General features: G+C 48.3%; 2 protein-coding genes across 3 annotated transcripts in view; both read left to right on the forward strand.

Annotated features, from left to right (window-relative positions):
- Nucleotides 1-22,940: 22,940 nt before the first annotated feature.
- NOVA2 (NOVA alternative splicing regulator 2) lies at nt 22,941-99,432 on the forward strand. 2 transcript variants are annotated; one of them, XM_060258313.1, is made up of 4 exons: nt 22,941-23,226; nt 65,520-65,663; nt 82,577-82,743; nt 98,104-99,432. In XM_060258313.1, exons 1-4 carry the CDS (start codon nt 23,007-23,009, stop codon nt 99,118-99,120), a joined length of 1,548 nt encoding a protein of 515 aa, XP_060114296.1. In that variant the 5' UTR covers nt 22,941-23,006; the 3' UTR covers nt 99,121-99,432. The 2 variants fall into 2 exon arrangements, with proteins under 2 accessions (XP_060114296.1, XP_060114297.1); XM_060258314.1 differs by lacking the exon at nt 22,941-23,226 and adding an exon at nt 25,311-25,418.
- Nucleotides 99,433-139,350: 39,918 nt separating this feature from the next.
- The window catches only part of MYPOP (Myb related transcription factor, partner of profilin), a 3,776-nt gene continuing 272 nt past the window's right edge, over nt 139,351-142,854 (forward strand). Inside the window, exons 1-2 of the mRNA XM_060257976.1 lie at nt 139,351-139,814; nt 142,342-142,854. The exon at nt 142,342-142,854 is cut by the window's right edge and continues 272 nt beyond it. Coding sequence (XP_060113959.1) covers nt 139,358-139,814; nt 142,342-142,854 — 970 coding nt within the window. The 5' untranslated portion in view covers nt 139,351-139,357. The remainder of the gene's footprint in view (nt 139,815-142,341) is intronic.

Consider the following 142,854-nt stretch of genomic DNA (forward strand, 5'->3'; position numbering starts at 1 on the left):
CAGGGACGGAAATCTGTTTATCTCCTAGAAGAGACAGACTGGCACCACTTTCTACTCCGGAAGATTCTGGCTCACCCTGTCTGCCAAAACTGTCTGCATCAGCAGAGATCAGAAGAAAGGCTGTGGACACCTCCCCCAGCTGCCACCCCCCATTGTAGGTAAACAAAGTCAGATGGTCAATCAATCAATTGCATACGGTTCTTCTGGAGGTCAGCAAAGAACTGCTTGGGTTTGGAACCCAGGCTCAAGGAGAAACATAAGAACATAAGAGAAGCCATGTTGGATCAGGCCAATGGCCCATCCAGTCCAGCACTCTGTACATAAGAACATAAGAGAAGCCATGTTGGATCAGGCCAATGGCCCATCCAGTCCAACACTCTGTGTCACACAGTGGCCAAAAAACCCCCAGGTCCACCAGTGGAGGTCCACCAGTGGTGCTAGGACAATAGACGCCCTCCCACTGTGCCCCCCCCCCCCAAGCACCTAGAATACAGAGCATCACTGCCCCAGACAGAGAGTTCCAACAATACGCTGTGGCTAATAGCCACTGATGGACCTCTGCTCCACTTGAAGCTGTCTATGTTTGTAGCCGCCACCACCCCTGGATCACATGATAAAAACCGTAATTACCAGTTCCTCTGGAGGTCCAACACTCCTGTGGCAGTGAATTGCACGTGTTAATTACTCTTTGGGTGAAGAAGGACTTCCTTTTATCCGCTCTGAGTTCTCGTATTGTGAGAAAGGGAGAAAAGGACTTCTTTCTCTACCTTCTCCATCCCATGCATCATCTTGTCAACCTCTTATCAAGTCACCCCTCAGTTGACGTTTCTCCAAGCTATAGAGCCCCAAGCATTTTAACCCTTCTTCATAGGGAAAGTACAGGTGTTGGTAGGAACAGTGGTGCCCATGTCTCAGATCCTGGTCTGCTGCACTAACCCCTCTGGTTTTCCCACTGTGGTACGAGCAAGACAAACAGGCCACAGAGGGCCTACATGAATGAAGGATCTGCAGTCTTCTCAGGGCCTTCTGCCAAATTCTACAGGACAAGTATCCTTCTGGTGTGACTCACTGATATATTCATGTTTGTAGTTTGAGTATCTGGCTTAGACTGGGGCAGGGAAATCAAGGCTCAAATCCCCATTCTGCCACGAAAGTGTTGGGTTGGGCCAGTTGCACACATGCTCTCTCTCGCTGTCATCTTGCCCCACCTCACGGGTGTTGTGAGGGCAAGAGATAATTACAGCCCTTGCAGGAAGGTTGGCATAAAAATGTAATTGATATACTTGCTTTGCGAATTTATTTAAGAGCCAGTTTGGTGTGGTGGTTAAGTGCGCGGACTCTTATCTGGGAGAACCGGGTTTGATTCCCCCACTCCTCCACTTGCGCCTGCTGGAATGGCCTTGGGTCAGCCATAGCTCTCATAGGAGTTGTCCTTGAAAGGACAGCTGCTGTGAGAGCCCTCTCAGCCCCACCCACCTCACAGGGTGTCTGTAGTGGGGGGGGGGGAGAAGGGAAAGGAGTTTGGGAGCTCCTCTGAGACTCTGAGATTCAGAGTGGAGGGCAGGAATATATATATATATATATGTGTGTGTGTGTGTATGAGAGCCAGTTTGGTGTAGTGGTTGTGTGTGTGGACTCTTATCTGGGGAGAACTGGGTTTGATTCCCCACTCCTCCACTTGCAGCTGTTGGGATGGCCTTGGGTCAGCCATAGCTCTGGCAGAGGTTGTCCTTGAAAGGGCAGCTGCTGTGAGAGCCCTCTCAGCCCCACCCACCTCACAGGGTGTCTGTTGTGGGGGGGAGAAGACATAGGAGATTGTAAGCCGCTCTGAGTCTCTGATTCAGAGAGAAGGGAGGGGTATAAATTTGCAGTTCTTCTTCTTCTTAAACTGTAGATCTGGGTGGGCACGTTGATCAGAAGCAGTTGAACAGACTTTGAATCCAGTGGCACCCCTTTAAGACCAACAAGGTTTTATTCAAGGTTTTATCATTTCCCATTTGCATAATTTTCCAATCCAGAAGTTGTCCCCAGAAAGCTTGGAACAGCCAGATTCAAGTCCAGGGGTGTGATTTTCGAGGTGAGAGCTTTCGAGAGTTCTCTTTGTCGGACACCTTTATATCTGACTCTCGGAACCTTCAACCCTGAACATCTTGCTGGCTTCTAACGTGCCCCCTTTGGACTCGAGTCCTCCTACAGACCATCCTGGCTGCCCTCCAAAATGATGAACAGCTGGATTTTTTTGGAATTAGTTTAAAGTCAACTTGCAAAAAAACCCCAAACCCAACAAATTGCAAAGCGAACTTTGGAAGGATGCGTCATTCGTAGATTTGCCCTAAATGTCAGATACGAAGGCTCCCTTTCAAAGCCATTCTCTTCCAATGAGCATCCATTGCCTCTGGTACTATTCAATCCCTCCCCCCCCCCCCATAATACACTTAATTTCATTCCTCAGCTGCCCCTCTTTCAGCCTTTTATCCACTTTCCTGGCTTTCTGCAAACTGTGCAAAATGGAGAGTTTTTCTACACAGGCAGCAGAGTAAATGATTCACAATGTTACTTAGACAAATTATTAGGATCTGTGGTCTATACTGCTGTGTGAGCTTGGTGAAACTAGCATCCTCCTACTATGGAGTTTTTGCATCATTCAATGTTGTCATGAATGTTTTGCATCATTCAATGTTGCTTTTGCTTCTGTTTTTGGATTTCTGGTTGGTTTTGCAGCCCAAATCCTATTGCATTACTTATTGACTATCCCATTCTGTCAGTTGTAGTGACTCATTCTGCACAATCCATTTTGTATCCAGTTGAGAAAGGCAGACGATAAATGACAGGTGTAATAAACAAACAAACAAACAAACAAAAATAATCCGGCCCTGTTGATTCTAAGCTTCTCTTCTATTGCACACAGAAGACTCAGCAGCAACAGTGAAACAGTTGAAATGAATTTCTATTCCAGTTTCAAGGAAAACGAGCCCCCCTCTCCACCCCTACACCCCCCCCCCACATGTGGCTCAAAATCTTTCACAGATTGGCTTGCAACGGAGATCTCTCCTCTTTCTCAATGCTGAGCTGGATGCAAACTCAGCCGTTGCAAATCAGTCCGTTTGGTGCCATCGAGTCATTGACAATTTCCTTTTCATTGAAACCCCCACAGCTTCCAGCACAAGGATGACAGAAATGTAACACAGTAGCAGAAGGAGTGCGAGCGTGTTTGTGCGCGTGCGTGGAACCCAGCTACCTGCCTGGGCTTTGGAGGAACGCGTGCCACAAGTTCTGGCATTTGCTCGTTCTTATTTCCCAACCCAGCTTGAAACGCAGCCCTCTGAAATGGTTCTCCCGGCATACCCCACGGGTTATTCTCTCTGCTATCTTTTTTTTTATTTGCAGCCAGAGCTGTCTGCCTGATTCTGGCTGCAGAATCCTACATCCAGGAGAACCTCTGCTTTTTAACAAAGTTTCCAATCGACTGTAAAGATCTGTTAGTGCCGTCTCCGAAGCGGGAGGAGTTGCTGAAGACGTCCAGGAAAAGGTTCTAAGGAAAGGCTTTGGCGTTCTGCTGCTCTCCTTCCTCATCCTCAGACCAATCCCCCAGTAGCCTTATGCCGATCTCACGCTCCTCTTCTCCTCGGGGCTTCTGTCGGATTTCGCACGATTTGTCCCTGGGCTGCAACTTGCTCTGCCTCTTACGCGCAGCAAATGAGGTCCTCTAAAAACCAGTTTCTCTTTGCCGCTGGAAAAAGGCAACGAAGCTAGTTGCAGCCCCGGGGCAGATCGTGTGAAATCCGACGGAAGCCCCGCGGAGAAGAGGAGCGTGAGAGAGGCATAAGGCTAGTGGGGAGTCAGTTTCAGTTAACACAAAAGGAGGACGTTGAGTTCATCAGAATAATATGCCCAGGCTGCACCAGGCAGCTTTTTTGTTAGAGTCTGCTTCAACTGAACTGGCTCATTTTCTAACAAATGCTCTGCTTTTCTGGCCTTGCTTTGTACTTTGGTTGATCCCGTGTTCAAACTGCACTTTTGTGAGTTTGCTGGTTTTGGATCCCTTTTCTACAAGGATCTAGAGAAGCCAACTTTTTGGGGTGGAGGCCGGTCGGCCTCTTGGCCTTAGAGCACATCTACGTAGTTCAGGGGTATCGAACTCATTTGTTACGAGGGCTAGATCTGACATAAATGAGACCTTGTCGAGCCGGGCCATGTCGGGTTGGGCTGAGCCATGTCAGGCTGCGCCGTGTGTGTACATAATTAAGATTAGGTAGCAGAGATATCAATTTCATAAAGAACACAGACAAACACAAATATATACATCTTAAGAAACTTAAAACATGCTTAAAATGTTAGCATTCGTTGGTCTTAAAGGTGCTTTCTTTGTATTTCTTGCATGGGATCCAGGGAACTGGGCCAAGGAAGCTCTGGCTCTTTCCTTCCTTCCCTAGGGGACTGGAGGGGGGGGGAAGCCTCAGCCAATAGAAGGAAGAGAGGCTTGGCTCAGTAGCTCTGCTGTGCAATTGAGAGACCTTGGAAAAACAAGCTATTCCTCCCCAAGGGAGGAGCCTCAGCCAATGAAGAAAATAGAGGTTTTGCTCTGTAGTTCCTGTGCAACTGCAAAGCAAGCTGTTATGCAGAAGGAAGCAAGAGAGAAGGAGAAGGAAGCAGAGGACAGCCAGTTGCCCGGGGGCCTGATAGGAGCCCTCTGGAGGCCTGATTCGGCCCCTGAACTGCATGTCTGACACCCCTGACATAGTCATCAGTGTTAATTCTAAGGCCCAACCACTCCGAAGGTGCCTGCAGGATCGATAAGGGTAGGGAGACCCCTGTTCTAGGGTATCAGTGTTGCTCCTGCAATGTTTAAAATGTTAAGCGACTTCAGTCAGGCCATGATCTCCATTTGGCAATTCCTAAACCGGCTTTCCTTGGGCAAGGCCTGCTTGAAAGTTTCTACTTCTTTGTATTCTTGGTGATTGGGGGTGGGGGTGGAAACCGTGAGATGGCTTCTAGTGTCCTGGCCCCACTGACGGACCTCCTGATGGCACCTGGGTTTTTTTGGCCACTGTGTTGGACTGGATGGGTCATTGGCCTGATCCAAGATGGCTTCTCTTATGTTCTTATGTGCCACAGAGTGTTGGACTGGATGGGCCATTGGCCTGATCCAACATGGCTTCTCTTATGTTCTTCTGTGACACAGAGTGTTGGACTGGATGGGCCATTGGCCTGATCCAACATGGCTTCTCTTATGTTCTTATGTGACACAGAGTGTTGGACTGGATGGGCCATTGACCTGATCCAACTTGGCTTCTCTTATGTTCTTATGTGCTACAGAGTGTTGGACTGGATGGGCCATTGGCCTGATCCAACATGGCTTCTCTTATGTTCTTATGTGACACAGAGTGTTGGACTGGATGGGCCATTGGCATGATCCAACATGGCTTCTCTTATGTTCTTCTGTGACACAGAGTGTTGGACTGGATGGGCCATTGGCCTGATCCAACAGGGTTTCTCTTATGCTCTTCTGTCTGGGGCAGTGATGCTCTGTATTCTTGGTGCTTGAGGGGGCACAGTGGGAGGGCTTCTAGTGTCCTGGCCCCACTGACGGACCTCCTAATGGCACCTGGTTTTTTTTGGCCACTGTGTGACAGTCTGTTAAACTGGATGGGCCACTGGCCTGATCCAACATGGCTTCTCTTATGTTATATTCTTATGTTCTTTGGAGCTCTTGGGATGTAGCAAACCTCCTTGTAGGGTTGCCAGCTCTGAAGTCCTTGAAGGGCTGCCATATAGAGGATGGTGTGGAATTGTTTTGGTAAAGTGGTTAAGTTTGTGGACTCTTATCTGGGAGAACCGGGTTTGATTCCCCACTCCTCCACTTGCAGCTGCTGTAACGATTATCAGTAGCCTGGCTCTTGCAGGGCCAAGATCCAGCTTGGGGCATGGCAGTCTTGACAATGTCCGTCCTTTGCACCTACTCAGCAAGCCGCAGCCTCAAAAGCCGTGTGCCATCCTCTGGTGTGGTTGATAGGGCTTTTTTTGTAGCAGGAACTCGCTTGCATAGTAGGCCACACACCCCCGTTGTAGCCTATCCTCCTGGAGCTTACAGTTGGCTCTGTACCGGGGGGTTGCCTCTTTTACTCTTTAAAAGAGGAGAAGCAGCCCTAGAGAAGGAGGCAGAAGCTGTGTGTGTGCAAGAGAGGCTTGTTTTTGTATCTTTCCTGCACAAAGCAGGAAGCAGCCATGGAGCGGTGTGGGTGGGTGGGGGAGGCAAAAGGCAGGAAACAGGAAGCAAAGAGCCGCTGAGGGAGCTGTGGGGGAAGCAAGCTATGAGGCAGCTGCAGCAGCAGCCCTGGGAAAGGAAGGAGGAGAAGGAAGTTGCTTTAGGGTTGCCAATCCCCAGGTGGGGACAGGGGATCCCCCGGTTTGGAGGCCCTCTCTACTTCAGGGTCATCAGAAAGTGTGTGTGTGTAGGGGGGAGGGAAATGTCTGCTGGGCACTCCATTATTCCCTATGGAGACCAATTCCCATAGGGTATAATGGAGAATTGATCCATGAGAATCTGGGGTTCTGGAGGGGAAAATGTTTTTTGAGGTGGAGCCACCAAATTTGCAGCTTAGCATCTGGTGCCTCTCCTCAAGACACCCTCCAAGTTTCAAAAAGATTCTATGAGGGGTTCCAATTCTATGAGCCCCAAAAGAAGGTGCCCCTATCCTTCATCATTTCCAAGTGGAGGGAAGGCATTCAAAAGGTGTGCGGTCCCTTTAAATGTGATGGCCAGAATTCCCTTTGGAGTTCAATTATGCTTGTCACACCCTTGCTCCTGGCTCCACCCCCAAAGTGCCCAGATATTTCTTGAATTGGACTTGGCAACCCTAAATTGCCATGATGTGATTAGCAGCCTTGCAATTTTTTATTTATTCAACAGTTTCTGATAACTGACACCACTTGCTCTGAATTCTTGCATCAAAATGTGGAGACAGTGTCTGTGCTGTAGCCATCTTGAGTATGCTGTTCAGGTGTGGTTCAGGTCAATGTTCCCGCTAAGCTGCAGAGTCTTGTGAGCAAAAATTCTACTTTGTGAGCTACTGGCATTAAAGTTGTGAGCTACCGCATAAATCATTGTGCTCTGGGGCCATTTTTCCTGAGGTAAGACAAAAATGTGTGAGCTGGAAGCTAAAAATCTGTGAGCTAGCTCACGCTAACACAGTTTAGAGGGAACGCTGGTTCAGGTGTGCATTTGTAAGTTGCAAACCTCCTTTTGATCTATTGACATTCATTACAGAAATCTCATGGCCAATGCTTTGAGCCCCTTTAAGATTAACAAATTTTACAATTGTAGACATTTGTTAATACATATTGTAACTGCAGCTCGAATAATCTTTGCCAAACACTGGAAGAAGAGAGAAACACCAACCACAGAAGAACTGGTACAGAAAATATTAGAAGCAGCTGAAATGGACATATTGACAGACATTTTAACGGATAGACCTAAACAAGAACTCCTTTTTTTGAATGGACAGGGAAGAGATGAAAACGGGACTTTTTCATAGAGGTTAAAGGTGTTGAAATGTTATTCTCAGGGCCTTTTTTGTAGAAAAAGCCCAGCAAGAACTCATGCATATTAGACCACACCACTTGACACCAAGCCAACCAGAACTGCGTCCCTGTATGTTCCTGCTCAAAAAAAGCCCTGGTTATTATACCTAATCTGAAAGAATCGCACTGCTACAGCCCCAACCCCAACTCAGACTTTTCCCTGCAGCCACTGTGGCCGGACCTGCCTGTCCCGCATTGGTCTTGTCAGCCACCAGCGAGCCTGCAGCAGACGTGGACTACTGCACCTTTCTTAAATCTTCATTCGCGAAGTCAAGCCGAGAGAGAATCTGAAAGTGTACCACTGATGGGTTGAAAGGGAGTGAAGACATTTATTGTTTCAAGAAATATATGTTCTCATCTCTCCTTCCCCCTTTTTCCATTCACCCCCTCCCTCTGGCTCTCCCCCTCCCCTATTATACCTATATAATAAAATCTTTGAAAAGATTAACAAATTTTAGGATAGCATAAGCTTTGGAGAAACATATCTCTCTTCGTCAGATGAAGAGAACTGTGTTTCTCAAAAGCTTATGCTACTGGACTCTTTACTATTTTGCAGCAACAGACTAACACAGCTGACTCCTCAGGGTATATTTTGAGAACCATAGCTTCCTTTGGTCTTTGATGTAGTGGTTAAGAGCTGGTGGACTCTAATCTGGAGAACCGGGTTTGATTCTCCACTCCTCCTTCACATATGGCTGCTGGGTGACCTTGGGTCAGTGAAAGTTCTTTCAGAGCTGTTCTCTCAAGAGCAGTTCTTGGAGAGCTCTCTCAGCCCCACTTATCTCACAGTGTCTGTTGTGGGGAGAGGAAAGGAAGGAGATTGTAAGCTGCTCTGGGACTCCAAGTGAAGGATGGGATATAAATCCAACCTCCTCTTCTTGCTGCTCTTTTTCTTGTTGTTGTTGTTCTTTTTCTTTCTTCTTCTTCTTTCCTCTTCTTCTCTGCAGGCCAAACCAGCTGCCCTCTGAAACGATCCTCCTTTAACTGACTCTCACCTGCTTTTTGTCCCTGCTGGAGCATCCCCCGTCTTCTATTGGGTTGGGATGATTTACAAAGTCGTATCTTTCTTCACACCTGGAACTATGTGTAGTCTTCTTTTGCTGCTTTCATGATTGGCCAGGGGCTTGAGTGAGAAGCACCCAAACCAAGAACTGAGAAGTAACCAATTGATTCATGAATGCCTTGTGGGATATAGCAGAATTATTAATTAAACTACAAGCAGAAGGAAAGGAAGGAAACAGAGAGGAACTGTGGCCTTGAGAAACTCTTTGGCTCTCCACACTTCTTGTTGTTGTTCATTCGCACAGTCAAGTCCGACTCTTAGCAACCCCATGGACCAAGTCACGCCAGGCCCTCCTGTCTTCCATCATCCTCTGAAGTCTGCTCAAATACGTGTTAGTTACATCAGTAACACGGTCCAGCCATCTCTTCTTTTGCCGTCCCCTTCTTCTTTGGCCTTCTGTCTTTCCCAGCATCAGGGTCTTCTCCAGGGAGTGCTCCCTTCTCATTGGGTGGCCAAAGGATTTGAACTTCAGCTTCAGCATCTGACCTTCCAGGGAACAGTCTGGGTTGATTTCCCTTAGGACTGACTGATTTGATCTGCTTGCAGTCCAAGGGTCTCTCAAGATTCTTCTCCAGCACCACAGCTCAAAAACATCTATTCTTCTGCGCTCCCGGAGCTTACAGTAGGCCCTGTACTAAACGCTGTGTAAGCTCCACACTGGATAGCTTGAAATTGCAATTGTATTTTATGCTTTTAAAATAGCCACAAATCAAGTGGGGGGTGGAGAGAGAGATGGGAGAAGAACAGAGAAAACAGTGGTATTCAAGAGGTTACCGACACTATTGTCTGACTTCTCTATTGGAACATGAGTGAATGCAGGGCTTTTTTTGTAGCAGGACCTCCTTTGCATATTAGGCCACACACCCCTGATGTAGCCAATCCTTCATAAGCATACAGAGCTCTTAGTACAGGCCCTACTGTAAACTCCAGGAGGATTGGCTACAGGACCAGAACCAAGGGGTTGAAATTAAATCAAAAGAGTTTCCAGCGCAACGTTAGGAAGAACTTCCTGACTGTTAGAGCAGTTCCTCAGTGGAACAGGCTTCCTCGGGAGGTGGTGGGCTCTCCTTCTTTGGGGGTTTTTAAACAGAGGCTAGATGGCCATCTGACAGCAATGAGGATCCTGTGAATTTAGGGGGAGGTATGACTGTAGCCATGAAATTAAAAGACCTTTGTGAAGAATAGATGCTTTTGAGCTGTGGTGCTGGAGAGGACTCTTGAGAGTCCCTTGGACTGCAAGAAGATCAAATCAGTCAGTCCTAAGGGAAATCAATGTTCCCTGGAAGGTCAGATGCTGAAGCTGAAGCTCAAATACTTTGGCCACCAAATGAGAAGGGAGCACTCCCTGGAGAAGATCCTGATGCTGGGAAAGACAGAAGGCAAAAGAAGAAGGGGATGGCAAAAGATGAGATGTCTGGACAGCATTACTGATGTAACAAACATGAATTTGAGCAGACTTCAGAGGATGGTGGAAGACAGGAGGGCCTGGCGTGACTTGGTCCATGGGGTCGCAAAGAGTCGGACTTGACTGTGCAACTGAACAACAAAAATTTGTGAGTTAAGGAGCCCCGTGGCGCAGAGTGGTAAAGCTGCAGTACTGCAGTCCTAAACTCTGCTCACAACCTGAGTTCTATCCCAGCAGAAGCTGGGTTCAGGTAGCTTGGCTCAAGGTTGACTCAGCCTTCCATCCTTCCGAGGTCGGTAAAATGAGTACCCAGCTTGCTGGGGGGAAAGTGTAGAGGACTGGGGAAGGCAATAGCAAATCACCCTGTAGAAAAGTCTGCCATGAAAACGTGATGCGATGTCACCCCAGAGTCGGAAACAACTGGTGCTTGCACAGGGGACCACCTTTACCTTTTTTTACGTTGATGAAGCCACTGAAAGACCAGCAGGTGGCAGCACAAAAACAGTAAAAAAACAAACAAACACCTTAGTGTTAACAACTGAGAAATATGTACGATAGAACTGCTACAGTTTATATTTGGTTTTTAAAGAAGCATTTGTGTTGATTGAAGGATGCAAATGATACTGCATTCCTTTAAAAAACAGCATCAAGAAAATAAAAAGGAAACAAATCCTATTTAAAAAGGAAACAAATCCAATTTATTTCCGTATCTGAAGGTATTTAAAGGCTGACGAGGGCAGCGGGACTGGGCCGCTCAGAAACACACAGGGCTTTCCCAGGAATTTATAAAAACAAGACTTTGCAACTTGACCAAAAAACGAGAAGGGATCTAAAATGGAAACCCCCAGCATGATGACGACTGAGCATACGCCACTTATTTAATTTTTAATTTTAATTTTTTACACTTTATAGCAGCGGAAAAGAGTCCAGCAGTACCTTAAGGACTAACACAATCTGCGGTACGGTGTGAGTTTTTGTGAGTCACTGCAGTGACTCATGAAAGCTCCTGCCCTGTCGCAAATTTTGGCAAGTCTTTATGTTGCTACTGGACGCTTGCTTTTTTCTACTGCTAAAGGTAAAGGTAGAAAGGTAGTCCCCTGTGCAAGCACCAGTCGTTTCCGACTTTGGGGTGATGTTGCTTTTGCAACATTTTCATGTCAGACTTTTTTACGGGGTGGTTTGCCCTTGCCTTCCCCAGCCCGCTACACCAGGGGTGGCCAACGGTAGCTCTCCAGATGTTTTTTTGCCTACAACTCCCATCAGCCCCAGCCATTGGCCATGCTGGCTGGGACTGATGGGAGTTGTAGGCAAAAAAATCTGGAGAGCTACCGTTGGCCACCCCTGCACTACACTTTCCCCCCAGCGAGCTGGGGACTCATTTCACCGACCTTGGAAGGATGGAAGGCTGAGTCAACCTCGAGCTGGCTACCTGAAAACCCAGCTTCCGCTGGGATTGAACTCAGGTCGTGGCAGAGGGCTCTGACTGCAGTTCTGCAGCTTTTCACTCTGCACCATGGGGCTCTTTACTGCTACAGGCAGACTAACATGGCTAACCCGTCTTAATTTATGTATTCTTCCTGAGATTCAAGGCAGATTACCCAGTGTGAACCAACATAATTAGTACGGTGGGACTTGACACTGAAAAGTGTGAAAAAGATGGAAAGATGACCCTTCTTTTTTTGGGGGGGTGGACCTCTAAATCCCACAACTTGTTTTCAATAGAGTATTGTGTTTAATTTTGGGCACCACTTTTTAAGAAGGATATAGACAAGCTGGAACGGGTCCAGAGGAGGGAGACGAAGATGGTGAGGGGTCTGGAGACCAAGTCCTGTGAGGAAAGGCTGAAGGAGCTGGGCATGTTTAGCCTGGAGAGGGGGCGGCTGAGAGGTGATAGGATCACCATCTTCAAGTACTTGAAGGGCGGTCATCTAGAGGATGGTGCGAAGTTGTGGCCCCAGAAGGTCGGACCAGAATCAACGGATTGAAATTAAATCAAGAGAGTTTCTGGCTCAACATTAGGAAGAATTTCCAGACAGTCAGAGCCGGTGTTCCCTCTAAGATGCAGAGTCTTGTGAGGAAAAATTCTACTTTGTGAGCTACTGCGTAAGTTATCGTACTCTGGGGTCATCCTTCCTGAGCTAAGACAAAAATGTGTGAGCTGGAAGCTAAAAATCTGTGAGCTAACTCACACTAACTCAGCTTAGAGGGAACACTGGTCAGAGCAATTCCTCAGTGGAACAGGCTTCCTCCTCGGGAGGTGGTGGGCTCTCCTTCCTTGGAGGTTTTTAAGCAGAGGCTAGATGGCCATCTGACAGCAATGCAGATCCTGTGAACTTAGGCAGATCATGAGAAGGAGGGCAGGAAGGGCTGCATCCATGCTTAGTTCTCATGACCCTTTCTTACACATCTAGGGAAATGCTGATTGCCACTTTTGGGTCAAGAAGCAATTTTTCTCCAAGCCAACTTGACTAGGGATCCTGGAGGTTTATTGCCATCTTTTGGACATGGAACAGGGGTCACTGGGGGTGTGTTGGTGGAGGTAGCTTAGAATTTCCTGCATTGTGCAGGGGGTTGGACTAGATTGTCCTTGGAAGTCCCTTCCTGCTCTATGATTCTAATACATTGACTAATGTGTGTATGAGAGCCCCGTGGCACGGAGTGGTAAAGCTGCAGTACTGCAGTCCTAAGCTCTGCTCACAAGCTGAGTTCGATCTTTGGCGGAAGCTGGGTTCAGGTAGCCGGCTCGAAGTTGACTCAGCCTTCCATCTTTCTGAGGTCGATAAAATGTAAATGAGAGGGAAAGTGTAGATGACTGGAGAAGGCAATGGCAATGTAATGTACCAGACTTGGAGACGAGTATAGGGCAACATAGTTTATTGCAGGTACAAAACAAGATGGAAGAGAGAGAACACGCGGGCCGGGTCCCGCATATATACAGTGCCGGAACTATTCTTCCTGCTGGCCAGTCCAATGCCGGCCAGCCATATTTCCCGCCACTAGCTGTGATTGGCGGGTGACCAGCGCCCAGCGCGGAGGCACCTGGGTGTTCTCAGTTGCCTCCGCTGCTTGGCGGACTAACGCTGTTTCGGTGTTGTGTTATAATGAAATGGTTGTGTTCTGCGAACGCCATATGCTACAGGCAAACCACCCCGTAAAGAGTCTGTTGTGAAAATGTCATGATACGACGTCACCCCAGCGTCAGAAACGACTGGTGCTTGCATGGGGGACTGCCCTTACCTTTTAATACAGGGGGGCCAACGGTAGCTCTCCATATGTTTTTTTGCCTACAACTCCCATCAGCCCCAACCATTGGCCATGCTGGCTGGGGCTGATGGGAGTTGTAGGCAAAAAAAAACATCTGGAGAGCTACCGTTGGCGACCCCTGTTTTAATAGAACAAAGCAGTAGACAAGGGCACCTTTAAGACCAACTAAGTTTTATTCAGAATGGAAGCTTTCGTACGCTCTTAAGCAGACTTCATCAGACAAAATGGGAATGGCAAGCGGCAATTCTTAATATAAGTGGGCAGTGAATTGGAACATAGAATCATGGGAATGTTTTTTCGCAGATTAAAAGAATCACAAATAGGGATCTGTGTTTGTTAGTGTCAGAACAAAGCAGGGCTGAAACAACACTGGAGGGTGATAAAAAGAAGACTGCTGTTGTAGGTGCGAAGTGCCGTAAATCTAGGTAACATTCTGGCTTTGTTAGTTTAAATAGAGGGCAAGGTTTCTCAAGAGGTTATAACATCTATGGTAGTTTGCCATTAGAAAAAAAGGAAGACATTAAAATATGGTGGAGGATGGGGTCGGTATATGCAATAAGACAAAACAGCCAATATCCCCCATTTGAGTATGTCAATACAAAAAAAAAACCCACCCACCCCCCCCCCCCCGATATTCTGATACACTGTTCTAAAAGAGAAATAATACGTTAGCCATTAGAAAAACAGGGCGCATTAAAGTATTACTTTTTAATGTGTGTGTGTGTGGGGGGGGTCGTCGTGTTGCAGTATCACAGTTTTCCCACTAGAGGGAGCTGGCGCTTTCATGCTAGCCCCTCTAGCGGCTTGCAAGAATGAGATGGTCCAACAGCTGGAGGAGGGGGCGGGGGTCAGAGGCTCTCCATTCACACTGAGCCTAATTTCATGTGCCTGTGTGTGTGTGTGTGTGTGTGTGTGTGTGTGTGCAAGCAAGGCGTGTGCATCAATGAGATCTTCCTGAAATACCTGCCTGAAGGTTCTTTGGGGTGTTGCAAAAAGGGGGTCGGGGGAAGGCTAACCCTCCAGCCCCTGGATGGATCCAGCCACCCAGACCAGGCCCTGGGAGTTCTGGCGATTGTGCGGTGCAGAGGGAGGAGGGGCGAGGTGGGGGGGCTGCTCAGTGTCCAGATGTGTCGGCGGGCAGACAATAGGGGAGCGAGAAAGGACAGATGGGCCAGCTGACACAATGGCCGAGCCGTTTAGCATGCAGAAGCCGTGCTCAGCTGCCTCGCCTGCCCACCCCCTTCTGCCTGCTCCGCTATTGAGCCAGCCAAAGCCTGCCAGGGATGAAAAGGCCTAGCCAAGGCCCATCTGCCGCAAGCTCTCTCTCCTCTCCACCCCGCCACCAAATGTAGCTGAGAAGCAGAGATTTGCCTCTCTTTTTTTTTGCACTTTCCCCCCTTCTTCTCCGTGCCCAGGAATCGACAGCGGGGTGTGTGCTTAATCACACTTAATCACGACAAAGTGCTGTTCCGCCTTTTGATAGTTCTGTCTTCGCAACGGCCCCCGGGGGTGACGGCAATCCTGCGTCCATTGTCGAGGTCGGGAGAACGGAGGCTGAGAGGCAGTCCCCCAGCCCAAGGGTGGCCACCGGCATCAAGTTCATGGCTGAGCGGGGGATTGGGGGGGGGTGAGTGGGTGGGGGGGTCCTATCCCAGTCTGAAGGTTCAGTTCTCCTGTGCAAAAGGCAGTGTGGACTTTTCCACACTGGTCGTGTGTTGGACTAAGACAGGGGTGGCCAAACGTGCTTAATGTAAAAGCCACGTAGAATAAACATCAGATGTTTGAGAGCCACAAGACATGAACATCAGATGTTTGAGAGCCACAAGGAGCGAGGGAGGGAGGGAGGGAGGACAATAGATCGGGAAGGGAGAGGTGGAAAGAAAGCAACTTCAACTTTAAATTCATTTTCCAAGTTGCTGCTGACTTAGCTTGAAGAAGTGGTTTAAACAGAGAAATGCCTTCTTTAAGCCAGCTGACAGAGTGATGGGAGCATGAAGAGCCACACAATATGTGTGAAAGAGCCGCATACGGCTTCTGAGCCACAGTTTGGCCACCCCTGGACTAAGACCTGGGAGGCCTAATTTCCTGACACGTGAACACACGAAGCTGCCTTCTACTGAGTCAGACCGTTGCCCCATCAAGGTCAGTCTTGTCTACTCAGGCTGGCAGCAGTTCTCCCGGGTCTCTGGCTGAGGTCTTTCCCATCACCTCCTACATGACCTTTTAAACTTGAGATTATGGCGACTGAACCTGGGACCTTCTGCATGCAAACCAGGGGCTCTTCCACTAAGCCTTTCACTCAGCTTTGAGCCAATGTGGTGTAGTGGTTAAGTGCACAGGCTGTTATTTGGGAGAATCAGGTTTGATTCCCCGCTCCACGGGGATCTTACACACACATTAGTCGATGTATTAGAATCATAGAGCTGGAAGGGACCTTCAAGGGTCATCTAGTCCAACCCCCTGCACAATGCAGGAAATTCACAACTACCTCCACCAACACACCCCCAGTGACCCATGTTCCATGCCCAAAGGATGGCAATAAACTGCTGGAATGGCCTTGGGTCAGCCTTAGCTCTCACAGAGCTGTCCTTGAATGGACAGATTCTGGGAGAGCTCTCTCAGCTCCACCAACCTCACAGGGTTGGTGTGGGGGAGGAAGATAAGGGAGATTGTAAGCTGCTCTAAGACTTCTTACTTCTTCACCCGAAGGGTGATTAACATGTGGAATTCACTGCCACAGTAGGTGGTGGTGGCTACGAGCACAGACATCTTCAAGAGGGGAATGGATAAGCATATGGAGCAGAGGTCCATCAATGGCTATTAACTACAGCTTATTGTTGGAATTCTCTATCTGGGGCAGTGATGCTCTGTATTCTTGGTGCTTGGAGGGGGCACAGTGGGAGGGCTTCTAGCCCCACTGTCGGACCTCTTGATGGCACTTTGTTTTTTTGGCCACTGTGTGACACAGAGTGTTAGACTGGATGGGCCATTGGCCTGATCCAACATGGCTTCTCTTATGTACTTATGTAAGACTTGGATTCAGAGTGAAAGGCAGGGTGTAAATCCAATATCTTCTTCTTCTCCTCCTCCTCCTCTCCTCATCGGGTGACCTTACACCGCCACTCTGTCTTAGCCTCTCCTACCCCACAGGGTTGTTGTGAGGCTTTAAATGGAGGGACCACTAGACACTGCCCACTGGTCCTTGGAGGGGAGGCAAGGACCACTTTCGTGACAGATAGAGGCACAGATCTAGACAGGCAGATCCTCTGATCTGAATCTGCCTCCAGAATCTCTTGGATGGAAATCACCTTAGAAATAATCTCTGCCTACAGATAATTAAAAATCTCTCCTCCTCCAGTGAGTAATCGGCGCATGTTGCTTCAGTGGTAGGCTGCAAGGGGGGGGATTTCGCTTTGTCTGGCGCTTCCTGTCCTTGGCAGCCTTGTGAAGTGACCAGCTGTGTGTGCCGAAGCTTCTTCCAGCACAATTACGAAAAGCGGAGAGGCTCTTCCCTCCATTATGGGTGGCCAGCCGTCTCTGGGGGGAACAGAGCGGTCCCTGCCCTCCCCTTCCCAAGAACTCCTGGGCTTCTAACTGCTGCAGGACAGACCAGTTGAGCGATTGGGGTCTCTCCCCCACCCACCCCAAGCTGCAGTCCTGAGAAAAAATTCATTCGATGGTGCGGCCTCATTGGGAGTACTGTGTACAATTCCAGACACCGCACCTCAAAAAAGATATTCTAGCATTGGGAAAAGTACAAAAAAGGGCAACTAGAATGATTCAAGAGTTGGAACACTTTCCCCATGAGGAAAGGTTAAAGCGCTTGGGGCTCTTTAGCTTGGAGAAACGTCGACTGTGGGGTGACATGATAGAGGTTTGCAAGATCCCTGCTGGATCAGACCAGGGAGGGTCCATCTAGTCCAGCCTCCTGTCTCACACAGTGGCCATCCAATTCCTCTGGAGGGCCAACAACAAGGCATAGAGGCTGAGGCCTTCATAAGAATGTAAGAAAGAGCCCTGCTGGATCAGGCTAGTGGTCTATGTAGTCCAGCCTCCTGTCTCACACTGGGGCCAACCAGTTCCTCTCAAGGTCCAACAACAGGGCATAGAGGCTGAGGCCTTAATAAGAAAGAGCCACCAGGGAAGTTCAAGGTCGCTATGCAGAGGCTGGCAATGGCAGACCACCTCTGAATGTCTTAGAAACCCAGTGAGGTCGTCACAACCTGGCTATGACTCGACGGCCCTTTCTACCGCCACCTTGAACAGTCACCTCAGTAGATCTGATATTTAATTGGCTCCCAAAAGATAGATATTGTTGTCTGACTAGTTGTAATGATCCTAGGCCTAGTGAGGCCTACAGGCTTCAGGGAAGCCTGTATTAAAGTAGCTACAGGGTTTATATTTCCCAGGATCCCTTCTATCCCTCTGATTGGGTGGGCAGAAGTTTTGGAGGGAAAATTTGCCCAGTGGAGACCAGAGGGGCGGGACCTGGGAGAAAAACAATAAAAGGACTAGCTAGGGGAGTTTTGTTATCTCTGGAGAGGCTGCAGTCAGGAGTGTTCTCTCTGGAAAAGAAGACGACGACACTGGATTTATATTCCGCCCTCCACTCAAGAGTCTCAGAGCAGCTCACAATCTCCTTTATCTCCCTTCCCCACAACAAACACCCTGTGAGATGGGTGGGGCTGAGAGAGCTCTCCCAGAAGCTGCCCTTTCAAGGACAAGCTCTGTGATAACTATGGCTGACCCAAGGCCATTCCAGCAGGTGCAAGTGGAGGAGTGGGGAATCAAACCCGGTTCTCCCAGATAAGAGTCTATACACTTAACCACTACACCAAACTGACTCTCTGGGCTAGAAAGCTGGGCTGGAGACAGGCTGCAGTCATGAGAGCTCCCTCATCTAAAGAGTGGTGAGTCAGTTGTAATTAGAGGAAGGGAACGTATAGCTAGTCGTGTCATGGCTTTTGTTTTCTTTGCACTACCTTTACTGTTGTTTTTAACTTTCACTGTTGCGCTAAATAATTGAAACCACTTATTGAGCACTTACGATACACTTATTGTTGTTATACTGCCCGGGTCTGCATGCCTTTTCGGTCACAGACAAAAGGTGCTTGCTGAGAAGGAAGACAGGGGTCATGCGGGTATCCTGTGCCCTCCCAGACAGATCCTGAACAGAGTGGTAGCGGTCAGTAGAAGGCACTCCCTGGTCCCCTGCTTGTGACGCTAGTGAAGGCATGACTGGTGCATGAGAGCAGGCCAAGTAGGCAGCCGCCTAGGGCACCAGCTGGCCTAGGGGGCACTGCCAGGTACCCCTCTCCCCACGTGCAGCACGTGTGCTCCTTGGAGCCTTCCTTCCCCAATGGAAAGCAGACTCCATGGAGCCCAGATGCTGCCTGGCCAGCTTCATATTCCTTGGGTCTGTTACAGACCTGGGAAATGTGAAAGCGTATGGCGCCTGTGCGGTGTGCTCTTCGGAACCCGGCAGGGACAAATTAACCAATTATAAAAGCTGAAGAATAGCCAGTTACGTTTCTAAAAATTGGCTCCTGTTGAAGTTGTATGCTGCCACTCATCTTTCCTACTCTGCTTTAAGAGAGCTATGGGGTGGGAGCCACAGCTCAGTGGTAGAGCATCTTTCTCGCATGCACAAGGTCTTGTCCCTGGCACCTCCAACTAAAAGGCTCAAGTAGAAATGGTCATGTGAAGGTCTTGTCCCTGGCACCTCCAGCTAAAAGGATCAGGTAGAAATGGTCATGCGAAGGTCTTGCCCCTGGCACCTCCAGCTAAAAGGATCACGTAGAAGTGGTCATGTGAAGGGCTTGTCTCTGGCACCTCCGACTAAAAGACTCAGTAGAAATGGTCATGTGAAGGTCTTGTTGTCTCTGGCATCTCCAGCTAAAAGGATCAAGAAGTATTCTCAGAATTTTTATTGCTTACAAATCTCACAAATTTTTTTATAAAAATTAAAATTAAAAATAAAAACTGTAAATTAAAAATGCAAATAGTTTCAAGTTTCTTCATTTCTCCTACAATTCTCTGTTTTTTAAAAAAAAAATTGGGGGGGGGGGAGGCTAGTGGGCAGTTGGCCTAGGGCACCAAAAACCCTACCACCAGCCCTGTGAAGGAGACACATTTGGGTATGCAAGAAATAGCTAAATTGATGAGGAACTGCTGAAATGTTGACTTGCTTGGAGGAGACATTTATCTCTTTTAATCACTTCCAAGTCAAGCCAGCCAGTAGCTTGGAGAATGCATTAAAGTTGCTTTCTTTCCACTTCTCCTTCCTTCCTTCCTTCCTTCCTTCCTTCCTTCCTTCCTTCCTTCCTTCCTTCCTTCCTTCCTTCCTTCCTTCCTTCCTTCCTTCCTTCCTTCCTTCCTTCCTTCCTTCCTTCCTTCCTTCCTTCCTTCCTCCCTTCCTCCCTCCCTCCCTCCCTCCCTCCCTCCCTCCCTCCCTCCCTCCCTCCTCCCTCCCTCCCTCCCTTTTACGGGGTGGTTTGCCATTGCCTTCCCCAGTCTTTTACACACTCAACTCTTGGCACTGACTTTACTTGATCAATTCTGGACCATGTGGCATACAAAAAAACACTGACTGCTTTAGGTATGCTCTTGATTAAGACATAAGGCTATAGAACAAGAGGCCTCTACGCCTTTGTCACTTCACTAAATTTCCTTGCGGTCCGGCATTGTTCGATTGTTTTATTCTGTTCTGTATTATGAGCCAATATGTGTACTTACTTTCTGGACCTCTGAAGAAGACCAATTTAGGTCGAAACGCGTCAGGTCAAGTTGAGTGGGTTCCCATTGAGGTTTTATGATTTTACATAGGATAGAGGCTTACGATGGGCCCTTAAATGGTTTTAGCTTTCAACAATAAATACATGTATGTTGGTTTATGACTTTTTTTTACGCTTTGTTTTTAATGTTCGGCCCTTTAATTGCATATTAACCTTTTAGGTTTCTTACACCTAACCAGTTTGCGCCTTGTTGAGAACCCTAAAGGTCAAGGTAGTCCCCTGTGCAAGCACCAGTCGTTTCCGACTCTGAGGTGACGTTGCTTTCACATTTTCACGGTGACGTTGCTTTCACATTTTCACGGTTTGCCATTGTCTTCCCCAGTCCTCTACGCTTCCCCCCCAGCAAGCTGGGTACTCCTTTGACCGACCTCGGAACTATGGAAGGCTGAGTCAACACTGACTAGAAGCAATGCTACTACTTCTTCAGAGTGGTGGTGAGCAAAGCGGACAGATTGGGGGCCCTCCAATAGAGGGGCCATACAGTTGGAAGGGTTTGGGTTCTTTTGAAAGGATGGGCCTGGCCCCCACTGTAGCTACGGGCCAGCCTCGGGCCAGTCCTACTCTCTCTGCCTGGCCTACCTCACAGGGTTGTTGTGAGATAAAACTGAGGAGTGGAGAAGGAGGTCAACACAAATGCATTCAACCAAGGAGCAGCCCATGAATCGTTCGTTCACGGGGTGGGTGGGGGCTGTTGCCTTGAGAGTCAGCTTAGTTTCCCCCCCCCCCTCATCGTTTCATGTTCGTTTCCATGAAAGCCTTTGCAAGGAAGTTTCTCCCAGGCTTGTGACCTTTGGCTTAGGGAGGAGCCTCCTGCTCAGTCCCCGGTTCAGTCCCCAGCACCTCCAATTAAAGGATCTCTGCTCAGGGGTGATCAGGAAACATATGAACATATGAAACTACCTTATATTAAACCAGATCCTCGGTCCATAAAAGTCAGTCTTGCCTGCTCAGACTGGTAGCAGCTCTCCAGGGTCTCAAGCTGAGGTTCTTCACGCCTACTTGCCTGGATCCTTTTTAGTTGGAGATGCCAGGGATTGAACCTGCGACTTTCTGCTTCCCAAGCAGATGCTCTACCACTCAGCCACTCTCCCTCTTCAAAGAGTTGTGAACATATGAACATATGATGTTGCCTTCTACTAAATCAGACCCTCAGTCCATCAAAGTCAGTCTTGTCTACTCAGACTGGCAGCGGCTCTCCAGGGTCTCAAGCTGAGGTTCTTCACGCCTACTTGCCTGGATCCTTTTTAGTTGGAGATGCAGGGATTGAACCTGCGACTTTCTGCTTCCCAAGCAGATGCTCTACCACTCAGCCACTCTCCCTCTTCAAAGAGTTGTGAACATATGAACATATGATGTTGCCTTCTACTAAATCAGACCCTCGGTCCATCAAAGTCAGTCTTGTCTACTCAGACTGGCAGCGGCTCTCCAGGGTCTCCAGCTGAGGTTTTTCACACCTACTTGCCTGAACCCTTTTTAGTTGGAGATGCCGGGGGGGGGGGGGGATTGAACCTGGGACCTTCTGCTTACCAAGCAGATGCTCTACCGCTGAGCCACCGTCCCTCCTGAGGCTTTTCAGGATGGGAGACTGTCCTGATCTAGAGGAGCTTCCCAGGACCATATGGAAAGGAGGAGAGCACCAGTTCTGCAGGAAGGAAGTCCCGCCACCATCGAAAGAGAGCCCCCTGGGGCCAATGTCCTGTGCCAGACTTTTCTCTGGGGAGAGCTGCCCCCGGAGGAGAGGCGATCAGACTGGACTTGGGTGCCTGGGCCTCTTGGGAAAGGGAAGAGGTCTTCCTAGGGCGCCAGAAGTTCTGGAGAGCAAGTAAGCAGCCCTGGGAAGTCACTGTCAGGAGGGCTGGAAACCAGAGTTCCAAATCTCCCCTCCCCTCCTCCTCAGTCTTTTGGCGCACAGCTGTCTCCCTTCCCCTCCCCTCCCTCCCACCTGCTCCCCTCCCGCCTCTGCCAAACCCCCCCCCCCCAAGGCATAGAATAGAGCCTCTCTCTCTTTCTCTCTCTGTCCCAGCTCTCTCTCCCCCCACCCCTTTCCCAGTGCCGGCTTGTCAGCTTGGCCCAGCTCTTGGCAACCAATCTGCGGGGTGGGGGGGGGGGAGGTGGGTCTCTCCTCCGACGTCAGGGGCTGGGTGGCTCGCTCTCTTCCCCCACGCCTCCTCCCCACTCACACTGCCCTCCAGCCCAGGCTAAAAAGAGGATGCTTTGAGCAAAGGACCCGGCCAGACTTTTCTGCCTGCGCTTCCTCTCTCTCTCTCCTCTTTTTCTTTCTCCCCCCCCCCCATGAACTCCATGCGCAGCTGCCTCCCCCCGCCCCCCAGCGCCCTCCAGACCTGCCCCACCCCTCCTTCTCTCCCCTCTCCCACCTCCTTTTAATTAATCCCCCCCTTTTTTTTAATTGGAGGAAGGGTTTCTCTTTACCGCCCTCCCTTCACCTCTTCTCTACCCCTCCTTTCTTCTTCCCTTGAGGGGGTGGGTGGCGGAGAGAGAAAGAAAGAAAGGGGGGGGGGGACAACCGAAGCAGAGGTGTTTGATTCCCACCCACTCCCTCCCTGGTCAATTTCGTTCCCTCTTGTCAATTTCGTCCCCTTTTGTCAATTTCCTTCTCTTCTTGTCAATTGCGGTCCCCTTTTTTGTCAATTTCCTTCCCTTTGTGTCAATTTCACCTGCCAGCTCTCCCCTTTGTCAATTTCACCTGCGAGCTTTCTCCCCCCCCCCCAGCTGGACACACCTCCCCTCGCTCTCCCCCCTTCCTCCTCCCACCCCTCCCTCAAATCCGAGCATCCTTTCTCTTCTCTCTTCCTCGCCCCCCCCTCCGCCCCGCAGCCTCCCCCTGCTGGAGTCTCACGGGTACCGCGGGGGGGACGTCCTCCGCGCCCTCGGCTTGAAGATGATGGCTGGTGCTTCCGTCCATCAGAACGGCATCTTCCCTTCGGCTTCCCAGCAGCAACAACAGCAGCCGCAGCCGCCCGGGGGGCCTCAGCCCCAATCGCAGCAGCCCCCCCAAACCTCCCCGCCGCCCCACATGGATTCGGATCCCCCCGACTCTAGGAAAAGACCCTTAGAGACCCCCACGGAAGCCATCAGCACCAAGCGGAGCAACACGGGAGGTGAGTGGATTTGACCCAAAGTGTGTTGGGAGAGGGGGGGACAGTGGGGTACGGTGCCTGTCTCTCCCCCCCCCCCCCACCCATTGCATAGGCTGCAAGGGGAACTGCTGGAGGGAGGAGGCAAAGGCAATCCGGCACATCTGTCCAGGCGGGCAAGGCGGATTCTCAGTCCCTGGCCTCACCTTAGAGGCCTACCCTGCTTATCTCTCTCTCCCCCACCACCCTGCCACCACCCAGAAATCTGTCCCGCAAAGCAGATTTCCCCCCTTCCGCCCTCCAAAGGGGGCACTCCGATGTTCTATCCGTGGGGGGGGGGCTGCTGCTACCCTCTCCCTGTCTCTGTTCTCCAGCCTGAACCGTCCCCCGCCCCTCTCCATATCTGCATTAAAACCCACCCATCTCCTCTGGAACCTCATCTCTCTCTCTCCACTCACCTGGCTCTACCTGCTCCTTTCCCTATCTATCTGTCTCCCCCCCTCTTCCAGCCTTCTATGCTCCATCTCTTATTCCTTCCCTGAATGTGTTCCTTTCTCCGGGTATGTGGGTTCTTGGTACCCCCCCCCTTCAAAATGGCCATTGGCCCCTCCCCAAGGACAAGGGGGTGATCTCCTCCCCACCCCCAATGTGGGGTGCCCCTTTTTTCTCTCTCCAATAATTCCTTCCTGCATTCTCCCTTCCTGCAAACAGAAGCAGGTAGCTGGGTAGAGAAAAAGCCCCTAGGATACTGTCAGCTATCTGCTTCTCCTGGCATGGATAGGTGGTGGTGGTGGGGCTCAGCAATCTAACAGCCCCCTCCCCAGAATAGACATTTCTCTGCAAATATATATATATATATATAAATTGTTCATGTGCAGGCAGCTGACAGGTCAAAATGGAGTCTGTTAGAAGAACTGTCTACTTGTAGGGAGGAGGGGGAAGGGGGTGGAGAGATTTCTCTGCTCTCCCATACACTATGGAAAACCTGTCAGTCCCCCCCCCCCCATGACCGTCTGCCTGAGGAAATGGAGAGGGGAAGGATGTGAAAATTTGAAAAGAGGATGCGGCCAGCTGGGAAGTGAGAAAGGCGCTGCGTGTTCCTGGGATTTCTGGGGAGGGGGGTGAGAGGAATCCTAAATGAATGGGGGTGGGGGGTGTACAGAAAGAGTGGAGACCGTTGGGCATTTTGAAGGAGATGACTTTTTAGTGGGGGGGGATGAGGGCTGGAAAAACACAAAAGCCATCTTTCCTGACGCCTGGATTCCAGCAAAACTGCGTTAAAACAGTGATCGGTACAGCTAAAAAAACCACTGCTCCCCCCAAACCAGACTCACCCACCCTTTTCACGAAGGGCGGCCGAAAGCTCATCATTTCCCTTGTTCTGGAACTGGGACCTTGGGTGCCTATCTTGTCCTTACAGATGATGATGATGATGATGATAATAATAATATTTATAGTCATGCACTGAAGAAAATAAGCGTTCCTTTATGGCTGAGATAGCAATGAGCTGAATCTCCCCCCCCGCCGCCCCCAGCCGATCACCCTCTAGATGTAATTAACATTTTGAGAGGCTTGCCAGCTCCAGCGTTATGGCAAGAAGCGATAAATATTGCGTCTGAAAGAGCCCGTCTTCCTCTTGGGGAATCGCCCTCCTTTTTCTGTTTTTTTTTTTTTTTTTAAATGATGGCACTTGCTGAAGCGAGTAATGTGGCCATTGGAAAGGAAAGGAAACAGTGGTGGAGAGTGTGGGTGATTGAGGTTTGGTGAGGTGGGGAAGGAGAGCGGAGACTGAGGAGTATTCCGAGCATGTCTTCTCTGCTCGTCTGCCATCACCAGGGGTGGGTGTTGCAGCAGAAACCGGGGAGAAAGACATGCCTCGGAACGCCACCCAGCTGCCTTTGCCAGCCAGTCAATTCTCCCTTATTGGTTTTTGCCTTGTTTTCTTCCTCTTTTTTTTAAAAAAAAAATCTGCTGACATCTTAGGGGTTTAAGGCTTGGGTCGATTCCAGTGATGGATTGGGGAGGGGAGGGGAGGGGAGGGAGGAGAAGCAGCATTGATGGGTGAATGCAAGGAGTGGGGGGTGGTGGAGGAAGGAGTGTGACGGAGATGGAGGGGGACGCGTTCGTGGTACCTAGCGTGCATCGCCAAAGGACACCCATTGCTGAGGAAATGCGCAAGAGTGAGAGCCATGCAGGCCTCGAGGCCCAGCTGGGAGGTTAGCGACCGTGGAGCGTGGCCGGATGCAGGGTGGCTTGGTCTGGGGGGTGGGGGGGTGGAATGTCATCTCTCGTGCGTGGCTGAAGGTCAAACCGGGTGGGACGTTTTCGCGCAGGACGAAGTTTGGGCATCTGAGCCCAGGGGAAGCCGATTGGTTGAGTGGGCAGGGATGTGTCCGGCTATGTTTGCGGGGGAGGGGGGGGCAGATCTTTGTGATTTTGTCCCTGTTCCTCCTGGCTGTCGGGGAGGGGGTCGTGCTGCCCCTGGGGACTTCCTCAGAGGCCCAGGCCGACTCCTCTGAGCAGGCCTTCCTAGAGGGAGGGAGGGCCGATGATGTCGACGTCACCCTCGGCAGTGGTGCTGACCAAAGGAAGATGGATGGCAGCGAGCTGGCTGGCTGTCGCCTGTGCAGAGTGGTGGGGAAAGGATTCCAGGAGAGATGATGGGGAGGGAGGTTAACCAACTAGCAGCGGGAGAGAGGATTGTGAGGCCTAGCGATGGGAAGAAGCACCCTAGGGATCTCTAGGCTGACGGTTCTAATCCTGGTGGGATTGCAGGCTGGTAATAGACCATCTGGAGGCCTAGGCTGGATGCTGGGACCCATCATGACCTTGGAGGAATCGTGCTTCTTCTGCCTGCCGGCGTGGCAAGAACTTAGCTCTTCGGGCGAGGGGCGAATTTATTTCAGTGGTTTCTCTCTTGCTGGCCCCGAGTCCTGTTTTCCAAAATGGCTGCAAAACGAACTGGACCCCAGGCCTGGTTGGGTATGGGTGGAGGAGGTTGGGAGACGAGGAAACTTTCAGTCCAATTTTCGAGCCCGCAACCCCTGGGGAAACGCTTGGCCTTTCCCACCCCCCGTCGTCGTCTCGGGGGCAAGTTGAAATGGAATGGGGTACTCTGGGAATGTGAGGGAACTCCAGTCACAAAATGCGGAGAAAGAGGTAAGGAAGGAGCCGGGCAAGTGGAACAGCTGGGCAGGCTTGGCAGCAAGGCAAAGGAACCGAGAGAGAAGCCGCCCTGGCGGCCCCTAGCTTGAGCTTAAAAATAAAACCTCTCCGAACCTCACTGTGCAGGTCTTAGCTTGAAAAATAAAAAAGACAAGATTACCCCCAATGAAGCTGGAAATCGAGCAGGGGGAAGTGGACAATATTTAGTGCATTGTAGCGGGGGGGAGTGTCAGAGGTCTGACTCTGTCAGCTGGGCGGAAGCTGGGAAATGTACCTTCAGTGCAGTGAATTCCTGGGTGTTACAGATTTTGAGGCAAAGGTACCTAAGAAGCAGGTGCCGCAAGAAGGGGAGAGGGCTACGATTTCTCCCACTAGCAGTTCCTCTGTTATTATGGTGATCTCGTGTTCTGAGAAATGGGTCCCATCTGTAGGATAGTTTGCCTCTTCCTATGTAGGGTGGGCCCTCAAAAGGAACCCATTTCTCGGGAGATGAATTGAAACCCTCTTTCATTGAGGAAGTGGGATATCTGACAGCAGGGAACGTCGCAAATTGGGTTCCCGAAGGGTGTGAAAATTTCACGAGATGCCCACTTGGACCGCTTGTCTCAAGCTGAGATGGTTGTGGGCCATGCCACTGGCGACCCTACCGGGAACTGTAGCTGTGTGGTCCTGGGAGCAAAATTTAGGTTGCTGTTTCAGGAATCCAAAGTCTAGAACCCCCAAGGTAGCATTTGCAGAGATACCGGCCTGACAAGAAGACAGCAGGGTTCTCAATCGCAGACAAGATGGTGGTGTTAAGCAAGAAGGTTTGGGTTTGCAAGGCCCCGAGGGCAGGGGTGGAATTGTAGCAGGAGCTCCTTTGCGTATTTGGGCACAGCCTCCTGATGTAGCCAATCCTCCAAGAGCTTACAGGGAGTGCAGGGCCTACTGCAAACTCCAGGGGGGTGGCTATATCAGAAGTGTGCGGCCTAATATGCAAAGGAGCTCCTGCTAGAATTCCACGCCTGCCTGGGAGGATGTTTTGGTACCATGCACAAAAAGAGAGGGTTTCCCCTGGATCCTTGTGGAAATACTGTTGGTATTTCATATCACAAAGGTCACAAAGAGTAGCTTTTAAACCGACTTCCAAGAGAGCACTGATAGGAGCCAGGGAGGATCTCATTTGGGATGATTCGTCTCTTAGGGAGGAGGGCATAAATATTCTAGGAGCCCAAAGCAGGTAAAGGACAGGGCCAGCATTAGATTATCTGGTACCCTTGGCAAGGCTAACTTCTGCCGCCCCCCCCCCCCCCAAACTGGTAATGTCACTGACAGAGTCACATAGGGAGTGCCCAATTCAGCGCCCTTAGAAGGGCAGTGCCCTAGGTCAGTGGTCCCCAATCTTTTTGGCACCAGGGACCGGTTTTGTGGGAGACAAATTTTCCACGCACCTAGGTGGGGTGGGTGGATGGTTTCAGGATGATTCAATTGCACACTTTATTTCTAAAGTGTTTGATACGGTGGTTAAGTGTGTGGACTCTTGTCTAAGAGAGGAAAGGAAAAGAAAGTCCCCTGTGCAAGCACCAGTCATTTCCGACTCTGGGGTGACGTTGCTTTCACAACGTTTTCACGGCAGACTTTTTACGGGGTGGTTTGCCATCGCCTTCCCCAGTCTTTTACACTTCCCTCCCAGCAAGCTGCGGACTCATTTTACTGACCTCATTTTACCGGAAGGATGAAAGGCTGAGTCAACCGACTACCTGACTTGGCCGACTACCTGAATCCAGCTTCCGCTGGAATCGAACTCAGGTTGTGAGCAGAGAGTTCAGACCACAGTACTGCAGTACTTCTGCTTTACCACTCTGTGCCACAGTCTAAGAGAACCGGGTTTGATTCCCCACTCTTCCACTTGCACCTGCTGGAGTGACCTTGGGTCAGCCATAGCTTCTCACAGAGTTGTCCTTCAAAGGGCAGCTGCTGTGAGAGCCCTCTCAGCACCACCCACCTCACAGGGTGTCTGTTGTGGGGGAGAAAGGTAAAAGAGATTGTGAGCCGCTCTGAGACTTTGAAATTCGGAGTGGAGGGCAGGATATAAATCTAATCTCTTCTTTTTGTTATTACTACATTGTAATATATAATGAAATAATTATACAACTCACGGCCTGGTTGCTACAGGCCATGGACTGGTACTGGTCTACGGACGGGAGGTTGGGGACCCCTGCCGTAGGCAAAGGCCTAATTTGCCTAGTGGTGTGGCCGGCCCTGTCTACAAGTAGATGACAGAATTGTCAGGAAAATGGGGTGCACGAAGGGCATTGCAATATATAAAGCTATCCTACGCAAACTGCAGAATTCTCCCAGCCACAATGGCAGGATTGATGTTGAATGAGAGCACAGGTATACGTGGGCGTATCGGAAACCTGTTGGAACAGAGACAACCGGTGGGATACAGTTATCTCTGGCCGCAAGCGAAAGAAAGAGGAAGGGCAAATACTGAGGGCGTGGTCTTCCACTGAAAGTCACGGAGGGCACTGAGTCAAATCGGCTAGAAAAACTGAGAGGAATTAATTCCTCTGCTGCAATCCTGGGGGCTGACGGTCCAAACCCCCAAAGTAATTGAGGTATGCAACCACCGCTATCATCCTGATCAGAGCCGTGATGATAATCTCGAAATAAAGGGGGCGGGAGAGAAATTAGGGAGGCAGCCAAAGGAGAAAATACTACACAGATGACTTCCAAGTATCCTTGCGCTGATTGGATAAATCTGCATTTGGGTCATGCCAAAGAATAAGAGGCATTTGAAATGATTGCTGGCTGGAATGGTTATTCTTAGAGTCGGTGAGAGAGGCGGTGGTGCTGAGCTCGGTCTGAATTGCACCCAGGAATTGATGTCAACATTGCTGGACCTTTAGAGGACAGCAGCTATGACATTGTCCAGTTCAGCATACATGTACTTAAGTAGGACATTGTCCCCAAAATTCCAACATGATCCCATTTAATATCGAAAGAAAGAAACTTCCCTCCAAAATGAAGTGTCGGCCCATTTGAACTAGAATGCCGGTGAGGAAAGGCTAAGGTACCGGGGCATTTTTAGTTTAGCAAAGGGGGGGGTGGGGAAATGGTGAAGAAGGAATGCAAGAGAAGATTATAAGATCATGAAGGGTATGTGGGAAAAGCGGCGAAGGGAATTGTCTTCCCCTGCCACACTGCTAGAGCTGCCGGATGAAAAGGATAAACAAGAGATTCAGAACAGACAAAAGAGAATGTTTCTTGATGCCTCGTATAATTCACTGGCAGAAAACAGCCGCATGGCATAGTGGTTGGCTTCAGCGGCTTTAAGAAAAAAGATAAGATGGAACTGGGGAGGAAGACGAGTCTCTTAACAGCTGTTTAGCCATGATCGCTAAATGGAACTCCCATTTACAGAGACAGTGTATCCTTGAATAGGAGATGTTGCAAAAGTCTACTGTCTTCATGCCTTGCTTGTGGGCTCCAAGAAGCATTTGATAGGACACAATAGAGTGTTAGAAAGGGGCACACATAATCCCACCATGCAATGTGGGAGATGACTCCGCCGTCCCAAGATACTTTGCTTCTGGGTGCTTCAACCGACTGCATCAAGCGACGATACTGGTCAGTGAGCAGAAAGGTACTGAGATTTTTGACACATCCTTGGTTCTTGTTTTAATTTTTTTTTTAAGAAGCCAATAAATAAGAACATAAGAGAAGCCATGTTAGATCAGACCAATGGCCCATCCAGTCCAATACTCTGTGTCACACAGTGGCCAATATATGTGTGTGTGTATATATATACATACACACACACACACACATATATATATATACTGAGGCTAGTAGCCACTGATGGACCTCTGCTCCATATTTTTATCCAATCCCCTCTTAAAGCTGGCTATGCTTGTAGCCGCCACCACCTCCTGTGGCAGTGAATTCCACATGTTAATCACACTTTGGGTGAAGAAGGACTTCCTTTTATCCATTTTAACCTGACTGCTCAGCCACCCTGAGCCCGCTTCGATGGGGTAGGGTGGGATATAAATAAAATGAAATAAAATAAATAAAATAAAATAAATTGAATGCCCACGAGTTCTTGTATTGTGAAAAAGGGAGAAAAGTACTTCTTTCTCTACTTTCTCTATCCCATGCGTGTAAACCTCTCTCATGTCACCCCGCAGTCGACGTTTCTCCAACCTAAAGAGCCCCAAGCGTTTTAACCTTTCTTCATAGGAAAAGTGTTCCAAACTTTTAATCATTCTAGTTGCCCTTTTCTGCACTTTTTCCAATTAATTAATTTAACCACAGCAACTAACCAGGAATAAGATTTCTGTCACTGATTTGCAATGCTTCTCGCCTATTTCTGGCTGAATGACTGTACCTCTCCATCTCTCGTCTAGAGGGTATGTTTTTAGGGGACAAATGCCATTCTGGGCTTTTCCAATCAATCAAATCCCATCTCAAGCAATGCAGCTTTTCGCAGTTTATCCGGGAATCTTTCCGCACCCCCTTAATCCTTGGCTTGCTGTGGTCACATCTTATCAGAGCAAGACAAGGGAAAATGCTGGGGTGGGGGATAATATTTGGCCCTCTCGTGACCTCAGAATCTGTCATTGCCTGCCCAGCTGTTTGCAGCTGTCTCACACAATGGTCTGCTCTTGAGCACTAGAGTGAGACAGGAGATGATCAACATTCTAGCTTCAACAAGACCCAGCCCATTCAATTTCTTCACTAAAAGAGTCATTAACATGTGGAGCTCACTGCCACAGGAAGAGGTGGTGGGTACAAGCAGAGACAACTTCAAGAAGAGGCGAATTGGATCAACATACAGAGCAGAGGTCCATCAGTGGCTGTTAGCTACAAGAGACAGAGGGAATATTATGTCTGGGGCAGTGATGCTCTGTCTTCTTGGTGCTTGGAGGGCAACCATGAAAGGACTTCTGGAGCTCTGGCCCTTCTGGTGGACCTCCTGATAGAATCTGGGGTTTGGCCACCATGTGACAGAGAGTGTTGGACTGGATGGGCCATTGGCCTGATCCAGCATGACTTCTCTTGTGTTCTTATGTCTGGTACAGTGATGCTCTGTCTTCTTGGTGCTTGGGGGGCAAAAGCAGGAGGACTTCTGGAATTCTGGCCCCGCTGGTGGACCTCCTGATGGCAGTTGGGCTTTGGCCATTGTGTGACAAGAGAGTGTTGAACTGGAGGGGCCATTGGCCTGATACTACATGGCTTCTCTTACGTTCTTATGTCCGCTCCTCCTTAGGGCAGCATGCCACCTGCATCACTCTTATTATGCATCTGGTGCTGAGGGCCATCCACCCCCAGAAGAGCTCTCAGAGGTGATTGTAGCAGGGCTGGGATTATGAAGGGGCCTCAGGCTCTGCACCTGACTTACTTGCATGCTGGAAGGTGAGAATGTTGATTCAGAATCCGGTGAAACTCTACCAACCCAGACCTGTTTGCTGACTGTTACTCATTACTGGCTGGCTGAGATGCCAGTCCAGTCGGTGTGAGAGCCAGGCGTTCCTTCCTGTGGTGGTTCAGGTGACTGGAGGTGCCCAGCTTCAAATTCCCACAGTTATAAAGCTCTCATGACCTTGGCCAGCCTCTCCCTCTCTAAGAATATCCCTCTCTAAGAATCCCTGCTGGATCAGACCAATAGCCCATCCAGTCCAGCCTCCTGTCTCACACAGGGGCCAGCCAGTTCCTGTGGACAGCCAACAGCAGGGCATAGAGGCTGAGGCCTTGTCCTGATGTGGCCTCCTGGCTCTGGGATTCAGAGGGCTAATGCCTCTGAACATGGATCATCACCATGGCTAGTAGCCACTGATAGATTTATCCTCCATGAATCCATCTAATCCCATTTAAAAGCTGTTTATTCCTTTGACCACCACTACGTCTTCTGGCAGCAAATTCCATATTTTAATCACTCTAGTACAGGGATGTCAAACATGCAGTTCGGGGGCCAAATCAGGCCCCTGGAGGGCTCCTATCAGGCCCCCAAGCAACTGGCTGTCATCTGCTTCCTTCTCCATCTCTCTTGCTTCCTTCTGCATCACAGCTTGCTTTGCCAGGCTTGCTCAATTGCACAGGAGCTACAGAGCAAAACCTCTATTTTTTCCATTGGCTGAGGCTCCTCCCTTGGGGAGGAAGGGGGGGAGGAATAGCTTGCTTTGCACAGCAGAGCTACTGAGCCAAGCCTGTCTTCCTTCTATTGGCTGAGGCTCCTCCCCACCGCAGTCCCTTGGGGAACAAAGGAAAGAGCCAGAGCTTCCTTTGCCCAGTTCCCTGGATCCCATGGGAGAAACACAAAGAGTGCATCTTTAAGCCCAATGACTGCTAACGTTTTAAGCATATTTTAAGTTTAAAATATATATATATTTGTGTTTGTCTGTGTTCTTCATAAAGTATGTATCTCTGCTATGTAATCTTAAATAGGTATACACATGACCCAGCCTGAAATGGCTTCGCCCAACCCGACATGGCCCGGCCCAACAAGGTCTCTTTTATGTCAGATCCGGCCCTCATAACAAATGAGTTTGACACCCCTGCTCTAGTAGGTTCAAAGGAAAGTAGTATTTCCTTTGAATCTACTGCCCATCAGCTTCCTTAGATGCCCTCAAGTTCCAGCATTTGAGGAGAGGGAGAAAAAGTACTCTGCCCACTCTCTCCATCCCATGCATAATTTTATAAACCTCTATCATGTCTCCCAGATTCTTCAGCCTTTCCTTCTAGGGCAGCCTCTGAATCCTCTTTGGTTGCCCTCTGTCCTTTTCCCAGCTCTGCAAAGTCCTTTTTCTGATAACCATGACCAGATCTGTGCACGGTAATTCCAAATGAGGTCACATTGTAGATCTATATGGGGGCGTTACATATCTATCAATTTATTCTCAATCCCTTTACTAATAATGCTAATAATCTCTTTCTCCCCTACCCCCCTGGAGACAGCCTACATCACAAGGTTCTAATGAGGATGATACTGGGGAGAACGGACTCTAGGGTGTCAAACTCATTTGTAATGAGGGCCGGATCTGACATAAATGAGACCTTGTTGGGCCAGGCCATGTGTGTCATAAAATGTAATGCCAGGGAGTGGAGATATAAACTTTATAAAGGACACAGACAAACACAAAGATTTTTTTTAAAGCTTAAACTAAAACATGCTTAAAACATTAGCACCCATTGGTCTTAAAGGTGCTTGCTTTGTGTCTCTCACATGCAATCTAGGGAACTAGGCAAAGGAAGCTCTGGCTCTTTCCTTCCTTCCCCGGGGTACCAGGAGGGGGAGGAGCCTCAGCCAATAGAAGGGAGAGAGGTTTGGCTCAGTAACTTTGCTGTGTTGATTGAGAAAGCCTGGCAAAGCAACTTCTGCCTCCTTCCTTCCTCCTCAGCCAATGGAGAAAATAAGAGGCTTTGCTCTGTAACTTGTTTGAGCAAGCCTTACAAAGCAAGCTGTGATGCAGAAGGAAGCAAGAGAGAGGGAGAAAGAAGCAGATGACAGTCAGTTGCTTGGGGGCCTGATAGGAGCTCTCCTATATTTGACACCCCTGCTATATGCTGGCCTCAGCTCCTTGGAAGATGGTGATATAAATCATGAATACTGATGTCATTAAGAAAGGAACTCAGAGGAAATGAAAAGGCTGCACCAGTCATTAGTAGGTAAAAAATAAGGTCAAGGCTGATAGTGCAAATAAAGTTTTATATATATATATATATTCCCTACACATTTCTCCAACTCCTGCTGGTCTTGTCTTATTGTTGAAGGAAGGAACACTGAAAGAAGAAGCCTGTCAGAGAAATCCATAGGAAATTTTTAGATGAGTAATAAAATATATGTTTTTTAAAAAACTTTATTTGCACTGTTGGCCTTTGCCCTATTTTTTTATCTCATAAAAAGGATCTCAACAGGCAGTGCTAAGAAAGATCTCAAAGTGCTACTGCTTGTTGGGAAAAGGCAGAAATGGGAATGATGGCCAAGTGGTCAGATTTTGGCCCAAGCACCCCTCTAGGTTGCTTGGGGGATCAGTGTAGCACTGTCCTTTGAGATTTCTGGCTATGCATATTTATCCCACCTTTCTTTGAAGTTGTTCAGGCTGGCTCATAGAACCGCTTCTCCCTATTTGACCTCCAGGCCCAAAGTCACCCAGAAAGCTTTATGATTGAGTGGGGATTTGAACCCAGATCTCTTTGTCCACTCTCTCCACTCCATGCATTATTTTTAAACAACAATCATGTTACCATTTAGTCATATTATTTTCTGAATGGAAAAGTCACAGATTCTTCAGCCTTTCCTCCTGGGGAAGGGACTATGAACCCCCTAATAATCAGAATAACATTCTGTTCAGCAGCATCCGCCGCCTTTCTGTTTCTCCTTTTGTGGAGGGGCAGTGGCCGTCAGGAAACAGCAGGGCCTTGCCTGTTTTGGCACCCCAGCTTTGAGACACCCTCCCCTCAGCTCCTTGCCTGCTGCTTCATTGGCTTGTATTTCCTTTTGAGCTGCCCAGTGGCTTCTGGCTGTGAGAACCTGGCTGATGGTCTAGATCAGAGGGACCAAGCACAAAATAACTTCCCAAGCAACTGTTGGCTTTGAGAAAGAGGCACTGGTTGGTTTCAGTTTTCCGGAGAAAGCGGAGAGTTTGCTACACAGCTACACAGAGGTTATGGGCCCAGAAATATAAGAAAACCTTTCTGTGGCTAGACTGAGAGCATGGGTGTGATGCACTTGCCCAGGATAGAGTCCAATAGCACCTTTAAGACCAACAAAGTTTTATTCAGGCTCTGTGCTTTCGTGTTTGCTTTCATGTTTTATTCTGGCTCTGTGCTTTCATGCTTCCATGTCAAAGTTTGACAAAGTGTGCATATACACAAAAGCTCACAGCCTGAATAAAACTGTGTTGGTTTTAAAGGTGCTATTGGACTCTAACTTTGTCACATTGCTTCAGACCAACATAGCTACCCACATGGATCTCGTCCAGGATAAGTTCAGTGCATTGGGCTATTCCTACTAAATCAGATCATAGTGAGCATCATGTTTTCTCCATTTAATTCAAGACAATTGGATTTTTCCTCCAAGGCTCCAGAAGGTAGTGGGCGCCAGGAGACATTGTGGCAGGTGCACTGGCACTCGTGAGATTCGTTTTGGAGGGGGATGCAGGGCTGGCCCTGCCGCTAGGCAAACTAGGCAGTTGCCTAGGGTGCCAGTCTTCTGGGGGCACCAAATTGGTGCCCCCCATGTGACTTGGTGATATTATCAGTGCAGAGGGGGGTGCCAGAAGTTAGCCTGGCCTAAGCTGCCAGAGAGTCCAGGGCCAGCCCTGGGTGGATGCTGCTGAACTTGATGGACCTTGACCATGATCTGGCAAGGGCAGTTTTCAGGCAGTTGTGAAATGGTAGCAGAGGTGAAATTAATGTGGATCAGGAAAAGGCCAGTCTAGAGATGTGAAGGCCCGGAAAAAACCTGGGAAATTTCGGGAAAAAAACATGAAGCCTTTTTTGTTTTTTTTTCTGAAAAATTGAAAGAAAAGAAAAGAAATGATCATGGAACATTTTATTCTAACATGTTGAATAAAATATTTTAAGACAAGGTGTTCAAATATTTTCCAAATCATTTCTAAACAATATGTATGGTATCCGATTATTCTAATTTTTGTGCACGGAGGACAAGCAAGTCCTAAATCATGCCCATTCAATCCCTCCTATACACTTCCCCCCTCTTCAATTCTTTTTATGAGAATGAGTTTTTAAATTTTTATTTAATACTGTGGAGAGGAAATATGAATAACTGTTACTTCTGAATTTTTAAAAATTGTTTTGTGCAGGTTTTTTTTTTTTTTTGTCTGTTCCACTTAAACTAGTAAACAGTTCAGGAGATTGTTGCTCCATTTGTTACAATTACAAATAAATATTATTTAAAAAATAAATTCTGTTTGTAATAATTGTTTGGATACACTATATTTTTTAATATGCTAGTTGTGATAATTTCATGCCAAGTAAAATTGTCCATAGAAATATTTTATGTTCCTAAAGTAACAGAATGACTTTCAATCTGGAAAAGAAAAAAGAAGTGCTAAGGTAGCATTTTTTTTCCAATTTTTCCGAAAATAACCATTTTTTTCCAGAACCCCCCCCCCCCCCGAAAAAACCTGGGTTTTTCTTCCAAGCTTCAAAATTTCTGGAAATTTTACATCTCTAGGAAAGTCCACAGAAACAAGATCTTATATAGGCATAGCCCTGACCTGGATAGCCCAAGTAAGCATGATCTCATCAGATCTTGGAAGCTAAGTGGGGCCAACCCTGGTAAGTAATTAGAAGGGAGACCTGCAAGGAATACCAGGGCTGGGAGGCAGAGGCAGGCATTAGAAGCCACCTCTCTGAATATCCAAGCCCTAAGTAGGGGGTGCAGAAGTCACCATGACTTCCAGGCATGCAAGCACACACACGCACACAACCCCCACCCTTTAAAATATATATATTTTAAAAGATCTTGTATAGGCATATTGATGTCAATTTTCAGGCAGGGACTGGAAATCTCCCGAGATTGCAACTATATCTCTGACCTACAGAGATCAGTCCCCCTGGAGAAAATGGCTGCTTTGGAGGGCATTATACACCACTGAGGTCCCTCCCCTCCCTAAACCCTGCACTCCCCAGGCTCCACCCCCAAATCTCCAGGAATTTTTTTAGCTCAGTGCTGGCAACCCTACAGAGGGATCTGGAGGAAGCTCCAAAAAAGTCCACTATGTGTCCATTTTCTTGTCCTTTTTATCATAGAAATCAGCTTCACATCCTTTCTTTGCTATGAAGCTTGTGGGTGACTTTTGTCACTGTGTTCATAGAATCCTAGAGTGAAAGGGACCTCCAAGGTCATCTAATCCAACCCGCTGCGGAATGAAGGAAACTCACTAATCCCTCCCCCTAAATTCACAGAATCTTCATTGCTGTCAGATGGCCATCCAGCCTCTGTTAAAAACCTCCAAGGAAGGAGAGTCCACCACCTCCCGAGGAAGCATGTGCCACTGAGGAACTGCTCTAACGGTCAGGAAGTTCTTCCTGACATTCAACAGAAAACTCTTTTGATTTAATTTCAACCCGTTGGCTCTGGTCCGACCTTCTGGGGCAACAGAAAACAATTCCACAGCATCCTCTTTATGACAGCCCTTCAAGTACTTGAAGATGGTGATCGTATCACCTCTCAGCCACCTCCTTTCCAGGCTAAACAGGCCCAGCTCCTTGAACCTTTCTTCATAGGATTTGCTCTCCAGACTAGGTTTGCCAAGTCCAATTCAAGAAATATCTGGGGACTTTGGGGGTGGAGCCAGGAGACATTGGGGGCGGAGCCAGGAACAAGGGTGTGACAAGCATAATTGAACTCCAAGGGAGTTCTGGCCATCATATTTAAAGGGACAGCACACCTTTTTAAGTGTCTTCCTTCCATAGGAAATAATGAAGGATAGGGGCACCTTCTTTTGGGGCTCATAGAATTGGACCTCCTGGTCCAATCATTTTGAAACTTGGGGGGTACTTTGGGGAGAGGCACTAGATACCATACTGAAAATTTAGTGCTTCTACCTCAAAAAACAGCTCCCTCAGAGCCCCCAAAACCTCCAGATCATTTCCCCATTATACCCTATGAGAATCGATCTCCACATGGGGAATAATGAAGTGCTCAGCTGACATTTCCCTCCCCCGTACCCCACCCCGTTTCTGGTGATTCTGTAGCGAGGGATTGGCCTCTCTGCTCATGAGTTGCTGCCAACTTCTTCAAAGTAACACAGACACACCATCCTAAGAGGAAGCCTTTCAATCGGAGTCTGAAGCCTCCGGAGGTGGAAAGGCACATGGTCCTGTGGGGGCGGGGCTTCCCCCCCCACCAGCCAGCTGACTGGGGGTGGGAAGAAGCCTGGGAAAGCGGAAGAACCCCCGCTGGGACCTGGGGGTTGGCAAGCCTACTCCAGACCCCTCACCATGTTGTGGGGGGGGGGGTTGAAACTACACCAGATGGTGTCTGAAGTAAGTTTTTAAAAACTTAGTGATTAATATCCCTCTCCACCCCTTTTTTTTAAGCAGCCCCATGGCGCAGAGTGGTAAAGCAGCAAGTACTTCAGTACTGTGAACTGAACTCTCTGCTCACAACCTGAGTTCAATCCCGGCAGAAGCTGGGTTCAGGTAGCCGGCTCCAGGTTGACTCGGCCTTCCATCCTTCCGAGGTCGGTAAAGGGAGTCCCCAGCTTGCTGGAGGGAAAGTGTAGAGGACTGGGGAAGGCAAGGGCAAACCACCCCGTAAAAAGTCTGCCTTGAAAACGTTGTGAAAGCAACGTCACCCCAGAGTCGGAAACGACTGGTGCTTGCACAGGGGACCTTTCCTTCCTCCCCCTTTTAAACATATTACCAACTCGTTGCCTGTCTTACAGAGTGTGGGGAGAAGGGACATGAAATATGTGGCTGGAGCTCTTGGGTTCGGAGGAGACCTTGCATATCATTGATGCTGTGGCTTTTGCTCATCTTGTTTATAGTTTGCCCCATCCACACACTGGCTTATGGCTTTTGTGGAGGGCTGGCCAGACTGAGGTGGGCATGATAGCCCTATCCTGTTTCTGGCTAGTGAACGGGCAGAGCCGGCGCGTGGGAGTAGGTGGGGTAGGCAGCTGCTTAGGGTGCCACCCTGCCTGGGGGCACCGCTGGTCGCCTCCTCTCTCCCCTGATGAGCTAGGCCCGGGGCTTGTATACTGCGCTCCTCGCGAGGAGCGCGGCATTCAAGGGTCTCTCCCTGCTCCCGATCAGGCTTCCCGGAATGCAAGAAGCCTGAGCAGGGTCAGCGCTTGCGTACCTCGTCCCCTGGCCTTCTTGACGTCACTTTTGGTGACATCATTGTGCCGTGCACGCAATTTCATGTCTCAAAGGAGTGTGGGGGGGGGGGACTGCAGAAGGGTCTGCCTTGCATGGCAGAACCCCTAGCGCCGGCCCTGTGAACAGGATATTTCGCTATGTGTAGATCAAGTGTGGAGAGGCTGGGGCTCAGTGGTAGAGCATCTGCTTCTATGTCGGGGAGGAAGTGGGGGAGGGAGAGCTTGCTTTGCCAGGCTTTCTCAATCCCACAGCAGAGCTACTGAGCCAAGCCTCTCGTCCTTCTAGTGGCTGAGGCTCCTCCCCCTCCTGGTCCCCTGGGGAAGGAAGGAAAGAGCCAGAGCTTCCTTTGCCCTGTTCCCTGGATCCCATGGCAGGAAAAACACAACCTTTAATTGTGTTTGTCTGTGTCCTTTATAAAGTTTATATCTCTGCTACCTAAACTTAAATAGGTACACACATGGTCTGTCCCGACAAGGTCTCATTTATGTCAGATCTGGCTCACATAACAAATGAGTTTGACATAGGGTTGCCAAGTCCACAGCGTTGCCAGGCGGGGGACTTTCACGCATGCGCGATGTGATGACATCACCTGGAAGTGATGTTATTGCTCCAGTGACATCGCTCACAGCTGCTCTAGGCATTTCCAGAAAAACTCTATGGATTTCTCAGACGCTCTAGCCATTTGCGAGGGGGAAACTATGGTACCTATTGTACCAGAGTTCTCCCTCCCAAATGGCTGGAGTGCCTGGGAAAACCATAGAGTTTTTCTGGAAATGCTTAGAGGGCCCACTGTGCGACATCGCTGGTGCGATGACGTTGCTTCCAGGTGACGTCATCATGCCAACAACATGGGGGGAGGTTCCCCTCACTGGCCCATTGTGGCAGCCCTAAATTGACACCCCTGATTCTATCCCATTCATGCTTTGCTTTGCACGTTGGAAAGACTTGCTGAGAGGGAGCAAAAGGAAAAGGCAGAGAGAAGAATTCAGGGCGGGCTAAGATTTCTGGGTTGTGGGGGGGCCGAGGTAGGGCTGGAGAAGAGGCATGTCTGGCAGATTTTCTCAGAGGGAGCCGGGCTCCTCTTTGCTGAGCGGCTTGAGCTCGATTGCAGGTTGCTAATGAATTAACTGGTTTAATCTACTCACACGGGAGCGCTTTTAAGTGGATTTGCCCGCAAGATCCTTTTGGCTTAGATGAATCATGGTGAGCAGCAGACCAAGGCGACAGGTGCCCCAAGATGCCCCTGCGGCTTTTTCTTGACTTCTTATTTTGAGGAGTCTGGAGACCAAGTCCTGTGAGGAAAGACTGAAGGAGCTGGGTAGGTTGATGTTGGCCAAGCATTCCAGGCAGTGTGGAAGATGGAGATGGTGTGGAAAGCAGACTTCTGCAAGAACTGGCAGGCACTGGTGGTTGGTGGGCAAGGGTGCGCACTTCTCAGGGCCCAGGGCTGGTTGATGGGCCCGTCGCTGGTGCCACCATCTTTGTGCAACAAGGATGATCTTGACAGGCTGGAAAACCAGGCTGAAACTAATAAAATGAATTTTAACCCGGAGAAATGTAGAGTTCTGCATTTAGGTAGGGAAAACATCCAATGCATGGTTATAGGGTGGGGGAGACTTGTCTTGGCTGTGATATGTGTGAAAAGGATTTAAGGGTCTTAGTGGACTATATGTTGAAGATGAGTCAACAGTGTGATGTGGTGGTTAAAAAGGCAAATGCAGTTTTGGGCTGTATCAACAGAAATATAGTGTCCAGATCATGTGAAGTGATGGTATTGCTTTACTCTGCTCTGGGAAGACCTCACCTGGAGTATTGAGTTCCGTTTTGGGCACCACATTTTAAGAAGGATATAGACAAGCTGGAATGGGTCCAGAGGAGGGTGACGAAGATGGTGAGGGGTCTGGAGACCAAGTCTATGAAGAAAGGTTGAAGGAGCTGGGCATGCTTAGCTTGGAGAAGAGGCGGCTGAGAGGTGATATGATCACCATCTTCAAGGACTTGAAGGGCTGTCATGTAGAGTGGCATGGAATTGTCTTCTGTTGCCCCAGAAGGTAGGACCAGAACCAATGGGTTGAAATTAAATCAGAAGAGTTTCTCGCTCTACATTAGGAAGAACTTCCTGACAGAGCAGTTCCCCAGTGGAACAGGCTTCCTCAGGAGGTGGAGGGCTCTCCTTCCTTGGAGGTTTTTATTGAGAGGCTAGATGGTCATCTGACAGCAATGCTGACTCTGTGAATTAGGCAAATCATGAGAAGGAGGGCAGCAAGGGTGGCCCTTTTTTACACACCCAGGGAAATACTGATTGATACTTTGGGATCAGGCAGCCATTTTTCTCCAGGCTAGTTTGGCCATGGATCCTGGAGTATTTTTGCCATCTTCTGGGCATGGAGCAGGGGTCACTGGGTCTGGGGGGGGGAGGTATTTGTGAATTTCCTGCATTGTGCAGGGGGTTGTACTAGATGACCCTGGAGGTCCCTTCCAACTCTTCTATGATTTTATGACATGTATCTCTTATTTTCAAATGGCTCAGCGTCATGAAGCCCAATCAGTCAATGCCGGCCTGTTCCAATATCCCAGCAAACAAACAAAGAGAGAAATCTGAAGAATACTTTCTTGAGAAGCAAGAATGCACCTGACTAGCAGATCTGCCTTGGATTTCTCTCTTAGCTGAAAAACATAAGAAGAGCCCAGCTGGGTCAAACCAGTGGTCCATAGGTCTGCCAAGCTCCCACCAGCGGATCCCCACCCTCGAAGAGCCCCATCACCGTGCACTGTCCCCATCACCCGGAAGTGATGTCATCACACCAGGGATGTTGCACCAGGACACTCTAGGACTCACAGTCAAACTCTATGGTACCATAGAGTTTTATCACAAGTCCTAGAGTGTCCCTGGTGTGGTGTCCACAGCACAATGATGTTATTTCTGGGTGATGTCATTGCACCATTCACGCTTTGTGCACGCAAGAGAACAGTCCCCCACAGCAGCTGTGGACGGACTTGGCAACCCTAGTGGTCCAACTACCTAGCCTCCTGTTTTGCACAGTGGCCAACCAGTTACTCTGGAGGACCAACAACAGAGTGGCCTTCCCCTGATAAGAACATCTGAAGAGCCATGCTGGATCAGACCAGTGAGAGACCACCTCGTCCAGCATCCTGTCTTACACAATGGCCAACCAGTTCCTCTGGAGGGCCAGCAACAGGTCAGAGAGGCTGAGGCCTTCATAAGAACATTGGAAGTGCCCTCCTGGATCAGACCAGGGAGGGTCCATCTAGTCCAGCCTCCTATCTCACACAGTGGCCAACCAGTTCCTCTGGAGGGCCAATGACAGGACATAGAGGCTGAGGTCTTCAGAAGACAATCAAAAAAGTCCTGCTGGATCAGGCCAGTGGTTGGTCTAGTCCACCATCTTGTTTCACACTACGGCCAACCAATTCCTTTGGAGGGCCAACAACAGGGCATAGAGGCCGAGGCCTTCCCCTGAAGTTGCCTCCTGGCCCTGGGATCCAGAGGTTTTACTGCCTCTGAGCCTGGAGATTCCCTTAAGTCACCCTGGCTGGTAGCCACTAATAGACCTCTTCTCCATGGGTTTGCTATGAAGCTGGTCTCTTCCAAGAACACAAGTTCTCAGAGTGTACGATGAGGGTATTTTCTCAGGCTAGGAGGAAAAACACAAGGTTTGCTTTCTAGAAACATGCTGCGTGAGCAGGGAAAGCCTTTCATCTTCCCAGCTACACGATCTTGTGCTAATAACTAGCTGACACCAGTGATCTGAAACCACTTTCAGTGTCAGGGACTCCCTGCCCCCCCCCCCCCTTCCTGCAAGAAGTCTAGGTTTTATGGTTTCACTAGAGCTCTGAGAAGTCTTCATTAGGGGTCCCCAGCTCTTCTGCAGAATTTACATTCTTGGGTTGGGATTCATGGCTGGGTTGGGTTGGAAGTGGTTTAAATGCATGGCATGATCTGCCTTCCAACCTAAGCACTATTGCACCTTGACATGGATATTGTGCCGGCTGGAGAGATGGGGTTGTTTTTAAAAAATATATGTTTTTGAAGAAACAAATAAATCGTATAAAGGAACTACAGAAATGGGAAAAAGGGTTACCGCAGAGTAGTAAAGCTGTAGTACTGCAGTCTGAACTCTCTGCTCATGACCTGAGTTCGATCCCGACGGAAGCTGGTTTCAGGTGGCTGGCTCAGGTTGACTCAGCCTTCCATCCTTCCGAGGTCGGTAAAATGAGCACCCAGCTTGTTTGGGGGGGGGGGAAGTGGAGATGACTGGGGAAGGCAATGGCAAACCACCCCATAAAAAGTCTGCTGTAAAGGACTTCCAGGGGAGGAAAATGCCGAGCTGAGCTGCTTCTCATAACGGGAGCAGGCTGGAACTTCTGTTCGGGGTAGTGGAAGGCAAATTAATGCCTACTGCCTACTTTTCTCAGTTAGAGATTAGTCCAAGATATGCACAGAAAACTTTGAGGAGATTTACCTTGGCTAAAAGGGAGTCCCGAGGGGGGGGGGGCCTCCTTTGAGGGGTCTCCGGGAAGAGATGCATTTTTATCATCTGCAGAAGTTCTCAGAGTCATTTATTAGACATAAGCTCGACAGAATCCTAACCTTCTTGGACATTACTAAACATCTAAAGCTACACAAGACCGGTGTGGATCTGGATAATTGGCAGAAAAGGTACAGATGACTATCTTTCATTCCGGGACTATTTACAGTTAAGCAGAATAAATTCAGAAGGTGGGAATTGGAAATCTAGAAAGCTTGGAAGAAGAAGGGAGGAAGAGGTGAAATTTGGACTTTGTAAATTTAAAGGACAGTGCTAAAAAGTGGGAAGGAATTTATTGTTTGGTCTACTTACGGTTTTGAAAAAAGAACACCATCGTCACAGACCTGCAGCATATACAATCAACACAGGAAGTACGTCAAGTATCGTGAGATCTCTCTACCAGTGAAAACGAGATTTGGTAGCAAGTAAAGCAGAAAGTAGCAAATGAAAAGCCTATTCTAGGACTATAATACCATAGAGAAACATCGGCGGCCATTTCAAGGAGGTTAAAATTAAAATAATATTTTTTAAGTGTTCAGGACATTAAAAATTGTTGGAAATAATTGAGGTGATGATAAGAAGATAAATACTATTGGACATATTGTTTATAATGGACTTTAGAAGCCTTTAAAAGAAAAAGGAAAAAACATTTTTTAAAAGAGAAGCAAAAAGTTGTGACTGCCATTTTGAGGATTTAAAATTTTTAAAAATTAATACCTCGGTCTGGGAAGCTCTGAGGACGGCGAAATTAGGCTTGTTGTGAAGAGCAAGCTCTAATCTTTTGAACTTGACAGTCAAATCTGAAATTGGTGAGATCAAAATTTTCGATGTTTTTAAATATCAGAACACAAGCAAACCCCATGCAAGGGCTACCTCATTGGAGAAAATGCAGGATCAACTAGAGGCAATGGAGGCCAGAATGATGAGAGGCATGAAAGAGATGATAACTGCATCTAAAAAAGAAATTATAGAAGAGATTAAAAAAGATATTGAAGATCTCAGAAAGAAGACAGAAGAAACATCTAAGAAAGTGCAGGAGGTAGAAGGGAGAATGAAAGTACATGATTCCACTTTGTTGAAAATACAAGAAAAAGTGGCAATCCATGACTGCAAATTGATGGAGACTCAGATACATCTGAGAGGAGTACCTGAGAAGGAAGATGGTGATTTGAAAGAATATATAATAAAAATAATTGCATTATTTTTAGAGGAAGATCCTGAAGAGACTAATAATATGTATGATTAGATGTACAAAGTGAACTCACTCTATGCAAAAAAAAACTTACCAAGAGATGTTGTTATAAGATATATGACAAAAGAAATGGTGGGAAAGATCATGAACAAAAACTTTGAAAAGACATTGATAGTGGGAGGCAGCAAAGTAAGAATTATGAAGGAATTGCCAGGGCAAGTGATAAATGATAGAAGAACATATAAAAAACTGACAGAAAAATTATGGGAAAATGAAATGAGGTATAGATGGATAATACCAGAAGGTTTGAGTTTTGAACTTCAGGGGAAAAGAACCACAATTACAAATGCACAGGAACTGCGTAGATTTTATGAAGAACATAAAGAATTTGCACCATGATGGATTACAAATTATTGTCTTGGAATGTAAATGGACTAAATTCACCACAAAAGAGAAGGGCAACGTTTCATTGGATTAAAAAGCAAAATTGCAATATAGTTTATCTACAAGAAGTGCATATTAAATAAAAGGATTACAAATTTTTATGGAAAAAACATTGGGATTAGAATTTTATTCATTGGCTGAACAGAAGAAAAGGTGTGTGTTTTTTTATATTAAACAAGAATTGGAGCCGAAATTAGTGTTTAAAGATAAAGATGGAAGATTTGTAGCAGTAGAAATAATATTAAATGCAAAAAAACCCCGTTGTTATTGGGACTATATGCACCAAATGGTGCAAAGGATGCTTTTTAAAAAGACATTACACAACAATTTGATGAACTGACTTATGACCAAGTTTTGATAATGGGGGACTTTAATGGAACAATTAAGAATACACTGGATAGGTCTGGAGGAAAAAATAATAATAATAAAGAAGGGAAATTGCCAAAGTCTTTTTTTGAATTGGTTAAACAAGAAAATTTGGAGGATATATGAAGGAAATTTAACCTGAAGTGTGGGACTATACCTTTTTTTCAGCAAGACATAAAACTTTTTCCAGAATTGACATGTTGTGGGGCTTAGGCCTTATAACAAAGAAATAGAGATTTTACCTAAAATTGGGGCTGACCATAACCCAATAATGTGGATTACAAAATTATCTAAGAAGTTGAGAAGATGGAGATTGAATGAAGATTTACTACAGAATAAAGAAATAGTGATATATCTAGAAAATGAAACTAATCTTTCTTCCAAATAAATGACAAAGAGGATATAGAATTTCAGACGTTCTGGGATGCTTATAAAGCAGTAATGAGAGGAATATTGATTATATTGAATAACAAAGATAAGAGGGCAAAAGAAAAACAGATGTTGGACATTCAAAATGAAATAAAGAAAAAAGAAGGGGAGTTGAAAAAAAGGCTAGGGAAAAAGAAAGTTATAAGGGAAATTACAATACTACAAACGCAAATTAGACATTTGTTAAATAAAGAATTGGAATGGAATCTGAAAATATTGCAGCAGAAATCTTTTGAGGGTGCAAACAAACCTAGAAAATATTTGGCTTGGCAACTGAAGAAAAAGAGAGAAAATAAAATTATTAATAAGATTGTGGTAGATGGAAGAGAGGTGGTTAGCCAAGAGGGAATAAAAAGAGAATTTTTAAAATATTATGCCAAGTTATTTAAAGGTGTTAAAATAAAGAAAGAAAAGATGGATGAGTATTTAGAAAAGATAAAAATAGAACCCTTAACAGAAAATATGTGAAAAGTTTTGAATGATCCAATTGAAAAAATAGAAATTGAAGCAGCAATTAATGCAATGGAAAATGGAAAGGCACCTGGGCCAGATGTATATACAGCTAAATACTTTAAAACCTTTAAAGAGGAGTTAATACCAAAATTGCAGATGTTGATGAATATGATAAGAATAAAAGGGAAAATACCAAATACATGGAAGGAGGCTGTTATTTTGTTGATTCCAAAGGAAGATAGAGATATCATGAATGTAAAAAATTATAGACCAACTTCGTTATTAAACAATGACTATAAATATATATACAAGAATCTTGGCAGAAAGGCTTAAACAACATTTGATAAATTTTATAAAGGAAGATCAAGTGGGGTTTCTTCCCAAAAGGCAAATAAGAGACAATATTAGAACTGTTGTAAATATTGTAGAATATTATGAAAGACATCCAGAAAAGGAAGTAGCATTATTCTTTGCGGATGCAGAGAAAGCATTTGACAATTTAAACTGGGACTTTATGTTTGCAGTAATGGAGAAAATGGAGTTGGGAGAAAGCTTTATAAGAATGATAAAAGCAATATATACTGAACAACATGCAAGGATATGCATAAACACAGATCTTACAGAAGATATGATAATTAGTAAAGGGACAATACAAGGCTGTCCACTTTCCCCATTGTTGTTTATAATGACTCTTGAAATATTATTGATGCAGATTCAAGAAGATAAAGAAATAGAAGGATTAAAAATAAAAGGATTCATTTACAAATACAGAGCATTTGCAGATGATATAATGTTTATAAATGAAAATCTCATACAAGTTACACCTTTGTTGTTTGCTAAAATACAAGAATATGGGAGTTAGCGGGACTTTGTATTAACAAAAAAAATCAAGGCTATGCATAAACACAGATCTTACAGAAGATATGATAATTAGTAAAGGGACAATACAAGGCTGTCCGCTTTCCCCATTGTTGTTTATAATGACTCTTGAAATATTATTGATGCAGATTCAAGAAGATAAAGAAATAGAAGGATTAAAAATAAAAGGATTCATTTACAAATACAGAGCATTTGCAGATGATATAATGTTTATAAATGAAAATCTCATACAAGTTACACCTTTGTTGTTTGCTAAAATACAAGAAGACAAATGCTTTCTCCAAGCTGGCTGATGGGGCATTGGGGTGTTCGAGAGCCACACGATATGTGTGAAAGAGCCACATGTGGTTCCTGAGCCGCAGTTTGGCCACCCCTTGTCTATAGCTTATAATGATATTTACTTCTGGTGGGGCACATTTGCATTCATCATCTTACATCTCAAATTTCATAACTAGTCTGTTTTGTACATTATTAGTTTTGTCATTGCTATATACTCAGTATTATGTTTTTGCCTTCTGCATACTTGCTATTACTTTGAACAAGTAGGCAATATAGCAAAAATAGAAAAGGAAAATCTATTATATATCTCATATAAGAAAATTTAAAAACATGTTTCTCCCCAGAGCCCACTTCCTCATACATAATTATATCCAGGATGATACACTGAAAACTGGTTCGCATTCTGCTGGTTTTTCATTACCGGACATTTTTATACAATATTTTAAACTGCTTCTCATTTTCAATTTGTATCCTGCTTACATAGTACACTCTTCATCTTTCTGGTGGTGCTACCACCAGAAAGGCCCTGCCACATATTGCCATGCATTGAAAAGACGCAGCGCCAAGCCAAGGCTTTGCTAGTGGATCTCAGTGTCTGAACAGCTTCATCTTGAAGAAAGCGGTCCTTTGAGGAGAGCCATTTGCCAGGGTTTGTGAATTAATCTTCCAAGAGGCCGCACGCATTGCAGCAGCTGGGGAGGCAGAGAGACTAAGCCAGGCCTGGAAGCTTCCTCAAGGACTAGCAGTGAGCCAAAAGCACAGAAGAATTGCTTGGTGCAGCTGCATACCAGAAGCCTTCTATTATTATATATCATTTATTAAGCATCAGCAGCATTAAATGTACGGAACTGAGAAGCCCGGAGAGATTACAGCTGTAATGCTTGCCTGGAAGATACTGACTGCCTGGACAAACTTCCCAAATAAGCACCCCAAAAGCTACCGAGGGCAGGACTAGAGATGTAAAGTTTCCAGAAATTTTGAAACTTGGAAACACCTCCCCCGCCCCGTTTTTTTCTTAAAAAAAACAAAAATGTTTGGAAAAATTGAAAAAAATTGCTTCATTAGCGCTTCTTTTTTCTTTTCCAGATTGAAAAGTCATTCTGTTACTTTAGGAACATAAAATATGACTATGGAGAATTTTACTTGGCATGAAATTCTCACAACTAGCTTATTAATTATATCATGTATCCAAACAATTGTCACAAACAGAATTTACTTTATAAATAATATTTATTTGTAATTGTAACGAATGGAGCAGCAATCTCCTGAGCCGTTTACTGTTTGAACACCTTGTCTTAAAATATTTTATTCATCGTGTTAAAATAAAATTCCATAATCATTTCTTTTCTTTTCTTTTTTCAATTTTTCCAATTTTTTTTTTGGGGGGGGGGGGAAGCAAAAAAAGGTTTCAGGAAAAAATAGGAAAAAATAAACCCGATTCCCCCCCCCCCCCCGAATTTTTCCATTTTTTTTCTGGGCCTTCACATCTCTAAGCAGGATTTTTTTTTTTTAGCAGGAACGCAGTCGTAGCTGGCTTGGCATCAGGGGGTGTGGCCTAATATGAAAATGAGTGCTTGCTGGGCTTTTTATACAAAAGAGCCCTATGTGAAAGAATGGCGATGTCAGGAGGTGTGGCCTAATATCTAAATGAGTTCCTGCTGGGCTCTTTCTATAAACAAAGCCCTGACCAAGGGGATCGCTCTTGAGAGGTTCTTGGGCAGTGAGTGGAATTATTTGTGGTTAGGGAGCTGGTTATAGACAGGGAAAAAATGTGCATTTTTGGTGAAGGCCGAATCAGGCACTTAGATAGTTCTACTCAGTGGGGTTCTTGTGGTTTTGAAACAAATGTGTTGGGGTGGGGGAGGGAATGCATACTGGGAAGGGGGTGGAGAAAGTGCAAGGTTTTTTTTGTAGAAATCCAATCCTGCTCCCATCTCGTTTGCCTAGGGTTGCCAAGTCCAACCCCAGAAATATCTGGGGACTTTGGGGGTGGAGCCAGGAGACTTTGGGGGTGGAGCCAGGAGACACTGGGGTGGAGCTAGGGGGAGCGTGGCAGCTGCGCCGCTGCCGCCTCTTCTCCGCTCGCCGTGGCTGCTCCTCCGAGATGGGCTCAGCCTGAGCCCATCTCAGAGGAGCAGCCACAGCGAGCGAAGAAGGGGCGGCAGCGGCACGGCGGCCTCGCCCACTCCGCCTCTGGGGTGGAATCGGAGGGGGGGGTGGAGGCTGGCCGGGGGCGTGGCGAGCCGCGAGTCCAGGTCCTAGAAGGGCCCAGATTCGCGGCTCGCCATGCTCCTGGCCTGCCTCCGCCCTTCCCTTCTTTGGTTTTGCCTGCTTCTGCCGCGTCTTGACACTGGGGTGGAGCTAGGGGGAGCGACGCCACTGCGCAGCTGCCACCTCTTCTCCGCTCGCTGTGGCTGCTCCTCCGAGATGGGCTCAGCCTGAGCCCATCTCGGAGGAGCAGCCATGGCTAGCGAAGAAGAGGCGGCAGCGGCGCGGCGGCCTCGCCTGCTCCGCCTCTGGGGTGGAATCGGAGGGGGGGGATGGAGGGCGGCCGGGGGCGTGGCGAGCTGCGAGTCCAGGTCCTAGAAGGGCCCGGATTCGCGGCTCGCCATGCTCCTGGCCTGCCTCCGCCCTTCCCTTCTTTGGTTTTGCCTGCGCTGCTGCCGCGTCTTGGCTGCTCCTCCGAGATGGGCTCAGCCTGGGCCCATCTTGGAGGAGCAGCTGTGGTGGGCGGGGAGGGGGCGGCAGCGGCGCGGCGGCCTCGCCCGCTCCGGGATGGGGCGGCTCGCCATGCTCCCTGGTGCCGTTTCCCCCCTCCCCCCGCTTCCGTTTTTTGGGGGAGCGGGGGAAGAGGGTAGAAATCCTGGGGTCCCCCGCCAGGGCAGGAGGGTTGGGAAGCCTACGTTTGCCGCCTCCCCGTTTTCAGTTACTCTGGAGGAGGTGAAAGACCCAGCAAGACTCATCCAGCAGGTCTGACCCGGTAATAAAAACGTTCTTTGCTCCATCTCCGTAAAGCAGCAGTTCCCAACCTTTTTGGCACCAGGGACCGGTTTTGCGGAAGACAGTTTTCCAAGGACCGGGAGGAAGGGGGCACAATGGTTTCAGGATGATACAATTGTGCACTTTATTTCTATTAGTTTGGTGTGGTAATTAAGTGTGCGGACTCTTATCTAGGAGAACCAGGTTTGATTCCCCACTTGCACCTGCTGGAATGGCCTTGGGTCAGTCAGAGCTCTGGCAGAGTTGTCCTTGAAAGGGCAGCTTCTGGGAGAGCTCTCTCAGCCCCACCCAAACCTCACAGGGTGTCTGTTGTGGGAGAAGAAGGTAAAGGAGACTCTGAGCCAGTCTGAGACTCTGAAATTCGGAGTGGAGGGCAGGATATAAATGTTGTCTTCTTCTTCTTATTATTATTATTATTATTACTACATTGTAATATATAATGAAATAATTGTACACGGCCCGGTTGCTAACAGGCCATGGACTGGTATCGGTCCACGGCCCGGGGGTTGGGACCCCTGCTATAAAGAGTCTGGATGGCCTGGCTAAGAGGTAGAGGGTGAAGGTTTCGTTCTCCAGCAGCAGCTATGAAGCTGAGCTTTACCCCGGAGGTCTGAGATTCAAAGCAGTCGTGGGGAGGGGACAGGGCACGGTTCAGACCAGTGCTGCAGCACTGGGGGAAAGAGGATTTTAACCCTTTCCCCTGCAGGGCCTGCACTGTTTCCCCTGATATCAGTAGCCACCTCCCGCTGCATTTTTGCCACATTGGGGAAGCATAGAAAGGCATAAATAGGAGCTCTGTGTTGGGAGGGGGGTGCGTTGGGGTAAATGTCCTGGGGGAGAAGGATTTAGAACAGATTTAATTTAATCTAATTTTTCGATTTATACCCCACTTTATCCCGCAAGCTGGCTCTGGACGGCTTATAACATTAAGAAACCTCACAAAACTTCAAACAAACTACATCCAAACTAGATTATCTCATAATTATAGAATTGACAAAAACCATGATCCGCATCGTTGGCAACAAGTCATAGGCCACATATAGGCTGGTAATGTTCATCATAACATAAGCATAAGGTGCTGGAGGGAGCAATGATTTCAGGGCACACCCGCTGGATCAATTAAAAGCCTGGCGGAAGAGCTCCATCTTACAGGCCCTGCAAAACTTATATAAGTCCCGCAGGGTCTGGATCTCCAGCGGGAGCTCATTCCACCAGATAGGGGCCTGGACCAAAAAGGCCCTGCCCCTTGTTGAAGCCAGTTGTGTGTCCTTATTCACCCAAAGAGTAATGAACACAGGGAATTCACTGATGCAGGAAGTGGTAGCAGCTACAACCATAAAGTAAAGGTAGTACCCTGTGCAACCATAGATAGCTTCAAAAGGGGCCTGGAGAAACATATGGAGCAGAGGTCCATCAGTGGCTATTTTATCCCCAAGTGACAGTTAGAACATTATGTCTGGGGCAGTGTCGTGACGTGATGCCCTGTATTCTTGATGCTTACAGGGAGCAACAGTGGGAGGGCTTCTGGAGTTTTGGCTCTGCTGGTGGACTTCCTGATGGCACCTTGGTTTTGGTCACTGTGTGACACAGAGTGTTGGATTGGATGGCTTCTCTTAAGATCTAACATGGCTTCTCTTATGACTGGGGCAGTGATGCTCTGTATTCTTGATGTTTGGGGGGCAAGAGTGGGAGGACTTCTGGAGGTCTGGCTCCACTGGTGGACCTCCTGATGGTACCTGGGTTTTTTTTTTAGCCACTGTGTGTCACAGAGTGTTGGACTGGATGAGCCATTGGCATGATCCAACATGGCTTCTCTTATGTTCTTATGATTAACCCCCACTCCCCTAACCTGAGTCACAGCACTTGTGCACAGCCTCCTGCAGGTGCTTTTAGCCTCTGTTAGGAGAGGCAGATGCGCACTCACATTTTATTGAATGCAGGCGTCCCCAACCTTTCTGAGTCTGCTGTCACCTTTGGAATTCTGACAAGACACAGTGGGGGCCATGGCAACATGGCTGCTGCAGGGGTGGAGCCAACTGCAAAATGCCACAGGCACCAATGAATTTTTAATTTAATTTAATTTGCGATTTATACCCCACTCTATCCCTCAAGGTGGGCTCGGGGCAGCTTACAACAACATGGCCCAACCTGACATGGTCCAGCCCAGCAAGGTCTCATTTATGTCAGATCCGGCCCTCATAACAAATGAGTTCGATGCCCCATAGAAGTCAGAACCAATCACAAAATGTCATGGAATGAAGTTACCCATAATTCTCATAGTAATGATGATGTTTCAGGTAGAAGATCTGAATGACAGGATGCTTTTGAATCTCCACAGCCAATCAGATTTCTAGTGGCTAGTGAAGGCCTCCTGCCCCCCTCCATTTTCTGGGCACCAAGGAAGGTATTGGTGATTGCCACAGAACTCACAGCCACCATGTTGGGAACCCCTGGTTCAACAATTTGGTCTTTTTTATTCATTAAGACATTTTTTTCTCTGCCTTCCCCGTCTAAAGGCAGCAGAGGACTGGTCCATTGGCAAGCAAGATAAGAACCAACCAAAGTTCTGACCAAACCTTGTCACAAATAGAGAAGAAGAAGATATTGGATTTATATCCTGCCCTCCACTCTGAATCTCAGAGTGGCTCACAATCTCCTTTATCTTCCTTCCCCACAACAGACACCCTGCGAGGTGGGTGGGGCTGAGTGGGCTCTCACAGCAGCTGCCCTTTCAAGGACAACCTCTGCCAGAGCTGTGGCTGACCCAAGGCCATGCTAGCAGGTGCAAGTGGAGGAGTGGGGAATCAAACCCGGTTCTCCCAGATAAGAGTCCACACACTTCACCACTGTACCAAACTGGCTCCCCAGGGCAAATAAAGGAAATCAACATAAACATCGAAGCCAGTCATACCAAGTGGACCAGGCAGCCAAGGGCCAGGTGAAGGCCAAAATGGACTAATAGCCCAGCTCCACTTGGGATAGAGAATTCCAAAAAATATACAAGACCTCCCATTCACTTCCAGAGAGCAGTGTAGTGTCGTGATTAAGACTGGTGGACTCTAATCTGGAGAACTTGGTTTAATTCCCCACTCATCCACATGCATCAGCTGGGTGACCTTGTGTCTGTCACAGCTCTCTCAGTACTGTCCTCTCAAGAGCAGTTCTCTCACAGCTGTCTCAGCCCCACCTACCTCACAGGGTGTCTGTTGTGGGGAGTGGAAGAGAAGGAGACTGTAAGCCACTCTGAGACTCCCAAATGAAGGATGGGGTATAAATCCAATCCCCTCCTTCTCCTCCATGGGGTTGGCCCACAAGAATGGCCCAGAGCTTGTGCCTCATATCATCCATCAAAGGTTGAGTAGATTTTCCATCCTATAGTCAAACTCATGCACCAGCCTTCCATAGGGTTGCCAGGTCCAATTCAAGAAATATCTGGGGACTTTGGGGGTGGAGGCAGGTGACATTGGGGGTGGAGTCAGGAGCAAGGGTGTGACAAACGTAATTGAATTCCAAAGGGAGTTCTGGCACTCACATTTAAAGGGACCGCACACCTTTTAAATGCCTTCCGTCCATAGGAAATAATGAAAGATAGGGGCGCCTTTTGGGGGGCTCATAGAATTGGACCTCCTGGTCCAATCTTTTTGAAACTTGGGGGGCATTTTGGGGAGAGGCACTGGATGCTATGCTGAAAATGTGGTGCCTCTACCTCAACAAACAGCCTCCCCCGAGCCCCAAATACCCATGGATCAATTCTCCATTATTTCCTATGGGAATGAGTCTCCCTAGGGAAGAATAGAGTTCCCAGCAAACATTTCCCTCCTCTCCTCCCCCTTGCTTTCTGATGACCCTGAAGCGGGGGGAAGACCTCCAAACCGGGGGATCCCCTGCCCCCACCTGGGGATTGGCAACCCTATCCTTCCAAAATGGAGGTGTCTTATCTTAGCCTTGGTTCTAGGCTGGAGTTGACAGAGAACTAGTGAATCATTCAGGGCTCTCTGCAGTGGCTCCTTTCCAACAACAAAAAAAATGAGAGAGAGAGAGATATCTGTTTTCCTCCTCGGAGGGCTTTGATTCCGTACCCTGGGGGACCGTCGCAATCTGGACTCAGCGGCAGGCCCAAATCGCTTATCACAAAAGCTGCTCTCCGGCTTCGCCATTGACATTTCTCCCAGCATGGGATTCAAGGCATAAGTAGGTCAGGTCTGAAGTCTTGAGTAAGCCGAGTGCCACGGCAGCCCAACCCCTCCGCCAGGGCCGGATAAAAATAGGTGCTCTTGTTTCATGGGCCGGGGAGGAAGCCGCTTGTCATGGAGCCGGGAAAGAAGTTAAGTCGCTCCCGTGAGGTTGGGTCGTCAGCTATCGCTGCCATGTTTGGGGACCGAACCAACCCCATTTCTAGATTCCTTGCTTTTGCGGGTGTTTTTGTTTGCGCTGAAGTTCCAGCGTGCTAGTGTTCAACGTTGATCTTAAGGAGTTCTGTTTATCGGGTTTGGGGATAATCACTTTTGAATAAACAATCAGAACGCGGTCAGAACAAAGTGGTGTTGTGGTTGGAGAGTGTCAGTTGAAGATTGGCGGACCTGGATTCAAATCCCCACTCAGAGTTCCCAACTGCAGGTTCAAAAATACCTAGAGATTTGAGGGTGGAGTCTGGAAAAGTGGGGTTTAGGGAGGAGAGAGACTTCAGTAGAAGAGAAGAAGAGGAGATTGGATTTATACCCTGCCCTTCACTCAGAGTATCAGAGTGGCCTACAATCTCCTTCCCTTCTTGTCCCCACAACTGTGAGGCAGGTGGGGCTGAGAGGAGGAGGAGTTTGGATTTATACCCTGCCCTTCACCCAGATTCTCAGGGCAGCCTTACAGTCTTCTCTTCCACTCCCCACAACAGACACTCTGTGAGGTAGGTGGGGCTGAGAGAGCTGACAGAAACTGCTCTTGAGAGAACTATGGCTGACCCAAGGTCACCCAGCAGGTGCATCCTATGCTGGGAATGCTATGCTGGGAATTATTAGGTCAATGCTATGCTGGGAATTATTAGGAAGGGAATTGAAAACAAATCAACCAGTATCATAATGCCCCTGCATAAATCGATGGTGCGGTCTCATTTGGAGTACTGTGCACAATTCTGGTCACCACACCTCAAGAAAGATATTATAGCATTGGAAAAAATCCAGAAAAGGGCAACTAGAGAGATTAAAGGGTTGGAACACTTTCCCTAGGAAGAAAGGTTAAAACACTTGGGGCTCTTTAGCTTGGAGAAACGTCGACTGCGGGGTGACATGATAGAGGTTTACAAGATTATGCATGGGATGGAGGAAGTAGAGAAAGAAGTACTTTTCTCCCTTTCTCACAATACAAGAACTCGTGGGCATTCAATTAAATTGCTGAGCAGTCGGGTTAGAACGGATAAGAGGAAGTCCTTCACCCAAAGGGTGATTAACATGTGGAATTCACTGCCACAGGAGGTGGTGGCAGCTGCAAGCATAGCCAGCTTCAAGAGGGGATTGGATAAAAATATGGAGCAGAGGTCCTTCCGTGTCTATTAGCCACAGCATATTATTGGAACTGTCTGGGGCAGTGATGCTCTATATTCTTGGTGTTTGGGGGGGTGGGCAAAGCTGAAGGGCTTCTAGCCCCACTGGTGGACCTCCTGATGGCACTTGGGTTTTTTTGGCCACTGTGTGACACAGAGTGTTGGACTGGATGGACCATTGGCCTGATCCAACATGGCTTCTCTTATGTTCTTAGGTCTGGGGCAGTGATGCTCTGCATTCTTGGTGATTGGGGGGGGGGGCACAGTGGGAGGGCTTCTAGTGTCCTGGTCCCACTGATGGACTTCCTGATGGCACCTGTTGTTGTTTTTTTTGGCCACTGTGTGACACAGAGTGTTGGACTGGATGGGCCATTGGCCAGATCCAACATGGCTTCTCTTATGTTCTTATGCATGTGAAGGAGGAATGGGGAATCAAACTGGGCCTCCCAGATTAGAGTCTCTGCACTTAACCACAACACCAAGCTAGCTCTCAGGCTACAGTAGGCTATAACGCTATTCAGTCCACCTTCCAAAGCAGCCATTTGCTTCAGTAGAAGTGGAGAAAGTGGTTTAAGTAAATAAGGGATAAATAAAGTAATTTATGTTGTCTTGGGTTCAGTTGTGATTCGGGGACATCTTCAGCCTAGGGTTGCCAAATCCAATTTAAGAAATATCTGGGGACTTTGGGGGTGGAGCCAGGAGTCTTTGGGGGTGGAGCCAGGAGACATTGGGGGCGGAGCCGAGAGCAAGGGTGTGACAAGCATAATTCAACTTCAAGGGAGTTCTGGCCATCACATTTAAAGGGACTGCACAAATTTTTAAATGCCTTCCTTCCATGGGAAATAATGAAGGATAGGGGCACCTTCTTTTGGGGCTCATAGAATTGGACCCCCTGGTCCAATCTTTTTGAAACTTGGGAGGTATTTTGGGGAGAGGCACTAGATGTTATACTGAAAATTTGGTGCCTCTATCAGGCACTAGATGTTATACTGAAAATTTGGTGCCTCTATCTCAAAAAACAGCCCCCCCAGAGCCCCCGATACCCGCAGATCAATTCCCCATCATTCCCTATGGGAATCGTTCATAGAGGTGCATGATGGCTGTGGGGGCGGGGCTTCCCCCGCCGGCCAGCTGGCTGGGGGAGGGGGGAAGCCTGTAAAACCGGGGGATCCCCCTCTGGGACCTGGGGATTGGGAAGCCTACTTCAGCCTCATCTGGATGTTAGCAATCTTTGAAAATTAGCTTGACTGGGTCAGCCTGGGTCAGAGAAACACTAGCGAGTTTGGAGTAGTGGTCCTAATATTGGGCTACAGTCAGGGCTCTTTTTCTTGCCGGAGCTCCTTAGGGCCAGGGCCTTTTTGGCTTTGGCCCCCACCTGGTGGAATCAGCTCCCTGTGGAGATCTGGGCCCTACCTGAATTAATGCTATTTTGTAGGGCCTGCAAGATAGAGCTAATCCGCCGGGCCTTCGGTCGAGGCAGCAGACGTCCTTATTTCCATCTGCTTGGCCTCCCTTACCTGTCACGATGCTATCTTATTTGAATCTGTTATTCCATCTCCGGGCCTACTGTTGTATTGATATATATGATGTGCCCAACTAGAAACCGCTGCCTGCGACATATATCTTGTTTGTCTCATTGTATCCTATGGTTTTAGCTTGTCGTTTTTAATTGTTTTGACTTTTGTTGTTATCCGCCCTGAGCCCACTCGTGGGAAAGGGTGGAATACAAATTAACAAAATTTAAAAAAAAAATAAACCTACCTCACAGGATTGTTGTGAAGATAAAATGAGGAAAAGGGAACCTGTACCCTTCCCTTAGATCAGGGGTGGCCAAACTTGCTTAATATAAGAGCCACACAGAATAAATGCCAGATGTTTAAGAGCTGCAAGACATGAATGTCAGATGTTTGAGAGCCGCAAGACATGGATGTCAGGTGTCTGAGAGAAGGAAGGAAGGAAGGAAGGAAGGAAGGAAGGAAGGAAGGAAGGAAGGAAGGAAGGAAGGAAGGAAGGAAGGAAGGAAGGAAGGAAGGAAGGAAGGAAGGAACTTTAACTTTAAATGTATTCTCCAAGCTGCCAGCTAGGAGAAGTGATTTAAAGACACAAATGCCGTCTCCAAGCCAGCCAGTGGGGTGGTGGTGGGGCTTTGAGAGCCAAACAATATTTGTGAAAGAGCCACAGTTTGGTCCCCCTGCCTTAGATCTTTGGAGGACAGACAAGGTTTAAAAAATGTAAGAGAGATTCAGCCCAAGAGGCGGTATCTAGTTGCCTTTGAAAATTAGCAAGAAAGCTACCCAGGTGGCGTCATTTGCTCCCAGGTGTCTGGCACCTGAGATAGACTGCATCTGAACGTGGAGACTTCCTTTCGTTTTCAGGATTATGTGTTGGTGTGGTGAAAGGATTTCCACTGGTGCCGTCCAAGCATCCCCCGTCACAAAAGCCCACCGCAGGAGGGCTTGAATTTGCCCTGGTTGGGTCTAAAAATAAACGCAAACAGAGTGTTTTGCGGCCACTAAGTGAGCTGAGCACTTATCAAATCCTCTGACATGAGAAAAAGAGACTTGGGTGAAGAGCCATAACCGCACGCTTTGTGTTGTAAAGCTTTGTGAGAAGACAGCGGAGGGGGCAGGGATCTTTTACGGCAGAGCTGTCTGTGAGGTAGCCAACCGGTTCTAGATCAGGTTCTAGATCCTATGCTCTGGGCAGATGTGCATTGCTGCTCCCAGTGGCGGCTGAAACGGTACCCAGTACCGGCTTGTCGGTACCCTTTCAATATGCATAGGTATGTTCATTATCGCATCATAATAACATGGAACTTAGAGAGCCAGCCTGGTGCAGTGGAGAGACTTTTGGATGCAGGCAGGGGAGCGGTGGTATAGCGGAAAGTACTTGTGATTACCTTTAAAGCCCTAATGGTCTGGACCTTCAGACCTAGAGAAGAAGACGACGGCAGATTTATACCCCACCCTTCTCTCTGAATCAGAGTCTCAGAGTGGCTTACAATCCCCTTTATCTCCTTCCCCCACAACAGACACCCTGTGAGGTGGGTGGGGCTGAGAGAGCTCTCACAGCAGCTGCCCTTTCAAGGACAACTCCTGTGATAACTATGGCTGACCCAAGGCCATTCCAGCAACTGCAAGTGGAGGAGTGGGGATTCAAACCTGGTTCTCCCAGATAAGAGTCCACTCACTTAACCACTACACCAAACTGGCTCTTCCAACACACTCTCCCCCCTCCCTGAAATTTGCATCTTTCGACTCACAACCTGCTTGTGGTGCCTGGCCCCCGGGATTTTTGTCTGACATCTATGAGGCTTTTTTTGAGATGGCCCATCCTGGTGGAATCAGCTGTCAGGCTGTATGCAGACCCTGCAGGACTTCTCACGGATTTGCAGAACCTGCAAAGCAGAGCTCTTTCGTTTAGCTTTTCACTAGTCACTATTAATTGTTAGCTGCTTCGAGAGCACTTGGTGGTGAAAGGCAGGATAGAAACGCTGGTGTAGCCAGTTTGGTGTAGTGGTTAAGGGCATGGGAGAACTGGGTTTGATTCCCCACTCCTCCACTGGCACCTGCTGGAATGGCCTTGGGTCAGCCAGAGCTCTCGCAGAGCTTGTCCTTGAAAGGGCAGCTGCTGTGAAAGCCCTCTCAGCCCCACCCACCTCACAGGGTGTCTATTGTGGGGGGAGAAGATATAGGAGATTGTAAGCTGCTCTGAGTCTCTGGTTCAGAGAGATGGTGGGGTATAAATCTGCAGTCTTCTACTACTACTACTACTACTACTAATAATAATAATAATAATTTAAAAGTTGCAGCTGACTTTTGACAGTCCCGTAGTGTTTTCAAGTCATGAGACATTGAGAGGTGGTTTGCCCTTGCCTTCCTCTGAGTAGCAACCTTGAACTTCCTGGATGGGCTCCTATCCAAGTACTAACCAGGCCCGACCCTTTTTAGCTTCTGTGATCTGACAGCCTAGTCCAGGGGTGGCCAAACTGTGGCTCAGGAGCCGCATGTTGCTCTTCCACACATGTTGTGTGGCTCTCAAAGCCCCCATCTTTAAATCACTTTTCCAAACCCAGCCAGCTGGTGGCATTTAATGTTAAATTAAGTTGCTTTCTTTCCACCTCTCCCTCCCCATCAACTTGCCGTCCTTCCTTCCTTCTGGCTCTCAAACATCTTGAATTTATTCTATGTGGCTCTTGCATTATGCAAGTTTGGCCACCCCTGGCCTAGTCCATCTAGGACAGGGGTGGCCAAACATGCTTAACATTAGAGCCACATAGAATAAATGCCAGATGTTTGAGAGCTGAAAGACATGAATGTCAGCTGTTTGAGAGCTGCGGGAGGGAGGGAGGGAAGAAGGTGTGAGAGGGGGAAAGGTGGAAAGAAAACAACTTTAACTTTAAATGCATTCTCCAAGCCACTGGCTGGCTTGGCGAAGTTATTTAAAGAGAGAAATGCCTTCTCCAGGCTGGCTGGCAGGGCAGTGGGAGCTGCAAGACCTCACAATATGTGTGAAAGAGTAACAGTTGGCTCCTGAGCTACAGTTTGGCCACTCCTGCTCTAGGACAACTGGGGCTCAAATCCACACTTGTCTGTGGAACGTGTGGTGTGATCTTGGGCCAGCCACACTCTCTCAGGGCTGTCAAGTGGATGAAATGAGGAAGAATGAGCCAACGACGCCACTGTGAACTTTGTGGAGGGAGGGGCAAGTTAAAAACATACCAGACAGAGAGATGGGTCCAGGCAGCTGCCCCCCTCAGCAGCAGGTGAAAACTCAGTGGCAAGAGTTGGATGCAAAAATCTGTGCCTTGATGTGGCGTTTGTGTGTGTGTGTGTGTAGGGGGGTGGCGGGAAGAGTGCCAGTCTAGGGTTGCCAACCTTCAGGTGAGGTTTGGAGATCCCCAGGAATTATACCTCATAAGAACATAAGAGAAGCCATGTTGGATCAGGCCAATGGCCCATCCAGTCCAACACTCTGTGTCACATAAGAAGCCATGTTGGGTCAGGCCAGTGGCCCATCCAGTCCAACACTCTGTGTCACATAAGAACATAAGAGAAGCCCTGTTGGATCAGGCCAATGGCCCATCCAGTCCAACACTCTGTGTCACAGAAGAGCATAAGAGAAGCCCTGTTGGATCAGGCCAATGGCCCATCCAGTCCAACACTCTGTGTCACATAAGAACATAAGAGAAGCCATGTTGGATCAGGCCAATGGCCCATCCAGTCCAACACTCTGTGTCACACAGTGGCAAAAAAACCCAAGTACCATCAGGAGTTCTGTCAGTGAGGCTAGAAGCACCAAGTGGGGGCCCCAAGCACAAAGAATACAGAGCATAACTGCCCCGGACAGAGTTCCAACAATACGTTTTGGCTAGTAGCCACTGATGGACCTCTGCTCCATATGCTTATCCAATCCCCTCTTGAAGCTGTCTATGCTTGTAGCTGCCGCCACCTCCTGTGGCAGTGAATTCCAAGTGTTAATCACCCTTTGGGTGAAGAAGGACTTCCATTTATCCATTCTAACCTGACTGCTCAGCAATTTCATTGAATCCCCTCGAGTTCTCGTTCTGTGAGAAAGGGAGAAAAGTCATTTGTTCTCTACCTTCTCTATCCCGTGCATCATCTTGTAATCCTCTATCATGTCACCCCGCAGTCGACTTTTCTCCAAGCTAAAGAGCCCCAAGCGTTCTAACCTTTCTTCATAGGGAAAGTGTTCCAACCCTTTAATCATTCTAGTTGATCTCATCTCCAGACTACAAAATCAGTAGAAAGTGGCTGCTTTGGAGGGTGGACTATAGCACTGTACCCCTTTGAGGTCTCTCCTTTCCCCAAACCTGACCCTCCCCAGGTTTTACCCCCAAATCTCCAGGAATTTCTGATGCCAGTCGACCTCTTGGGGCTGTTCTGAGTTTTCTTCCAGCAAACCAGCCCTTCTGTACACACTTTTGTGCAAAGGAAGAGTCAGATTCCCAAAGTGGCAATTCTCTTGCCTCCCCCTCAGTGTGTGACCATCTTGTATTGGGGAAAGCTCCATCTTCCAGAGGAAAGGGCCTCAGCTAGCGGAACACATCTGTGGTGTCAAATCAACCCAGAACGTCTTCTCCGCCACAAAAGTACAAGCTCCACGTCTCAAGAAAACAGTGCCAGTGAGGATCCTTGCATCTTCATACTTTTTTCCATTAAGATGTTCCTGTTTTGACTCCAAATTTCCAATATTTTAGTGCATTTCGAATTTAGGAGGAAGAAACAGAGCAGTACCAGACAGAAGGAAAAAGGTTATGACGGCAGGAAGACGGCTTTCGCCCTTCCCCCGCCCAGCATGGCTATTTTGCACTCAACGCCTAATCGGGCAGAAATACAGCCATTTTGCTCGCTGGGCGGGGGAAGGAAATGAGAAAAACCAAGACGCTGGAGGCCTCGATGTTGGCCCCCTTCCCAGTCCTCCGATTTTGCTGGCATCGTCTCTATGCGCTATCAAAGCGACATTGAAACCCAAAGGCCTCTGGGAGGTTGCATCTGCTCACTCTCGAGGGGAGAGAAAAAAAATCTCCTAGGGAGAACCAGGCTGCCCCCCCCCAACAAATATAAATTCGTCTTCCATCAGATGACCCACTCTTTCTTTGCCTTTCTTTTCCACTCCCCATCTTTTAACCTGCCACATCTTTTTGGTTTGGAAGCCGAGGGAAGGATAGGGTTGCCGATCCCCAGGTGGAGGCAGGGGATCCCCCAGTTTGGAGGCCCTCCCCCACTTCAGGTTCATCAGAAAGTGGGGGAGGGAAATGTCTGCTGGACACTCCATTATTCCCTATGGAGACCGATTCCCATAGGATATAATGGAGAATTGATCTGTGGGTATCTGTGGGGGGTTGTTTTTTGAGATAGAGGCACCAAATTTGCAGCATAGCATCTGGTGCCTCTCCTCAAAACCCTCCATGTTTCAAAAGGATTGGACCAAGGGGTCCAGTTCTATAAGCCCCCAAAGAAGGTGCCCTTATCCATTATTCCAAATGGAGGAAAGGCATATAAAAGGAGCGTGGTCCCTTTAAATGTGATGGCCAGAACCCCCCTTGGATTTCAGTTACGCTTGTCACACCCTTGCTCCTGGCTCCACCCCCAAAGTCCCCAGATATTTCTAGAATTGGACCTGTCAACCCTAAGGAGCTTTCACATCCCAACTAATGCAAGGTGCTGTGGCTGCTTGCAAAGCAGAAGAGGGCTCTCATAAATAAAAAGTTGCAGGCCAAAGGGCTGGCACCACACAGGGCTTTTTTTGTAGCAGGAACTCCTTTGCATATTAGGCCACCCCCCACCCCCCAATGCAGCCAATCCTCCAAGAACTTACAGGGCTCTTCTTTCAGGGCCTACTGTAATCTCTTGGAGGACTGGCTACATCAGGGGTGTGTGGCCTAAAATGCAAAGGAGTTCCTGCTACAACCCCCCCCCTGCTGTTGGCTATTTATTTAGTATGATTTATATCCCGCCCTCCCCGCCAAAAGCAGGCTCAGGGAGGCAGAAATCCGCAGGATGCAGCAGAAGCACAGCCATAAGAACAGAAGAGAACAGAAGAGAAGCCATGTTGGATCAGGGCAATGGCCCATCCAGTCCAACACTCACACAGAGGCCAAAAATCCCAGGTGCCATCAGGAGGTCTACCAGTAGTGCCAGGACACTAGAAGCCCTCCCACTGTTGCTTCCCGCAAGCACCAAGAATGCAGAGCATCACTGCCCCAGACAGAGAATTCCATCTATACCTTGTGGTTAATAGCCACAGATGGATCTCTGCTCCATATGTTGATCCAATCTCCTCTTGAAGCTGGCTATGCTTGTAGCTGCCACCACCTCCTGGGCAGTGAATTCCACATGTTAATCACTCTTTGGGTGAAGAAGGACTTCCTTTGATTCACTCTAACCCGACTGCTCAGCAATTTCCTCGAGTGCCCACAAGTTCTTGTATTGGGAGAAAGGGAGAAAAGTACTTCTTTCTCTGCCTTCTCTATCTCATGCATAGTCTTATAAACCTCTATCATGTCACCCCCCTCAGTCGACATTTCTCCAAGCTGAAGAGCCCCAGGCATTTTAAACCTTTTCTTCATAGAAAAAGTGTTCCAACCCTTTAATCTCTCTAGTTGCCCATCCAAATATTAGCCAGGGCTGACTCTGCTTAGCTTCTGAGAGCTGATAACCTGCCTGTCTAGGGGCCCACCTATCTAAGGGACTGCCTTTCCCCATACATACCCCAGAGAGGACCTCCCTATCTAAGGGACCTCCTTTCTCCATATATACCCCAGAGAGGACCTGCCTATCTAAGGAACTGCCTTTTTCCATATATACCCCAGAGAGCACTGGGTTCAGGAAGCTGAAATCTGTTATCTGTTGCTGGACCAAGGGAGGCCAGACTAAGCTCTATATAGGCTAGGCCCTTCTCAGTGGCAGCACCGATGTTATGGAATGCAGAAATTCAGAGGCCACGAGAGCCCTGCAACAACTAACATGGGAGGAGGCTGAATGATATCGTCTGTAAGTCCGCCGATAGAGTAACAAAGGAATTGAAGAATTGAGATATTGATAAACCACCTTTGTTATAAAATCTTTCTTATACCACCTTTTATGTAGTTTAAATTGATTATATGTTCTTATTCCTTTATAATTGTATTTTAAACTGTTTTATCATGACTGTTAGCCGCCCAGAGTTCGTTTGTGGAGTGGGCGGCATATAAATCTAATGTAAATAAATAAGATCTACCAAGCTTGGGCTATCCAGACCAGCCCTGGAGACAAGTTGCTATAAGACTCACAGAAATCTTTATGCCTTAATGATAAGAGTCAAAAATGGTTGAGCAGATTTAGGACCAGGTGGGAGTTGGGGATTGTGACAGGGCTTGTGTGCAGGCATATGTGGGTTTATCAACAGCTGCTCACCTGCCCGTAATAGCTATGGAAGCAAAGCCACCTTTGCTGGATTCCAGAGAGCTATGATCATTCTGCCCCTTTGCCGTGGCATGCCATGAGTGGATCTGAGCCAGGTTGCATGCGTTTAACCTGATTTTCATCATGAATGGGTGTCTTGGGGTTGGGATGCCATTCCCCTGTGATTGCTCCAGTCCGAGCGGTCGTGAGATTCATCTCCATCTCTCCTCAGTGTGGGATTTCCACAACGCTGCATCTGTTCATTTTCTCCTCCTCTCTTTCAGAGGACGGCGAGTATTTCCTGAAGGTCCTGATCCCCAGCTATGCTGCTGGATCCATCATTGGCAAAGGAGGCCAAACCATCGTGCAGCTGCAGAAGGAGACCGGAGCCACCATCAAACTGTCCAAGTCCAAGGACTTCTACCCAGGTGAGAGACATCTCTCCAACAAAGGCATCACTTGGGAGCTCGTTGAGTGGGAAAGGGCCTGACAGCGGATCTAGGCCCCTGCTGAAACATCCTTTACCCAGTAGCCTTGCCAAAAACCAAAGGCTGGGGAACTAGTTTGCGTACGCCTGTCCCTGGGCAGCTGAATGTATGAACTCACACTTTGAAAAGGGTTTGCAGTTGGGCGGCTGATTTGGAAGTTCTGCTTGTGCTATTCGTCCTGGGATGGCATTCGGTTGCGTGCTGGGGTCGCCTGTAGAGATGGGCATAAACCGGCGGATGAACTAACGTACCGCCATGAACTTGCACAAATTTTGATGCGGTTCGTGAAGAGCAGAAAGCAGGGGGTTAAACTTTGCATGGCTTATAAACCCATACGAACCGGCTCGTATGGGTTCGTGGTTCAGTTCATGCTTTGGTTCGTGGTTCGGCCACGAACCAGGAACCGAACCGCAAAAATGCAGTTGGTGCCCATCCCTAGTTGCTAGATCCACCCTGGCCACTGGCAGGGGTTGTGAGGGTGGGGTTGCCAGATCCAGGTTTGGGCAACTCCTGACGATTTGGTGATGGAGCCTAGGAAAGACAGGGACCTCAGTAAGATACATTGCCATAGCGTCCACCCTCCGAAGCATCAATTTTCTGGTCTCTGTGGTGTGGAGATTGATGCAATGCCAACGGATCCCCAAGCCCCACCTGGAGGCTGCCATCCCTAAGTCACACTCATTTATTTACATTGTTTATAGTCTGCCTTTTTCACAGGGGCTCAAGGTGGACTACAAAGTACAGTAAAAAAAAAGCAGGGCATTTAACGACCAAGGCATTAGGATTGCAGAAGTCTGGAACCAGCCAGAAAGAACTGAAGCACAGCGGAAATATTCGCACAACACATTAAGCCGTGCAAACATTCCATGATAAGATTCTACTTACAGTAAGCTGTGCCCAACAGTGGAGACCACGGTCCCTAATCATCTACATCAATCAGTTTGGTGTAGTGGTTAAGAGTGCCGACTCTTATCTGGCAGAACCAAGTTTGATTCCCCACTCCTCCACTTGCAGCTGCTGGAATGGCCTTGGGTCAGCCATAGCTCTGGCAGAGGTTGTCCTTGAAAGGGCAGACTCTTATCTGGGAGAACCGGCTTTGATTCCCCACTCCTCCACTTGCACCTGCTGGAATGGCCTTTGGTCAGCCATAGCTCTCTTATCTGGGAGAACTGGGTTTGATTCCCCACTCCTCCACTTGCACCTGCTGGAATGGCCTTGTGTCAGCCATAGTTCTCGTAGGCGTTGTCCTTGAAGGGGCAGTTGATGTGGGAGTCTTCTCAGCCCCACCCACCTCACAGGGTGTCTGTTGTGGGGGGAGAAGATATAGGAGATTGTAAGCCACTCTGAGTCTCTGATTCAGAGAGAAGGGTGGGGTATAAATCTGCAATCTTCTTCTTTCCAAGTATGTTCATAAACCCTTTTGTGCAGGGCAACCCTCTTGCCTGTGTAGAATGGCCCTCTTGAATAATTCAGTTTTGCATAGTTTGCAGAAAGCCAGGAGTATGGGAGCCTTCCTGACCTCCTCAGTAGGGTTACCGGACCCTCTGATGGCATCGGGGGTTCTCCACTGCCAGGCCCCTCCTTCCCGCCGCTGATTGGCTGGCAGGCAGGGAGGAACTTAACCTGCTCAGAGAACCATCCAGTGTGCAGCAACATGTCTACGTCTCTGCCCACATGACCCGGAAGTGACATCATCGCATCTGGGGACACTGGGGCGACACTCTGATATTTAGGCAAAAACTCCAGGGTTTTTTTTTTTGAGCAGGAATGCACAGGAACACATTTCCAGCTGGCTTGGCATCAGGGGGTGTGGCCGAAAATGCAAATGAGTTCATGCTGGGCTTTTTCCACAAAAAAAGCCCTGAAAAACTCTATGGTGGAAGCCAAATTTACCATAGAGTTTTTGCCGAAATACCAGTTGCCCTGATGTGATGACATCACTTCTGGGTCATGTGGGCAGTGATGTAGACACATCTGTGTTTGTGCCTCCCTACTGCTCCTTTTTTAAAAACATATAAGTTTATTTTTTAAATTCCTAGTTGTACAGAACTTTGTTGGATGAAGCATCAAGTAGACTAATTCCATATATAACAAAATTCTACTATGCATAAAGTACTGTGGTATATATAACATTGTAGAACATCTTATTTAGCATTTAAGATAATGTCCAGTTCACCAATCGATCGATCAGTCAGTCAATAGATAAATACATAAATATCTCATTAAGGATAAATTAACTGATAATTGGGCTAGACTAGAATTTTTGACTCTTAAGCTAAGAAAGCCTTGCTCCATCCCAAGCCAAACGAAACGGAATATTTAAATAAAAAGAGAAAGAGGGGACAGCATAAGTGAGAAAGAATTATAGTGAGAGGAATTGAAGGCAAGTTGTGTTAATAGGTAAGATGTTTTTAGTTTCAGTATATTCCAGAAATGGAAGCCATTTTTCTTCAAAAGATGTGACCTTGGGGTAAATGTCGGACAAGGAAAGTTGTGCCGTGATTTTCTCCATTATTAAAATGACCCAGGTTTTTGTAAACCGGAGTTCAAGTGATTGTAAGGTGTTGGATCTCCATAGAGATGCTATAGAAGATGCTCTCTGCTGCTCCTGATAAGTCCCCCCCACCCCCTGCTGGTTGGCAGGAGGAATCTGGCAACCCCCCCCCCCCCTCCTCAGGCAGGCTGTTCTGCAAACTGGGGTCCACAATGGAGAAAGCACAGGTACGGGCAATAGGTGATTTTGCCCACTTGCAGGCTGGCAACAGAAAAAGGCCCTGCAGAGCATAAGGGGACAGGCAATTCTGTCAGTGTGGGGATCTAAAGCCCTGGGCCAGTTTGGTGTAGTGGTTAAGTGTGTTGACTCTTATCTGGGAGAAACGGGTTTGATTCCCCACTCCTCCACTTGCACCTGCTGGAATGGCCTTGGGTTAGCCATAGCTCTGGCAGAGGTTGTCCTTGAAAAGGCAGACTCTTATCTGGGAGAACCGGGTTTGATTCCCCCTCTCCTCCACTTGCAGCTGCTAGAATGGCCTTGGGTCAGCCATAGCTCTGGCAGAGGTTGTCCTTGAAAGGGCATCTGCTGTGAGAGCTCTCTCAGTTCCACCCACCTCACAGGGTGTCTGTTGTGGGGGGAGAAGATAAAGGAGATTGTAAGCCACTCTGAGTCTCTGATTCAGAGAGAAGGGTGGGGTATAAATCTGCAGTCGTCGTCTTCTTCTTCGTCATCATCTTCTTCCTCTTCGTCATCATTGTCTTCTTCTTCTTCTTCTGCAGCCAGGGCTCTGAACTGAGTCTTATAACAAATCGGCAGCTTGTTTGGTGTAGCCAGATTGGTGTAGTGGTGAAGTGCTCAGACTCTTATCTGGGAGAACCGGGTTTGATTCCCCACTCCTCCACTTGCAGCTGCTGGAATGGCCTTGGGTCAGCCATAGCTATCTCAGAGCTGTCCTTGCAAGGGCAGCTTCTGGGAAAGCTCTCTCAGCCCCACCCACCTCACAGTGTGTTTTTTATGAGGGAGGAAGATAAAGGAGATTGTGAGCCGCTCTGAGACTTTGAGATTCAGAGTGGAGGGCAGGATATAAATCGAATTTCTTCTTCTTCTCCTTCTTCTTGTAGAGCCCCGGGGAGGGCTGTGGCTCAGTAGCAGAGCATCTGCTTAGTATGCAGAAGGCCAAAGGTTCAATTCCCGGCATCTCCAGTTGAAAAGTATCAGATCGTAGGTGACAAAGAAGCCACTGCCCCTCTGAAGAGGCAGTACTGACCTTGACAAACCGAGGGGCTGATCTGGTATATGGGGGCTTCATACAAATGGACTACTGCTTCCTGCAGGCCAAGCCCCTCCTTGGACAGTCACCTGGTTTCCGATGCCTGGGGCGAAGCTTGTAGCCGTTTGGGTGGCTTGAAGTATGCCTTTTATGCTGCGGCAGATTATAAATCCTTACTAAAAGCAAATATGCATTCCTTGGCTTTCCCCCAATCCCCAGCTTCCTTTTGTCAGCCTGCTCTCCTGTGAGACCCCCTGAGCTCTCGGGTTTGCCTTGAGCTTCCCTTATTCATCTTTCCCATTCAAACTTTCCTGTCTTGACTGGGAAATTCCTGGAGATGTTGAGGGTGGAACTTGAGGGCAGGGTTTGAGAGAAGGGACTCCAGCGGGGTAAAATGCCCTAGTGTTTCCCTGCCAGAGAGTCCTGAGACACTGATCTCTGCCGTCCGGAGACCACCAGCTCTTCTCTTCCCTTGAACAAACTAGACTGCTCGAATTAGGATTGCTTTGGTTCCTCAGGGACTCAGTTCTGCAAAGTACAGCAGCTAGAGACTGGGGTTGCTAACCTCCAGGGGGCACCTGGAGGTCTCCTGCCATTCCGTTTGCTCTCCAGATGCCAAGACCAGTTCCCTGGGAGGAAATAGCTCTTTTTGGGTGTTGGGCTTTATATCTTTCTGAGCTCCCACCCCCTCCCCGAAATCTCTAGGGGTTTCATCTCCTGCTCTCCCTCGGTGGGGGATTTTCACAATGTATTGTGGAGGGGGTTGGACTAGATGACCCTGAGGGTCTCTTCCTGCATTGTGGAGGGGGTTGGACTAGATGACCCTTGGGGTCCCTTCCTGCATTGTGCAGGGAGTTGCACTAGATGACCCTGGGGGGTCCCTTCCTGCATTGTGCAGGGGATTGACTAGATGACCCTGGGGGTCCCTTCCTGCATTGTGCAGGGGATTGACTAGATGACCCTTGGGGTCCCTTCCTGCATTGTGCAGGGAGTTGCACTAGATGACCCTGGGGGTCCCTTCCTGCATTGTGCAGGGAGTTGCACTAGATGACCCTGGGGGTCCCTTCCTGCATTGTGCAGGGAGTTGCACTAGATGACCCTGGGGGTCCCTTCCTGCATTGTGCAGGGGATTGACTAGATGACCCTGGGGGGTCCCTTCCTGCATTGTGCAGGGGGTTGGACTAGATGACCCTGGGGTCCCTTCCTGCATTGTGCAGGGGATTGACTAGATGACCCTTGGGGTCCCTTCCTGCATTGTGCAGGGAGTTGCACTAGATGACCCTGGGGGTCCCTTCCTGCATTGTGCAGGGAGTTGCACTAGATGACCCTGGGGGTCCCTTCCTGCATTGTGCAGGGAGTTGCACTAGATGACCCTGGGGGTCCCTTCCTGCATTGTGCAGGGAGTTGGACTAGATGACCCTGGGGGTCCCTTCCTGCATTGTGCAGGGAGTTGCACTAGATGACCCTGGGGGTCCCTTCCTGCATTGTGCAGGGAGTTGCACTAGATGACCCTGGGGGTCCCTTCCTGCATTGTGCAGGGGATTGACTAGATGACCCTTGGGGTACCTTCCTGCATTGTGCAGGGAGTTGCACTAGATGACCCTGGGGGGTCCCTTCCTGCATTGTGCAGGGGGTTGGACTAGATGACCCTGGGGTCCCTTCCTGCATTGTGCAGGGAGTTGGACTAGATGACCCTGGGGGTCCCTTCCTGCATTGTGCAGGGGGTTGCACTAGATGACCCTGGGGGTCCCTTCCTGCATTGTGCAAGGGGTTGGACTAGATGATCCTGGGGGGTACCTTCCTGCATTGTGCAAGGGGTTGGATTAGATGACCCTGGGGGTCCCTTCCTGCATTGTACAAGGGGCTGGACTAGATGACCCTGGGGGTCCCTTCCTGCATTGTGCAGGGGGTTGGACTAGATGACCCTAGGGGTCCCTTCCTGCATTGTGCAATGGGTTGGACTAGATGACCCTGGGGGTCCCTCCCCACTCTCTGATTCTTTGAATTCAGAGCTAACAACCTTAATTGAGACCCCACACCCCCCAAAAATTTCAGGAATACCTAGGAACAGGAGGGGAGGAATAGACCATGCCCCACTGGGCAATCCCACTGCCCTGCGTTCTCTGTAATCCCAAATACTTCAATCTCTGGGCCAGGCTCCAGGACGAGAGGGCAGCTGTGCATCGCCTGGGCTGGCTTTTGGGGACGGCGGAGTGGGGCCCAGCTGCCTGCCCCCCAGCCTTCCCTCTCTGTAATCTCAGCTGCGATGGAAGGGCAGACAAAGCCCTGTCAGGGCAGACCCCGCTAAGCCTCTTTCCTTCCGCAGCCTCCAGCTCTTGATTGCAGGATTATCGGGCCTGGCCGTCAAATCCTCACCACTGCGGCAGACCGATTGGGAGGCGGGAGGGGAAGAGAGGGAGGGATGCCCCCCCGCAAGACTGTGTTGCCATGGCGATGGGGAGCAGGTGCGTTGTTTGTTTGTGATGGCTGAAAAGACCCCCCCTGTTCCCCTTGCTGTGGCAGCGGCGGAGGAAATGCATGCAGAATCCAACCGTCTTCTTTTTTCACTGTGCATTCGCAGTGGCTGTGGGTTAGGCCATGGATCCCAGATCACAGCCTTGTCCTCTCTGGGATTGAATCCAGAAGAAGAAGATTGCAGATTTATACCCCACCCTTCTCTCAGAATTAGAGACTCAGAGCAGCTCACAATCTCCTTTACCTTCCTCCCCCACAACAGACACCCTGTGAGGTGGGTGGGGCTGAGAGGGCTCTCCCAGCAGCTGCCCTTTCAAGGACAACTCCTGCAAGAGCTATGGCTGACCCAAGGCCATTCCAGCGGGTGCAAGTGGAGGAGTGGGGAATCAAACCCGGTTCTCCCAGATAAGAGTCTGCCCTTTCAAGGACAACCTCTGCCAGAGCTATGGCTGACCCAAGGCCATTCCAGCAGGTGCAAGTGGAGGAGTGGGGAATCAAACCTGGTTCTTCCAGATAAGAGTCTGCCCTTTCAAAGACAACCTCTGCCAGAGCTATGGCTGACCCAAGGCCATTCCAGCAGCTGCAAGTGGAGGAGTGGGGAATCAAACCCGGTTCTCCCAGATAAGAGTCCGTGCACGTAACCACTGCACCAAACTGGCTCTCCATGCCTCCAAGAACTGCTGTCCCCTGGTCCTGTTCAGAGTGGAGGGCACGATATAAATCCACTGTCTTCTTCTTAAATAAAAGGTGTGCAGTCCATTTAAATGTGATGGCCAGAACTTCCTTTGGAGTTCAGTCATGCTTGTCACACCCTTGCTCCTGGCTCCACCCCCAAAGTCCCCAGATATTTTTTGAGTCCGACCTGGCAACCCTACCACCCTCCAAAACAGCCATTTTCTCCAGGGGAAGCGATCTCTATTGTATGGAGATCAGTTGTAATAGAGGGGGAATTCCAGGCCCTTCCTGGAGGATGGCAACCCAAAGGCATACACTGATGTTTCTTGCAATTGGCCCCTTGGCCCAGGTTGCATTGGAGGCAGTGCTGAGCCCCCAAAGTGGCTGGCAGTGCAAAGAAAGCAAGGCCCTGCCATAGGCAAAGGAGTGGCGGGACCTCTGAGCATGTGCAGAGAGCCCCATACCACTTGTGGCACTGGTAAATCTGCAAAGATTGCAGGAGGCAGAGAACTGAGCCCTACCCCATTAGTGGTTCCAGCTGCCACATACCTTACTTCAGGGGTGGCCAGCGGTAGCTCTCCAGATGTTTTTTGCCTACAACTCCCTTCAGCCCCCGCCTTTGGCCATGCTGTCTAGGACTGATGGGAGTTGTAGGCAAAAAACATCTGGAGAGCTACCGTTGGCCACCTTTGCCTTACTTCAAGAAGGATGCAGGCAGACTGGAGCAGGTGCAGAGGAGAGCGATGATCAGGGGCCTGGAGACCAAGAAGCCCTAGGAGGAAAAGCTGAGGGACTTGGGAATGTTCAGTCTGGAGAAGAGGAGGTGGAGGGGGACAGGATTGCTCTGTATAAGTATTTGAAGGGCTGTCCCTTAGAGGAAGGCTGGGAGCTCTCCACCAAAGGGCTCAAGTGCGATTTTGAAATCTTACTGGAGACTTTCTGTCCCATTTGTCCGTTGGCAATTCTACGTGTAGTCTTTGGACACACTGAAAAAAAAATCTGGTGGGTTTTGCAGCTTTTTGCAACTTGATGCGTCAGAAACACTTTGATATTTTGTTTCTGAGCTTTTGCCTTTGGTTGCGAGATGTGGTTGGAGCCCCCGGTGCTAGAAGAGGATTTGTGGCAGGAATAATCAAGTCGACGTCCTGTTCATTGGGACTCCTTGGATGGAACGGTGAAATTTTTGGGGAATGGCTATTGCTATTTAGTCTTCTATTGAACATATTTGTACGATTTTGTTTCAATCCTTCCTTAGTTATTTGGTCACTATAACTTCAGTTTGTGCTGTCTCTGGAGGCTGGCAACCAATGACACTGTGTTATGAACAGCTAGGTTGGGGAATATCATTTAAGGCACATTTTAGAACATCTGTGTCTTAGAAATTACACACTGGGCGTGACCAAAAAAGTCGATGGAGGCTTGCCTTCCATCTCTCTTTGAGAAGCCCGCTTTTGAGCCCTTTCCTGCCTAAGGATATGTGTGGCTCGCCCCAGAACATGAGGTCCCTGCCCCAATGAGCTTACAATGTAGAAAGTGTCATCAGTAAAGGCTGCAGCTGAAGCCAAAGTGCATTTACTTAGAAGTAGGGCCCATTTTTGTTCATTGGGGCTTCCTCCTCCCCAAAACCCTGGAAAGGGCTGGAAGCAGGTACAAAGCCAGTCACCCTAGATTTCAGGTTCCAATGCCTTCCACTGCAGGTTCTGTTCGCCTTTTCAAGCTTGGTTGCACGAGCTTGGAGATGTGTGGCTCCAGATATGCATGAAGCTAAGGCCAGAAGGGTTCCCTTTGACAGCGGGGAGCCGAAGCTGAACCGCAGCCTTGCCCGTTATGCAGCTGCTGATGTTGTTGCAATGCAGAGCCAAGAAAGGAAACAGGAAACTGTGCCTGGGCTGGCCGGCTGGGGAAGCAGGATTCAATGGCAGGAAACTCTCTTCCTGATAAGGTGGCCAGAGCGAGGCATGCTGGACTCCCCCACTGAGTTTACATGTCGGTCCCTGATCCAGATTGGGGATCTCTTGTCTGCTTTGTCCCCGTTTTCGAAGAGGGCAGGATGGGGGACTGGGGAGGGATTTAGTGCCTTGCAAGGGAAAGAGGGGAAGAGGCAATTGGGTATATTTGGGAGGAAGTGGCTTCAGCTGCAGACCTGGGGGGTGGGACAGGGAAACACGTCCTAGGAGGGGCATGTAGGCAGACACTCCATGCTTGCTTGTCAAGGAAATGGGAATGTGTGCATAACCCCAGCTTCACCCTGTCCAAAAACAAAGGAACAATGGGGAAGCCAGTTGGGAAAAACTGGGAGGGAAAGCAGAGTATAAATGAATACACAGGCAAAAGTTTTACTGGCCCGTCTGCTTACATGAGAGCTTGCTGGAACACACTGCTGGGAAGAGGTTCAGAGACAGAAATCTGTGCAGCAGGTTAAAGGCACAAGAGCCTGGCCAGAAACCCAAGGGGGCCACAAAAACCTTCAGGGGGCTTCGTCTCTCCCACTGCATCTCCTCACCCCAGTTTAGCCTAGTGTGGGGCTGGAGGCCATCTCAACTACCAAGAGGGGGCACTGGGAAATAGAGATGCCAGGTCTGTGTTGGAAAATACCCGGAGATTTTGGAGGTGGGTCCAGGAGAGGGCGGGGTTTGGGGAGGGGAGGGGCTTCAGCATGGTACAATGCCATAGATGTTGTTCAGTTGCACAGTCCAGTCTGACTCTTTGCCGGACCAAGTCACACCAGGCCCTCCTGTCTTCCACCATCCTCTGAAGTCTGCTCAAATTCGTGTTAGTTACATCAGTAACGCTGTCCAGCCATCTCACCTTTCGCCGTCCCCTTCTTCTTTTGCCTTCTGTCTTTCCCAGCATCAGGGTTTTCTCCAGGGAGTGCTTCCTTCTCATTGGGTGGCCAAAGGATTTGAGCTTTAGCTTCAGCAACTGACCTTCCAGGGAACAGTCTGGGTTGATTTCATTTAGGACTGACTGATCTGATCTTCTTGCAGTCCAAGGGGCTCAAGAGTCTTCTCCAGCACCATAGATCCCACCCTTTAAAGCAGTCATTTTCTCCAGGGGCAATCCTTGCCAATACAATGCCACTAATATAAAAACATACACAAATCACAATAGCCCAATTTCCAGGACTCCGTGTAAATAGAGAGCCATGTGCAGATACGTTGAGGAATGTGCATTGATCCATGCAAAAGAGATGTACTCCGTGGCTCCGTTTGGAATGGTTATTTATTAATGAGGGCTTGAGTGGGCAAAGGACATTGAAACCGTTTCGAAGTTCCGGGAAGGTTGAGTTCTCTTTCTCTCTCAGTTTTGGGCTTCTGTGAATTTTCTTAGTGCACAGCTCTGGAACACCTGCTGGTCAATTTGGTGGACTTGGAACTGTCTGAAGTTGGATGCAATTTTCAGTCAAGAGCTTTGCAGTACGTGAAGTTAAAGAGACACTGCTTACACGGAAATTTGAGCTTTAGCTTCAGCAACTGACCTTCCAGGGAACAGTCTGGGTTGATTTCATTTAGGACTGACTGATCTGATCTTCTTGCAGTCCAAGGGGCTCAAGAGTCTTCTCCAGCACCATAGATCCCACCCTTTAAAGCAGTCAGTGGAAATTTGGCTATTATGATTTATGTATGTATTTAAATGAGTGACATTGTATTGTCTTGTCTTGGCGTATTGTCTTGTACGAATTTGTATTACTGGCATTGTATAGAGTTTACATAAATGGTATTGTTTTTCCGTGCAGTTTGTTCCCAGTTTTCTCCAGGGGAGCTGATCTCTGCAAGCTAGAGATCAGTTGTAAAAGTGGGAGATCTCCAGGCCCCACCTGGAGGCTGGCAACCCTACTGGGAAACCATGTGTGTTTCAATGGCCAGACTCCCTACTCCCTGAGCATGCATCAGATCTCTCCACACCCTTTCCTCTTCATGCAGCATTGAGGAACACTTGGCCGGACTGAGCTTATTGTTCCCTGGAAAAGCCAAAGCACGGTGAGCGACGGGGCGGATAAACAGAAGGCGACGGTTGCCATGGATTCCTCAAATTGCTGCCACCCCTGTGGCAACGGTCAGACAAGCCAGGCCTCTGGGCACTGAAGGTGTCGGCTTCGGGGCTTCTCAGCTGATTTGAAGTTCTGCAAAGCAGAGACCCCTTCCCGAATCTCCTCCTGCTTCATAGGCTTCTTGGTATCCATGTGATAAAGAACCCTGCAAGGTTGGAGGGCCTGGACCAAAACCCTCCCCGTCCCTCCCCCAAAACAGTCACCAGAAAGATGCCGGTGGGACTCCCACACACTCGCCGTGGCTCGACCCCGGCATTCAAAAGTATACGGCTGCTGGACGCGGCAGTCCCCTTTAGCTTAGCGTGGCTGCCGGCACTGCCTGCAATTTCTGGGATGCGTAGGCCTCTGGGGAACGGTCCAGCTGCTGATGAACATTAAAAACAGCTGCCCAGGAAGGCAACGAAAGAAAGGATTCCCCCGTGCAGGTGAAAGGGAAATCGGAGCTGGGATTTGTCAGGATGGATTAAAATCCTCGCTGCGTTTCAAAAGGGCTGGGCGATGGATCACGAATATGGTAGGGCAGGAGTGGCCAACGGTAGCTCTCCAGATGTTTTTTGCCTACAACTCCCATCAGCTCCAGCCATTGGCCATGCTGACTGGGCTGATGGGAGTTGTAGGCAAAAAACATCTGGAGAGCTACTGTTGGCCACCCCTGCAGTAGGGTGTGAATCCAATGAACCCTAAAGGTCGCACCTTGGGAGCGCTGCATTGGGAGCTCTCTCTGGTTTCTTGAAACTGGATTTTTCAACCTCCCAATTCAGAGCAGACTTACAGAGCAGACATTCAGGTATTTTCACATGTTACAGCTCTTAGCGACAGCCAGAGCTGTGACAAATGATACCAATGACTGTTTCGGGGTGGGTTATCTGAGTAACGGCTCTTAAGAATGCACATTGTCACGAGTGACTTATGGCCGTTCCAGCTGTTGGCTTTCTTTGAACAAAGCTTCTGCCATTGCTTGTAGAAGACCACAATTGTTTTAGGAACGCATTTGAGTAATTTACTAGTAGTGCTAAAGTGTGATTTTAAATTTGCGTCCTTTACGAGCAGAGCTTTTTTTGTAGCAAGAACTCCTTTGCAGATTAGCCCCCCACCCCACCCCGATGTAGCCAATACTCCAAGAGCTTACAGGGCTCTTAATACAGAGCCTACTGTAAGCTCCAAGAGGATTGGCTACATCTGGGGGGTGTAGTCTAATATGCAAAGGAGCTCCTGCTACAAAAAAGCCCTTTACAAGCATTGTTTGCGACACCCCCTTCCCACCTTCTTAGGATAAAAGGATCTCGAGTTCTACTCTGCTTCTTTCTGGCGAAGGGAGCTTTGATTCATGAAAGCTTCTACCCTCTTGTCTGTATGATGCTAACTGGACTCGAATCTAACTGTTGTGCTGCAAATCAACACGGCTAACCCCAGAAGCTATTTAAATTGGGGGGGGGGGGGGAGAGGAGGTTTTATGTATTTTAAAAATGAATTTTATCTATACTGTAAGCAGCCTGGAGTTCCGGTGCACATTTCGTAGCGAGGGCATAAGAACTTTTTGTCATTGCTATAGTATTTCTAAGTGCTTTTGGGGTGCAGAGTTGCGACTTGCGGTGGAGGTACCTCTGTCATTTTTGGTTTTTCGTTTCAGTGTTGTCTTTAAAACAATGACGCATGTGCTGTGTTTGGATCCAGGCCCCAGCGCGTGGGGTTCTGTCACCCCCCAGTAGATTTCTCTTTCGCGTGCGGCATGATGACATCACCAAGATGTGACATCATCATACTAGGCGTTCAACATGTCCCCTCTGCAGCACTCAGTAGGCGCTGGAGAGGGGACGCCCTTGTTTTTTCCGCTTTAAGAGGACGGGGGTACTCTCCCGATTCCTTAAAGCCAAGAAAAAATCTGTTCAGTTTCCCTCTGCAGCGCTCGCTGAGTTCGGCGGGCGCTGCAGAGGCTCGGGGACTTGAGGATAGCGTGAGCGGGGAGGGGGCGCCCACCTCCACCCCTGCTGGGAGCTGGCACCTTAGCTATTTGCCTAGTTTGCCTATTCCCACGCGCTGGCTCTGTTTGGATCTACCAAGAGGACTAGCAAAGAGACACATGCTTGCAAGTCCTCCGCATGACCCTATTCTTATGCCTTCCCACCCATGCTGTTTTCTGGAACCGAAATGGTCCCAAGGGAGTGCTGTTTGCCCTGTTGGGTGGGGAAAATTTCATGAACCCCATCTCTCTCTCTCTTTTTCTTTTGCTGTTATTGAAACTGACTTGTGACAGCATAGGATTTTCAAGTCAAGAGATGTTTGGAGGTGGTTTATCATTACCTGCCTCTTCATAGCAGCCCTGGACTTCCTTGGTGGTCTCCCATCCAAATACTAACCAGGACAGACCCTGCTTAGCTTCTGAGACCGGACAAGATCAGGCTGGTCTGCGCCGTCCAAGTCAGGGCACCCCAATAGTCCATGTAGCCAGCAGTTGCTTCCCTGGGGCTGTTTCTGGCTGAGAAAACAACACAGGGTGGAAAAGGCTGAAGTCACACACCATGGTCCCTGCTCAAGTCGATCCCCATGTGGAAAACATAGTTACGCCCTTTGTGGTGATGCCTGCAGAGAGAGAGAGAGGCACATGAAGAAGTCCCGAGTTAAAATATAGCCTTAGTCACAAACGCACATAACAGTTTTAATGCCTGCAATATTTATTTATTTATTATTCGATTTTTAGCCCGCCCTTCCCATAGAACAGGCTCAAGGCGGGTTACATCATAAAAACAGTCAACAGTAAAAATAATAATAATAATAAATAATAAACTTTATTTTTATATCCCGCCCTCCCCCGCCAAGGCGGGCTCAGGGCGGCTAACAGACATGGGGATCCCATGATTCATCTAAAACAATATAAGCAATTTTAAATATATCAAAACAGTGAAAGACCAATTTAAAATATATAAAATCTAAAATTACAAAGACTTAAGATGGCAGATTCCGCCTCACAGACATGGCCTATTGTCCAGGTGCAGCAGGTCTTGTAGCACTGGGATGGAATGAGTGGGGGGGAGGCCGGTAATGAGTGGTGATACTGGCCTGCCTTGAAGGACTGTTGTAAAGATTACAGAGCAAGTGTAATAGTTTCAGATGTGTAGCCGTCTCGATCTGTAGCAGTAGAACAAAATTTAAGTCCAGTAACACCTCATACAACAACGAAATTTTCCAGGGTATATGGGTACACTCACTTTGTCAGATACAAAGCTTTCTCTGGAAATTTTTGTTGGTCTTTAAAGAGCTACTGGACTGATGGCCCCACTGATGGACCTCCTGATGGCACCTGGGGTTTTTTTGGCCACTGTGTGACACAGAACGTTGGATTGGATGGGCAATTGGCCTGATCCAACATGGCTTCTCTTATGTCCAGGGCAGTGATTCTGTGTATTCTTGATGGTTGGGGAGGCACAGTGGGAGGCTTCTAGTGTTCTGGCCCCACTGATGGACCTCCTGATGGCACCTGGTTTTTTTGGCCACAGTGTGACACGGAGCGTTGAACTGGATGGGCCATTGGCCTGATCTAACATGGCTCCTCTTATGCTCTTATGACTTGAATTTTGAGATAGCATAATATAAATTACAGCACTCTGGATACTTTTTAACATGCTACATAATTTTGGTTTTGTTCATTTCTGAAACAGGATTCCAGTCCACGGGGAGGTCACACTCTTTGATCAGTGTCCACACATCAGGAATCCAGTTGAAAGGAGGGAATTAGCCAGATGGAAAGCATTCTGCATATGCTAGATATGCGATTTGTTCTTGGTTGTTATTTAGGTTTGCCAACCTCCATGGGGTGCTGATCCCCAGACAATATAAATTGCTCATTATTTACTTTTTTTTTTAAGCATTGATTCTATTTCCCCTGGAGAATATGGCTGCTTTGTAAGGTGGATGGTGTGGCATTATACCCTACCCAGGTCCCACCCTTCACCAAGTTCCACTCTCTCAGGCTCCACCAAATCTCCAGGTATTTCCAGTCCCAGCATTGGCATCTCTACCTAGGAGTCCTGCTGTTGTCAAACAGGTTCTGGGGCAGAACCTCCCCCCCCCATTCTAAGTGCCCGTGGCACCATCATTAGCAGGGAGTTGGATGGCCGAGATCCTGACCCTACTGCCTTTTCCCTTCCACATGGGAGGGGGGGCTGCAGACAAAGAAGAGAGTCATCCTCAGAGACCCCGCCCCACCCCTGTCCTGTTGCCCAGGTGATTTGTCTCCGGTCTCTCAGCCCCCCCCCCCACAAGCCTATTCCTCCTTTGCGGATGAGGGGGTGCTGGTTGCCTTGACAACGGGCCCTTGAGGCCTGCAACCGAGGTGGCGGCAGGGAGGGAGAAGGCCGCTCTGGGTTGCCATGGCAACTGGGTAGCAGAGATGCATTGTTGAGGCGGAGGCAGCTGAGGGGAAAAGGGGAAGATGCAGGGACTGGTGGCTGGGGTGGGGGGAGAAACGTCTGTGGCTGGAAAATGAAAGCACTCCTCTTCTGGTATCCGTGGCACTCATCTTTGCCCCCTCAGGTGGCCAAAAGCATTTCTTATTCTCCTTCCCTCCACCACCAGCACACTCTCCAGACACCTTTCATTCTTGTTTGTTTCTGAATCATTTCTGATCCATGAGAGAAGGCAGAAAGATGGGTGTCCTAGAAAAGAGGGTGCGGAGGAGCGGGCAGTGAGCAGGATCTCATGATTTAAACGTGAGGCTGGAAAGGACTTCCCTAGGCGCTTCAGCGAGGAGTTCAACATTTGGATTCGACAGAAAAACTTAAAAACTCCGCATAAAATTTCTGGAGATTCTGGGACAGAGCCGGGGTTTGAGGGAGGGGCTGAAGCAGTTTGTCACACAGGGCAGAACAAGAGAAGGAGCACTTGCTCAGTTTCGAATTCGGGTGCCGCCTGGGGTTGCCAGCATCCAGATGAGACCTGGAGATCTACCTGTATTACGATTGCTTTCTAGATGATAAAGCTCAGTTCCGCTAAAGAAAATGGCTACTTTGACGGGCGGCTGCTTTGAGCGGTCGCTTTGAAGGGTAAATGCAATGTACTCTCCTGAGGTCTCTCCCCGTCCCAACACCCCCGGCCCCCTCCCAGTATTTCCCAAGCCAGAGTTGGCGACCAATGTTCCCTCCAAGCTCCTGAGTCTTGTGAGCAAAAATTCTGCCTTGTGAGCAACTGCTATTATAGTTGTGAGCTACTGGCATTAAAGTTGTGAGCTACTGCGTACATTATTGTGCTCTGGGGCCATTTTTCCTGAGCTAAGAAAAATGTGTGAGCCGGAGGCGAAAAATCTGTGAACTACCTCACATTAATTCAGCTTAGAGGGAATACTGCTGGCGACCCCTTCCTCAGTTGTCACCAGTCCCCTCCCTTCTTGCACTTCTTCTCTGCGTGACCTCTTGATTCACGGTTTGCTTCCTCACTTTTACATGCCTGCCACTCCGGCTGTTTTGCATGTTAACAGAGTCCTTGGACTATTAGGGTCCTTGGACTGGCCATGTCTACAGAGTCCTTGGACTGACCTGTTCTGCAACGTATTAAGGGTGTCCAAAAATGTGTGGAACTAATGATTGGCTGAGGGTGTTATATGTGTGTAAACCGCACCATGAGGGACTGAATAGATGCAATATTAGAGCAGGGTGTCTGAGGAAAAATGTGATTTTGCTTCTTCAGTTGCATCCCAGAATGCTGTACATTGACATTGCCCTAAGAACACCTAAGGGGAAGAGTCACAGAGACCCATTAGATGTCCCTCCCCTCCCTTCTGGACCCTTATGGCCCTGAGAGTTTGCAGGAGAGGAGACCACACTCTAGCACCAAGCCCTTTCTTGATGCCATGGCCTCCATTTTAAGCTTGTCCAATGCTTCCTCTCTCGATACAGGGACCACCGAGCGTGTGTGTCTGGTGCAAGGCACGGCGGAAGCCCTCAATGCCGTGCACAACTTCATTGCTGAGAAAGTCCGGGAGATCCCCCAGTCTGTGGTGAAGCCGGAGTCGGTCAACATTTTGCAACCGCAAACAACCATGAACCCCGACCGGGCCAAGCAGGTGAGTGACCGTATAGAAGAGCCATCAGATTCTTGTGAGGGAAGGAGATAGTCATTTTGCTGGATCAAACACAGGGTGCTGTTTTTCGGAAAGCAACCGGACAGATCACAGAATCGTAAAGTCAGAAGGGATCTTTTAGGCCATCTAGCCCAACCCGCTGTTTAGAAGAAGAAGATATTGGATTTATATCCCGCCCTCCACTCCGAAGAGTCTCAGAGCGGCTCACAATCTCCTTTACCTTCCTCCCCCACAACAGACACCCTGTGAGGTGGGTGGGGCTGAGAGGGCTCTCACAGCAGCTGCCCTTTCAAGGACAACCTCTGCGAGAGCTACGGCTGGCCCAAGGCCATGCTAGCAGGTGCAAGTGGAGGAGTGGGGAATCAAACCTGGTTCTCCCAGATAAGAGTCCGCACACTTAACCACTACACCAAACTTGTTTAGTGCAGGGAATCCAAAACAAAAGCATGTGAACACATGAAGCTACCTGATATGGAACCAAACCATTACTGTCAGCATTGTCTACTCAGATTGGTAGCAGTTGTCTATGCAGAGGACTTTCACATGACCTGCTCTAAATTCTTTAACTGGAGTTGCTAGGGATTTAACCTGGGAGCTTCTGTATGCCAAGCAGAGGCTCTGCCACCGAACCACTGCTAGGGATGCTAGACTCCTGTTGGAACTGGAGATTCCCTCAGAATTTCAGCTCATCTCCAGACTCCAGAGATCAGTTGCCATGGAGAAAATGGATGCGTTGGAAGGTGGACTCTATGGCATTGTAGTCCACTGAAGTCCTGGTTGTCTCCAGGTTCCATCTCCAAATCTCCAGGAGTTTCTCAACCTGGATGTGGCAACTCTACCCCCATCCCCTGCCAGTGGATAAAGGAGACATGGTAACCATAGCTATGGCTCCTCCCCAAACATGACAGTTTAGCCTACGGTGCCGGGAGGGGGGCGCTGAATTGGGGTCTCCCCCCTCCCCACACCCAAGGCAAATGCCTAGTTTACCTGCCGTTGCCGTCGCTGTCATCACCTCACTGCGGTTTTACCACCTCCTCCCTCCACCCAATGGGTAAAATGCTGCCATCCTCTTTCTCTTTCTGTGGCAGTGTGCTCCATCCCACCCCTCCGGTGCTCAAAGGGGCACTGGAACCGGCCCTACCCGCTTAAATGCGGTCCGGGCCTCTCAGCGCTGAATGAGGCTTCGCTCCTCCCTCACTTCAGAAGGGAGGGAGGGGCGAAGCCTTGTTCAATGCTGAGAGGCCCAGGCCGTATTTAAGTGGGTAGGGCCAATTCTAGTGGTGCTCCTCTGAGTGCGCAGGGGGTGGAGCGTGCCGCCACAGGAGGGGAGGGAGGGCGGCAGCATTTTAATTCCAGGGGGAGGGATGGCGTGGCAGTGTTTTACCCGCCAATCAGCTGACATCATAGGGTTTTCAAAGCAAGAGACGTTTAGTGGTGGTTTGCCATTGCCTGCCTCTGCATAGAATAAGATGCAGATTTATATCCCGCCCTTCTCTCTGAATCAGAGACTCAGAGCAGCTTACAATCTCCTATATCTTCCTCCCCCATAACAGACACCCTGTGAGGTGGGTGGGGTTGAGAGGGCTCTCACAGCAGCTGCTCTTCCAAGGACATCTCCTGCGAGAGTTCTGGCTGACCCAAGGCCATTCCAGCAGCTGCAAGTGGAGGAGTGGGGAATCAAACCTGGTTAGGGTTGCCAAGTCCAATTTAAGAAATATCTGGGGACTTTGGGGGTGGAGCCAGGAGACGTTAGGGGTGGAGCCAAGATCAAGGCTGTGACAAGCATAATTGAACTCCAAAGGGAGTTCTGGCCATCACATTTAAAGGGAAAGCACACCTTTTCAATGCCTTCCTTCCATAGGAAATAATGAAGGATAGGGGCACCTTCTTTTGGGGCTCATAGAATTGGACCCCATGGTCCAATCGTTTTGAAACTTGGGGGGTATTTTGTGGAGAGGCACTGGATACTATACAGAAAATTTGGTGCCTCTACCTCAAAAAACAGCCTCCCCACAGAGCCCCAGATACCCGCGGATCAATTCTCCAGGATTTTCTATGGGAATAAATCTCCATAGGGAATAATAGAGTTCCCAGCAGACATTCCCCTCCCCTCCCCCCGCTTTCTGACAACCCTAAAGCGGGGGGGGGGGGGCTCCAAACCAGGGGATCCCCTGCCCCCACCTGGGGATTGTCAACCCTAAACCTGGTTCTCCCAGATAAGAGTCCGCACACTTAACCACTACACCAAACTGGCTCTTGCACCATCCCTGGACTTCCCTGGTGGTCTCCCATCCAAGTACTAACCAGAGCTGAGCCTTGCTTAGCTTCCAGGATCTCACAAGATCAGACTAGCCGGGGACAGTCCAGAGGTGGTTTGCCATTGCTTGCTTCTGCATGGGCAGGGACGGTGGCTCAGTGGTAGAGCATCTGCTTGGGAAGCAGAAGGTCCCAGGTTCAATCCCTGGCATCTCCAAAAAAGGGTCCAGGCAAATAGGTGTGAAAAACCTCAGCTTGAGACCCTGGAGAGCCATGAATGGGGCTGTGGCTCAGTGGTAGAGCATCTGCTTGGGAAGCAGAAGGTCCCAGGTTCAAGCCCTGGCATCTCCAAAAAAGGGTCCAGGCAAATAGGTGTGAAAAGCCTCAGCTTGAGACCCTGGAGAGCTGCTGCCAGTCTGAGAAGACGAGACTGACTTTGATGGACCAAGGAGGGTCTGATTCAGTATAAGGCAGCTTCATATGTTCATAACAACCCCGGACTTCTTCAGTGGGCATGTCTGAGTCAGGGAGATCCTCTTAAAACCATTGCTTCCTGATTTTGTATTTTTAATGCATCTTTTTTCACAAGCCTCATTTCCCAAAGTTGTCCAAAATAGCATACAAAACCAAATATTGAATTGGGGTGTGTGTGTGTGTGTGTGTGTGTGTGTGTGTGTGTGTGTGTGTGCGGAAACGGTTCTTTCCCAAGTCAATTGAATATATATCTATAGAAGGGGAGAAGTTGAAATATTGGTTGTTTGTTAAAAAGACAGCTGTCTGCAGAAGAATTGTGTCTGTGTTTTTCTCTGCGGAGAGGTTGAAGTTCCAAGAGAAAACAGGGCTTAACTGGGGCCTAACAAAAGTGGGGGAGGTGGTTTCTCTCTACCATTGAGGACTGGTGTTGGGAAGAGGCGGGAAGGCAGGTTTCCATTGTTGGTCGGCTGTGCCGTCGCTATGGCAGCGCAAAGGAAAGCCAGCTATGGGCTCCGGAGCTGAGCGCAAGGATTACAGCACAGCTACCTTAGTTGTGTGTGCAGACCCAGGGCCGGAGAGGAAGAAGAGGGGCTTTATGCAGCTGTTCCCAGGGAACCCTGCTGGACGCATGCATTGCTGCCCCCTGCCAGCCAAATTATCTGCCTCATTTTTCTTTAGGAAGCAGTGTGGAAATTCTGCCTTGAATTTCTTAGCAGCGCTCCATGCTGCAAAACAAGGGAGGGAGGAAGCTCCCATAATAGTCATTTACAGGTCAGAGTTACATCCTTCTAACCGTTTTGACTTCAGCGGACGTAGGAGGGTATAGCCCCACTTAAAATTGCACTGTTAAGTCTGCATTGCCGTGATTCATCCACTCTGAGCAGCCTGGCATCGTTGGCTTCCTACTGCATTCCGGTGTTTTTCTTCTTGCCCTCCCCTGCGGTGATCTAAAAAAGAATGAAATAACATGCAATAGCAGCTGCAAGCTTTTTTAATTTATTTATTCAATTTCTAAATTGGATTTCTTAGGCTGCCCTTCCCTGCAAGTAAGGCTCGGGGCGGCTAACAGCAAAACTAGAACAATAAATAAATGCAAGATAAAACCAAAGATAAAATAGCAGTAGCATACAAAAGCAGCATATATTAAGAGCCCCGTGGCGCAGAGTGGCAAAGCTGCAGTACTGCAGTCCTAAGCTCTGCGCACGACCTGAGTTCGATCCTGGTGGAAGCTGGGTTCAGGTAGCTGGCTCGAGGTTGACAGCCTTCCAAGATTGGTAAAACGTGTACCCAGCTTGCTGGGGGGGAAAGCGTAGATGACTGGGGAAGGCAATGGCAAACCACCCTGTAAAAAGTCTGCCGTGAAAACGTTGTGAAAGCAACGTCACCCCAGAGTTGGAAACGACTGGTGCTTGCACAGGGGACTACCTTTACCTTTTTTTAGCATACAAAAAAATATATATATATATATTTCAAGATGGGGGGAGGGATTTTTTGTCTGGGAGCTGCCTAGGAGAGAGGGTTGCAGGGGCAACAAATGCCTAGTGGAACATCTCTGCTTTGCATGCCCTCAGGGCACAGATATTCTCTGGCAGAGAGTTCTGTCAGGTGGGGGCCAGGACTGAAAAGGATGGTCTTTTCAAAAGCTTTTTAGCGTGGATGGTCAAAGCATTATCGCAGCTTCACGTAGCTACTGTCCCTTTACATTTGTATCTATTTATTTGGGTTATAAACAGTCCACCTCGGTGGGGTTCAATGCAGGTTACGTGGAAGACTGCAGATTTATACCTCGTCCTTCTCTCTGAATCAGAGTCTCAGAGCGGCCTACAATCTCCTTTCCCTTCTTTCCTCACAACAGACACCCTGTGAGGTGGGTGGGGCTGAGAGAGCTCTTCCAGAAGCTGCCCTTTCAAGGACAGAGTCTCAGAGCCGCCTACAATCTCCTTTATCTCCTTCCCCCACAACAGGCACCCTGTGAGGTGGGCGGGGCTGAGAAAGCTCTCCCAAAAGCTGCCCTTTCAAGGACAACTCTTACAAGAGCTATGGCTGACTAAAGGCCATTCCAGCAGGTGCAAGTGGAGGAGTGGGGAATCAAACCCGGATCTCCCAGATAAGAGTCCGCACACTCAACCACTACACCGAGCTGGCTCTCACATTGTGCACAGGCCCCCAACCTTTTTTGAGCCTGCAGGTTCATTTGGATTCTGACAGGGCATAGTGGGCATAGCAAGAAAATGGCTGCTACAAGACGACAGCCACAGGAGGCAAAGCCAGCCACAAAACGATTGCCGCAGCTTAACTTCAACCACACAGCGTAGATCGTTGTGCTGTGGGGGCAGCTGCTGCCAAACAAGGTTTTTAAAGAATCTGCATAGCAAATCAAATCTCCAAAAGTGAATCAAAAGCCTTGCTGGGCAAAGGCTCTACCTAGCCTGGCCCACTCCCTAAAAACACTTGGTGGGCAGCAGAAAGGTATGTTGGAGAGCCCTGACATGGTGTCAGTCAACTGCCATCAACAAGATGGAACACCCGCTGAGCAATACAATAAGGGTTTGGGATACAGGAATCAGAAAAAAAATAGAAATCTCAAACAGAGCTGAAGCCAACCATGAGAGGATAGCTCCCAAATCCATCCATCCACTCTTCTCGTTCAGTTTCTGTCGTTCTTCAAGTTCTCTGCAAGGAAGGTTGCTATCCCCACCCCAGCTCTGGGTCTTTAACAGATGCTGCAGATGGGAAATGTCTCACCTGAAGCCTTTCCAGCCATGAGTGAGGGCAGTCAGCTAAGAGTGAGGGCAGTCAGCTAAGAGTGAGGGCAGTCAGCTAAGAGTCCAAGTGTAACCCTGTTCTTTGAAAAGCCTGACCTGTCCACAGTCACCCCTGCCAGTTTGGTGTAGTGCAGGGGTGGCCAAAGGTAGCTCTCCAGATGTTTTTGCCTACAACTTCCATCGGCCCCAGCCAGCATGGCCAATGGCTGGGGCTGATGAGAGTTGTAGGCAAAAAACATCTGGAGAGCTACCGTTGGCCACCCCTGGTGTAGTGGCTGAGTGTGAGGACTCTTATCTGGGAGAACCGGGTTTGATTCCCCACTCCTCCACTTGCAGCTGCTGGAATGGCCTTGGGTCAGCCATAGCTCTGGCAGAGTTATCCTTGAAAGGGCAGCTGCTTGAGAGCCCTCTCAGCCCCACCCACCTCACAGGGTGTCTGTTGTGGGGAGAGAAGATATGGGAGATTATAAGCCGCTCTGAGTCTCTGATTCAGAGAGAAGGGCAGGGTATAAATCTGTAGTCTTCTTTGATAATATTTAAGTAGCACATTACATGTGGGTCTGCCTTTGGAAAAAAACTCAGAAACTTCAACTACTTGGTAATTCCCACCGTGAACCCATCTCACCAGAGCTAAAAGCACTACATTGGCTTCCAAAAAGTTTCCAAATTCCAGCAGAGTCCTAACATACATTAGGCTTTTGCCGCCCCCAGCAAGGCCCTGCCCCCCCACCCTCCAGTGGGGGAGGGCCCCGAGCGCCGGCCCAAATGCTGGCCCTGTTTGCACAACGAGCTCCTCTCGAGGAGCCCGCCATACAAACGCATTGCGGAAAAGCCAAGCGGGGCCTGGTGGCCTGGATGAAGAGGGAAGTGCTTGGAGCACCCTGGCCAGCAGGTGGCAATCTGGGCACTTGCCTCTTCTGCCTTATGGTACCGCTGGCCTTGCCTGTATGAACCTGCCCATTGACAGATATAGGGTTGCCAATCCCCAGGTGGGGGCAGGGGATCCCCCGGTTTGGAGGCCCTCCCCCTGCTTTAGGGTCATCAGAAAGCACCGGGGGGAGGGGAGGAAAATGTCTGCTGCGCACACCATTGTTCCTTATGGAGACTGATTCCCATAGGAAATAATGGAGAATTGATTCATGGGTATATGGGGCTCTGAAGTGGTGTTTTTTGAGGTAGAGGCACCAAATCTTCTGTATAGTATCCAGTGCCTCTCCTCAAAATACCCCCCAAGTTTCAAAAAGATTAAACCAGGGAGTCCAATTCTATGAGCCCCAAAAGAAGGTGCCCCTATCCTTCATTATTTCCTATGGAAAGAAGGCATTTTAAAAGGTGTGCGGTCCCTTTAAATGTGGTGGCCAGAACTCCCTTTGGAGTTCAGTTATGCTTGCCACACCCTTGCTCCTGGCTCCACCCCCAATGTCTCCTGGCTCCACCTCCAAAGTCCCCAGATATTTCTTGAATTGGACTTGGCAACCCTAGACAGATATCTCCTGGGAGGGCCCGCTCCCCCCACCTTCAGAGATTAGGCAAATAGAGACCACTACAAGGGACTTCCCTGTTATGGCACCTCAGCTCTGGAAGGCTCTCCTTAGAAAGGTGAAACCGGCACCTGCGCTGTATTATTTTAGGTGCCTTGTCAAAACTATTTTACTTTCTCACGCCTGTCCTAATTTGCTCTTTGGCGGTGATGCGGGGGGAGATGTCACTCGTCTGTCCTGTTGTTATGATTAATACACTGGTTAATGGTGATGCTGGTTTTACAACTGATGAGCCTTGCATTTTTTTAAAAATGAGAGAGGAAAAAACCCTATTCTGAGCCACCTCAGGCAATTCCTTGGAGAGGCAGGATATATATTTGTTAGATAAATAGAGCGAGAGAGCAAGGCTCGGATTTCTGTGTCTCTCTCAAGCTGCTGTTAAAAGCAAAGCCACTAAAAAGGGGCTCGCTGTGGCACAGTGTGGGTTTTTGGTTTTGTTTTGCCATCAAGTTGCAGCCAACCTGTAGGGTTTCAGGGCAAGATGTGCTCAGAGGTAGTTTGTCATTGCTAGAAGTGTGCATTTGACATAAACCAATCCAAAAGGATACCTGAAAAAATACCTTACCAGTATTTTTTAGGTATTATTTAGTCCAAATACAGACTCAGAGAGTCTGGTCACCCACCGGTATAGCCTTTAAAAAAAATTTTCCTTTTATTAGGAGGTATGAACATATGAAGCTGCCTTCTACTGAATCAGACCCTCAGTCCATCAAAGTCAGCATTGACTACTCAGGCTGGCAGAGGCTCTCCAGGGTCTCAAGCTGAGGTTTTTCACACCTATTTGGCTGGATCCTTTTTAGTTGGAGATGCCGGGGATTGAACCTGGGACCTTCTGCTTACCAAGCAGATGCTCTACCACTGAGCCACCATCCCTCCTTGTCCTAATATTTATTAGGAGATAGTGTGGGGTATTAGGCGATAGCAACCCTGTGGTGCAGAGTCCAATATCATTATCACCACCACCACCATCACCTTCTTTTTAATGATTTATTTTCCTGGATACCTGGCGTATCCATCAAGTGTGCAAAAACTCCAGAATTGTTTGAGGTGGCCTTGTTTGGCTGTACTTTCCCCCCCACTCCAAACAAAGAAAATTTTATTAAAATTGTAATGTGACAGATTTCAAAAAGATGAACATGTACATTAACACCCTTAGAGTAACATTAAGCGAAAAATAGTAATAAAAAAGAAATTACAAAACAATGCTTCAAATAAATAAATAAAACCTAAAAGCTCAAAACAGGAGCCCCGTGGCGCAAAGTGGTAAAGCTGCAGTACTGCAGTCCTAAGCTCTGCTCACGACCTGAGTTCGATCCCGGCAGAAGCTGCGTTCAGGTAGCCGGCTCACGGTTGACTCAGCCTTCCATCCTTCTGAGGTTGGTAAAATGAGTCCCCAGCTTGCTGGGGAGAAAGTGTAGATGACTGGGGAAGGCAATAGCAAACCACCCCGTAAAAAGTCTGCAAAGCTTTGCTCCATAACTTCTGTGTTATGGCGGCCACAAGTATAGCCACCTTCAAGAAGGGTTTAGATAAAAATATGGAGCACAGGTCCATCAGTGGCTATTAGCCACAGTGTATGTGTGTATATAAAATTTTTTGCCACTGTGTGACACAGAGTGTTGGACTTGATGGGCCGTTGGCCTGATCCAACATGGCTTCTCTTATGTTCTTATGTGTGATTGAACAGGCATGCCAAAGCCAGCTGTGACGGAGAAGGAAGTAAGAGAGAGGGAGAAGGAAGCAGACAACAGCCAGTTGCTTGCGGGCCTGATAGGACCCCTCTTGGGGCTTGATTTGGCCCTTGGACGACATGTTTGACACCCCTGTTATAGATCTCTACAGAGCAGCTTCCTGCAGCTGTCCAAGCCAGCACATGGCAATAACCGCCACCTCTAGACCTCAGTTAAGAGTTGTGTCTGCTCTGCTCAGTACAAAAGAGACCTTCCTCCTTACTTCCAGGGGTTTTATCTTCTCTCTCTCCCCTCCCACTGACCAGGTCAGGCCAGGTCAAAGAAGCTTTTCCTGTAGTCTTCAGAATTTTCTTCCTGGAGTTTTTCTAGTCTTAGTTCCCTGCTGGGGGAAAGAGGGGGGGATTGGGAGCCTGACTCACTCATTGTCTCTCCTGCTAGATCTATTAGCATTTGTATGAAGGCGGGCGGAGGGAAGTCTGGAAACAGCTGAACTGACTCCTGCCTTGTTGTCCGCTAAAAAGGAAAAATAAGTCTAAAGAGTGAAGGTTTTTGCTCATTTCAGCCCTCCACGGTTATATATATCTCTTTTCCCTTTTAAAAATAGGTTCTGGATTTTGACCTTCTCCTTCCCCTCCCCCCCACCTCTGTTTTGAAAGCCAGAAATCAAAAGAGCGAGTGAGTAGTTGGGAAGGTGACAATTGATTTGGGTGTGGGGTGAGGGGGAAAACAGAAAACCCAATAGGAATAGAGGAGGAAGAAGGCAGTGTTGGGATGGGGGCAGAAGTGAAGTGGTTATGTCTGCCATTAAGGGTGTCACACAGCAAGGTGAACCGCTGGCTTTCATGTCACCAGAAAAGGAACTTCAGCTGGGAAGAAGAAGCCCGAATGGAGTTGATGGAGTCTTGGAACAAAATGCAACTTAGGTGTTGCGGCGGTGGCTGAAAGAACGCTCCGGTCGCAGCTGACTTATAGCAACCTCATAAGCCAGTGGTGGCCAACGGTAGCTCTCCAGATGTTTTTTGCCTACAACTTCCATCAGCCCCAGCCATTGACCATGCTGGCTGGAGCTGACGGGAGTTGTAGGCAAAAAACATCTGGAGAGCGACCGTTGGCCTCCCGTCATAAGGTTTTCAAGGCAGGAGAGAAACAAATCGGTTGTCTATTGCCTGCCTCTGGTAGCTGGTGTCCCATCTGAGTCCGAACCTGGACTGACACTCCTTCCAAGATAGGGCAAGCCTGGGCCGTCCCGCTGAGGGATCTTAGCTGTTAATGACAACCCTTTCCGAGTTTGTGTGGTCCTCTGGGCCTGGAGGAAGCGGCTAATTCTCAGACCACATAGGGTTGCCAATCCCCAGGTGGGGGCAGCGGATCCCCTCGTTCAAAACCCATCCCCCCGCTTCAGCGTCATCAGAAAGCGGGGGGGGATGTCTGCTGGGGTCTCCATTATTCCCTACGGAAACTGATTCCCATAGGAGATAATGGAGAATTGATCCGCGGTTATCTGGGGCTCTGGGGTGTGTGTGTGTGTTTTGAGCTAGAAGCACCACATTTTCAGTATAGCATCCAGTGCCTCTCCTCAAAATACCATCAACATTTCAAAAGGATTTGACCAGGGGGTCCAATTCTATGAGCCCCCAAAGAAGGTACCCCTATCCTTCATTCTTTCCAATGGAGGAAAGGCATTTAAAAGGTGTGTAGTCCCTATAAATTTGATGGCCAGAACTCCCTTTGAAGTTCAATTATGCTTGTCACAACCTTGCTCCTGGCTCCACCCCCAAAGTCTCCAAGCTCCACCCCCAAAGTCCCCCGATATTTCTTGAATTGGACTTGACAACCCTACATAGCTTTCCAAGCGGGACAGCTGCTCTGTTCTGCCAGCAGAGGAGCACTGCCTCCTCTCCCCCTTACTCTCCGCTCTCATCTGTCCCCATAGTTGTGGGCTGGCTGACTGAGGCCATGGATTTCAGGGGACGCCAGTGACTTGATTACATAAGAGCATTTCCTTGCTAAATCTGAACAGCTCTCTCTCTCTCTCTCTGGTTACATAAAAGGAAGGCAGGGTGGGTGGGTGGAGGAGTCCCTGAAGTAATCACTCCCCATACTCACCCTTTCACTGCCCCCCCCACGCATTCCTCCCATTCTCTTCAGCTGTAGAATCTCATGGATGAGTGAGAGTCAAAGAAAATCTTGTTCAAACCCCTCTACCCTGAAGCAGAACCCTACATGTATTTAATTACATTTTATACACACTTTATTCTGCGAGTGGGGTGCTACGAGCAAAGTTTATTTATTTATTTATTTATTTATATTGGGATTTATACCCCGCCCTTCGCACCGAAGTTTGTTTGCATTCTTCATGAGTACAGAACAGCCTCACAATGTGGGGTGGCCTCCAGAATCAAAGATCAGCTGCTTTTATATATATATTCACAGAGAGAGACACAGAGAGTCAGACTCAACTGTGCGACTGAACAACAACACACACAGAGAGAGATTCTTATTAAGAGCTCAAGAAAAGCCCTGCTGGTTCAGACCAAGAGTCTAGCACAGGGGTGGCCAAACTTGCGTAACGTAAGAGCCACACAGAATAAATGTCAGATGTTTGAGAGCTGCAAAACATGAATGTCAGATGTCTGAGGGAAGGAAGGAATATAGATGTGGAGGGAGGGAGAGAGACAGGTGGAAAGAAAGCAACTTTAATTTTAAATGCATTCCCCAAGCCACTGGCTGGCTTGGCTTGGAGAAGTGATTTTAAGAGAGACGGGGCAGTGGGGGCTTTGAGAGCCGCACGATATGTGTGAAATTGCCACAAGTGGCTCCTGAGCCACAGTTTGGTCACCCCTGGTCTAGCTCATCCAACCTCCTGTTTCACACAGTTTCCAACCAGTTCATCTGGACACCAACAACAGGGCATAGAGGCTGAGGCCTTCATAAGAACATAAGTAGAGCCCTGCTGATCAGGCTAATAGTCCATCTAGGCCAGCCTCCTGTCTTACACAGTAGCCAATCTGTTCCTCCAGATGGCCAGCCATGGGGTATAAAGGCTAAGGCCTTTCTCTGATGTTGCCTCCTGGCTCTGGGATTCAGAGGCTTTGTGTCTCTGAGTGTGGAGGTTCCCCTCAGTCACCATGGCTAGTAGCCATCGGTAGACTTATCCTTTATGACTCTGAAGAGCCAGTTTGGTGTAGTGGTTAAGCGCCTGGACTCTTATCTGGGAGAACCGGGTTTGATTCCCCCCTCCTCCACTTGCAGCTGCTGGAATGGCCTTGGTCAGCCATAGCTTTTGCAGGAGTTGTCCTTGAAAGGGCAGCTGCTGTGAGAGTCCTCTCAGCCCCACCCACCTCAAGGGGTTTCTATTGTGGGGGGGGGGGGAAGTAAAGGAGATTGTGACCGCTCTGAGATTCAGAGTATAGGGCGAGATATAAATCCAATATCTTCTTATCTTCTTCTCCGTAGAAGCCCCTTTTACAGCTGTTAATTCCTATAGCCATCAATACATCCTCCAGCAGTGAATTTCACATTTTAATCACTCTCAGTGTAAAGTTGTATTTCCTTTTGTCCATTCCGACCTACTACCCATCAGCTTCACTGGATGCCCTCAAGTTCTAGTATTTTGGGACAAGGACAAAAATTTCTCTTCCTCTACTCTCTCCGCCCCATACATAATGTTATAAACCCCTGTCACATTCCCCCTTAGTCATCTCTTTTCTAAACTGACAAGTTCCAGACTCTATAGCCTGTCTTAGAAGGGAAAATACTCCAAGCTCCTCACCCTCTTGGTTGCCCTTCTCTGCGCTTTTCCCAGCTCTGCCGTGTCCTTTTTGAGATTCGGGGACCAGAAACTGTACACAGTATTGTCACTCATGCTTATGAAGCTATGCTTAAAAGCTGGTCGGTGAACTTGAGGCAAATAAGATTTTTGTTGCTGAATAAAATGGGCCCGCCAGAATTGCACTCCTACGCATCTGACTCACAAAAGCTTAGGTCTCCTGGGTTTATTTTGTTGCTGAATAGGACTTTCCATGGTTGGGACAACACTGAATTGATATCCGGCCCTCCATTCCGAATTTCAGAGTCTCAAAGTGGCTCACAATCTCCTTTACCTTCCTCCCCCACAACAGACACCTTGTGAGGTGGGGCTGAGAGAGCTCTTACAGAAGCTGCCCTTTCAAGGACAACTCCTATGAGAGCTATGGCTGACCCAAGGCCATTCCAGCAGGTGTATGTGGAGGAGTGGGGAATCAAACCCGGTTCTCCCAGATAAGAGTCCGCACACTTCACCACTACACCAAACTAATAGAAAAAAAGTGCACAATTGTATCATCCCGAAAACATCCCCCCAACCCGGTCCATGGAAAAATTGTCTTCCACAAAACAGGTTCCTGGTGCCAAAAAGGTTGAGGACCACTGTATTAAACCATGCAAAAATAAAAGACATCATGCAAAATGTGCATATTTGGATTGCTCTCTCAGGCTGTAAAATCCAATGGTCCTCGGCACAGAATGTTGGATCTTTTTAATAAATCTTTTCTGTAAATCATGTAGCATACATGGCCCTGGTTGAAAGTGGAGATAGTTTTGTCTTCTCCAATTTGTATCCATGCCTCAGTTTCTCCCCTGGTTTTGATGGAAGGCCTAGCTATCCCTTTGTCAGAAATAGGGGAGGGACGGTGGCTCAGTGGTAGAGCATCTGCTTGGTAAGCAGAAGGCCCCAGGTTCAATCTCCAACTAAAAAGGGTCCATCCAAGTAGGCGTGAAAAACCTCAGCTTGAGACTCTGGAGAGCTGCTGCCAGTCTGAGTAGACAATACTGACTTTGATGGACTGAGGGTCTGATTCAGTTGAAGGCAGCTTCGTATGTTCATTTGGACCTCGTTCTAGGGAACCTAGAAAGAACCACAGCAGTAGCGCCTAGGAAGATGCTGACTGTTCCCTGCTCGTGAGCTTTGCCATGGTGGGGGTGGTGAAAATGCCTCTTTGCGACCCTGGCCCAGTTTTCCCAAGCAGAGGTCGAGAGCAGCGTTTTGAAGGGAGGGTGCTAGCTGCTCTCCGTGGTGCTGAAAGGAACTTCCTCACAAGGGGTGCTACGGTAGGCACTGGTAACGGACTGCTGAATAATAATGGAACATCTTTAAGAAGGACGGAGAAGTTGGATTGATGGCAGGCATGGATGAGTTTGGAGTCTGTCCATAGGAAGGAAGGGCAAGGAACCTTCTCCGTGCCAAAATGATAAACAGGAGTCTGTTGGCACCTTAAAAGCCAACAGCATTTTATTACAGCAGAACCGTTCTACAGCCCATTTTGCCAGAGACCATATCACTGGAAAGGACTCATCCACGAAGGCATACATTGGAATAAAACGTTCCTATTCTTTAAAGTGCCACTAAAATCCTGTGTGGTTTTGCCTCAAGAGGCGAACGTTGGGATCGTGTGTGGAAAGTCCCGAGTCGCAGTTGACTTATGGAAGCCCATCGAGAGGTTTCCGAGGCAAGTGACGTACAGAGGTGGTTTTGCCATTGCCTTCCTCCCCTATTGGCACTGTCACCTGTGCTATAAAATGGATTACCGTCTGCTATCTTTATGAGATATCATGATGTGAAACACCCCAGGCTAGGCAATATGTGACGATACAGTAAACTTCTCTGAGTGCTGTTGAGTTTTTATTGTATTTTATTGTTTTATCGTATGTTGTACTCTGCGCACTCTGTGGCATTGTAGCCTACTGAGGTTCCTGTCTTCCTCATGCCCCCCACCTCAGATCTCCAGAATTTTCCCAGCCTGGATCTGACAACTGCTGGTAGCCAGGGTGTACCCAGCAGCTCTAGTTACCACCCAGATGGCCAGTTTGCTATGGGCAGCACCAGGTCTAGGGCAAATAGAACCCTAGGCAGGTGCCTCCCCGGGGCACTCCGCTTGCCCTGCTGCCACTCTGCTCACTCCCTCCCACCAGCTCGCTGTGACTAAAACAGAGCCCTACCGGCTTCTCCCAGTCCACGCCTGCAAGTTTTGTTAAAAGACAGATGGAGGAGGTATCTCCTCCTTCCTTTCCAGAACGGGAAGTGAGAAGGGAGCGAAGCTTCCTCCATTTGTCTTTTAACAAAACGCGCAGGTGCAGGCTAGGAGAAGCCAATAGGGCTCTGTTTTAGTCGCGGCAAGCTTCTGGGGAGGGGCGAGCAAGCAGAGCATGGTGGGGGCAGTGGTTTGGAGGGAGCTGGTGGCCGTGGCGGGAGGGGGAGGGAAGCAAACTAGGTGGTTGTCTTGGGCGCTGGAGGGGGGGAGCCCAATTCGGTGCCCCCGCCTCTCAGCGCCCTAGACAACCACCTAGTTTGCCTAGTGGGCCAGCCGGCCCTGGCTATAGGATATGGCAAACACTCCTACACATCTGGAGCCCTCTGATGCAGAACAGCTCTTCATGAGTCAGTTGTTCTTCTGCTTCCTCTCAGATACGATTTAATCCTGTAAGTTAATTGTCTGCTTCCTGTGACAATCAGTAAAGCCCGTCTTGGCATCAGTGACAACCGTTTGGCATTAGACGGGAAGGGTAGGGAATTGAGAAGTGTGTGAACTGAACATTACCCCTCCCCCCTCACAGGCCTCTCCTTTCCCTCCAATGCAGGCCAAGGTGATTGTTCCCAACAGCACGGCCGGGCTGATCATCGGCAAAGGCGGGGCCACGGTCAAAGCCATCATGGAACAGTCGGGAGCCTGGGTGCAGCTGAGCCAGAAGCCGGAGGGCATCAACCTTCAGGAACGGGTGGTGACCATCAGCGGGGAGCCCGAACAGATCCACAAGGCAGTTGATATCATTGTCCAGAAGATCCAGGAGGATCCGCAGAGCAGCAGCTGTCTCAACATCAGCTACGCCAACATCACAGGCCCTGTGGCCAATTCTAACCCAACTGGATCCCCTTATGCTAACTCCACGGACGTCCTGCCTGCGGCTGCAGCCGCTGCCACAGCATCAGGTTTGCTGGGTCACACCAGTCTTGCCGGAGTTGGAGCTTTCCCAGCTGCTCTGCCGGGTTTCTCCGGGAGCGACCTTTTGGCCATTAGCACGGCTCTCAACACCTTGGCGAGCTACGGATACAACACCAGTTCACTGGGGCTCGGCCTCAACTCAGCAGCTGCGTCCGGGGTGCTGGCAGCTGTAGCTGCCGGTGCCAACCCAGCAGCTGCCGCTGCCGCCAATCTCTTAGCTTCCTATGCCAACGAAGCTTCTACCAGCACCTCCACACCAGCCGGTGCGGTCGGAGCCTTCACGTTGGGCTCTTTAGCTGCTGCCACAGGGGCAGCCAACGGCTACCTGGGGACAGCCTCCCCACTGGTGGCCAGCTCCTTCTTGGCCACTGAGAAGCTCGTGGAAAGCGCCAAAGATATGGTGGAGATCGCCGTGCCGGAGAACCTAGTAGGCGCCATTTTGGGGAAAGGAGGCAAGACGTTGGTGGAGTACCAAGAGCTGACGGGCGCTCGTATCCAGATTTCCAAAAAGGGGGAGTTTATTCCAGGCACTAGGAACCGTAAAGTCACCATCACAGGCACGCCGGCCGCCACACAAGCGGCCCAATATCTCATCAGCCAGCGAGTAACATACGAGCAAGGAGTTCGAGCAACCAACCCACAGAAAGTGGGATAAGAGAAGTCTGGAGAGAAGTCTGGGGGGAAGGAGTAGAATTCAAATTAAGTCTTTAAATCGTTCAAATTGTAACCAACCTGACACCAGCCCCCCCCCCAAATGTCCATCTTGTACACACACACACACACACACACACACACACAAACACACTTTCTCTCACTCCTCTGGTCGGGAAACAGCTCAACATTTCCTCTGCTGGACCGTTATTTCGCCATTGGTGCGATCCTGTATATGTATATATATGGCAACGTTTTCTTTTCTTTTTGAGTTGATGAATTTTAATAGAAAAAAAATCATTTTTTAAGAAAACAATATCCTCTCTCTTTCCCTCTTTATTTCTAATGTTCTGAATCAATAGTGGGGGAGGGTCTGCCTCTTAACCCCCCTGCACCGTCACATGTAGATCAGGTTCAGAAGTTCCCGACAGGCGTGTGTGTATGTGTGTGGTCCCCTCTTGATGCCCGCTGAAACCTTTATAGGATACAGGTGCTCAGGCTGTGTTTCCAAATGCATGGGGGAGGGAAGCCGATCTGGGTTTGAATCCTGGCACGGTGGTTCACAAAGGGCCATCTTCCCTGTGACCTTGACCTCTAAAATTGGTGTTGCTCTGTAGTGTATCAAACCCACACGTTTTCTTGTAGCGAAGAAAAGTATGGCATAACTGTAGTTAGCCTTGCTCGTTTTGAGACGAGGTTCGAGAAAAGAGGGGGGGTGGACTCCGAAATGGGGAATTGAATGGGGTGGGGTAGCTATTGACCCATGTATATTTTCATTTGGGAGGGATTAACTTTATGTGTATCCATCCTTAGCCCAGTCGTAAAGGGGGAGAAAGTGAGGTATTTGGAGTGAAGGGTTATTGATAAGGGATGGCCCTTTGATATACCTAAGAGGCGGCTGGGAGATGGCAAGGATATTGGATCGTGGTATCTACAATGGAGGATTTTTGGAAAAGGCAAGCTGTGACTTGAATGGAAACAGGACACGGAGGTGTCTAGGCTTCTCCTGTGGTTTTATAAGGATGGCAGAGAGACAATTTAGAAGGATAACGAGTCTCTCGAGATGAGACGAACATCCTAGAGCCAGGGCAGTGGGTTTCTTCCTGCAAAGCGGAGGACAGATTCTTGTGAGGCCTCAGGTGGCACATAATCGCTTTCCATTGAAATAGTGTCTGTTCCATTGACTTTGTTGCACAGAGCCACGTGTTGAGGATGGTTTCCCAAGATGCATCGGACTGCTTACTATTGCGTCACCAGCATCTCTCACCTGTGGGATGAGTAACCTACAGATGAGGGTTGTCTTGTGGAGAAGTGGTATAGCCCCTTGGTATTGCAGATTGTCTCCAAATAATAGGAAGAAAGCACTCCTTGGTTTACCGGGGGTTGCTGTCTAAACCAGCCATGTTTTTTTTCATAATACCTTGTTACAAGAAGCATTTTCCCTATGGGAGGCATAACTGGAAAAGAAAACACCCACTTGCTTATTCTTGATGCTTCCCATCTCTCCGGGGTGGCCCAGCCTGGTGTGTTCACTAAGCTAACGAAAGTTGCACAGTTCCCCCTTCCCTCCCCCCAAGACGCAAAGAAAGCACTAGGGTATTCCCATGCTCTTATCAGTATTATCTCCTGGCATGGCATCGTACCTTAGCAGAGGGAATACAAAGTCCGTCGGCTCTTGGGATCCCGACTCGGTTGGGGAGGATTCTCTTTGACCCGCCTTCTTTCTCTCTTTATCCCCACCCCCAACCCTTGCATGAACAAGCAGTATTACCAGCCCGCAGCTGTGAGAAGGCCTTTGATGCTGACCGTTACACAGCGGGGATACAGCTTCCTTCCTGTAAGAGCCTCCTTTCTCGTGAAAAATTTGCGCCCTCTGTGCATTCCCGTTTTCAATCGAATGCCTGCCGTTTGGATGGCAACTGATGCACGTACCCTTGTGATGCAAGGGGGGGGGCTCTTTCCCCCTCTGATCACCCTGCCACCCAAAAGGCAGCCTTTCAGTTCAGTACAGGGGCTGCGTGTTGTTTTAATAGTTTCTTATCCTGATGTATTTGCAAGCGTTTCAGTGATGCATGATATTTATCGCCTGCCCCACCTGCTCCCCTTAAAGGAGCACAAAAGAAAATCAGGGTATCTCCCTGAGATGTTTACATACAGGTCTAGCAATGTCCTCTAAATCATGGGGAGGGTTTGGCCCTACCTGCTTTCGAAGGTTCCCACATTTGAATAGGAGTGTCTTTTCACCTCCTGCCAGATTTTGCTTCTTGGAAATACGGAGCAATGAGGGTTGCCCTCAGTCCAAGCAAATGGACAGCATTGTCCCATTCAGGTCTTCATCTCCTTTTTGACCGAAAAGGTCACTTGAAAAAGTTAGTTCATGTTGGGAGCCTCATATTTTCAGCTGGTGGCAGAAGCCCGCCCCTTTCGTTTCTTGTTCCGGAGTGGATGACTTCCTTCGTAAGGTCTCCAATGTGAAGTGGATGTCTACCTCGTCACCCGGCTCTCGCTGTGATGTAGCGTTGCTGTGGCACCACAAGCTACTTCTTTTCAGGTCGTGCAAGTGCCCCTCTGAGCCATCTCGCAGCCAATATGGCCGCTCCAAGCCAGTGTGGTGGTGGTGTTTTAAGGTGTTTTGTATGCATGCCTACTGGCTTGTTTGTGGGAGGACTGGTGGCAAGAGATTTCTGTTAAGGAAGAATGGAATTTAGGGCGTTGCCCTGTTTGTCTCGCTTAGGATATCCCGAGTAAGGTCGGGGGCTGAAAGGACTATCGACTTGGTTGTGTTTACATGGGTCTCCATACAAGATCTTGGTAGGGGAGTGGGGCAGGGATGCAGCAGGAGGCCCTCGTGAGCACTTCCCTCCCTTGCTTGTCTCCCAATGCCCCTGCAGCTCCCATTAATGTAGACCTTTCTCTTCTGGCCTCAGCGTCCAACATTTTTAACTCCAGCGGCAAGATGTGGACTTGTGCAATATTTTTTCTATTACCACTAGAGGGGAAACCCTTCCCTCTTGACTCTTTTGGAAGCATGAGGGTGAATGCTGGTGGAACAACCTAAAATGGGGTTGGGGGGAGTGAGGAGAGAGGCAGGAAAAGTCCCTTCTAGATTAGTTTGATCCACTACCAACAGGCAAGGCCGGGACTCAAGGCTGATTCTACAGGGTTTGGGGGAGGGGGTCTAGGATATGTTTTGGGAGGGGGGATTCATCTCTTATTAGGTAGCAGCCTGTGTCTTGTTTCTGTTTCCTTCTTAGTCTGACAGGAAGGACATAAGACTCTATAACCACTAGGGAGCAAAACTGAAATGTGAAACTTATATACTATTTTAATTAAGGAAGCAATATCTTATCTAGCAACATTGCACTGATTTTAACGGAGTGAGGAGAGCTGCTGCACCCAGCGTATTATCCACAAAAGGTTTCCCAGGAAAAGGGAGGAAGAAAAACAGAATTGCCAGCAATGAAGGCCTCAGTTCGCACTGGCGGAGATTCTGGGCCTCTTGGTTTTTGCAAGGAACAAATGTTGCTGCTGTTTTGCTAGTGCGTTGCATATCAGGCTATGCCAGGGTGGCGAGGAAGAGCGAAAGGAAATGTGTTGTGCCAAACGTTTAGCCTGCGTCTTTTTAAACAGTGTGGATGCATAAGGGGAGAAATGAGAGCTCCCTTCCTCTACTGAATCATTCAGACATTTTGGCAATTCATTCTAAGGCTGTAGGATTCATCCCTTCCTCTTCTTTGGCCTCTTCTTCTTCAGGAGCTTATGACCATTGGCTATGTTTGATTCCCCACTCCTCCACTTGCACCTGCTGGAATGGCTTTGGGTCAGCCATAGCTCTGGCAGAGGTTGTCCTTGAAAGGGCAGCTGCTGTGAGAGTCCTCTCAGCCCCACCCACCTCACAGGGTGTTTGTTGTGGGGGAGGAAGATAAAGGAGATTGTGAGCTGCTCTGAGATTCGGAGTGGAGGGCGGGATATAAATCCAATATCTTCATCTACCTCACAGGGTGTCTGTTGTGGGGGAGGAAGATAAAGGAGATTGTGAGCCGCTCTGAGACTCTGAGATTCAGAGTGGAGGGCGGGATATAAATCCAATGTCGTCTTCTTCTTATGTGCACTTAAATGTCAAAATCCCTGCGCCAAGGTGATCGATATCCTGTGCCAGGAGCCTGCAGAAATTAGGCTGATCAAATTTGCCTACTTTTTCTGATTTTGCTTTGTTCGTTCCACCTCTGCTACGCTTGGAGTGAAAGGCACTGAGGTCTCGCCCCCTTAAAAATGGAAATCTAATTCACTTACTTCATTCTTCTTCCAGCATCAAAAGTATTTTCAACTATATATTTTTTTTTAAAGGAAACTGCATTTCTTAAGGAGCAGAATATTGTGTTCGGCAGCATTTCTGTGCTTCTGCAAAAATTGCAATTAGTAGCCCCTGAAGTGCCTCTTCCATAAATTTGTCAAATGCTCTTTTGTAAAGATTTCCCAAACCTACTTCCTTCCTTTTCTCCCTGTACACCATTCTGGAGACAGGAAGAGAAGGTGAAGAATATGGTCCACTGGGTGGACCAAGAACTCTTCATGGCTCTGTTTGACTCCGGTGGGACCAGGGCTTTTTTTTTGTAGCAGGAACTCCTTTGCATATTAGGCCACACACACCCTGATGTAGCCAATCCTCCTGTGGCTTACAGTAGACCCTGTACAAATTGCTCCTCGGTGGCAACTTAGAGACCAAGATTTTTGGGGTGTGAGGTTTTTTGTGTGTGTGAGAGTTTTTGAGAATAAAATTTCCCTTCATCAGATATTGGCTGTGTTTTGTTTCTGTGGGACTTGTGCTGGATTATATCCTGATTGTGCTTCTTTGTATCATCTAGCACATCCTCTCCTGTTTGGTGTAGTGGTTAAGTGTGCGGACTCTTATCTGGGAGAACCGGGTTAGATTCCCCACTCCTCCACTTAAAGCTGCTGGAATGGCCTTGGGTCAGCCATAGTGGTTAAGTGTGCGGACTCTTATCTGGGAGAACCGAGTTTGATTCCCCACTCCTCCACTTACAGCTGCTGGAATGGCCTTGGGTCAGCCTAGTTATCGCAGGAGTTTGAAAGGGCAGCTGCTTGAGAGCCCTCTCAGCCCCACCCACCTCACAGGGTGTCTGTTGTGGGGGAGAAGATATAGGAGATTGTAAACCGCTATGAGTCTCTGATTCAGAGTGAAGGGCGGGGTAAAAATCTGCAGTCTTCTTCTTCCTCCATGAGGCTTCCTCCCTACCTGCCAAATCCACAACATTCTTTTCCTGTCTCTTTCTACAAGGCTAAATTAAAAAATGCAAAAGATGAATTTCCCTCGGCCCTGGAATGATGACGGTTTCTCCTACCAGAATGTCTTCTGCATAGAACTGTTTGGGAACGCGATGGACCCACATCCTGTTTAAAAAGACGCACTCTCTTTGGGTTTGTTTGTTTGTTTGTTTTTGTTTTTCGAAGTGCCAAACTATTATTTATAGAAAACATGCAGCTATTTAAGAAATTTTTTAAAAGGGAGAGTTGTTGGGGAAAGGGGGAGGGAGGGGAGGGCAGTGTTTTGATATTTAAAAACAAAAGTTAAAAAAAAACAGTGAAGTGTAGAACTTGTTAGTGGACCTGAAATCAGGTCCTTAGTGGCTTTTAAAAAATGACATTTTTTAAAAAAAAGAGAGAGATAGAGACCTCCAGAGGGGTCTTTCGGCACCATTTATGAATCTTGGTAGAATAGCTCTTGTAGATGGAGGCATGAGATCAAATCTTTTGCACCAGTAATATTGGGGAGGGGGCTGTTATGTATCAACCCCGTACAAGGTAGGGATTTGCTTAACAAAACAATATCCAATTTAATATTCTTGGGGTTTTTCTTTCTTTCATCTAACAAAAAAAAATACTCTTTAAGAGCAAGGGGAGGAGGGTCTGTTCTTGACCTTGCTTTGAGAGAAATATCTACCACTTGGTACATATCCTGGTTTTGGAGAAAAGAGAGAACTGAGGTCTGTCTAGGGCAAGAAGACCTTTCAGGGCTGTGGATTCATGGCCAGCAATTTCACAGCACTAGCTCATGTCTGATATCCTTCAGCCAGCTGGGTGGAGCAGGGGCTAATTTTGCTTCCCTGGACATCCAGTGGGGACAATACAGCAAAAGTTAGTTGAAATCCACATCATAATCAAGTCTCCTTCATGTTGCCATCCAGTGGAGAGTTGCATACCAGGCCTAAATCCATTTCCTCGGAATTAGGCCTCACTCGTTTCTGTGGGGCTCACTTCCTGATATTCTCTGGTTTGCTGTCACAACTAACTTTTTTTCTGGACGGCATTCAGTATCTTTTGTTGTTTTCCAAGCTGGGATGTGAGTCTCGATGGGGGAGTTAAAGGCACCTTCAGCGTTCCTTAACTCTGACTCTCCTGAGAATCCCTGCTTGGAAGATGGTCCCACCAGAGCTCTCAGTCACGAGTCTGATGGCCTGGCTATAGCCACAATGCCTAGGTAAGAGGTTGCCGTAACAATATACCACACAAGGGTGCTAGGCATGGTGGATTGTGGAGATCAACATGTTCATCTCTGAATTTTGCTAATGTTGTGACTGCCTTCCCTCTCTCTTCACCAGTCTCCTCTACTGGAATTTACCTGTACCCCTCCCTACCCCCTTCCCAGTCCACTTTCAGTTCATTTTAAAAGCAATCATTTGTTCCTGGGTGTTTGAGTCCCCCACACCCTTCATCCCACCCCACCCTTGGTGCTTGGGAATGGGTGGTGAAACCTGCTACGGTGGGAGCTGGGACCTGCAAGCTTTCAATGTGCCAAATACGAGCTAGATTTTTATGAATTAAAATAATTTTAAGAAGCTCTTGAAAGGGTCCACAGTGGAGGTAGCCAGGCTAGACTTGACTGTGTGTCCACTGCTTAGCCTGAAGGGAAACTCCAGCCTCTTCTGCCCTTAGGAAGAATTGCTCTTTGAATAGCTCCTGGCACTGTGTCATGCCGAACTGGTATGTACTGGTGCATGTGGCCTCTTTCCAACTTCAAAGGATCAAGAGACAGTTCTGGAGGGTGAGGTGGGAGTAGGGCTGTGCCCAAATAAAAGAAGGGGGGGTGAAGCTTCCCCTCTTATGTGGGTTTCAAGTCCTGGAAAGGCCAGTATGTATATGTATATCTCATAATTTCTACATCCACTCACCTTCCAACAGAATCACATGCAGCACTGGGGGACCGGGAGGGAGAGTTGTCTTGTTATCATTTACTCTCCACTTACTGTCCTCCCCCCCGACATTTATCATATCACTGTTGGTTTTTTTTTTCTTTCTTGTTTTAATATCCAGGCAGTTGTGTTCAAAGAAGGGGTGTGGTGATGGCAAGGTTTAAAAAAAAGGAAAACAAAAAGGCAATCGATAAGGTCGAATGGGAATGTTGCAGGTGAAACGCCTTCTCCTCCACTTGTGTGTGCATCCCAGTTTTGAGTGCCAAGCTGTCATCCTACCCTATCGCCCTCCCCTTCCTCAAAAACTGTTTTAATTTTGTGTCAGGGCACTTCATTTTTCTGGAGCATCCTTTCATTCAGCATTTTGACAAGTTCGCACACCACAAAGTTCTATCTATAAATATATATATAAGTATATATATATTATTTAAAAAAAACTTACCTAAAGCAGCGTGGGACTCTTTATACAGTGGTTGGCTACCTCTGGACTGCTTTTCCAAATCCACCTTCATCCTTCTTCTCAGCATCAAGAACATTTCTAGCGTGTTGTTTTTCCAGGGGACACAACCTCTCACCTTTCCAATGTGTTTTTTTTTAAAATAATAATAATAATTTTTTTAAAAAACGAAGGCAACTTTTGCTTCATCCGAATTGGGGATTCCATCTCGAATTCTCTCACTGCCGGCAACAGTCATCTTGTTTCAATCCGTCTTCTGAACTTATGGGCTTCACCCTTTCCATCATTTCGAACTTTAAAACCTCCCTCCTTCTGTGTTCATCAAACCTGTGTTTTTTGGATTTTTTCCTCATCTTCCATATTACAAAACAAACAAAAATTATATATATAAATATATAAATACTAGGAAATGAAAAAAAATACTACAGACTGTCAAATTCTTACAGTTTAGACTACTGAATGGGATGATTTGATGTCACCTTTTTTCCCTTCATTGTAAATACTCTGTTTCTGTTTTAACATGCTGATGGGGAGGGGGGGCAAAGAGAAGGGGAGAGGGAGGCCCATTAATTTTGTGTTCTCAAACATCAGAGACAAATAAATGTATAAAAGTGTCGGCGGTTTGCTGGAATAGGAGACAGAACAGATAAACCTTTTTTTAAAATTACAACAGAAGGTCGGCTGGGGAGAAGGAAGGAGAGGTTCTTCTAGAGCCAATTTATACTGGCAGTGGAATCAGTGCTGGTGAAAAAATCCTAGATTGTACCACCTGAAGGTGTGTGTGTGTGTGCATGAGAGACAGGATGTTGTACAATAGAGTCCCTCCCAGTAAATTCTCTCCCAGTACACCAGTATAATCAGTGAGAAGAGATCAGTTTAGCCAACATGATCTTTCAATATGAGCCAAAGGAGATAGTTCAAATATGAAAGAGATTTCATGGTTCTTTGAAGAAGTAGAGGTCACCAGAATTGGGTTCCATTCTATGGAAGCAGATGGTGTGGGGTCATATGAACATATGAAGCTGCCTTATACTGAATCAGACCTTGGTCCATCAAAGTCAGTATTGTCTTCTCAGACTGGCAGTGGCTCTCCAGGGTCTCAAGCTGAGGTTTTGCACACCTATTTGCCTGGACCCTTTTTTGGAGATGCCAGGGATTGAACCTGGGACCTTCTGCTTCCCAAGCAGATGCTCTACCACTGAGCCACTGTCCCTCCCCATCTGGATTCCATCCAAGGATCACAGCACCCAGTGTGGTAAAGAACGACACTGGGTTATAGAGGAGGAAAACTGGGTTATAGCAACTCTCAAGAATGGTAATTTGGAGGACTGAGCAGTTGCTCTTCGGGATAGCTTTGGGGATTTGAAGGATTAGGGCATTTGTGTGGCATCCAATCCCACGGTCGACACCATACCATGACTGTGGCTGATGCCTTCTCAGGTGGAAGAGAAAGGAATTTATAAACTTTTGGCTCCTCCTCCCCTAGTTTGGTAGCTCTTTGGGCTGGGAGGGGGAGCAGGTGAGCATAGCCGGAGGTTATGCAGTGCCCGCATTGCAGGTATAAAGTCCCATGTTCAATCCCCAGCATCTCCACCCAGAATATCCTCTACCCTGGACCTGACAGAAGCATGACCAGCCCAAGTAACCAGTGCTGCTATCACTTGGTAGAAGGCAGTTTCACACGTTGGTTTTATATCTGTGCAAACCTCCGATACCTTTTATGCAACAGTCTCCGATCATTCTGGATTTTTGTTCTCCATCAAAAGCTCGCTTTTAACTGCAATCTTATTTATTCTCGTGGGGGTGGTGCCAAAGTGGGAAGATTAAAAAAAAAAAAGAGGGTGATGATTGAAAAAAAAATGTTTTTATTGTTAAAAAGATTTTAAAAACAGCAACCAAGTAACCAACTCCATTGCCATGGCTACATAGCAAAAACAAAAAAACAAAAAAATTCTGAATGTCTCGGTAGCTTTATGTGTTTAGTGTAAAGTTGTGTATTGATTTTGTGCTCAGTGGAGTCAGCGTTTTTTTTAGTGCTAATACTATTAACTCATTTCTGTCATGATAAATGTCCATTCACGACATCACTTCCGTCTTCCGTTGTCGTTTTTTCTTTACATTTCACAACAATCTTAACCCATTTTTACTAATGGCGCTGGATCGTGTCACAGGGAAAACTACATCTTGGCCTCATCATTTCCCCTCCCTCCACTCCTTCCTTGTCCCATTACCGGGCACAGGGTGAATTATAGCGGGCGAATCACAAACTGCAAACCGATGTTGACTGAGGATAGGTTGGCCATTTCTGAGCTATATGCCGTAAGAGGGCGTTTTGTGAGAAATGCTACTGGGAGGTCAAAATGCCCAACCTCAGAGGGGGCATCCGTCTGTCATGTCTCTGCAAGATGCTCTGGCCTTCATGCTTTCCATTTAGTCTCCAACTGGAGGTAGGCAATCCTGTTGTGTCTCTGCAAAGGATCACTCCATCCGTCCCAATGCTTAGACACAGCAGAATTCTCTCCGAAGCTACCTGTTGCATCTCTTTATCAGTCACTGCTCTGGGCTTACCCCTTTCCAGTCAGACTACTACCTCATGCAGGGTTGCTACAACAAAAGCAGCAGCGTATTCTTCTCCTTCACACAACAAAAGTAAATTAGTATGGCTTTGAGGGAAATGGGCCCCAGTTTTAATTCAGACAAAACAATTCTTTGATAAACAACTTTGAGAAACACAGGGTTAAGTATTTCTGGAGAGGGGAGTTAACTGAGGAAAATCCTCCCCTTGAGCAATGGGGCTTTGTTTCTTCCCCTATATTTTCCCCAGAATGGGATTTTAAAAGGGGGGAGAGAGGGGGGGGAGGTAAAGGTAGTAGAAAAGAGCACCTCAAATAGTACGTGAATCAGATTTGGAACTGGGTCTATGATCAGTGTGTAAATTAGAACATCTGGGTTAAGTAGTGGATTTCTCGTTGAAATTTACACCTTTCCTTGATTTTATTACCTTCTGAAGTGTTGTAAACATCTTTTGTTGATGTTGTAAAGCCTGTGTTCTGTCACTAAGGGTCAGCATGATGCTGTAGACTTCAGCACCAACTTCCAGCAGGGCTACATCTTGTGCCTGAAGATGGTATGTGCCGAAAACACAACAAAGGCATGAACTGAGAATAAACTTAGATTTGGATGAGAACAGACTTAAAGCAGCCACGGGGGCAACAGGTGCTCAGCCACATGACTGGAGCTTCAGGGGAATGAGCTGCTCTAAATCCCATTGGGAAATGTTCACACACACCCCTCACAATATCTTTGTAAAAGAGACCATTCGAGATCCGCAGAAAATAATACACAGCGCAAATCTATGTGGGCCTTGCACATTACACATTTGCTTTCTTCACACAAGCACACACACACACGGAGGAAGTAAAATAGTTTGATCTCAGACAGCTAGTTTGAATCCACCCCCCATCCCAAGTGTCGAATCCAAATTTTCAAATTAGCTCTGTCCCATCGGATGGGCTAAGTCCACCCCTGGCTCCTGCCTGGCAGCCCATCTGGCAGTGAACGAAGGTGGTGCTGCTGTGGGCGGCTTCACCCGCTGCCCAGTGCACAGCTACTGAGGTGAATGGGCAGCCGGCCCTTCTCTTCTGCTCCTTGGGACAGAACTCGGCAGCAATGCCAGGCCCCAAAGACAACAGCAACTGCCATTTTCCTCTCTCCCTTCCTCCCTCTAGGGTTGCCAGGTCCAACTCAGGAAATACCTGGAGACTTTGAGGTGGAGCCAGGGGCAAGGTTGTGGCAAGCACGATTGAACTCCAAAAGGAGTTCTGGCCATTGCAGTTAAAGGGACCACATGCCTTCCCTCCGTTTGGAAATAATGAAGGATAGGCGCCCCTTCTTTTGGGGCTCATAGAATTGGATCCCCTGGTCCAATCTTTTTTAAACTGGGGGGGGGAGGGTTGGAGGGGAGAGGCAGCAGATACGATGCTGCAGATTTGTTGCCTCTACCTCAAAAAACAGAGCCCCAGATAGCCCCAGATCTATTCTCCATTATACCCCATGGAAACCAGTCTCCAAAGGGTATAATGTCCAGCAAACATTCAATCCCCCCCTCTTTCTGATAACCCTGAAGTTGGGGGGAAGGCCTCCAAACCAGGGGACCCCCCTTCCTTTATTGTTGGCCCCCCCAACCTCCCAGCCATCCAGGGCTGCTGCTTCTAGGGTTGCCAAGTCCTCTTCGTCTCAGAGCTGGGAACTTTATGGTACCTTTTATACCATAGAGTTCCCCTCCCAAATGACTAGACCGTCCAGGAAAACCATAGAGTTTTCTTGAAAATGCCTAGAGTGACTGCTTACAGGTGATGTCATCACGCCGGCGACATAGAGGGAGGTTCCCAGATTGGGAACCCCCGCCTGGACTGGGGGCTTGGTAGCCCTAGCTGCTTTCCCTCAGGCCAGGTTGCCCCGACTCCCCCCTTAAAATGGAGGCCAGACTGGCAGGTGACACCAGTGGTGTTCCCATGGCTCCTCTTGCTGCTAGGCTCCTGGACAGGAGGTGGGCAGGCACCCGGGCCCTCAGTTGCCCCTATCAAAAAGGGTGGGAAAGTCTCCTCAAAGGCCGGCCGCCTCTTTCCTCTCCTTTCCCGCCTTCCATTCACTTCAACTGAGGCACACCCCCAGAATCTGACCCTCTCTCCTCAGGCAACCAGTAAGGAGGTTGCAGATGGGCGCCCACTCGACAGACAATGGTGGTGTTGGTGCGGCTCCTGGTAAGCGAGCACCTGGCCCCTCAGTTCCCCTCATCAAAAAGGGCGGGAATGTCTCCTTGAAGGCCAGGAGGGTCTTCGCTTTTCTCTCCCTCTGAAAAGCCTCTGCCTGAGACCCTGGAAAGCAGCTGATAGCCTGAGGAGACAGTGCTGACTTGGATGGACCAAGCATCTGATTCAGTATACAGCAGTTTTCATGTGTCCAGAAGTTCAACCCAGGAACTTGCTGACAGACTCTTCTCCACATAGAAGCACCATAGTGAAAGTTTGATTCAATATCTGGGAACAAGACATTTCAAGCTGTTGTTCAGCTGCTATGAACTTCCTCCATAGATTACTACTGCAGATTTATAGCCCACCCTTCTCTGAATCAGAGACTCAGAGCAGCTTACAATCTCCCGTATCTTCTCCCCCCACAACAGACACCCTGTGAGGTGGGTGAGGCTGAGAGGGCTCTCCCTGCAGCTGCCCTTTCAAGGACAACCTCTGCCAGAGCTATGGCTGACCCAAGGCCATTCCAGCAGGTGCATGTGGAGGTGTGGGGAATCAAACCCAGTTCTCCCAGATAAGAGTCTGCACACTTAACCACCACACCAAACTGGCTCTAGTCCTGGTGAAGTCTTCATTGGTCAGTCAGGACTTACCTTACAGGTGGTAAAGCTAACTTTAAAAAGCAAAGAAACCTAGAGATGTGACAAATTGCACTTTGTGAAGAGAAGTGGCAGGAATCTAGCCATGCAGTTCCAAATAATGCTACAGCAGCAATCTCTACAGATTGTCCCCTCCCACTGCAGACCCCAGCTTCTCCCTTGATGCTTTCCTTATCCAGGAACAAAAACAACAGGGAACTCACTGAACTACTGTGGGAGAGGAAACAGAAAGTCCTGTCCTCTAAAGTCCATGAATAGTTGGGTATTTGAGAAATGAGACTCCTTCAAAACAGGTATGGTTGTCAAGGTGGGTTTTTTTTAAAAAAAAAATTGTGAAACATGTTTTCTTGAACGTGCAAAGGCTCATTTAGACAAAGGAATATTATGATGTTTCCGAGTTTGAGAGAGGTTGCATTGCATTGCCTTTTCCATCTTTTGGGCCTCCTTGAAAATATATGTATGGAAGTATAAAATGGAGGTCCATACTTGAATCAACATGTTGTTCACTGATTTTCACTTAGAAGCCTCAGGGACAGATCACATTACATTGCCTTTTTATTACCTAGCCTAACGTTGTTTGGAGTTGGTGGGTAATCTTCTCTGTCAACAGACCTTCTGTCTCCTGTCCTCACAACTCTTTGGAAATCTATAGCGCTGTGACTCGACCCGTCACTTTGTTCCTCTTCTACATGTTAGACTATTACACAGAGTTTCCGGAAAGTACCTTGAGGCAGGTGGGTATGACCACACAAGAGCCTTTGGTGCTCCAAATCACTGCACAGAAGTAACACACAATGGTCAATGCTGCAGATGGCAACAAGCAGATGAATACAAGTGATGCAGGACTTAGGGCCACCAGTTGTGGATTGGGAAATACCTGGGCATTTGGAGGATGGAACACAAGGAAGGCAGTGTTTGGGAAGGGGAGGGACTTCAATGGAGTATAATGCCATAGAGTCCACCTAAGGAGAGCCAGTTTGGTGTAGTGGTTAAGTGTGTGGACTCTTATCTGGGAGAACCGGGTTTGATTCCCCACTCCTCCACTTGCACCTGCTGGAATGGCCTTGGGTCAGCCATAGCTCTGGCAGAGGTTGTCCTTGAAAGGGCAGCTGCTGGGAGAGCCCTCTCCAGCCCCACCCACCTCACAGGGTGTCTGTTGTGGGGGAGGAAGGTAAAGGAGATTGTGAGCCGCTCTGAGACTCTTCGGAGTGGAGGGCGGGATATAAATCCAATATCTTCATCTTCTTCTTCTTCTTCCAAAGTTGCCCTTTTCTCCAGGTGAACTCATTTCTGGCACCTGTCTCCTGTCCTCACTCCTGTTCCAGGAGATCTCCAGCCACCTTTAAGACTAACACATTTTATTGTAGCATAAGCTTTTGAGAAACACAGCTCTTTGTCAGATGTACCTGGAAGCTGCCAACCCTGATGTAGGTCCCCTTTTGGCAATCTGTTGTACAAGATGGGGAGAATAAATGACTTGGAAACTTCTCCTCCATGCCCAAGTCTCCTCTCCAGGATTCTTTAAGTTGGATATATAGCATTATTCCGCTAAGGCGACACAGCACAACTTCGTAATTTTTGAAGCGGCAGAATATAAACAGAAAGCGATAAATCGCTATTTCACAACAGCAGCAGAGCGCATTTGAGCGACAGGGAAGCGCACATGACCCTGTTTCACCCCAGTTTGGAAGCCCTTCCCCCGCTTCAAAGTAATCAGAAAGTGGGGGGGGGAGTGTCTGCTGCCTATTATTCCCTGTGGAGACCGATTCCCATAGGATATAATGCAGAGCTGATCTGTGGGTATCTGGGGCTCCGGGGGGCTGTTTTGTGAGGTAGAGGCACCAAATTTGCAGCATAGCATCCATTGCCTCTCCTCAAAACACCCTCCATGTTTCGAAAAGATTGGACCAGGGGGTCCAATTCTATGAGCCCCCAAAGAAGGTGCCTCTATCCTTCATTATTTCCAACAAAGGGAAAGCATTTAAAAACTGCATGGTCCCTTGAAATGTGATGGCCAGAACTCCCTTTGGAGTTCAATGATGCTTATCACAACCTTGCTCCTGGCTCCACCCCCAAAGTCCCCAGGTATTTCTTGAATTGGACTTGGCAACCCTAACTCCTTAAGAGTCACTGAAACAGATTTCCTCAAGTATTACATATAGGTAAGGCGGGAGGAGTAAGTAACTGAGCAATAAATCCAGCTAAGATTGGAATCACACATTGGGTAAGATGTGTAAATCACAGCAAATTGGTATACAGATAATAAAGCAGTTAACAGATGTGAGAACTGAGTTTGAGTTCAGTGGCACCTTTAACACCAACAAAGTGGTGTCTATAGTCCCTTCCCAGTGCCTTCCTACCTTTTGATATTTTTCAGACACTAGAATTTCTGGGGTCTCACACACACACACAAATATTTATCTGACATGAGGCATGGGTGGGTTTTTTGTGATTAATCATTTATCCTAGTTATCATTTTACTTTGATCTCGTTGGTTAACATAAGAACATAAGAGAAGTAGGGTTGCCAATCCCCAGGTGGGGGAAGGGGATCCCCTGGTTTGGAGGCCCTCCCCCCCCGCTTCAGGGTCATGAGAAAGCGGGGGGGGGGAGGGAAATGTCTTCTGGGCACTTCATTCTTCCCTATGGAGACCAATTCCCATAGGGTATAATGGAGAATTGATCTGCAGATATCTGGGGCTGGGGGGGGGGCATGTTTTTTGAGGTAGAGGCACCAAATTTGCAGCGTAGCATCGCACATCTCTCCTCAAAAGGCCCTCCAAGTTTCAAAAAGATTGGACAAGGGGTCCAATTCTATGAGCCCCCAAAGAAGGTGCCCCTATCCTTCATTATTTCCAATGGAGGGAAGGCATTTAAAAAGGCGTGTGGTACCTTTAAATGTGATGGCCAGAACTCCCTTTGGAATTCAGTTATGCTTGTCCCACCCTTGCTCCTGGCTCTGCCCCAATGTCTCCTGGCTCCACCCCCAAAGTCTCCTGGCTCCACCCCCAAAGCCCCCAGATATTTCTTGAATTGGACTTGGCAACCCTAAAGAGAAGCCATGTTGGATCAGGCCAATGGCCCATCCAGTCCAACACTCTGTGTCACACAGTGGCCAATATATGTGTGTGTGTGTATACACACACACATATATATACACACTGTGGCTAATAGCCACTAATGGACCTATGCTCCATATTTTTATCCAATCCCTTCTTAAAGCTGGCTATGCTTGCAGGCACCACCACCTCCTGTGGCAGTGAGTTCCACATGTTAATCACTCTTTGGGTGAAGAAGGACTTCCTTCTATCCGTTTTAACCTGACTGCTCAGCAATTTCATCGAATGCCCACGAGTTCTTGTATTGTGACAAAGGGAGGAAAGTACTTCTTTCTCTGCTTTCTCCATTCCATGCATCATCTTGTAAACCTCTATCATGTCACCCCGCAGTCGACATTTCTCCAAGCGAAAGAGCCCCAAGCGTTTCAACCTTTCTTCATAGGGAAAGTGTAAATCACAGTAAATGTGATGTAAGCCATCCTGAGCCCATTTTGGGGGTATGATGGGGTATAAATTGAGATGAGAAGGCTATAGAATACTTGAGCTGCTACATGCTGGGTTCAGCATATGCTACAGTTTATCAGGATTTCAGGGAAGCTTTTGATTCAGTTTTCATTTAGAAATCAAACTTTCATTTCATTTATTCAACTTATACCCTGCCCTACCCACAAAATGGGCTCAGTGTGTGCGTGTAATCTAAACGAAACAGTGTACATATACACAAAAGCTGATGCCCAGAATAAAACCTGGTTGGTTCTTAAAGGTGCCATTGACCTCAAACTTTGTTCTGCTTTTTCAGACCAACATGGCTACCCCACCTGAATCCACATCCAATCTCACTTTCCCCCCAAGTGCAAATTGCAACCAAGCAAGTATGTTGAATCCGCCAAAGAGCCTGCAGTCTGACTGTTGGTACATTAAAAGTGGGTGTAGCCAGGCAGGGTTAAGGGCTATACTTTCTTTTCCAACAGACACCAAATGTGTAAGGATTGATATGTGCTGGATATCAAAACTTTAGTTATTAATCTAAAGAGTCCAAAGATACAGCTTAAAACCTTTGCAGATCACAATTAGCTTACAATAGCAAGCGTCCTGCAAATAGCCACCTTTCCTAGATCTCAGTTGAGAGGTCTGTATCTCCTGATAGATGTGCTGCAAGAGCATCCTATTGCCAAATCTCTTTTCCCCACCCCCTTGACTCAGGTCTGCCAATGTATTGATTACCCAATTAGAGCTTACCAACACTGGTTATATTGACACCTAGCCTCTGACAGGAGATACGTGCAGAGTAGCCCGTTGGCTCTAACTAGCTAAGTTAAGACATCAGCTTGCCTAAACAAACAATTATCTCAATGTTCCAAAAAACTGCAAAGTCTCGTGAGCAAAAATTCTACTTTGTGAGCTACTGGCATTAAAGGTGTGAGCTACTGCATAAATTAGTGTGCTCCAGGGCCATTTTTCCTGAGCTAAGACAAAAATGTGTGAGCTGGAAGCTAAAAATCTGTGAGCTAGCTCACACTAACTCAGCTTAGAGGGAACACTGCTCATGACTTCAGGAAGTGAAGTTGCCAAAACCCAACAGATACCTCCACAAGAAGAAGTTTCTCCATCCATCTATCTATCTATCCATTGTGTGTCTGTGCTAGCTCAATTAGCATTTATAAGAAGTTGAGGTTGTAAGATCATTACACCACTGACTTCCTTCTTTCCAGCTCAGAGGGAAAATCACACACAGTAGAGAGTTAAGGACATAAGAGAAGCCATGTTGGATCAGGCCAATGGCCTATCCAGTCCAACACTCTGTGTCACACAGTGGCCAAAAAAACCAAGTGCCATCAGGAGGTCCACCAGTGGGGCTGCCCCCCCCAGCACCAAGAATACAGAGCATCACTGCCCCAGACATACAAATATAAGCGGAGCCATGTTAGATCAGGCCAATGGCCCATCCAGTCCAACACTCTGTGTCACACAGTGGCCAAAACCCAGGTGCCATCAGGAAGTCCATAAGTGGGGCCAGGACACCAGAAGCCCTCCCACTGCTGCCCCCCTCAGCACCAAGGATACAGAGCATCACTGCTCCAGACTTACAAATATAAGAGAAGGCATGTTGGATCAGGCCAATGGCCCATCAATTCCTTCTCAATGTTCACACTGAAATGAGAAACTTAATGCTGTGATTAGAGAATGTAGAACGGGGTTCCTAAATAATTGAGCCGTCAAACTGAAGGAAGAATTGAAACATCATCAAAATCTAGAGACACGTCTTTTTAAGAAGTGGCTGCATTGAAGCTACGTTCCTCAGGAGCCCACACCTTGTGAATTCCAGTTGGACTATTTCCAAGTTTGGACTTATATCTATTCATTTGGGGATGGGGTTTTTTTTTGCCCCCTTGGAGTTTCTGTTACTTTAAAAGGCTCTAACACCGCCGGCCCCTATCGTTATTGTATTGTTTATTATGTGTTGTACACAATCCTTGTAATATATTTTTGCAAACTGAAAGACGGTGTATGACTTGGTGGCTTTGATCAGTCTACTAATTACACCAAGTGCCCTTCAAGAAGCAGTTATAAATAACCAAGCAGACGAAGGCACTATGTATGCATGGGAAAGGCACAAAGCTCTTTGCTCTGATTCGTCCTGGCAGGCATGAACAGCTGCCCTCCCCTTCCCCTTCCTGGAGGAGAAGAGGTCAATCGGGGTCTCCCGCACTATTCCTGAGCAAAAGAGCCAGGAGACAGGATGTGCCATGACAAACCCCATCCAGGGAGCAGACGCCGGAGCACGTCAGAAGCAACTCATGTTCTGAATTATTCACTAGGCTGTCCTAGAGAGGGTGGCATGTGCCATGAGGGGCCAGGGAGAGAAAACTTGCTTTAGCCATATTGGGAGGAGACAGAAGCGGCATTGAGACCGACCAGGGAAAGATCCTTCTCTTCCTTCCCATCCCATCAGCCAAAAGGCCCGTTCATTCACACAAGAAGAAGGACTGCAGAGTCTCGAGGCAGCAGGAGGAAGGTTGCGGGCCTAGCTTGCCTGGGAAATTATAGATGTTTGTACACAAATGCTAGAAGTCTTCAAAGTAAAATTGGTGAGTTGGAATGTTTAGTGTTGGAAGAAAACATAGACATTGTGGGAATTTCAGAAACTTGGTGGAATGAGGAGAATCAGTGGGACCCGGTGATTCCTGGATATAAGTTATACCGGAAGGATAGGGAGGGAAGGGTTGGAGGTAGGGTGGCTCTGTATGTCAGAGAGGGCATACGGTCCAGTAAGACTGAGGTCAGAGAATTAGACTCCCTTCTAAAAATGCTTTGGGTTGAAATAGAGGGCCCAAAAGGCAATTTTACTATGGGAGTTTGTTATCACCCACCAAATCAAAAGATAGAGGACGACTATAATATGATGGAAGGCTTAAAGATGGTGGCTAGACGTAAAAACTGTGTCGTCATAGGTGATTTTAACTACCCGCAGATTGATTGGGTCAATATGTGTTCTGGTCGAGAGAAAGAGATTGAGTTTCTAGATGCTCTCAATGACTGTGCTATGGAGCAGATGGTCTCAGAACCTACCAGGGGTGGGGCAATCCTGGATTTGGTCCTAAGTAATGCCCAAGACTTGGTGAGAGATGTAAAAGTGATTGCACCACTTGTGAGCAGTGACCATAACATTGATTCCACTGTTTGTATAAATAGAGAGCTGCTCCAAAAGACCGGCACAACCATGTTTAACTTTAAAAGGGGTAAATTCTCTGAGATGAGGAGACATGTGAAGAGGAAACTGAAAGGAAAGGTAAATACAGTCAAAACCCTTGGGGAAGCTTGGAGGTTATTTAAAACTACAATCCTAGAAGCTCAGATAAAATATATACCACAAGTTAGGAAAGGTACAAACAGGTATAAGAGAAGGCCTGCATGGTTCACAGACAAAGTAATGGAAGCTGTAAAAGGTAAGAAGGACTCCTTTAAGCGGTGGAAATCTAGTCCAAGTTAAATTAATAAAAAGGAACACAGGCAGTGGCAAATCAAATGCAAGACTATGCTCAGGCAGGCAAAAAGGGACTATGAGGAGCATATTGCAAAAAACATAAAGACCAACAATAAAAATTTCTTCAACTATATTAGAAGCAGGAAATCATCCAGGGAGGCAGTGGGGCCTTTGGATGACCAAGGGGTAAAAGGATTACTGAAGGAGGATAGGGAAATGGCTGAGAAGCTGAATGCATTTTTTGCCTCCGTCTTCACTGTGGAAGATGAGAAGTGTTTGCCTGCTCCAGAACCACTTATACTGGAAGGGGTGTTGAAAGACCTGAGTCAGATTGAGGTGACAAGAGAGGAGGTCTTACAACTGATAGACGAATTAAAAACTAATAAGTCACCAGGTCCGGATGGCATACATCCAAAGTTGAATTTGTGGATCTTCTGACAAAAATATGTAATCTTTCATTGAAATCTGCCTCCGTTCCTGAGGACTGGAAAGTAGCAAATGTCACCCCCATCTTTAAAAAGGGTTCCAGAGGAGATCCGGGTAACTACAGACCAGTCAGTCTGACTTCAATACTGGGAAAGTTGGTAGAAACCATTATCAAGGACAGAATGAGTAGGCACATTGATGAACACGGGTTATTGAGGAAGTCTCAGCATGGGTTCTGTAAGGGAAGATCTTGCCTCACTAACCTGTTACATTTCTTTGAGGGGGTGAACAAACATGTGGACAAAGAAGACCCAATAGATATTGTTTACCTTGACTTCCAGAAAGCTTTTGATAAAGTTCCTCATCAAAGGCTCCTTAGTAAGCTCGAGAGTCATGGAGTAAAAGGGCAGGTCCTCTTGTGGATAAAAAACTCGCTAATTAATAGGAAGCAGGGAGTGAGTATAAATGGGCAGTCTTCGCAGTGGAGGATGGTAAGCAGTGGAGTGCCACAGGGCTCAGTACTGGGTCCCATGCTCTTTAACTTGTTCATAAATTATTTGGAGTTGTGAATAGGCAGTGAAGTGGCCAACTTTGCAGATGACACTAAATTGTTCAGGGTGGTTAGAACCAGAGAGGATTGTGAGGCACTCCAAAGGGATCTGTTGAGGCTGAGTGAGTGGGCGTCAACGTGGCAGATGAGGTTCAATGTGGCCAAGTGCAAAGTCATGCACATTGGGGCCAAGAATCCCAGCTACAAATACAAGTTGATGGGGTGTGAACTGGCAGAGACTGATCAAGAGAGAGATCTTGGGGTCATGGCAGATAACTCAGTGAAAATGTCAAGACAGTGTGCGATTGCAATAAAAAAGGCCAACGCCGTGCTGGGAATCATTAGGAAGGGAATTGAAAACAAATCAGCCAGTATCATAATGCCCCTGTATAAATCGATGGTGCGGTCTCATTTGGAATACTGTGTACAATTCTGGTCACTGCACCTCAAAAAGGATATTATAGCATTGGAAAAAGTCCAGAAAAGGGCTTTTCTGGACTTAAAGGGTTTGAACCTCCTTCCTCAAGGGACGGGGACAAAGGGTGGCAATTGGGAGTGATTAAAGGGTTGGAACACTTTCCCTATGAAGAAAGGTTAAAACGCTTGGGGCTCTTTAGCTTGGAGAAACGTCGACTGCGGGGTGACATGATAGAGGTTTACAAGATAATGCATGGGATGGAGAAAGTAGAGAAAGAAGTACTTTTCTCCCTTTCTCACAATACAAGAACTCGTGGGCATTCGATGAAATAGCTGAGCAGTCGGGTTAGAATGGATAAAAGGAGGTACTTCTTCACCCAAAGGGTGATTAACATGTGGAATTCACTGCCACAGGAGGTGGTGGCAGCTACAAGCATAGCCAGCTTCAAGAGGGGGTTAGATAACAATATGGAGCAGAGGTCCATCAGTGGCTATTAGCCACAGTGTGTGTGTGTGTGTGTGTATACACACATACATACATACACACACAAAAAATGTTTGGCCACTGTGTGACACAGAGTGTTGGACTGGATGGCCTGATCCAACATGGCTTCTCTTATGTTCTTATACCCCTCCTTTCTCCCTGAATCAGAGTCTCAGAGCGGCTTGCAATCTCCTATATCTTCTCCCCCCACAACAGACACCCTGTGAGGTGGGTGGGGCTGAGAGGGCTCTCACAGCAGCTGCCTTTTCAAGGACAACTGCTGCCAGAGCTATGGCTGACCCAAGGCCATTCCAGCAGCTGCAAGTGAAGGAGTGGGGAATCAAACCTGGTTCTCCCAGATAATAGTCCGAGCACGTAGAGGTTAGGGGGTTAGCCCCACAATGGCTTTCCTCCTCCCTCAAGGGACAAGGACAAAGGGTGGCAATCGGGAGTGAGCTATCCCAAAGGCACACACTAGATTGTGGGGTGCCGCAGGAAACAGTCCTCTCCCCGATGTTATTCAACATCTATATGCGCCCCCTTGCCCAGATTGCCCGGAGGTATGGGCTTGGGTGTCACCAATATGCAGATGACACTCAGCTCTATCTGCTAATGGACGGCCGGCCTGACTGCATCCCAGGGAACCTGGACTTGGCTTTGCAGGCCATGGCAAATTGGCTTAGGCTGAGTGGACTGAAGCTGAACCCGACGAAGACAGAGGTCCTGTGCGTGGATCATGGCGCTCTGGGGAGGGAAATCCCTCTCCCGGTTTTTGACGGTGTACCGCTGAAAGCGGTGCACCGAGTCAAGAGCCTGGGGGTTCTACTGGAGTCTTCATTATCAATGGAGGCCCAGATAGCGGCCACTGCCAAGTCGGCGTTTTTCCATCTGAAGCGGGCACAGCAGCTGGCCCCCTTCCTAGAGCGTCGTGACCTAGCAACAGTGATTCATGCAATGGTCACCTCAAGATTGGACTACTGTAATGCCGTCTACATGGGGCTGCCTCTGTGCCGAACCCAGAAGCTGCAGCTGGTGCAGAACGCAGTGGCTAGGCTGTTATTAGGGCTCCCGAAGTGGGAGCACATACGGCTGGGCCTGCGTGGACTGCACTGGCTGCCAGTTATATATCAGGTCCGTTACAAAGTGCTGGTTATTACCTTTAAAGCACTATATGGCCGAGGACCTGTCTACCTAAGGGACCGTCTCTCCCCATATGAACCCCAGAGAGCACTGAGGTCAGCGGGGAAGAACCAGCTGACTATCCTCGGGCCAAAGGAGGCAAGACTCCAGAACACTCGCACACGGGCCTTCTCTATTGTGGCACCACACCTCTGGAGCCAGCTCCCGGAAGAAGTGCGGGCCCTGCGGAGCCTTGAACAGTTCCGCAGGGCCTGCAAGACCATCCTTTTTAAGATGGCCTTTGCCGATTGAATGATCAAAGGACTTGCTCAAAGTGACTTGCCATCATATTCGCTGATAGAATAGCACCAGAAATGTCGATTTTAGTTTATAATTAGAATGTTTTTAAGATTAATGTTGTTTTAATACCCATTGCATATTGTATTGTATGAAATGTTGTTAGCCGCCCTGAGCCTGCTTCGTGGGGGAGGGCGGGATATAAATAAAATATTATTATTATTATTATTATTATTATTATTATTATTATTATTATTACTTCACCACTACACCAAACTGGCTCTCTTATATATATATATATCCTGTCCTCCACCCTGAATCTCAGAGTTCCAAAGCAGCTCACAATTTCCCTTCCCCCCTACCCACAACAGACACCCTCTGAGGTGGGGGGGGGCTGAGAGAGCTCTTACAGCAGCTGTCTTTTCAAGGACAACTCCTACGAGAGCTATGGCTGACCCAAGGCCTTTCCAGCAGGTGCAAGTGGAGGAGTGGGGAATCAAACCAGATTCTCCAAGATAAGAGTCCGCACACTTAACCACTACACCAAACTGGCTCTCAAAGTCTTCCCAAAGGACACAGTCTTATGCAGTATACCCAGAGTTCTCACTCCAACTGCTAGAGGTCCAATAAAGGCCCACACGTCATATAAATGGGCCGTTGCTTCAAGTCCATTCCTCGTATGTTACTTCAATCAGAACCCTCCAGTATTACTGCAAACGCAGGTGTAACTTTCCAAAGAGAGAATATGGGACTGTACTCTTAGGTTTCTTTGTTGAGCTGATTGTAAATTGAATACAAACTACGTGAACTGTACGAACATGTCATGGTTGTAATTGTAGAACAGGAGATATCTGTGTTCCAAAATTTTCCTCACAAGTAGTTTTTAAACCACTCTATTTAACCCAATAACTTATTTTCAACCTCAATATTACTTTATGAATCTTTATATTGCTTTATGAGAACCGCTAATACCGCTAGAGCAATTGACTAACTGCACGGATAGCCATTTGAGCATTGGTTCCAAAAATTGAAGTACTGTGATCTAGAAGAAGTGGATATCGAAACACATGACTACCTAGGATACGTGTTATCTTATGTACTTCAATACGGTCCATAAGTCCTGCCTACCTCGCAACGCTGTTGGTGTTTTTGGAGAACATTAGAACTTTGCTTCAGCTGTAATTACTGTTGCTGAGGGAACTATCTACATAGCAACATTAACGGATGAAACAAGAGGTCTAAGTAGCAAGCAAGAATCTCATTATAGGCTTTCTGGCTTTGCTGGACTTTTCAGTGTTCTCTTTATGTTTATGATATTGTTTTGCATAACGTTTGTACGAAGACTGGGTTTTACTCCCTTAAGAATTTTTTCCTCACACTACGCAAGTCTATGAAAAAAATTCAAAAAGCAATATTGAGTGAACAAATATTAAAGTTGAAAATAAGCTATCGTGTTAAATAAAAAGGTAAAGGTAGTCCCCTGTGCAAGCACCAGTCGTTTTTGACTCTGGAGTGACGTTGCTTTCACAACGTTTTCATGGCAGACTTTTTATGGGGTGGTTTGCCATTGCCTTCCCCAGTCGTCTACGCTTTCCCCCCAGCAAGCTGGGTACTCATTTTATCGACCTCGGAAGGATGGAAGGCTGAGTCAACCTGGAGCCAACTACCTGAACCAGCTTCCGCTGAGATCTAACTCAGGTCATGAGCAGAGGGCTCTGACTGCAGTACTGCAGCTTTACCGCTCTGCGCCACGGGGCTCTTAATTGTGTTAAATAGAGTGGTTTAAAAACTACTTGTGAGTAAAATTTTGGAACACAGATATCTCCTATTCACCAATCTTTTACTGCAGGGGTGGGGAACCTCCGTCCCGGGGGCCATATATGGACTTTGAGGTCACTTGGTGTGGCAGCCTCCCTGGGGCCTGGCTGGCCAGCAAGGATCGTGGGGCCCAGCCGCGCTGTACAGCAGCCTCCCAGGGCCAGGCAGGGATCACAGGGCCCAGATGTACTGTGCAGCAGCCTCCCTGGAGCCTACTTGGCCGGCCAGAATTGCTGCAGGGCCTGGAAAAGTTACTGTCACAGTTCCGTTTGCACTTGATTATTGAAGATGGTGTGGCCTAATATGCTAATGAGTGTGTGACCTAATATGCTAATATTAGGGGATGTGGTCTAATATGCTACTGAGTCTTGCTGGGCTTTTTCTACAAAAAAGCCCTGGACCTATGCATTTGCATAGGGCGGCAGGCCGTGTGTGTGTGTGTGTGTGTGTGTGTGTCTGTGTGTGCCAGATTAGGCTCTCCCTACATGACTTCAAATAGAAAAACAATTATTTGCATTAATTTTGCTGGCCTGAATCATTCTACCTCAGCGGAGCACTTTTTAAAGTTGATAATTTTTTATGGCCCGCAAATAATGTTATAAATATCCATATAGCCCTTGGCAGAAAAAAAGGTTCCCCACCCCAGTTTTACTGTGTTCATCCCATGCGGTTGATATATAGTTTTAATGTAAGCATTAAATAAAGTTTGTTTTTAAATGTGGGGGGGGGAGTAAATTGAATACTGTGGCTCTGAGAAGCAGCGTCAGTGAGAGATAAAGGCTGAGGAGGAGAAAGAAGAAGAAGACTGCAGATTTATACCCTGCCCTTCTCTCTGAATCAGAGATTCAGAGCGGCTTACAATCTTCTATATCTTCTCCCCCAACAACAGGCACCCTGGGAGGTGGGTGGGGCTGAGAAAAAGTAGTTGAAACAGTCTCACACATCCTTCTTCACCGTGAACTTTATCAAGAGGAAAGATTGCATCTAATTACCCCACTTTTATCTAAATTCAAACCCTTGGAGCTTTATATACATTTTAGGACTGAGGTACTTCAGAAATTTTTATCGGAAGATACACAGAGCTCAATAACTCAGGCAGTGGCAAAATTTTGTTACATTGTAATTTGTAAGAGAAAATATTGGGAAGAGCCCTTGATTTCATCAATCGTTGTCTTCCTTTATTGCTGTTCTAGTCTTTGACTGAAATAAATATTGATTCATTGGTTTCCCCACAGGATGGAACTAAGCTTACCACTCTTCTGTGCCCCTTAAGAAGTGAGATATCTGCCCTTGCTCCAGGGTTGTGGCCTGGTGCGTGTGTGTGTGTGTGTGTGTGTGTGTGTGTGTGTGTGTGTGTGTGTGTGAGAGAGAGAGAGAGAGAGTTTGGCCTATCTGCCATGAGGCCTGACCTAGATAGCCCAGCCTAGCCCAGTCTCGTCAGATCTCGGAAACCAGGGTCAGCCCTGATCAGTATGTGGAAAGGCAACTTCCGAGGACTGCCAGGACCATGCCCGAGAGGAAGGCAATGGCAAACCACCTCTGAAGCATGACTTGCCTTAAAAACAAGTCTAGCTAGGGCAACCAAGCCCCCTGCCCGAGAGGTTCCCAACCCGCCGGCGGGGGGAACCTCCCCTGATGTCACCTGGAAGTGACATCATCGTGCCAGCGTTGTCACACAGCGGCCACTCAAGGCATTTCTGGGGAAACTCTATGGTACAATAGGTACCATAGAGTTTCCCCCTCCCAAATGGCTAGAGCGGCCGGGAAAACCATAGAGTTGTCCCAGAAATGCCTAGAGTGGCTGCCACCGGTGCAATGACATCACTTCCGGGTGACATCATCGCACCCCACGCGTAAAGCATGTGCATAGAGAGTCCCCCACCGGAGGCGGCAAGGGACTTGGCAACCATAAGTCTAGCTCACCACCTAGTAGTGCGTAACACTGAAAGAGCTATAACTTCTGACTGCCAGGCAATCGTAGGAGTTCCTGGCTATCCTACACACACTGCCATATAATAATAATTATTAATGGTTGAGCATGAAGCCTGGCTTTCCCTGCCCTGTGGGCTGCCAGTTCCTTAGGTTTGCCAGCCCTGGATTGGGAAATACATGGAGATTTGGGGGGTAGAGTCTGGAGAGGGGGAAGGGCTTCAATGGGGCAATTCTATACAGTCCCCTTTCCGTAGTGGCCATTTTCTCCCAGGGAACTGTTCTTGGTTGCCTGGAGATCAATTGCAATAACAGGAGACCTCCAGGCTCCACCTGGAGGGTGGCAACCCTACAATTCCTGGAGATTTAGGTGCAGAGCCCACAGAGGGTGGAGTCTGGAAAGGGAGGGGAACTTGGCAGGGAAGGGAAGGGAAGGGAAGGGAAGGGAAGGGAAGGGAAGGGAAGGGAAGGAAAGGAAAGGAAAGGAAAGGAAAGGAAAGGAAAGGAAAGGAAAGGAAAGGAAAGGAAAGGAAAGGAAAGGAAAGGAAAGGAAAGGAAAGGAAAGGAAAGGAAAGGAAAGGAAAGGAAAGGAAAGGAAAGGAAAGGAAAGGAAAGGAAAGGAAAGGAAAGTCCCCTGTGCAAGCACCAGTTGTTTCCGACTCTGGGGCGACGTTGCTTTTACGTTTTCACGGCAGACTTTTTAGGGGTGGTTTGCCATTGCCTTCCCTAGTCATCTACACTTTCCCCCCAGCAAGCTGGGTACTCATTTTACCGACCTTGGAAAGATGGAAGCTGAGTCAACCTGGAGCCGGCTACCTGAGAACCCAGCTTCCGCCAGGGATCGAACTCAAGTCGTGAGTGCAGCTTTAACACTCTGCGCCATGGGGCTCTGCCAGATAAAGAAACTGACTAGTCGTGTGCATATTGTTGTGAGCATTGGTTCCCGATAATATGAAGTGAATTGATCCAGACGATGGTCTATAACCGAAACACGGCTTTTTAAACCTAGGGAACGTGTTATCATTTGCACTTCATTATAAAGACATTGCCTCATGTGTTGAGTCTTCAATGTACCGCAAAGTAGCTTTTGACATCGCAGACAAGATCGTCATCCATCAGGAGAGGTCAAAGCGCACCGACTGGGACTTTGCACTCCTTGGAGTCTTTACTCTACACGGACTCTTTCATGACGAAAAAGGGCAAATGCTTTATTGTAATTTTGATTTATAACTTTGGATATGTGCATTCTATGTTATAAAATAGTACGAGATATTCCTTTAATAGTGAGTCTTTGAAAAAATTCTTTCTACTGAGCAACTACAGCATAGTCTTTTAAATTTCACTGAAACTGACTTTTTTGTAGAACAGGGGTCTCCCCTGTTTCCCACCTTGAGGGTGGCAACCCTACAATTTCTGAAGATTTAGGTGCAGAGCCCACACAGGGTAGAGTCTGGGAAGGGAGGGGAACTAGGCAGGGATATGATGCAGTGGAGTCCCCTGTCTGGAGATCAGCTACAATCCTGGAAAGACTCCAGGCACCGCCTGGAAGCTGGCAACCTTCTTTGCCTCATCTTTGCCTGGTCTGTTCCCCCCACCTCTTCCCTTCACCTTCCTTCACACTCCAGTGGTACCGTTTATTTCAAGGAGACTCGAGGGCTTCATCTGGAGCATGTTGCCATGACAACGGGATGCAGGCTGGCTGGAAGGTGGATGGGTTTGGATGGAGGAAGAGAGAGGAAGCAGAGGGAGGCCTGGGAAGGAGGGGGGGAGTCCACAGCTGCACTGATTCATTTCAAGGCTACTTGGGAAGCGGAGACAGCCTCCAACAAAAGGATAGGCGAGCCCTCCCTCCCCATCGTATCTCGGACACTGTCAGGGACGACTCAGGGATGGAGCATTTTGAAAGGATGCTCTGGCTTATTCTTCACAAAATGGGTGGCCCTTTTCCCTTCATGCACAGAAGGTGCTCACGGTCCACTTTGTTTTGTTTTTAATCCTTAGATCAGGGGTGACCAAACTTGCTTAACATAGGAGCCACACAGAATCAACATCAGATGTTTGAGAGACGGGGGAGGGGGGTGGGGAGGAAGGAAGGAGGAAAATTGAAAGGTGAAAAGAAAGCAAATATATGGGTGAGGGAGATGTGGGAAGAAAGCAACTTTTAATTTTCAACACGTTCACTAAGCCGCCAGTTGGCTTGGCTTGGAGGAGTGATTTAAAGAGACAAATGCCTTCTCTTAGCCAGCTTCGTCTCCCCCACTGCATCTCCTCACCCCAGTTTAGCCTAGTGTGGGGCTGGGGGCCATCTCAACTACCAGGAGGGGGCACTGGGAAATAGAGACGCCAGGTCTGTGTTGGAAAATACCTGGAGATTTTGGAGGTGGGTCCAGAAGAGGGTGGGGTTTGGGGAGGGGAGGGGCCTCAGCATGGTACAATGCCATAGATGTTGCACAGTCGAATCCGACTCTTTGCGACCCCGTGGACCAAGTCACACCAGGCCCTCCTGTCTTCCACCATCCTCCGAAATCTGCTCAAATTCGTGTTAGTTACATCAGTAATGCTGTCTGGCCATCTCCTCTTTTGCCGTCCCCTTCTTCTTTTGCCTTCTGTCTTTCCCAGCATCAGGGTCTTCTCCAGGGAGTGCTCCTTTCTCATTGGGTGGCCAAAGTCTTTGAGCTTCAGCTTCAGCATCTGACCTTCCAGGGAACAGTCTGGGTTGATCTCCCTTAGGACTGACCGATTGGATCTTCTTGAAGTCCAAGGGGCTCTCAAGAGTCTTCTCCAGCACCACAGCTCAAAAGCATCTATTCTCCTGCGCTCGGCCTTCCTTATGGTCCAACTCTCACAGCCGTACATGCATGCCCCTGCCTTAGACTGCATTCTATCCTTTCCCATCTGCTTGGCCTGAGACATCCCATCAGAAACAAGCTGAATCCAAGATCAAGCTTCTCTCTTCCGTGCTCAAAATAACCGTTTCTCTTCTCAGGACTTGCTCTCCCAATTTCGGAAGGGCCTTTTGCACATCAGAGGCGAGCGAGTGCGTCATGCAGCTGGGCAGGGCCCCCTTGCTCTCCCTCAGCTCCCAGGTGAAGCAAATGTCTCAGCCAGACGATCCAGTCTGTGAATGGAAAAGTGGGGGGAAAGGAGTTAGGCACGTTCAGGTGCATTAATGGATCCTGCTGCGCAAACATCGGGCGGGGGGAAGAAGGGGGGGGCTTTGTGGTTTATAGCAACAAAGCAATACTTGCAGTCTCTCCCCCACACCCCACATTAATTTTAAAGACCAACACAACACAGCTGGCATTATAAACCTATTCAATAAAGCCCCCCTCTGATTAAACAAATGGAATCAGAGAAAGCTATAAAAAGTCCTTATGAAAACCATTCATCAGAAGTTTCCCCAGGAAGATGCTTTGGCAATAACCTGAAGAACAGTGCTTGGGGAGGGAGTTAAAAAAAAATCCATCTCTTCCTGTCCGTTTCCTCAATTCCCCCTCCCCCTTTCCCTAGAATTTGGCTAGCTTTTTGTTTATATGTCACAAAGCTATTACGTCCTCCTCTCAAAAAAGGGATGAGGAGGCCTGAGGCAGAAAAATCTAAATGATCTCCCCCGCCACCAACACACAAATAATTCTGCATCCCAATCAGGCCTCAGATTTAGCAGGAGCTTACAGGAGCACAGCTCCTGAACCTTTCTGAGGGTTTCCCCTCCTCTTCCACACCTACCTTGTCCATTGAATAGTAGGTGCAGCTGCATAACAATCCCTGGATTAGGAGAGTGGGCAGCCAGCCAGCCACCAGGGGCTTTGCCACTCTCCCAGAAGACCTCATTAACCCCTGGAGAAGCCCGCGCCACCCTTTCTCCACTTCTTATCTGACTTTGAGTGGTGTGTGGCTTGCTGGCCTTTTGCCTGGGGGGCGGCCCAGGAGAACCCCAGGCGAATGAGGCCTGCTTGGGCTGGCTGGATCTCTAGCCAGCCCAACCAGGCCTCGCTCACCCAGGGCTCTCTTTTCTTGCATCGGGTTGCTTTTGGCTGGGTGGTGGTGGCATATGCTAATGAGTTATGCTAATGAGCTCCACCCCCTCTTTTTCTACAAAATGACCCCTGCTCCCGATCATATACAATCTACTCCTTTTGCATGATAATGGCAATTCACTTACTATCTGAATCACCGTTCACCTCCTCCTGGGATAGGGTTGACAGGTCTATGTTGGGAAATACCTGGAGACTTTGGGAGTGGAGCTGGGAGAGGGTGGAGTTTGGAGAGGGGAGGGGTCTCAGCATGGTACAACGCCATAGAGTCCACCCTTCAAAGCCGCCGTTTTCTTCAGGGGAGCTGATTTCCTTGAGCTGGAGGTCAGTTGTAAAAGTGAGTGATCTCCAGGCTCCACCTGGCGGGTGGCAACCTATTCCCTTCAAAATATCTAATTCCCTCCCACTTCCGCTAACCTGACCTAAGTTAGCCTTTGAAAAAGCCCACAGTAAACCAGAAACTGAGCTTTCTGCCCGACTTAGAAAGGAACGCTGAAGCTGCCATTTACAAAAAAAAAAGATTGGAAATATTATAAAATGCAGCCTTTCCTAATTGGTCTCCTCTCCCCTCCAATGCAAAGTTGCATGAAGATTTTTTTTAAAAAAACTGGGAAGGGGACCCTGAATAGATGCACAATAATTAGCCCAAATTTACATTTTCCCATGAGATCTGGGAAGACGCAAGAAAACATTGTGCATCCACCAAAATTCCCCCAAGGAAGCTTTCTCTGTTCTTTGAGCATCTGCTGCCCCCTAGTGGTACTTCTGAAAATGGGACACAGCTGCAGAAATTGCATTTATGACTATTTCTGCGGCATTAGTGAATCAGGAGTCCCTATACCTGCATGACTGACGGCTGCTTAGCAACAGCAATACCCCATCAGCCAGCCAGCTAATGCCTGAGACTTGGAACTGGGCATTGTGCCAGGACTTGCTTTTCAAGGCCATGACTCAACCTTCGGTTGCCAACTTTCTTCTTGCGTAGGCTCCTATGCTGTTAGCATCCATGCAACCAGCAAACACAATGCACTGTGGATGCAGCAATGGACTCAGGGGTGCCCTTGGGTTGTTCACAGGGCTGCTGGGCATGTGGAAAACATGAAGCTGCCTTCTACTTGGCCCAGCGCAGTCAGTATTGCCCACTCAGACCGGCAGCTGCTCTCCAGGGTCTCAGGCAGAGGTCTTTCATGTCACCTGTTTCCTGGTCCTTTTAACTGGAGATGCCGGGGATTGAACCTGGGACTTTCTGTGCGCCAAGCAGATTCACTCCCACTGAACCATTCCCCCTCCTCCCTGTTGTGTGGGTGTCAAACCAAGCCCGGTCCCCTCAGCATCACAGAAGAGAGGCAGAATGAGCCCTGTTCAAAATATTCTGTCACCTCCACATAAGATTCAGGGTACCCCCTTTTTCTTTGTCCATCCCTCCCATTTTTCTTTTCTTTCCCAGCTCAGCTGACCTCTCTTCTGGTACCACTCTAGACACTGGAGGGGGGGGGGATCCTCCTTGTTCCCATAGTAACATGCAGCTACCACACTGGAGGCTCATCCAGGTGTTGCCATAGCAATACCGGGGCATCTTCCAGGGACACACAGACAAAGATGGCCTTTGCCCTCCTGCCGGCTTTTTCCAAATCATTCTGCTGTTTTGTCTTTTTAGAGGGTGAAGGAAGGTATTTGAATCTTTCTACGTATATACAGCCGGAAGATACCTCTAGCCAAAGATTCAGGGCAGGCCAAAATTCACTGTGCTATTCTCCGGCCATTCCCAAACTGATTGAGGGTGTGTCTGTACAAATGTATATTTGAAAACATTGCTGAAGAGATCTATTTTCATACAACGCGCTGCTCAAAATGCTTATTTGTTCAGGGGCTTCTTATATCACAGGACGAAGGTTGCATTTAAATAGGGGGCAGTGAAATACACCCCTACCCCACAACAAACCTCTCATAGCAATGTGTTCAAGTCACTCCAGGGTAGGATTTCCAATCCCCAGGTAGGGGCAGGGGACCCCCCGGTTTGGATCCCTCCCTCCACTTCAGGATCATCAGAAATTGCGGGGGGGGGGGGGGAGAGGGTATCTGACGCTCTGCAGGGGGGGGCCCCTGTGTTTTGAGATAGAGGCACCAAATTTGGAACATAGCATCTGGTACCTCTCCTCAAAACACCCTCCAGGTTTCAAAAAGATTGGATCAGGGGTACCAATTCTATGAGCCCCCAAAGAAGGTGCCCCTATCCTTCATTATTTCCAATGGAGGGAAGGCATTTAAAAGACATGCTGTCCCTTTAAATGTGTTGGCCAGAACTCCCTTTGGAGTTCAGCTATGCTTGTCACAATCTTGCTCCTGGCCCCACCCCCAAAGTCTCCTGGCTCCACCCCACTATTCCAGCAGACCCCATGCTAATTTTGCTCAATCATTGGCACTCCATAAAGATACTTCATCTTAGACATTCTCCAAAAATGGTTCTTCTTACGGCTGCAAAAACAGTGATCTCTCAAAGCTGGAAAAATACTAAACTTCTTTCCATTGATCTTCGGTTGTCCAAAATTTGGGATCATTTAGTTATGGATAAAATATCTTCCACTCTAGATCAGGGGTGTCAAACATGCAGCCCAGGGGCCGAATCGGGCCCCTGGAGGGCTTTCATCGCGCCCCTGAGCAACTGGCTGTCATCTGCTTCCTTCTCCCTCTCCCTTCTGCATCATACCTTCCTTTGCAAGGCTTGCTCAATCGCACAGGAACTACAGAGCAAAACCTCTATTTTCTCCATTGGCTGAGGCCCTCCCTTGGGGAGGATGTGGGGGAGGCAGAGCTTGCTTTGTCAGGCTCTCTCAATCGCACAACAGAGCTACTGAGCCAAGCCTCTCTTCCTTCTGTTGGTTGAGGCTCCTCCCCCTCCGGGTCCCCTGGGAAAGGAAGGAAAGAGGCAGAGCTCCGTTTGCCCAGTTCCCTGGATCCCATGGGAGAAATACAAAGAAAGCACCTTTAAGACTGAGTGCTAATGTTTTAAGGTTTGAAAAAAATCTTTGTATTTGTCTGTGTCCTTTATAAAGTTTATATCTCTGCTACCTAATCATAAATAGGTGCACACATGGCCCGGCCCAGCCCAACCCGACATGACCTGGCCCAACAAGGTCTCGTTTTTGTCAGATTTGGCCCTCATAAGAAATGGGTTTGACACCCCTACTCTAGATTCTCCAGACCCATATGAAGCTTATTTACAATTTGTTTCCAAGTGGTTCCCCATTCTAGGAAAAATTGCTGCAGATCCTCGAGACGTGTGTTCTTACAATAGGATTGCATTTGATGAAGAAATATCGTATTTATAACTTTAGGCTTTGTAAAGGTTTGATGTTTTATTTATTTATTCATTTATTGCACTTGTATCCCGTCGTCCCCAAACGGGCTCAGGCCGGCTAACGACGGTCACAATTCGATGGCAGATTCACATTATAACCATAAAACATTATTAAAACATTAAAATATTAAAAAACAGTTTAAACGCAGTTCAAACGGCGTTCTGTCTGTTTTGAATTAATTTGCTATGATATTGTGGGGTAGATAGTACACACACACCCCCGCCCCGGAGATGTTAAAAGTACCTCCATTTAGTTATTAAAAGCCTGCCTGAACAGATATGTCTTGCAGGCCTGGCGGAATTGTGATAAATCCCGCAGAGGCCTAGCCTCCTTGCGGAGGGCATTCCAGAAGGCAGGCGCAGCCACGGAGAAGGCTCTTGGGTTTGTGGTGGTCAAACGGGCCTCCTTCAGCCGGGGGATCTTTAGCAGATTTAATGAGCTTGATCGTAGTACTCTCTGGGGCTCATGTGGGGAAAGGCGGTCCCGAAGGCAGACAGGTCCCAAGCCATATAGGGCTTTAAAGGTCATAACCGGCACTTTGAACTGGGTTCGGAACACTACAGGCAACCAGTGCAGCGTCTCCAGTGCAGGTTGGATGTGCGGCCGCAAAGGCAGCTCCTGGCCGCAGCATTCTGCACACAGTTTTCACATTGCTGCGTCTCTGTATTAGCCTCTGTTGTTTTTGAGCTTTTAGGTTTGTTTGTTTGTTTTTAACCAAGGTTTTGTAATTTCTTTTTGATTACTATTTTTCGCTTAATGTTACTCTATGGATGTTGATATACATGTTCATCTTGTTGAAATGTAGCACATTACAATTTTAATAAAAATTTTCCTTGGTGGTTGTTGTTGTTGTTTTGAAGGGGGGGGGAAGTACAGCCAAACAAGGCCACCTCAAACAATTTTTGCACACTTGAAGAATTCCCCAGTTATCCAGGAAAATAAATTATTAAAAAGATACCCCCTCTCCCAATAAAACTGGCCTGTTGTGGACAGAGGACGTTTTAGATTGTGCACAATGCTGAGTCAATTATAGGAAATAAAAAGGTAAAGGTAGTCCCCTGTGCAAGCACCAGACTCTGGGGTGATGTTGCTTTCACAACGTTTTCGTGGCAGATTTTTTATGAGGTGGTTTGACGTTGCCTTCCCCAGTCATCTACACTTCCCCCCCCCCCAGCAAGCTGGGTACTCATTTTACCGACCACGGAAGGATGGAAGGCTGATTCAACCTTGAGTCAGCTACCTGAACCCAGCTTCCGCCGGGATCGAACTCAGGTTGTGAGCAGAGAGTTCGGACTGCAATACTGCAGCTTTACCACTCTGCGCCACGGAGCTCCAAACAAGGCCATCTCAAACAATTCCGGGGTTTCTGCACACTTGAAGAATTCCTGAGTTATACAGGAAAATAAATTATTAAAAAGACACCCCCTCTCCCCATAAAACTGTCCTGATGCGGGCAGAGGACGTTTCAGATTGTGCACAATGCTGAGAGTCAATTATAGGAAATAAAAACCACAAAAAAGAGAGAGGGAACTTGGCTTGCTCAACTCTAGAAGAGCTGACGGTTACCCTGGAGCAAGAGACTTGGCCCCTGCTGATTCTAGACATGCTTTAGAGGGGCATTTAGAATCAAACAGCAACCGGGGTACAAATAGTACTGAGAAGAGCCTGTTGTAGTGAAGATATGACGCTTTGTTTGTTCAACTGATGTTTGTTCACTGCGGCTCCGTGGAAATACTGCATACTTATAAGAGAGAGAGAGCAGAGGAAGGCTTCGAAACCGCCAGCAAGTTCTAGATGTGGCGAATTCTCTCCTTCTCTTTTGGATTTCTTTTGCTGTGAGCATTCTGTCTCTTTTCAACGCTGTCGAAGCACAATTATCGGCACTGTCTACGTCTTTCAACAAAAGGAGTCACAGGACGGTGGACTTTAGTGCCGTCTTTCAAAATCGTCGGAGAAGCATCTGTATCTTGATTTGTTTGTGCTGGATTCATGGACACGGATAAGAATTTTGGTCGGTAAATATATATATATATATTTATTTGAATTAGAATATAAAAGAATTTTGTTTAGCATTTGTTGGCAACATATAACCACACAGTGGTTTATTCTAGTTGTTCCCTACCTGGGGATTGGCAACGCTATTGGCCACTGTGGAAAATGGGATGCTGAACTAGACGGAAGCCGAGATAATCGTTTTCCTTGGGCACCCAAAGACCTTTGGTCGACCTTGGATGGGTCACCGTAAAGTACATTTGGTCTTGTGGGTCATGATAGATAACTCACTGAAAGTGTCAAGACAGTGTGCGTTTGCAATAAAAAAGGCCAATGCCATGCTGGGAATTATTAAGAAGGGAATTGAAAACAAATCAGCCAGTATCATAATGCCCCTGTATAAATCGATGGTGCGGTCTCATTTGGAGTACTGTGTGCAGTTCTGGTCGCCGCACCTCAAAAAGGATATTATAGCTTTAGAGAAGGTGCAGAGAAGGGCAACTAGAATGATTAAAGGGCTGGAGCACTTTCCCTATGAAGAAAGGTTGAAACGCTTGGGACTCTTTAGCTTGGAGAAACGTCGACTGCGGGGTGACATGATAGAGGTTTACAAGATAATGCATGGAATGGAGAAAGTAGAGAAAGAAGTACTTTTCTCCCTTTCTCACAATACAAGAACTCGTGGGCATTCGATGAAATTGCTGAGCAGACAGGTTAAGACGGATAAAAGGAAGTACTTCTTCACCCAAAGGGTGATTAACATGTGGAATTCACTGCCACAGGAGGTGGTGGCGGCCACAAGTATAGCCACCTTCAAGAGGGGTTTAGATAAAAATATGGAGCACAGGTCCATCAGTGGCTATTAGCCACAGTGTATTGTGTATATAACATTTTTTGCCACTGTGTGACACAGAGTGTTGGACTTGATGGGCCGTTGGCCTGATCCAACATGGCTTCTCTTATGTTCTTATGTTCTTATGGGTCGCCATACGGAAAAGACTGGGAACTGCTGCCCTAATGTGACCTCAGGAACCTGGATCCAGAAGAACTGGACCACCCCCACTTTCAACACTATTCCTCTCACCTCCCGAGGCTAGGTGGGTGGCAATCAGAGTCAAAAAGTCCTGTATAATTAATCAAAACTTATACTTGGGTCATATGGGAGAGAGCCTGACTTTCTTATGGTTGATTTGCTTACTTGTCTAGGAATGGGGAATTGCTTCTTGAAAACCCTTCTCACGGTTACCCATCCTGTGTTCTTCTCATAAAGACAAACTTCAGAACAGGACAATATACCGGATGCCTGTCTCATTTGTGACGAACAATTTGAATATGTATTTAACACATTTGCACTTCTCTTTTAATAACCATCGCCTCTATTGATATTGCTGTCTTAAGAACTGTTTTTAATGAATGATATCTCCTGCAACCTCCCTCAAAGTGGGTCCAGGATTGCCAATTCAAGAAATATCGGGGGACTTTGGAGGTGGACCCAGAAGACTTTGGGGGTGGAGCCAGGAGCAAGGTTGTGACAAGCATGATTGAACTCCAAAAGGAGTTCTGGCCATCACCTTTTAAGAGACTGCACACCTTTTAAACATCTTCCCTCAATTGGAATTAATGAAGGATAGGGGCACCTTCTTTTGGGGCTCATAGAATTGGACCCCCTGGTCCAATCCTTTTGAAACTTGGGAGGGCATTTTGAGGAGAGGTACTGGATGCTATGCTGCAAATTTGGTGCCTCTAACTCAAAACGCCATATGTAGAAGTGAAGGTTTGGAACCAGATATATAAGTGGCTTGCTCCTTATAGAAAAGTATATTGCAAAAATGGGTGAGTTTTAAGAGTACCTGTTCCCTGTAATAGCTAAATTGTTCGGAGATAAAAGTTTTGGTTTCATCCCTGGGTCCTTGAAATGCACCATATTAGTTCATAAACAACCAGTATTAGAGTTTTGTTATTTATATTTTCAAGGTGCTTGTATCCAGTGTGCATGGAGAGTGTTTTGTCCAACAATAGAGTGGAAGGCTTTGCTCACGCTTCTAGTAAAAGGAACTGGCTCATTCCCTTGTAATATACAGCACAAGTGGAAGATATTATAATACTGATGAAGTGGGAACACGAAACGCGTCTATTATATTATCGTTAACTAGTTACTTGTCTGCTGTATTAGTAAATCACGATGGGCTCTGTTTATAAAGATTTTATTGTATCTTATGGTTGTCGATGTGGACTTTTGCGTCTAATATACTGATTAAGTCTGAAGCAGTTTTATATTTAAAAAGCATGTAAATATATATTTTTAACGTATTAAAAAGTCTGGTAGCCTATTTATATCACCCACCTGGGGGGACTGGTAACCCTACGTGCGGTCCCTGTAAAAGTGACAGCCAGAACACCCTTTGGAGTTCAATTCTGCTTGTCACACCCTTGCTCCTGGCTCCACCCCCAAAGTCTCCTGGCTCCAGCCCCAAAGTCCCCAGATAGTTCTTGAATTGGACCCTGCAATCCTAGACCCACTTTGGGGGAGGCTGCAGCCAGCCCCACAGCGCACCAACGTTCCTGAGTCTCCCCAACAGCCTTTGCGGCCCACCACGGTCTGCTGTCGGGCACAACATAGGGTTGCCAATCCCCAGCTGGGGGCAGGGGATCCACCGGTTTGGAGGCCGTCCCCCCCGCACTTCAGGGCACCAAATTTGCAGTATAGTATCCAGTGCCTCTCCCCAAAATATCCCCCAAGTTTCAAAACGATTGGACCAGGGGGTCCAATTCTATGGGCCCCCAAAGAAGGTGCCCCTATCCGTCATGATTTCCTATGGAAGGAGGAAGGCATTTTAAAAGGTGTGTGGTCCTTTTAAATGCGAAGGCCAGAACTCCCTTGGAGTTCAATTCTGCTTGCCGCCCCCTGGCTCCGCCCCCAAAAGTCTCCTGGCTCCACCCCCAAAGTCCCCAGCTATTTCTTGAATTGGACTTGGCAACCCTAAACCCACTCCGGGGGAGGTTGCAACCAGTCCCAGCAGCCTTTGCGGCCCACCGCGGCCTGCTGTCGGGCGCAGGCGGGAGGCCAGGGTTGCCAGGGCAACCGCCCGGGCCGCCCCTTGGCCTGCCGGGAGTGCGGCTCAGGAGCGAGCATGCCCGAGAAGGAGGGACCGAAGCGGCCGGCGGAGGGAGGGGAGGAGCGGGGGAGGCTTCCCAATGCAGCAGGGCGGCTGGCAGGGAGGCGCCGGAACCGCTGAGCCCTCCCCACGCGCCCTGACCCGGGTAGGGAGGCTTTGCAGGGGAGCAGAGAAGGGGACGTTGCAAAGGGGGCTTTGCAAAAGCAGCAGCACCGCCACCGTGCCCCCCCCCATGCTGCTGCTGCTGCCAGGCACCTGATCGGTGATGCCAGGCAGCGCTCTCTCTGGAGGGGCCGGCGCCCAGCCCGCCTCTACCATCTGCCCGCTGCCAGCCGCCCGCTGCCAGGCTTAGCCCAGTGCCTGGCCAAAGTGGGGTGGGGGGGGGGAGAAGAGGGGATCCCTTCTGAGCGCCCCCCTGGCCAGAGCCAGCCCTTGACTGTCTGGCACCTTAGGCAAAGCTAACTTCTGGCACCCTCCTCCCTGCACCGACAACATCGCTGAGTCAAATGGGGGGCGCTCACTTCGGCGCCCCAGGAAGGCCGGCGCCCTAGGCGATTGCCTAGTTTGCCTAGTGGCAGGATGTCTGGCGAAAGCGAAGAGACCACCCGCCTCCGCAAGCCCCGCTTCTCCTACGAGGAGAACCAGATCCTCATCCAGGAGGTGCGGGCCCACTATGGCAAGCTGTACGGCCCCCAGAGCCGGCGGGTGACGGTGGCCGAGCGCCGGCGGGTCTGGGAGGGCATCGCGGCCAAGATCAACCGCATCACCAGCTGGAAGCGCACCGGCCAGGAGGTGCAGAAGCGCTGGAACGACTTCAAGCGGCGCACCAAGGAGAAGCTGGCCAGGGTGCCCCATTCCACCCAGGGGGCCGGCGGCAGCAATGCCTGCGACGAGGCCTTCTCCGCTGAGGAGGAGACCATCTTTGCCATCCTGGGGCCTGGTGTGATGACGGGCACGGGGCGGGCGGAGGCCAGCGCTGGCCGGAGCACCCCCGGCTTCGCCCACAGCTACCGCCTGGCAGCGGAACATGGCACAGGTGAGTGGAGAGCCGCCTGCTGGGATGCCAACAAGACATCGGGCACCCCTTCTGATGCCCGCTTCCCCAAGACATCGGAAAGAGCTGGGATGCTGCATGGCGGGCTGGCATTCTGGCCAAATGGGGAAACAGTGGGAAATTGCATCTTCCAGTTTCTAAAACAAATGGATGGGGGTGAGGTGGGGAGAATCAGGCAGGGCTTAACCTGCAACAAAACTATTGACATGGTGCCTCTACCACTGAGCCACAGCCCCTCCCTAGTGCTAAAGTTTGGCCTCTTCAGCCTGCTTGTAGCCGTCTGTTCGGCCTCTGAGCGTGTGCATGGTGCATTTCCTAGCCAGATCCAATATAGGAGGGGGTTGACGGAGGGTGAGGGGGCCAGGTCAGTCTGAGCCTCAGGTGCTACTTAAAAACATCCTTTGACAGGTCCCTGCTGCCTTTTTGGAACAAATCTGCCATGTTTCCTCCACATATAGAGAGAATTATTGGTCCCAGGTGCTGTACAAACCCAGGGATATCATTTTGAAACTAGGAAAAGAGGCCTCTTTAAAGCATTTTGGTTTTAGCTGGTAGATTATAAATTCCTACAGTCTTGCATTATGCAGGGGTTTGGACTAGATCAGGGGTGGCCAAACTGTGGCTTGGGAGCCACATGTGGCTCTTTCACACGTCTTGTGTGGCTTTTGAAGCCCCCAAAGCTCCATCAGCCAGCTTGGAGAAGGCATTTGTCTCTCTAAAGCTGGTGGCTTCAAGAATGCATTTGAAGTTAAAGTTGCTTTCTTTCTACCTCTCCCTCCCCATCTGTTTTCCTTCCTTCCTTCCTTGTCTTGTGGCTCTCAGACATCTGATATTCATGTCTTGTGGCTCTCAGACATCTGACATTTGTGTCGTGGCTCTCAGACATCTAACATTTATTCTCTGTGGCTCTTACGTTCAGTAAGTTTGGCCACCTCTGGACTAGATGATCTTTGGGGTCTCTTTAAGTCTTACGTTTCTGCATTTCACCCAGTTTGTTTAGATTTGTGTTGGCTGGACTGGCATCATCGTTTTCTTTATAATCAAAGAGGTGCTGGGGCTCATGGCAGCCCAGAAGCTGCATTCTCTTCTCCTGGAAATCCATCCCCTACTTCCAGATGTGTGCGTGGGTTACAGCTGTTCTCCAGATAAAGGCACTTTGCTCATGCACAGAGGCATTTAATAGCTCTGAGAATGAGATCCAAGGGCTAATTCCTGTCTGCACCAGCTATCCAGATTCATCAAATAGGCCCAGATAAAGTGCAGAGGCCTAATGAGAACATTGCAAAAATACAGAAGGGAGGGAGTGGAGGAGGGCTGGCCCACATTCTACCATTTGGGGTGGTGGGTGAATGAAAGACACCCTTCTCAGCTATTGCCCTTCAAGAGGGAATTGGATAAACATATGGAGCAGAGGTCCGTCAGTGGCTATTAAAAGGTAAAGGTAGTCCCCTGTGCAAGCACCAGTCATTTCTGACTCTGGGATGATGTTGCTTTTACGTCGTTTTCGTGGCAGACTTATTACGGGGTGGTTTGCCATTGCCTTCCCCAGTCATCTACACTTCCCCCCCCCAGCAAGCTGGATACTCATTTTACCGACCGATTGGAAGGATGGAAGGCTGAGTCAACCTGGAGCCGGCTACCTGAACCAGCTTCCGCCCTTTACCTTTACCTTTTTAATCAGAAGCTAAGTGCCCCGTGGCGCAGAGTGGTAAAGCTGCAGTACTAAATTCTGCTCACAACCTGAGTTTGATCCCGGTGGAAGCTGGGTTTTCAGGTAGCTGGCTCAAGGTTGCCTCAGCTCCACTGTGCAGCAGCCTCCCCAGGGCCAGGCAGGGATCACAGGGCCCAGATGTACTGTGCGGCAGCCTCCCTGGGGCCTGGCTGGCCGGCCAGAATTGCTGCAGAGCCTGGAAAAGTCACCGTTCCGTTTGCACTTGATTATCCCAGATGGTGTGGCCTAATACGCTAATGAGGGTGTGACCTCATATGCTAATATTAGGGGATGTGGTCTAATATGCTACTGAGTTCCTGCTGGGCTTTTTCCGCAAAAAAGCCCTGGACCTCTGCATTTGCCTAGGGCGGCAGGCCGGGTGAGTGTGTGTGTGTGTGTGTGTGTGTGTGCCAGATTAGGCTCTCCCTACATGACCAAATAGAAAAAACAATTATTTGTATTAATTTTGCCGCCCTGAATCGTTCTCCTTGGCGGAGCACTGGTTTTTTAAGTTGATGATTTTCTACGGCCCACGAATGATGTTATAAATATCCATATGACCCTTGGCAGAAAAAGCTTCCCCACCCCTGACTTAGAGGTTGGCAGCCCTAGCTATGCCACCTGCCATTTCCACACATTTAAATCAGCCCCAAAGGTGAAAACTGGTGAAAACAGGCCAGTGGGTGCAATGTGGTTCATAACAATCAGTACAAAGGGGGGGGGGGGGTTACTTCTCTTCCCAGGGAGGGCCATGGGTTCCAGCAGCACTCTCTATCTTCTCCTTCCCCACCCCTGCAGATATGCTAGCCCGGGGCAGCACTTCCTGCAGCCCAGAGACTTCTGCCGGGGCTCCCTGCTGCACTCTGGATAGTGGGTTGCTGCGGCCCAAGGAACGCGACTCGCCAGCGCCCCCTCCAGGCCAGCCCTCTTCTCTGCAGAGCGTCCAGCTGGCGCCTTCCCCGGGCAGTGCAGGCTGCAGGCCGCATCCGGAACACTCCTCTGCTGAGCAGCTGGCCACTCCGTGCCCCTCGACCTCGCCCCCCCTGCGGCGTAGGCGTCTCCGCCCGGATGTGCCCCTCGAGCCCTCTCTGGATTTCCTGCAGGCCCAGAGGGAGACGGCCGAAGCCATCCGCCAGCTGACTTACACCTTGCGGCAAGGCCTAGAGAGGCTCACCGATATCGTCGCCGCCCTCCTGCCGCTCCTTCCAGTCCAGACCAATCCCCTCTCGCACCAGGAGGGGGCAACATCTACCCCAATCCCGGCCCCTTCCACGGAGAACCCGCCCGACAGGGACTCCTTCACTGCCAAGG

This window comes from Heteronotia binoei, chromosome 17 (genome assembly GCF_032191835.1).
Source record: "Heteronotia binoei isolate CCM8104 ecotype False Entrance Well chromosome 17, APGP_CSIRO_Hbin_v1, whole genome shotgun sequence".
Classification (NCBI taxonomy): domain Eukaryota; kingdom Metazoa; phylum Chordata; class Lepidosauria; order Squamata; family Gekkonidae; genus Heteronotia; species Heteronotia binoei.

Coding starts and splice junctions, on each gene's coding strand:
- NOVA2 (XM_060258313.1), top strand. CDS start 23,007: ATGATGGCTGGTGCTTCCGTCCATCAGAACGGCATCTTCCCTTCGGCT. Junction 23,227..65,519: donor CAAGCGGAGCAACACGGGAG/GTGAGTGGATTT, acceptor CCTCTCTTTCAG/AGGACGGCGAGTATTTCCTG. Junction 82,744..98,103: donor ACCCCGACCGGGCCAAGCAG/GTGAGTGACCGT, acceptor CCTCCAATGCAG/GCCAAGGTGATTGTTCCCAA.